The following is a 144,179-nucleotide window of genomic DNA, read 5'->3' as shown; positions in this document are numbered from 1 at the left end:
GACTTTGAACATACTTCATACAACACTCATGAACACATTGAACTGCTGAGATCAGCGAAATCTGTAAGTTTTTGCGGCAAGAGGACCCACGCCCCTCCCTGCCAGGCTCAGTCCTGTGGGAGGAGGGGCTGTCAGCACTGGGAAGGAGAAGGGAGAACTGCAGTGGCAGCTCTTATCAGAAACTCATTCTACTGATCCAAACTCCAACCATAGATAGACTGAGACCAGACACCAGAGAATCTGAGAGCAGCCAGCCCAGCAGAGAAGAGACAGGCATAGCAAAAAACAGCAAGAAAAACTCCAAAATAAAAGCAGAGAATTTTTGGAGTTCTGGTGAACATAGAAAGGGGAAGGGCAGAGCTCAGGCCCTGAGGCTCATATGCAAATCCCGAAGAAAAACTGATCTCTCTGCCCCCTAGATCTTTCCTTAATGGCCCTAATTGCTTTGTCTCTTAGATCTGTGAGGAGGGCTTTTTTTTTTTTTTATCTTTTTTTTTTCTGTTTCTAAAACAATTACTCTAAGAAGCCCAATACAGAAAGCCTCAAAGACTTGCAATTTTGGCAGGTCAAGACAAGAGCAGAACTAAGAGAGCTCTGAGACAAAAGGCAATAATCCAGTGGCTGAGAAAATTCACTAAACACCACAACTTCCCAAGAAAAGGGGGGTGTCCGCTCACAGCCATCATCCTGGTGGACAGGAAACACTCTTGCCCATTGCCAGCCCCATAGCCCAGAGCTGCCCCAGACAACCCAGTGTGACGGAGGTGCTTCAAATAACACGCACACACCACAAAACTGGGCGTGGACATTAGCCTTCCCTGCACCCTCAGCTGGTTGTCCCAGAGTTGGGAAGGTGGAGTAGTGTGAAATAACAAAGCCCCATTCAGCCATCATTTCAGCAGACTGGGAGCCTCCCTACACAACCCAGCAGCCCAGAACCACCCTGGGGGGATGGCACTCACCCGTGACATAGCACAGTCATCCCTCAACAGAGGACCAGGGGGTGCACGGCCTGGAAGAGGGACCCACTCGCAAGTCTCAGGAGCCATATGCCAATACCAAGGACTTGTGGGTCACTGGCAGAGACAAACTGTGGCAGGACTGAAGGGAAGGATTAGACTATTGCAGCAGCTTTAAAACTCCAGGAACACCAGGGAGATTTGATTGTTAGAGCCACACCCCCTGCCTGACCGCCCAGACACACGCCCCATATACAGGGCGGGCAATACCAATTACACACGCAAGCTTGGTACAGCAATTGGACCCCACAAGATTCACTCCCCCACTCACCACAAAGGCTAAGCAGGGGAGAACTGGCTTGTGGAGAACAGGTGGCTAGTGGACGCCACCTGCTGGTTAGTTAGAGAAAGTGTACTCCACGAAGCTGTAGATCTGATAAATTAGAGATAAGGACTTCAATTGGTCTACAAATCCTAAAAGAACACTATCAAGTTAAGCAAATGCCAAGAAGCCAAAAACAACAGAAAATTCTAAAGCGTATGAAAAAAACAGATGTTATGGATAACCCAAGCCCAAACACCCAAATCAAAAGCTCAGAAGAGACACAGTACCTAGAGCAAATAATCAAAGAACTAAAGATGAACAATGAGACCATAGTACGGGATACAAAGGATATCAAGAAGACCCTATAAGAGCATAAAGAAGACATTGTAAGACTAAATAAAAAAATAGATGTTCTTACGGAAATTAAAGAAACTGTTGACCAAATTAAAAAGATTCTGGATACTCATAGTACAAGACTAGAGGAAGTTGAACAATGAATCAGTGACCCGGAAGACGACAGAATGGAAAATGAAAGCACAAAAGAAAGAATGGGGAAAAAAATAAAAAAAATCGAAACAGACCTCAGGGATATGATAGATGATATGAAACGTCCGAATATAAGACTCATTGGTGTTCCAGAAGGGGAAGAAAAGGGTAAAGGTCTAGGAAGAGTATTCAAAGAAATTGTTGGGGAAAACTTCCCAAATCTTCTAAACAACATAAATACACAAATCATAAATGCCCAGTGAACTCCAAATAGAATAAATCCAAATAAACCCACTCCGAGACATATTCTGATCACACTGTCAAACATGGAAGAGAAGGAGCAAGTTCTAAAAGCAGGAAGAGAAAAGCAATTCACCACATACAAAGGAAACAGCATAAGACTAAGTAGTGACTACTCAGCAGCACTGAGAAGGCAGTGGCATGACATATTTAAAATTCTGAATGAGAAAAATTTCCAACCAAGAATACTTTATCCAGCAAAGCTCTCCTTCAAATTTGAGGGAGAGCTTAAAATTTTCACAGACAAACAAATGCTGAGAGAATTTGCTAACAAGAGACCCGCCCTACCAGAGATACTAAAGGGAGACCTACAGATAGAGAAACAAAGAAAGGAGAGACTTGGAGAAAGGTTCAGTACTAAAGAGATTCGATATGGGTACAATAAAGGACATTAATAGAGACAGGGGAAAGACATATATGACAAACATAAATCAAAGGATAAGATGGCTGATTCAAGACATGCATTCACAGTTATAACGTTGAATGTAAATGGAATAAATTCCCCAATTAAAAGATATAGATTCACAGAATGGATTAAAAAAAAAATGAACCATCAATATGTTGCATACAAGAGACTCATCTTAGACACAGGGACACAAAGAAATTGAAAGTGAAAGGATGGAAAAAAATATTTCATGCAAGCTACAGCCAAAAGAAAGCAGGTGTAGCAATATTAATCTCAGATAAAATAGACTTCAAATGCAGGGATGTTTTGAGAGACAAAGAAGGCCACTACATACTAATAAAAGGGGCAATTCAACAAGAAGAAATAACAATCATAAATGTTTATGCACCCAATCAAGGTGTCACAAAATACATGAAAGAAACACTGGCAAAACTAAAGAAAACAATTGATGTTTCCACAATAATTGTGGGAGACTTCAACACATCACTCTCTCCTATAGATAGATCAACTAGACAGAAGACCAATAAGGAAATTGAAAACCTAAACAATCTGATAAATGAATTAGATTTAACAGACATATATAGAACATTACATCCCAAATCACCAGGATACACATACTTCTCTAGTGCTCATGGAACTTTCTCCAGAATAGATCATATGCTGGGACATAAAACAAGGCTCAATAAATTTAAAAAGATTGAAATTATTCAAAGCACATTCTCTGACCACAATGGAATATAATTAGAAGTCAATACCATCAGAGACTTAGAAAATTCACAAATACCTGGAGGTTAAACAACACACTCCTAAACAATCAGTGCGTTAAAGAAGAAATAGCAAGAGAAATTGCTAAATATATAGAGAAGAATGAAAATGAGAACACAACATACCAAAACCTATGGGATGCAGCAAAAGCAGTACTGAGGGGGATATTTATAGCACTAAATGCATATATTAAAAAGGAAGAAAGAGCCAAAATCAAAGAACTAATGGATCAACTGAAGAAGCTAGAAAATGAGCAGCAAACCAATCCTAAACCAAGTAGAAGAAAAGAAAAAATACGGATTACAGCAGAAATAAATGACATAGAGAACAAAAAAACAATAGAGAGGATAAATATCACCAAAAGTTGGTTCTTTGAGAAGATCAACAAGATTGACAAGCCCCTAGCTAGACTGACAAAATCAAAAAGAGAGAGGACCCATATAAACAAAATAATGAATGAAAACAGTGACAAAACTGCAGATCCCAAAGAAATTTAAAAAATTATAAGAGGATACTATGAACAACTGTATGGCAACAAACTGGATAATGTAGAGGAAATGGACAATTTCCTGGAAACATATGAACAACCTAGACTGACCAGAGAAGAAATAGAAGACCTCAACCAACCCATCACAAGCAAAGAGATCCAATCAGTCATCAAAAATCTTCCCACAAATAAATGCCCAGGGCCAGATGGCTTCACAGGGGAATTCTACCAAACTTTCCAGAAAGAACTGACACCAATCTTATTTAAACTCTTTCAAAACATTGAAGAAAATGGAACACTACCTAACTCATTTTAGGAAGCTAACATCAATCTAATACCAAAACCAGGCAAAGATGCTACAAGAAAGGAAAACTACTGGCCAATCTCCCTAATGAATATAGATGCAAAAATCCTCAACAAAATACTTGCAAATCGAATCCAAAGACACATTAAAAAAATCATACACCATGACCAAGTGGGGTTCATTCCAGGCATGCAAGGATGATTCAACATAAGAAAATGAATTAATGTATTACAACACATTAACAAATCAAAAGGGAAAAATCAAATGATCCTCTCAATAGATGCTGAAAAAGCATTTGACAAAATCCAACATCTGTTTTTGATAAAAAACACTTCAAAAGGTAAGAATTGAAGGAAACTTCCTCAACATGATAAAGAGCATATATGAAAAACCCACAGCCAGCATAGTACTCAACGGTGAGAGACTGAAAGCCTTCCCTCTAAGATCAGGAACAAGACAAGGATGCCCGCTGTCACCACTGTTATTCAACATTGTGCTGGAAGTGCTAGCCAGGGCAATCCGGCAAGACAAAGAAATAAAAGGCATCCAAATTGGAAAAGAAGAAGTAAAACTGTCATTGTTTGCAGATGATATGATCTTATATCTGGAAAACCCAGACAAATTGACGATACAGCTACTAGAGCTAATAAACAAATTTAGCAAAGTAGCGGGATACAAGATTAATGCACATAAGTCAGTAATGTTTCTATATGCTAGAAATGAACAAACTGAAGAGACACTCAAGAAAAAGATACCATTTTCAATAGCAACTAAAAAAATCAAGTACCTAGGAATAAACTTAACCAAAGATGTACAAGACCTATACAAAGAAAACTACATAACTCTACTAAAAGAAATAGAAGAGGACCTTAAAAGATGGAAAAATATTCCATGTTCATGGATAGGAAGGCTAAATGTCATTAAGATGTCAATTCTACCCAAACTCATCTGCAGATTCAATGTAATCCCAACCAAAATTCCAACAACCTACTTTGCAGACTTGGAAAAGCTAGTTATCAAATTTATTTGGAAAGGGAAGATGCCTTGAATTGCTAAAGACACTCTAAAAAAGAAAAATGAAGTGAGAGGACTTACACTCCCTGACTTTGAAGCTTATTATAAAGCCACAGTTGTCAAAACAGCATGGTACTGGCACAAAGATAGAGATATAGATCAATGGAATTGGATTGAGAATTCGGAGATAGACCCCCAGATCTATGGCCGACTGATCTTTGATAAGGCCCCCAAAGTCACTGAACTGGGTCATAATGGTCTTTTCAACAAATGGGGCTGGGAGAGTTGGATATCCATATCCAAAAGAATGAAAGAGGACCCCTACCTCACACCCTACACAAAAATTAACTCAAAATGGACCAAAGATCTCAATATAAAAGACAGCACCATAAAACTCCTAGAAGATAATGTAGGAAAACATCTTCAAGTCCTTGTATTAGGTGGCCACTTCCTAGACTTGACAACCAAAGCACAAGCAACAATAGAAAAAATAGATAAATGGGAACTCCTCAAGCTTAGAAGTTTCTGTACCTCAAAGGAATTTCTCAAAAAGGTAAAGAGGCAGCCAACTCAATGGGAAAAAATATTTGGAAACCATGTATCTGTCAAAAGACTGATATCTTGCATATATAAAGAAATCCTACAACTCAATGACAATAGTACAGACAGCCCAATTATAAAATGGGCAAAAGATATGAAAAGACAGTTCTCTGAAAAGGAAATACAAATGGCCAAGAAACACATGAAAAAATGTTCAGCTTCACTAGCTATTAGAGAGATGCAAATTAAGACCACAATGAGATACCATCTAACACCGATTAGAATGGCTGCCATTAAACAAACAGGAAACTACAAATATTGGAGGGGATGTGGAGAAATTGGAACTCTTATTCATTGTTGGTGGGACTGTATAATGGTTCAGCCACTCTGGAAGTCAGTCTGGCAGTTCCTTAGAAAACTAGATATAGAGTTACCATTCGATCCAGCGATTGCACTTCTCGGCATATACCCGGAAGATCGGAAAGCAGTGACACGAACAGATATCTGCACGCCAATGTTCATAGCAGCATTATTCACAATTGCCAAGAGACAGAAACAACCCAAATGTCTTTCAACAGATGAGTGGATAAAGAAAATGTGGTATATACACACGATGGCAGTAAGAAGGAACAATGTCGTGAAACATATGACAACATGGATGACCCTTGAAGACATAATGCTGAGCGAAATAAGCCAGGCACAAAAGAGAAATATTATATGCTATCACTAATGTGAACTTTGAAAAATGAAAAACAAATGGTTTATAATGTAGAATGTAGGGGAACTAGCAATAGAGAGCAATTAAGGAAGGGGGAACAATAACCCAAGAACAGATACGCTATGATGGGTAAATTTAATGTTCTGAGAATGCCCAGGAATGACTATGGTCTGTTAATTTCTGATGGGTATAGTAGGAACAAGTTCACAGAAATGTTGCTATATTAGGTAACTTTCTGGGGGTAGAGTAGGAACATGTTGGAAGTAAAGTAGTTACCTTAGGTTAATTGTCTTTTTCTTACTCCCTTGTTATGGTCACTTTGAAATGTTCTTTTATTGTATGTTTTTTTTAAATTTTTTTAAATTTTTAAATTTTTAGTTTTTTTTATTTTTCATACAGTTGATTAAAAAGAAAAAAGTTAAAAAAAAAAAACAAGGAAAAAAAATACGTAGAGCCCCCTTGAGGAGCCTGTGGAGAATGCAGGGTTATTCGCCTACCCCACCTCAATGGTTGCTAACATGACCACAGACATAGGGGACTGGTGGTTTGATGGGTTGACCCCTCTACCACAGGATTTACCCTTGGGAAGACGGTTGCTACAAAGGAGAGGCTAGGCCTTGTTATAATTGTGCCTAAGAGCCTCCTCCTGAATGCCTCTTTGTTGCTCAGATGTGGCCCTCTCTCTCTGGCTAAGCCAACTTGAAAGGTGAAATCACTCCCCTCCCCTCTACGTGGGATCAGACACCCAGGGGAGTGAATCTCCCTGGCAACGTGGAATATGACTCCCGGGGAGGAATGTAGACCCGGCATCGTGGGATGGAGAACATCTTCTTGACCAAAAGGGGGATGTGAAAGGAAATGAAATAAGCTTCAGTGGCAGAGAGATTCCAAAAGGAGCCGAGAGGTCACTCTGGTGGGCACTCTTACGCACACTTTAGACAACCCTTTTTAGGTTCCAAAGAATTGGGGTAGCTGGTGGTGGATACCTGAAACTATCAAACTACAACCCAGAACCCATGAATCTCGAAGACAATTGTATAAAAATGTAGCTTATGAGGGGTGACAATGGGATTGGGAAAGCCATAAGGACCACACTCCCCTTTGTCTAGTTTATGGATGGATGAGTAGAAAAGTAGGGGAAGGAAACAAACAAACAAACAGACAGACAAAGGTACCCAGTGTTCTTTTTTACTTCAATTGCTCTTTTTCACTCTAATTATTATTCTTGTTATTTTTGTGTGTGTGCTAATGAAGGTGTCAGGGATTGATTTAGGTGATGAATGTGCAACTATGTAATGGTACTGTAAACAATCGAAAGTACAATTTGTTTTGTATGACTGCGTGGTATGTGAATATATCTCAATAAAATGAAGATTTAACAAAAAATTGATGAAGAAACCTGGAGGGCACTACATTGAGTGAAATAAGTCAGACACATGAGGACAAATATTGCATGGTCTCACTGGTATGAACTAATTATTATATGTAAACTTAGAGACCTGCAATATATGTTACCAGGATATGGAATGAGGTTAAAGAATGGTGAGTGGTTGCTTATTAGGAGCAGAATGTTCAGCTAGGGTGAAATTAAGTGTTTGGAAATGGACAGAGGTGATGGTAGCATGTTATTGTGAGAAAAACTAACAGTGCTGAATGGTGTGTGAATGTGGTGGAAAGGGAAAGCTTACAGTCACATATGTCACCAGAAGGAAAGTTGGAGGGCAAAAGATGGGAATGTTTAAAACAGTGAATCTTGTGTTGGACAATCTCCATGACTAAGTGTACAAATATTAGAAATCTCTTTTATGAACTAGGCCAAATGTATGACACTATAACTAGAAGTGAATAATAGAGGGATATATAGGGAAAATATATACCTATCACAAACTATGTACTACAGTTAGAAGTATTTTAACATTCTTTCATCAATAGTAACAAATGTACTATATCAATACTATGAGTCAATAATGTAGGGAGGTGGTTAGGGGTATGGGAGGATTTGAATTTTCTTTTTTTGGGTTTATGTCTTTTCTGCAGTAATGAAAATGTTCTAAAAATTGAAAAAAAATGGGGTGATGGATGCACAGCTGTATGATGGTACTGTGGGCAATTGATTGTACACTTTGGATCTTCGGATAATTGTATGGTATGTGAAAAATCTCAATAAAATTAAATTAAAAAGAAAAAAAAAGAGGATAAAAGACAGAGAAGGATAAGAGATGAAATTAGGAGAACTCACAGAGAAACACCAAGAGAAGTTCAGAGAAAAGGCCACAGATGGAGAAGCCAGAAACTGAAGTGACAAAACCTGGGAGAGAAGGACCAGCAGATGTTGCCATGTGCCTTGCTATCTGACAGAGGAGCTCAAGCTTGCCAGTACCCAGTCGTCAGAAAGGTGTCATCCTGTTGATACCTTAACTGGGACATTTTAACGGTCTTAGAACTGTGAATTTGTAAGCTAATAAATCCCCATTGTTAAAAGCCAATCCACTTCTGCTATATTGCATTTTGTCAGCTTTAGCAAACCAAAACACTGCCTCATCACCAACACTTTGCATTGGTTGGAACATTTGTTAAATTGATAGCAGTCTTTAATAATCGAACAATTTTTTAATGGTAGTCACCTTTGTTACAATTGATGAAACATTATTAAACTAGTGCTGTTAACTACGAAAAAAAAAAGGAAGTGAGCAAGGAGCATCTCTCTCATTAAAGGCTGTGTATCTTTCATGAAAAGAAGACTCACCCCTTTCCTGGCTCACAACTTTCCTGGGTTCAGGTTGGGGTGTGTATGTGTCTGTGCATGTATGAGTGCTTGTGTGGACGTGTGTGTTAATCCATTCCAGAAGCACTGAGAACAAACTGGGTGATGTCCTATAAATAACTGTCTGTGAGATTAGGTCAGGTTAGCTAATTAAGACCCATTCACTGCCGTTCTCCTGAGATGAAAGCTATTGTGGGCCTGGCATAGAAAACAATTAACCCTACTTGAGTTCAAACAGCTTATGTGAGCTGAGAGAGCTCATTTCTCCTTCTGGAGCCATTAATTAATGATTCAGCTCCTTTCCCCATCCCTCACTTCCATCATATCTTCTTTCACTGCTTTCAATTGACATCCTGTGCAATCTCCCAGCTGACAGTGCAAATGAAAATTTGAAGAGAAATTCACAGGGAGAGGGCACGCTGTGCCTGGGGATGTTAACATCTGTTTCTGTAGAGAGGCTACTTTTGCTTGGAAGCATATCACAGCCTAGCTAATGCGAGGAGCAGTCTTGAGAGAAGTCAGCAAGAAACCCAGAGGCACCTAAGATCCTCACTAATATAAATGAGTGTGGCTTATATTTGGCAGGGTGGTGTGTTTTTTATTGAGAAAACCTGAAGCATTGTAGGTAAAATGAGGAGCCTTGGAGGAGCTCCTGGGTAAGCATGTGTACTGCTCAGATTCTAGTGATGGATGCTAGAGGCTTCTAATTACCCACATCAACATCCCTTTTGAGTTGACCTGGTTATTTGCAAACAAGGTTACTGACTGTCATTCTTATTTATGCTCTTTCCAAAGGAGATACACTGCCTTTTCATAGTCTTTTTTCTCTATGCCTGTGATTGCAATCTTGGATTTCCCCGCTGTTATCCCCCCATTGGAGAATTCTGGATAAGCACTGACAAATCCTTTGCTTCTGAACTCCCCTTTTTCTAGGCTCTATGCAAACTACCACCCTATAATTGGCATTTACCAGTAAATATGGTGCAATTACTGAGGTTACTTTTTATCTTATAATAATTCATAGACTGACTTAGAAGGATGATATTTCTGAACTTTTCCTCCAATTGTAGGGATTTACCTGCTCAGGGTTTCTCCATGCATCTACTGTAGTCAGATATTTTTCTAAACTGTAACACTGGAACTCAAATTGTGGTGTTTAGAATCAGAAAGTACTATTAGGATTCAAGTAAGGAGCTAAGACACAGAAACAGAAAGCATAGTCAACAAGAAAGCATGAATAAAAGAAGGATGAATAGACAGACCATCATTGGGAAAATAGGCCAGGATCCATAATCACATGTGAAAGAAATTTTGAAGACAGAGTGTTCCAAAAGTGAATAGATCCTTGGTTTAGGGAAAAGGTAATCAACCTGTTAGTTGTGATTAATATGGCCAGGGTCCCAAACCCCAGAATTCTACCTACTACCTCCAAAGATTCCCGAGGGTTTCTTTAGAGGACAGTTCAGATCTATGTTTAGCCCCAAATCCTTTTCTTGTTTCCTATCCTAAAGAACTGGGTTATGAAAATACCTTTAACTCCTCTAGGTTAGGAACTAAATGGCTCCTTCCATGTCTCCTTTCTCCAGGGAAGGGCCCTTGTTTTCATGTGGTCTTCTAAAGACAAAGAGAAGTAAAGGAAAAACTTCTGGAATAGTGGAGTAAGTTCTTCCAAAACCCTGCTTCTCCATAAAATCAACTACAACACTGATGAAAAGTATCCAAATCAATGTTTCAGAATACTGGAAATTAACTAAAGTCTCACAACAATCTGAGGAATGTTTATGAAGAAAAATGGCTGAATCTTAGTAAGAACAGTGAGCTTTAGCTTCCCCAAATCCCATTCCCCTCTCCCAAGCTCTGAAATAGTTTGAAAATCAATAGCTTTGCAACTATAGTAGCTGTGAAAGTCAGCCACCTAGAAGCCACTGGGGGAGGGCAGAATGAGTTGGGAGCTGCCCCAAAGCCACATCTCCAAAGAATTGTCACTATCTGACCTGTCTGAAGGCTCCATTCTAAGGACTTGTCTTTATTTGACCTAACTCTGAGTTTACTCTGTGTTAGAAGTTCTATCCCCAGGGCACTTATCAAAAACAATCAGTGGCATTTGTTCAACATCATAGCTGCCTGATGCGGCATTACCAGTTGGAACTAACAAGAGGCTAACAAACTTAAAAAGAAAGACTGAGGAATGAGATGTCCATAAAGGATATTGAAAAGCTTTGACATATTCCTGGTAATCTAAAAAGCTACACACATGTGCAGAGCTATGTGTATGCCCAGGAAAGACCTTAGAATGCACAAATTTCTTCTCTCTGGCTGAATTTTGAAACTTCTCTCTGGCTGATTTTGAAACTTCTCACAAACAGGAAGTGAAAACTAATGGCAGAATTATAAACTGCCTGCCAGGGCACTGAAGGCATTCCTTAACACACACACACACAGTCCCTTGGCAAAGACTGGGAGACTTGTTGGTTTAAAGCATTTTTAAAAATCTCTCTGATCATTAGCTGACCATTAAGTTAATCAAGTAGAAACTTCGATGACTGCACATAACAAAGAATATAGACTTCACAGAATTAGTTCAGAAAAATCACTAAACAAATAGCAACCACAACAAACCCTGGAGAAAGGGGCAGATCTGATTTCCAGAGTTGCCCCATTATATGATTTAGAGTCCAGTTTTCTACAAAAAATTACAAAACAGGAAATTATGACCCATAAATGAGAAAAATAAGCAGACAATAGAAACTGTCTCTGAGGAAGACCAAAAATTGGACTTATACAAAGATTTTAATGAATTGGAGTGGCTATGCTAATATCAGACAAAATAGACTAAGACAAAACTGTTAATAAAGGCAAAGGACATTTTATAATGATAAGAGTGCCAATCCAGCAGAAGATATTTTTAGTCAGGGTTATCCGGTGAATCATAACCAACAGGAAATACCTGTAAATATTATGAGATTTTATAAAATTGTCTCATGCAACTATGGAGATGCATGAGTCCAAATTCCATAGGGCAGGCTGCATGGGGGGAACTCCGATGAAGGCTCTCAATAAATTTCCTATGAGAGGCTGGCCAGTTGAGATAGAGATGGAAATTCTCTCGTCTGACCGCTGAAGTCATCACTTCTTTTAAAGCCTTCAGTGGATTGGATGAAATGTCTCTCATTGCTGGAGGCAATCTCAGTTGATGGTAGATGTAATCAGCCACAGAAGCAATCAATTGACTGATGATTTAATAAACTAGCCTTCTGGTTTATTAACCAACCACAAAATGTCCTTGCAGTAACGGTTGAGCCAGTGCTTGCTTGACCAGACACCTGGGCACCATCACCTGGCCAAGTTGACACATGATTCTTGCCGTCACTAAGTATAACAATTATAAACATATATGTACCTAACAACAAAGTCCCAAAATACATGAAGCAAAAACTGAGAGAATTGAAAGGGGAAGTAAACAATTCAGCAAAAATAGTTGGAGAATTTAATACCCTACCTTCAATAGTCTACAAAACCAGCAGAAGATCAACAGGGAAATAAAGAGGATGAGAAGAGATACTTCTTCCCTGGCAGGAAGACATTCTGGGTCCACCTTATCCCCCAGGATCTATGAGAGGGAAAAGAGAAAAAATGGTACAAAGCAGAAAAGGGATCCAAGAACACTAAAAGAATAGTGCTTCCAAAAGAGTGCCCCCCTTTGAAGGAGCAAAATCTCCTTCAAAAAAACTCTGTTTTATCCAGGAGAAGCCTTACATTCCCCAGCACTTTACCCAGTTGCTGGTCCTTGATCCATATCAGCACTTCTCATTAGGAGAAAGGGAGGGGTGAGAAGGGAGTGGAGTCCTTGAGCTTTCCTTAGAAATTAGAGTACATTCCTCTCATGACCTTTCTAGAAAAGATTGGTCATGCTTACCTGGAGAGAGGGGGGCACAAGAGAATGACATTAGCCTCCCAGCACTCCTGAAAATGTCATGGCAGGATTATTCCCCTGCTGAGGTGGGAAATACCAGAAAGTGATCATCTAGCTACACATCACCTTTAGTATCCTTGGACCCTAAATTTGGAAATCCTGGTATGAGATGTATGTTGAAAAATATATATGAAAAAGGAAGAGTATACAAAACTTAGAAAGACATCAATAAGAGAAAAAGATCCAAGAATTTTGTCTCACCTGAAGGGGCCAATAGTTTTTCCATCCATAATTACCCAAAAAAAGTCTGATGCTTTTTCCTCCTCAAAGATTGCAAACTTTTTTGCTAAGTTACTAGGCAAGTAATGATGGATTGCTTTAAGTTCAGCACTTCAATGGGGAATGCATTGCTGCAAACATTAAAGCTGAGTTCCTGCTACCTTGTAATTTATTGACTAATTCCTTCAATCAAGTCCATTCAAGAGCTTTAATAGGTTTCTAGTGTAGTTTAATGACTTTTTACTAGCGTCTCCCCCTTCAATAGTACTTGTTAGCATTCTTCAAACTTTATAAACTTTAATTAATCTTCACAATATTCCAATGGAGTTAAATGAGAATTATTCCATCTGTATTGAAGGCTTAGTGCAGTAACTTTCATACATTAGCAGGCATCAAAATCATCAAGGTAACTTGTTAAAAGTGAAGATTCTTGGTTTCCGTCTCCCAGAAAACTATGATTCTATAGGTCTGACTGAAGCTTAGAATCCTGTACTTTAAAGAAGCAGCCCTAGCAATTCTGATGCAAATAGTGGAGATAAACATTTTGGAAAACCCTCTTAATCCACGTATCTGTTAACAGAAAATTCCTTTCTTTTTGAACTCATATCTGGCTATCTACCTTGACTTCAACCCTACAAGATTATTCTGAAAAACTGTTACATTCTGAAATAACTTTAGCACTGGGTAAAATATTTTTAAAACATCATTTTAAATGCACAAACATCTGGGAAGAAATTAAGGAGACCAACAGAGACTAGCAACTAAAGAAAGTGAGACCTACAGATAGGTGAGATGTTGAAGCCAGTTTTCATTCTGAAAGCATTTGCTAAACCAGTGAATTCGAGACTGTTTTCACACCCTCAAGGGACACAGGATAGAAAAGACAACAAAGAGGGCCTGCCCAAGGTGAGAAATGTAGTAGGAGACACCCCCAAAATTCTGAAATCCCAAACTCTTACTGCAAGGGTAAATCAGAAGTAAACCCATCCTCACTTTCAGTGGAATGTTAATAAAGTTGCAGGCTCATAGAGTGGCACTGAATGGAGGGGGAAAATCACCCCAGGAATTCGTAAGCACATTGTGGTTCTCACATGGGTTTGCAGCATAAATTCAAATTCACACTACCTGCACAGTTTGAAAAAAAACTCAAATTAAGACTTTTTAAAATCCAAGTCCTGAGTTAGTGGTGCCCTGAAGCAACTATCAGATGCAAACCCTCTCTGGAGAAACCCCTTTCAACAGAGGCCTCAAAAAACTCCCACAGGTAAAATTCCAACAAATATGAGTTCACAAATAAAAATATCATTTCATACTAAGAAATACAAATCTTCATGAGATAGAGGCAGAAAAAAGAACAAACAGCAGAATCAGATACACAAAGAGTTATGAAATTGAAATTGTTAGACACAGAATATAAAGGAACATATGTAATACATTTTAAAAATATTTTTAAATGATAAGAGTTTGAAAAATGAAAAATTTAACAATTGAAATTAAAACTCAATGTTGGATTTAACAGCAGATAAGACAGAGATGAAAACAGAGTTAATGGAATGGAAAATAGATCTGAAGAAATTATATAGTTACATAGAATGAGGCAGAAAGAACATCTTTCTTTGAGAGAAAGAGTAAGAAAAAAGGAAGAAAGAAAGAGTAAGAGTAAGAAGACCTTGTAAATGTCTAATTGGAATTCCAGAAGCAGAAACAAAGAAATAGAGTCAGAGGCAATATTTAAAGGTATAGAACTGGCAATTTTCCAGAACTTATAAAGATTAAAAACCCTCAAATTCAAGAAATCCAAAAGAATCCCGAGCAGGATAAACAAAAGACACAAGATGGTAAAATCGCAAATACCATACATAGGTCAGGAATCAGCAAACTTTTTCTGGAAAAGGTCAGTTAGTAAAAATTTTAGGCTTTTCAGACTATGCTCTCACTGTTACCACTACTCAAATTTGCTGCTATAGCACAAAAGCAATCATAGACAATATGTGCAAATGAATGAGGCTTGAGGCATCTATTTAAAAAAACCTGTGGTGGGCTGGATTTGGCATGTGGGCTGTAGTTTGCTGCCCACCCACCCCCACCCCACCCCTATTAAATAAAGAGAAGCTCTGAAAAGCAACTAAAAACTAAAGACAGCCTACCTTCAAAGAAATGACGATTAGACCTGTATCTGACTTTCCCATAGCAAAACACAGTAGAATAATGTCCTCAGTGAGCTAAGAGAAAAACCATCAACATATCAACATAGCACTATACCAGTCAAAACAGCTTGCAGGGATGAAAAGGAAAAAGTCACTTTCATACAAACAAAAATTAAAGTTAGCCACAAATAGACCCTCACTAAAGTAGATGCTAAAGGATATATTTCAAGCAGCAGACAAGTGATCCCAGATGGAAGGTCTGAATAAAAGAACGGATTAGAAACAAAGTGGAAGAAAAATAAATGATGAGCAACATGATGAAATTTGTTTTATGGCCCCAAATATGATCTATCGAAATGGTGTTACCTTGGGCACTTGAAAAGAGTGCATATCCTGCTCAGGATAGGTGGAATATTCTGTGGAAGCAGATTAGGTCAATTCTTTGATAATTGTATTACTCATCTATTGCTGCTTCAAACAACATTTATTATCTCACAGTTTCTGAGGGTCAGGAATCCAGGAGCAGCTGAGCTGGGCATTTCTCTCATGAAGTTGCAGCCAAGCTGTCGGCCAGGACTGCTGTCTCTAAAGACGTGAATGGGACTCAGGAATCTATTTCCAAGCTCTCTCGTGCAATCATCAGCAAGAAGCCTCAGTTCCCTGCCATGCGGGCCTCTCTATAGGGCTGCTCACACAATGGCTTGCCCCAAGGGGAGTAATTCAGGAGAGAGAAAGGGAACATGCAGGGCAGAAGCCACAGGCTTTAGTAACCTAATCTCAGAAGTAGCATATATCACCTCAGTCGTGATGTAGGTCTCTAAGACTCACACTGGTACGATGTGGAGAGGACCACACACAGGTATGAATTGTAGAACATGGGGTCCTCAGGGCCAGCTTGGAGGCTGGGTGCCCACAACAGTGTAGCTCAAGTTTTCTTCTTACTGATCTATTTTTCTGCCTATTTGTTATATTAGTTACTGAGAGAGGAAGTTTCAAATTTCCAATTAGAATTGTGAATATATATATATATATCCCTTCAGTTTTATCATTTTTTTGCTTTATGTATTTTGAAGCTGTGTTTTTAGATGCATACACATCTAGAATTTTTACATCTTCCTGAGGACTTGACCCCTTTATCACATAGAAAGACCCTCCTTATCACTGTTAAAATTTTTTGTTCATAAGTGGACTTTGGCATTAATACAGCCATTCCTGCTTTCTTTAATTTACTGTTCTCAGCCATTTACTTTTTTTAATGCAACTTTATCGAGATATATTCACACACCATACAATCCATCCAAAGTATACAATCAATGGCTCACAGTATCATTACATAGTTGTGCATTCATTATCACGATCAATTTTAGAACATTTTCATTACTCCAAAAATATAAACAAAAAGAAAAAAAGAAAACCCAAAACATCCCGTACCCCTTATCCTCCCTCCACCCCCGTGATTGACCCCTAGTTTGGGTGTGGTACGTTTGTTACTGTTGATGAAAGAGTATTAAGATATTACTGTTAACTATAGTCCATAGTGTTCAATAGGTGCATTTTTCCCATTGACCCCTCCATTATTAACTCCTTGTTCAGCCATTTACTTTCATCCTAGATACGTCTTTATATTCAAAGTGGGGTCACCTACACTCCTTGGGTTGTGACCTCCTTCCTCCCTTCATCTTCGAAGTCAGTAACAGTGGACAGAGTCTTTCTCACGCTGCCTTCCCTCTGATTCTCTGCTGAGTTCTGTGATTAGATTAGGTTCACCTAGATGAGCCAAGAAAATCTCTCCATCTCAAGGTCCTTAACTTGAGAATATTTATAGAGCCTTTTGTGTGACTGAATTCTCCGACCTTTGGATCTTTCTCAGGTATTAGCAAAAAATTGGACAGTGACACATTCATTTTCTCCCCTTGTGGAGTCCAGTTCCCCTGGCTGCCTTACAACCTCAGCTCTACAAAGGGCTTGAAAAAGCTATAATTTTGTACATTATCCGGGTTTTCCTTGTTGTTAGAGTAGGAGGGACATGCTCTTGCAGCTTTCTGCATCTTAAGCAATTAAGAAGTGGAAACCCTGCTTAATAAAAAACATTTTTTAAAGAAGCGAAAATGAAAGAAAAGAAATGGCGTTATTGACGGTAAGGTGAGCTGGATTAGTGCAAATAACATAACTGAGAAGTCAGTAACTGAGACATCCAAATAAATAAGGGGGGAGGGTACAAAACTTGTGGCAGATATTTTTTTTTCTTTTTTACTTTGATTAAAAAAAAAAAAAAGCTAATATCCAAAGATATGATTCATGGTTAAACCATCTCACAAAGATGGTCACTTCCAAGGATTGGCATATTTGGTACCATTTCATAAGCAAGTTAAATGGACCCCAAGGCTGGGGACAAGGTAACTCAAACCTTTACAATAAAGGACAATATGTATTGGCAGCTAGCAAAATCTATCCTAAATGTCTGAGGAAATAAAAGAAATCTTCCCTGAATCTCGATTCTTGCCCCTAAAAGGAAATAAAATTTATACTTTCTAGCCGGGAACTCTAAAGGGCAGGGATTTGTCTCTGTCAGAGCATTGGAGAACTGGAAGGAACCCCAAATGTAGCCAAAATAAATTGGTTTGTGGAGGATCTATATAGACCAGGAACTGTGCTCCATGTGTGTGTGTGTGTGTGTGTGTGTGTGTGTGTGTGTGTGTGTGTAGCAAATTTGCTCCTTGTTTGAATCTAGGTAGAATTTATGTGTGAGACCATCTATTTATTCATTTTTATGACATCTTTTCCTGTTAATTTATACATATATTTAATGGAAATGATGAAAACCTATGTAAATAATTACAGCTATTCCATGATCTTAAGAACTTCTTTTAGAACTTCTGAGACAGTGTTGAAACAAGCCAAGGGAAAAAGAAACAACATCAAAAATTAAGGAGGAAGTTTAATCTCTGCCAAGCACACTTCTCTCCTACAAGTCACAGTAAGGGTGTCCTGACACCAGTAAGTGCTTCTCTCTCCTCAGTGTGGAAATTACCAGTTTCCTCAGCATTTATGCTTCTCGGGAAAATATCTAGCGCCTTTCTCACAGAAGTCTCCAGGGATACATGGCCTTGTGCAGGATGAGTTTACAAAAATGAAGCCAGCCAAGGATGAGGGTGTTGAAGTTGCTTGGGCCTGCGCCAGAAATTATTTGGAGGATGTGGCTTTGGTTCCATGGTCGTGTCTGTTTATGACTGGCCTTGCACAGGAATCGCAAAGGAGCAAGAAAAGCAGGAAGAAGGAACAAGAAAAGAACATCACAGCTCTGTGCCATTATGAAGGATCTGCTGCCCCGAAGACTCGGGTTTCTCTGCTTAACTCCTTATGACAGACATGAGTGATCCAGTGCCTACAGAAAGAAGGTCTCCCATGTCAGTGGATAAGAGAGGGGTGCCAGAGCTGCCTGCTCTGTGGGACACTGTGTCAAGTTCTGCATGTATATCAACTCTAATTCTAACAACAATCAAGCAAGATTCATATTTTGTCTCCATTTGACCAATGCATAAGCCAGCTCAGAGAGGTTAAGTAACTTGCCCAAGGTCACACAGCTAACAAGTAGCAATGCAAGGATTCAAACCTATTCAAAGTCCTGGCTCCTTTCAGGGTACCACACGACCCCTCTACCATATAAGTACATTCTCCTCTCATCCCAAGGAAGCAGATCTATCTGATAGGGAGAAAAGTAGAATATTATCCTGTAACTGACTCACTAGATAGGTCAGACTTTGACTTGGATATCTTTTGTGCCTCTGGTTGTGCTGTCTTCATCTGTCTGTTAAAGATAGTCTGACAGAGTTGATTTGTTTCTTCAGAAGGTGCAAAACGCTAACTTTGTCCAAACCCTCCAGAAATGAAGAAGGAAGTTTAAACAGCTTGCCTGAGGTCACCCGGCTTTTAGTGAAAGAATCCATAGTGGAACCCAAGGCTAGAGGCTCTTCTAATATGTATGGGGTTGCATCTGAGAACACATGCATCTGAGAACACATATGGTGGGCTGGCTGCTCTGTAATTTCAGATGTCTATGCCAGATTAAGTTAGGAAAATTTTCCCTTTGTACTGAAAATATTGTTTTGTCCCAGCTTTGAAGTTCTTTGCTGTAGCTTTGAATACAGCTATATAAGAGAGCTTGAGAAGTGTGGTACCTGTTAAAACAGAATTCTGTATTCCTCCCCTGGTGGGAGGGAATGGATCTGTTAGGCAAGCACCATCACGGTCCATCACGGAGCGCAAATTACGTACACAGGATTCCCCAGCTTCTTTATCTATTGAATTCCAACCGTTCTTCAAGGTCAAGTTCTGTCTCCTGACACCTTCCTTGACTATGTCACCCTTTAATTGATTCTTTCCTCCTCTAAAATGAGCACATCCCTATTACAGCTATCATCCATTTGCCAATAAATCAGGCCCTACCACTGTGGCAGCTCTCTCCTTATTGCCTGAAGCTATTGTTTGGTTATTGAGTTTTCATATACCTCACTCTCTAGGTGAGAGACATGTTTTGTATAATTCTGCACCCACCCCCATCCCCTACCCCCATTTCCTAACACACACTGGCCCCTTGTAGGAGCCCTGCACATGCTTGTTTGTTAGATCCTCACCATTTTCCTCAGATGCCTAATCTACTTTGGTAGCCCCCAAAAAGTGAGGCGTAAGGAGAGGGGCAAACAGTGGAGTGAGGCTTTGATGTGACTCCCACTGTCCTTGCCATCTGAAATAGCCCTAGAGCTCATGGCTTGACAAGGGCTTGGCTGTTCAGCAGCGTGTTCAAAAGGACAGGCAAAGATGTAATGGGGCTGCTCAGGTTTGAATTCCAGCTCTGCCTCCCTCTGGCTGTGTATCGTTTCCTTATCCATAGGCTGTAGATATTAAAGGATGTATCTCCTAGGCCTTTAATAAGGATTAAAGGAGATAATCATGTAAAGTGATTGACGTGAAGCAATGCTTGATAAATGTTGGCGACTCTGGTTTTCCCTCATTGTACTTAGAGTGTTCTACTGTATATTTATTTGTGTGGTTATTTGACTAATATTGTTTTTCCACTAAAGGACATGCTTGGTGAAGCCAGGGGTGATGTCAGTTTTGCTCATTTTTCACTCCCTTAGCCTCAATGACTCCTCATGGGTTACTGTGAGGATTAAATGAGTTACTATACTTTGAACATACCTGGCACACATAAAGTATTACATAAATGTTTATATTTGTATGTATTATTGTACTGCCTAGTAATTAGGTAGAAATGACAATTGGTTCAACAAATGATTACATCCATTATTAATTTTACACAAACAGAACAAGTTCTTGATTTTTTTTTATTCTACCTCAAGCATTCATCATCAGACATATCTGAGCCCACACTAGTCAGTGGAGACAGATGTCTAAGCCAATCCTTTTAGTAGAATAATAACAAACTTTTATTGAATATTTACCAAATGTGAGATGGTATGTTAAATACTTAATATAAATTAGCTAACTTAATCCTTGCCACATCATTACACGCTAGATATTATTAGTACCATTTTACACACAAGAAAAATGAGGCTTGGGGAGGTTAACATGCCCGTCTCACCAGCTAATGCATGGCAGAAAGGGGATTTGAACCCAGATCTGTCTGACAGCTAACCCTGTAAACACACTGCACACATGGCCTTTTATGATAGAAGCAAACACAGTAAACTTTATCCAAATGGGAGTGGAGAACACCAAGATTTCCAGGAAAATGCAACTCCTGAACTGAGTTTAAAAGGATATAGAGGAGTTAGGATGGCAAAGGGAGCCGTTAGGATAAATGCAGTCTACACATAGAAAAAGCTTATGGAAAAAAGCACCATGGTTGGAAAATTGCCAGTTTGGCTGTGTTGTGTATAGCATGGGAAGAAGGCAAGCAAGAGGAATAAGAGATGAGGCTGAAGAGATGGAAAGAAGCCAGGCCATTCTCTAGAAAATTCTAGAATTCAGAATTTATTCTCAGGTATATAACAAAAATTCTAGCCCAAACTCATTATGTAACTTCCCATTGCTTGCCTTTTCAGATGCCAGTGGTGAAATCCTGAAACCGTCTAGCCCTCCTTTGGCCTTAATGGAAAAACCCAAAGCACTCTGTTTCCAAAGGACTAGATGTTAATCAAATTTGATCGTTTCTCCCAGCTGCCCCATGGGGGCTGGGTTCTGTTGGTGACATAGCCAAGACAAAGGAAGACCACTGCCTTGGGCTCCCTGCCCTACTGCAAATTAACCCGGGGAATCACCCGCTTCCAACTCACAGCCTGACCATGGCCACAGCCACAGCAGCTGCAGCCTGTTAGCCCTAATGACAGTTTCTTTTTTTCTCCCTGTTCCCATTAGTGTGAGCCAACTGGCAGAGGGGAGAATTAACATATGTCCACGCTTGGCCACTGTGATCTGCTCTCGTGCCACCTGTGCATTCAGCTCTGACCTCACCGGGGGTGGGAGGGGATGGGGGGGTGGGGGGGTGGGCATTCATCGGCCTGGTTTGGGTCTCATTGGCCTGAAGCAAACACAGGCCTGCGTCCTACAGAGTTCTGCACCCACTGGGTTGCCAGGGCCTCAGAACAGATTCTCAGCTCTGGCTACCCTCAGAATTGCCTGAGGAGTTTCTGATTTAGCCAGACTGGGGTGAGCCAGGCATCCCTGGGTTCATAATGTACCACCAGTGATTCAGAAGCACAGCCAGAGCTGAGATGGGCCACTTTCTCAATATCTGTATTCTTCCCCCATCTATCCTGCAGGATAGGTCTTTTATAGGATGTACCAGAAAGAAGCTAGCCAAATATAGTTCTTCAAATATCTCAGGATAAGGCACCCATTAGGTTTTTTCAAAGTGCCTTCATATGCCTTGTCTCCTTTGATCTTGTGAGGGAGGTAAGGCAGACATTGAAACTCCAGGTTACACTTAAACCTACTGATGCCTCGAGTCATACAGCCCATGAGAAGCAGAGCTGGAACTGTACATCCTACCCCTGGCTCATGGTCTGGTACATTTCCTGGCACATCGTGTGTCCACGCACGGATGCTATCATGCTGTCACTCAAAGCAGCCATGTGCTGCAGTTCAGTAAGTGAATCCACAGCCTCTGTGGAACTGCCAACAAGTGGCCTTGATCGAATCCACAACACAGGGTCACCCACCCCTTAAGCAGAGGGAATAGGGGAGAAACAACTGGGTATTGCCTCCCAGCCCTGGTTAATATAAGATATCTTTGAAATAAGCCGAGAGAAGGAAATTGCTGATGCTGACAGAACCTCCTTCACACTCATCGACTAGATAACAAAAGGGAAAAGAACCTGGGAGAAAACATGTTAGCAAAAGGGCCTGGGAGAAAAAGATCTGGCAGTGCTGTAGTCAGGGGCAGTTTTTGTTGAAGGGATCAGAAACCCATACAAACTGACTCAAGCAAAATGTTTATATTGTTTAAGATGCAGAGGTATCTAACAGAGCCCACAGTAGGAAGTACAGCTGGGCCTCCAGGGGACAGGAAAACCAGTGGCATCCATTCTCTCTCTCTGCCATCACATCATCTCCTATCTCTGCTTCTTTCTGTCTGCCTGCTCCCTTGTGCTACATATACTATATACTGCCTCACCAAGCTTCACCTCAAATTTTGACTCTATCTAACTGAACTTGGTCCCTACAGGTAACCAAATCAGTCCCTTGGTGTCCCAGTCCAGATGCTGGGAGAGAGGAGCTGACTGTCAGCTAGGCTGGCAGGACCCAACCCCAGTTCACTCATCTGATTCCAGGAGCATCTCATCACATGGTATGCTGGCTCCACCTATCCCTTCAGCATGGACTACAGGTAAAGAAACCAATTCTTTAGAAGAGAATCTAGACAAGCTCTCAGATGAGCCTCTCCACAGGAAAAAAAGGCAAAGCCTCACTCTGGAAGGCACTAAACAGTAAGTTTGTCAAGGTGTGTTGGAACACGGGTTAGAAAGATGGATCATAATGTGTGCAAGAACAGAACACAGAATCTACTGAACTATATCCTCTCTGAGGGACTGGTTGTCTAGAGCAGCAATTGTATAGTCACCTTTAATAGAAGAACCATTCAAGTAGAGCAAAATAATTTATTTCCCAACAATCCTTAGTAGGAAAAATCTCACCAGATTCCGTGAGATGTATCTGCTTTAGATGAGACTCTCAAAATCTGGATTTGCAGGAAAAGTCCTGTACTGTAACTCAGGAGACTTCAGTTTTAATTCAGGCTCTGCTACAATTTTCTGTCTGGTCTTTACTCCTTCTTCATTTACCTAGCTCCTAATCAATTTTCAAGACACCTGCTCTGTGCCCTCACGGGACCCTCTACAAATTGCTATTGTGGCAACTGTCCATTGTCCTGAAATTGTTTGCCTACCATGTGCCGCCTTCACCAGAAGATAGGTTCCACTAGCTTGGAACCCATATGTTTTTTCCAGTTACATCCCATGTCTTCCACAGTGCTGAACTGATTGTCTACAACATGTTTATCTATGCTGCAAATAAGGGCACAGACATTATTGTCTGGCTGAAAGCACTGGGAGTTTCTGTGATGGGAGACCAGGCACCTTTTGATGGACATAGCAGTCCAGTATTCTAGAGCAAAGCCAACTCTTCCTGGGACACTGACGCCTCCACCTGTAGTATTAGGAAACTGGAAGTCAGTATAGCCATACCACCACAGGTGCCTTTCAAGGCAAGTTTTATTACAAAAAGAAAGTTTGGATATAAAACAAATAACAACCATTTTGAACAAGTTTTTATAGAAGACTTTTCCTAAAGATTTACAGAAGACACACATGAAGTACACTAAGAGTGTTTACCGTTCTGTTTACTGAATGTCATATTCACTACTTGGAATATAATCAGTCAGATTTCCAAGGAACCAGTTCATAGATCCAAAAATATTAGTTTGAAGTACCTTTTAAAATTTTAGGAGAAACTTCCCACCCAATGCAGATATCTCCTTGATAACATCTCCCAATGCTTCCAACAGTGGAAAATCTACAACTACAGTACAGCAATCAACATTATTTTTAAACAGTTCTTTTTCTTAAGTAGAGTTCAATTTTCAGTTTTTTCTCCATTTGACTTTTATTCATTAGCCTTATGGAGACTTACAGAAGATATCTAAATCCTCTTTCAGTAGATACTTTTGGTATCCTACCTAGTTCCCCTTCTCTAGGTTGGTGCACCCATCCCTCCAGCTTCTGTGAATGTTGGCTGCTGATGGCATGGCTTTTTCCTGAAGAACTGCCCTTGTTTGTCAGGAGCCACGGTACCAGAAACACCTGGGTGTTGCCTCCAGGTGATGCCTGCAGCCAGCCTTTGACTGATAAAGGGTGACAAAAGCCCTCAACCCTTCCCTCAAGGCAGGACAACTCTGTTGTGCCATTCACACTGAGACAATACATTGAAGTGGTTAACTGCATAGATTTTGTAACCAGACTTACCCTGCTCCAATTCCAGGCTATAACACTTATTACCTTTGTGTTCCTGAACAAGTACCTCACCTCTCTAAGCCCTAGTTTCCTCACTTATAAAATTGGAATGGTAATAGTAGTAAATATTGCACAATCTCATTGTAGGGATTAAATGAGAAAATGCATGTAAAGATAAAGTATTCAATAAATATAGAGTTGTATTATTAGTTCTCTCCAGGCCTTTACACATGCTTTTCTTTCCATCTGGAGGTCCTTTGCATATTCTCTGCCTGTTGAACTCCTGCTCATCCTTAGTCCAGCTCCTTCACATCCTCGTCAGCTCCTTTTAGGCTCCCTGTAGAATTGGGTAAATTGTCTTGCCATTGTTTGAATATGTTTTGTAGCTTCCGCTCCAGATTTTGAGTTCCTCAATAGAGGGACCTTTATTACAAAAATACAGAAGTCTCTCACAACTGTAACTTACTCATTTTTATGTATTCCCCATTTCCCAGCATAGTGTCTGGGCACATAGTAAGGTTCAATACATGTCTGCTGAATTAATAAATGAATAGGTGAATGAAGAAAACTATTACTGCCTGAAACAATGGAATTAATATGGATATATCCAAAGCCCAGGACAACAGAAATCAACATGAATAACACTTGCTGGTATGTGAGAGGAAACAGAGTCCCAATTGTGGTAAAATTTCCATTTATTGAATACTTAAGATGTGCTAGCACTTGTGCTACATAGAAACATACTACAGATACACTTTACATGCATTTTCTCATTTAGTACCACAGTAATCTTCTGAGGTAGGTTTTACTTTTCCAATTTGCAGATACACTAAAGTTTGAAGTGTTGCCCAAGATGGCACAGCTGAAGACTAATAGGGTTAGGGTTTGAACTTGGATCTATTTAACTGCAAGGGAGGTCTGTGGTGTGTTGTGGCAGGGAGAACTGACCCAGTCATCAAAGCAGGGGAAGGGGCATGATATGGAACCTGCTACCTGGGAACCAAGAAGTGAGCCCTGATGGTCATGCTGGGCCAAGAACCAGAGGAAGCCAGTTGGAAGCAAGGGAGCAAAGACTAAACAAGGATCCCTCATTAATTCTCTTATTCCACAAGCATTTGTTGGGAACTCACAATGTGCCACAAATTTTGCTAGGCACAAAGTACTAAGAAAATAAGATACATCCTGTGCCCTTGGGGACCTTCAAGTCAAGTGGGGTATGTGTTGGGATTCTTCAGGTTGTAACAGACCCACCAAGACTAACTTAATAAATAAAGGGGGCTTTATTACAAGAACAGAGAAATCTCTCCTGGAATGTAAGACTAGCAGCCAGGCCTCTGAAAAAAAAGTGGAACCAGGAACTAGAATGCTTTAAGTTATTCAGGAGGCTCTTCATCACCACTTCTATCTCTGAGTCTTCCTGAACATCTGCTCCATTCTTTTCTTCCTTGGCAGACTGGCTTCTTCTGCTCTTCCCATCTGTATGGTAGAAACCGTGCCACTGCTAATATGCACCACATTTGCATATTACTGGCTAGACATCCCACTCTGCCTCTGTGTGTCCCAATTCTAAATTCCTAGAAAGGGAGTTTCGAGGACAGGAATCCACCCCTAAATTCATCAACTATGGCCCACATAAGGGACAGCATTTGGCCTGTCTTGGCTGCTTTCTCCTGTTTCAGTTAATGGTGACCAGAGAGAAAGGGTCACATAGCACATTTGGCTACAAGGAGCCCACCACAGCTACCACATGGATTTGAGGGGAGAAACGGCAGACAAATCAGGGGGAGCCCACCATGTTGGGTAGGAACGCTTAGAATATAAGAAGCAATACAGTGTACTGAATTAGCTGTAAGTACAGAGTTCTATAGGAAGACATAGGAAAGGCCCAAAAATATAGACAGTAGAGGCCCTCTGGATAGAGGGCCATATTGAGTGATGCAGATACCCAAGTCTCTGCTATATGTTTGTTTTTTGTTTTTAAAGCCAAAACCAAGAGAGACAGTTCTAGCAAGGTGGAGATGAGAAGCACAGGACCTGACAACTGTCAGAGAGAGCCAAAAAGATACAGAGTTCAAGTTCACACAGCTAGTAACTTGCAGATTGAGCACTCAGACCAAGTCTACCCGATTCCAAAGCCTATGTTCTTTCCTCTACTTAACACTGCAAATCTTTTGGTAGAAAACTATTTTGCAGGTCTGAGCAAAGGTGAAAAATAAAAGTTCATAAAGTTGTTCATTTGTTTGTTTGCTGCTATAATGCCTTGTTTTATATAGTTTTTGAGGAATCATATAAAAATACAAAATTTTTAAAAATTACTTGTTGTGCATTTACCATGTGACAGACATGTCAAATTTTTAAGCTACAGTATCATATTTAATAGTCAACAACCCTTTAAAGAAGACAATATTATTATCTCCATTTTATGGATGAAAAAACTGGAATTTAAGGAGGTTTTAAGTATTACTTGCACAAAGTGATATTGTTAGTAAATGGCAGAGCTAGAATTCAAATCAGGTCTGAGTTCCTGTTCTAGTTTGCTAATGCTGCTGGAGTGCAAAACACTAGAAATGGATTGGCGTTTATAAAGGGGGGTTTATTTGGTTACACAGTTACAGTCTTAAGGCCATAAAGTGTTCAAGGTAACACATCAGCAATCAGGTACCTTCACTGGAGGATGGCCAATGGTGTCCAGAAAACCTGTTAGCTGGAAAGGCACGTGGCCAGTGTCTGCTCCAGAGTTCTGGTTTCAAAATGGCTTTCTCCTAGGACGTTCCTCTCTAAGCTTCAGCTTCTCTCCAAAATGTCACTTTCAGTTGCTCTTGGGGCATTTGTCCTCTCTTAGCTTCTCCAGAGCAAAAGTCTGCTTTCAAAGGCTGTCTACAAAATGTCTCTGTAACTCCAGTTCCTCTCTCAGCTCCTGTGCACTCTTCAAAGTGTCCCTCTTGGCTGTAGCAAGCTTGCTCCTTCTGTCTGAGCTTTTATAGGGTTCCAGTGAACTAATCAAGGCCCACGCTGAATGGGCAGGGCCATGCCTCCATGGAAATTGTCCAATCAGAATTATCACCTACAGTTGGGTGGGTCTCATCTCCATGGAAACACTCAATCAGAGAATTACAATCTAATCAACACCAATACATCTGCCCACACAAGATTGTATCAAAGATAATAATAGCATTTTGGGGGACATAATACATTCAAAATGGCACAGTTCGTACCTCGGTGCCTAAGATCCTAACTATTAGACTAAAGAGTTGAGAAGTCAACTAAGAACATGGTTATGAAATTACAGCCTGCATGCTGGATATAAAAATTAGCTCAGAATGGATCAACAACCTAAATAAAAGAGCTAAAACCATAAAACTCTTAGAAAAAAACATAGGAGTTAATCATTATGACTTTGGATTTGGCAATGGATTTTAGGTATGACATCAAAGCACAAGCAACGAAAGAAAACATAGATAAATTGGACTTCATCAGAATTTAAAACTTTTGTATATCAGAGGACATTATCAAGAAAGGAAAAAGACAGCCTACAAAATGAGAGAAAATATTTGCAAATCATATTCCTGATAATAGTTTAATATACTGAATATATGAAGAACTATTACAACTCAAAACAATTTTTTAATGGGCAAAGGGCTTGAATAGACATTTCTCCAAGGAATATACTCAAGTGGCCAATAAGCATATGAAAACATGCTCAACATCATTAGTAATTAGGGAAATGTGAATCAAAACCACAATGCAACAACACTCCACATTCACTAAATGGCTATTGTAAAAAAAAATGGAGAATAGCAAGTGTTGATGAGGATGTCAACATGCATTACTGGTGGGAATGTAAAATGGTGCAGCCACTGTAGATAACAGTTTGGCAGTTCCTTTAAAAGTTAGAGAATTACCATGTAACCTGGCAATCCCACTCCTGGGTATGGATTCCAAAGAACGGAAAACAGGGACTCAAACAGATACTTGTACACCAATGTTCATAGCAGCATTATTCACACTAGCTAAAATGTGGAAGCAAGCCATATGTCCATAGACATGAATGGATAAACAAAATGTGCTATAGCCATAGAATGGAATATTATTTAACCATTAAAAGGAATGAAATTCTGATATGTGTTACAATATGACAAATTCTGAAAACATTAAGCTAGGTCAAAGAAGCCAGATACAGAAAGACAAATGCTGTTATGATGCCACTTATATGAAATAACTAGAATTGACAAATTCATGGAGACAGAATGGAGTCCAGAGGTTTCCAGGGACTGGGGGGAGGGAGAATGGGGGGTTAATGCTTAATGGGTACAGAGTTTCTGTTTGGGTGATGAAATAGTTTTGGAAATAAATAGTGATGATGGTTGTACAACACTGTGAATGTAATTAATGCCACTGAACTGTACATTTAAAATGGTTAAAATGACAAATTTTATGTTAGGTATATGTTATCATGATAATTTTTTAATTATAAACATAAAAAAATTACAGCCTGATTAACACTTAGAATTGGAAGCTAGGAATGATTAAAAAACAAATAAATAAAGTTTCCTAGTGGCCAAAACAAAAAAAGAAATAATGCTAATTACAGGAGTCACAGTATCCTTAAGATAAACACAAACCAGTTATTTAGGAAAACGCCAATTTTTCTGGTACTGAGAATAGTTTTCCCCTTGAGTCTTCATAAAGAAAATACTATATGATGTTATGGATAATATCCTTGATAATAAATACAATAAAGAGTTTTATAAACACATACACTTGCAATTCACACACTTCATTGCAGGCAGCAAAAAAACAAGGCATTGAGGCCAAAACAAGGCAGTCCAACTCACAGCTCTCTGAAGAGCTGGTTTGAACCAAAGGGTGTGTGTGTATGTGTTGTGTGTGTGTGTGTGTGCGCATGCATGCATGTGTGTGTGTGCATAAGAATGAATGGATTGCATTTTTTTCAGGGAATCCTCCACACATATTTTAATAATGATTACACAGAAAGTCCTAGTTGTGATTTCTTAAATGAACCTGGAATGTAGATAGTCTGTGTTGCTGATTAAAAACAGAGCCCCAGAGAGAGATGGGGGTAAAATTAAGGAACTAACAAATATTTACCTGGATGGGTAATCATCCTACCTAAATGGAACAATACAGCTTTGGTCAATATTATCTCATAAAGACTATTTTTAAGTGTTAAAAATCAAAATTTCAACATATGAAAAAATTATTTTAAGAATATGCAAAATGCAAATATATATGCCAATGCTATTTTGTGTTCCTTCAATTGTTTTGAAAATAGAAACAGTGATTCTTACTATTTAATTGTAAATAGAAAATCATTTTAATAGTCTAATAAATAATGACCAGTGCTTGCAGTCAGAATACAGATAGAAGAAAATGAGGCTACTCTCTTTGAAGCATAGCTTTGATCATGCAATTCAACATTGTGGTTCAAAAGATTTTCTTCTATTCTTTATAATGGAAATAAAGCATGTTATAAATGAAGATTTTTATTAGATATTAAAAGAAAGCAATGAGAATGAAACAGACTTGGAATGAGGTGGGATTGTTAAGGAAGAAGTATTAGTAGAACATATACCAAAATATATGAAGACATCAAATAAAATATTATTTGGAATGTCAGCCAGGTAATATCCAGCATGAGGCTTAAAAAAAGAACAAAATATTCAGATGTTTCTATTTAAGTCAGAAGTAAAATGAAAACCAAATATGCCTACTGCCATAAAGTCAATAATTCACAATTTGGCTCATCAATAATTATTCCTGGGTTTCAACATAAGAGCAAAACTATTAAATTCATTTGAGAATCATCTTTGATAATTTTTGCTCATGAAATGATTGTCGTAATACACACTGAAATTAATAGTGGCTAAGATCCAAGAGCTTTGCAAAAGTAGAATGTATTGAGCACAAATCTTCATGAGGAAAAAAATTGGATGATGATTAGTGAAAATGGGCTGTATGTCTTCATAAGACAAATTATAGAAATTAGGAAAAGTTAACTGGAGAAAAATGTGGATCAACTTTTTAAACAACATTTTTACTGCTATGACATACTGTGAGGAAATTATATATTGATGTCTGTTATGGTGCTGATTTGGGGCAAATTCCTCAATTTCAGTTTTTAACTAGAATTAAAATAATTTTGTCAAAATATTCTTTCATTTACTTATAGTTCTATTCACATAATGCCCTTGTAATTAGAGCTGAATGTAAATTAATTCCCATCACATCATTAGAATGTAAGCTCCATGAGGGCAGGCTTGTCCATTCACTAGTGTACCCCCAGCACCTATTACAGTATGGTACATAACAGCTGCTCAACAAGTATTTGTTTAAAGAACAAAAGAATTTTCCATAGAGGATGTCATTTAGGCACCGAAGCAAAGTGCCCCCAAATCTGGGAAATAAGGTTATCCTCTGGGAGCGAAACTAATGGTAAATAAGATGTACTAAAAAATCACTGTTATCTATAGAAATAACCCAAAGCATTGGCTATATATGTGAGAATGAGATTGTTCAATTTGGGACTCCTATGTATAATCAACATACTGGGGTGAAGCATCAAGGGGTCATGATATAAACATGATGGCAACCAAGAAAAGAGAAGCCTAATTTATTATAGTAGATTCTGCTGGGAAAAAAAAAAACCATTAAACAGAATGGGGACTTGGGAAACAGGAAATTAGAGAGCAAGAATTTTTTTTTTTTTTATCTCCACAAGGGCAGAGATGTTTTTGTTTGGATGGATGAATGATTCATTCATTCATTCATTCATTCATGTGTTGAAGAATTTGTCCATGTTGATCCAGCATGATTCAGGAGTGACTGACTGAACCTGGCAGACAGAGGCTTATGGCCACCAGAATGATATACTCTATTGTGGGACAGAGATGGATCAGGCAGCTTCACCACGACTCAGTTTACTTAACAAACACTTACTGAGCACCTAATATTAAATAGCTCTCAAATGGGATATCAGGACTAACAGGTGTTATGTTTATTAGAATATAGGATCAGCTGACTGTGATAAAAAAACAAAAATAGCAGTGACCTCAACAGCATAGAATTTCATTTCTCTCTTGTACATGAGTCTAGACTGCCCTACGAAGTGCCCAGCCAGTGTACTAGTCAGGATAAGTTAAGCTATGCTGCAAGAAAAACAACCCTGAAATCTCAGGGGCTTAATATTTAAACATTTTTTTTGTCCCCCAAGCACACTGGCCCCCGGTCATCCCCTCCCCACCCCCACTCGGAGTTGCTGTAGGTGTAACTGTCACCCAGGGAAGTTCCCTTCAAGTACTCATGGCAGGATCCAAACTGTTCTCATATTTTGTCTAACACACGGGCAGGGCAAGGGCCAGATCCTGACAGAGTCAGCCAGTAAACCACCAACGGGCCTCTTAGATTTAGACAGTTTGCTACTCACAAAGACACTGGAAGGAAGAGCAGCCAAACCTCTCACTCCCGTATGCCTTGTCTCGCACCCTAAAAAGGATGGCACGGAAACAAAAGGGGCCAGGTGACTGCAACGTGAGTGCAGGACACCCTCTTACTTGGGGACTGATACGAAACTGCAGCAGAGAGGTTTAAGAGTCTGTGACTTTATTCCATATCCCATCAGAACCCAGGAAATGATGGGAAACTGTCTCATGTGAGCCAACAGAAAGGAGAGCAAGGCCATGGGAGACTGCCCTGTAGCAGCTCCACTCAGGTCTCTTGTCTTCCAGGAGGATCTCAAAATGTCCAGCAAAACTTAGATTAGCTGCAGTTCCAGCCTTTGCCTCCAAGGCCCACATGGATATGTGCAAGGTCTCCTGGGTGCCATGGCACAGCTGCTCCCTACACAGGTGTCTCCACCAACTCCACCTGCACCACAGGAGAGGAATAAAGCCTGGAAGATAATATATGCTTCAGCCCCAAAGTGATAACATGCCACCACTAAACACGGCCCTGCCTAACCACAAGAGAGAATGTGGGGGGAACAAGGATGTTTGGTGAACTGTGATAAATGCCTCTGCCACAGCAGGTATGGCACTCAAGCTGCAGGGACCCAGGACCTTCCTAGGGTGTATGTCTTGTCTGCATGGTCCAAGGTGGCTGCATGCTAGCCAGCAGGAAGAACAACCCTGAGGCACACTCATTAAATCAGCTCATATCCCATTAGCCACATGGCCATGCTGCTGCAAGGTAAGCTGAGAAATGCAGTCTTCATTTTTAGTGTCCATATGCCTGGCTAGCAATTCTATTACTGCAGAAGGAAGGGAGGACAAATACTGGGGACAGCTAACAGAATCAATCACAGGTGTTACGGTGTGTTGGGATCCTTTGTAAAATGTTTTACAGGTAATCTAGTACCAATAAAAGTTAAGATATTGAAGTTTGTAAAAGATCATTTTACAATTTGCAGTTCACATCTTTCTCACTGTCTTTAATTTAGACGTGATTTTTGAGTGAAGACAAAAGAGTTACAGCTAGCACATCTGGGTAAATGAGCTTAACTTTGGTGGATCCACATAAACCTCATCAGGCAAGCATGTCACAGCCAGGGGAGCAGGAGAAGAAATGCAAATAACCACTCTAATTAGGGAGATGGAGCATCACATCAGCTCAGGCACAGGTTCAGAGACATGAATTAGAAAGCTATGTGCAAAGAACTACAGATTGGTGTCATCAGCCTTTAAAGCACAGAGGTGATGGGGTGGGAAGGCTGGGTGAAATAGCCTTTAGGACCATGCAGCCCCTTTGACACACACATCATCCTCACCAAGCAAACTCCAGATGCCTAGTTCAGCTTCCCAAGGACTATGAAAATGGGAAGTGCTATGGTACCTTAGTTAATAGATAAAATATGGTAGTCACTGCCAACAAATGTTTCAAGTTTGCTGATCATGATATTGTGAGTTAGTGCCAAGAATCTAGTAAATGCCGGGTCCACTGATACACTGAAGTTTCTGAAACTGCCATGCTGTATGCAAGCCCCCAGAGTGAGCTCTGCCCGTGCATGCTGCCAGCTGGCTCCCCTCTAAGCAGTTTTTATCATGGGTATGCCTCATGGCAACAGAAGGTTAGCTTGGTACCATATGACCTCTTGCCCTGAATATGCGTGTTCACACCAGAATGACTGCCAACAAGAAGGTGCAATGTGATAGCAGTACACACTCATACTGAATTCACCAAGTATTACAGAAACTCTTAGGGTATATAAGCTTAGACATTCCCAACTATCTTTTCCCTAGTGCTAAACAATAAGAACGTTTCAGTATTTCTGATTAAACATCTCTGATCTGAGATTCCTTTATCGGAGAGATAAAAAGGACAGATTTTGTGCCAACACAGAACAATGGAAATAAAACAACAAAATTTTATGGAAAAGCCAGATCAGAAATACATTGCAAATATAATAAAAGGTACAGAGCATCCTGACTATCGATTTTTAAAAGTGATTCTCTTATGTTCTGTGGAAATTATAGACATAGCTATTCTCAATAAACGTATAATTTGGATGGAAAAAAGCCCAGAGCTGGCATAGTACTTGTCTCTATCAGTTGGTCTTTAGATGTTTTCTAAAATGAAATAGAGCTGAAACAATTTCAAAGCTCTGAGAAAGTGGGTTGCTTTGAAGAGGTAGCAAATAAAAATGAAACACCTGCAAAACCTGCAGAGAAACATCTGTAGCATCATAAGCTTCCAGCCACCGCAGCTGATATTTTGATTCCAGCATTCCAGTTCAATTGTTTCCACTTTAGGAACCCAAAAAGTATCTTTTTTTTTTTCTTGTGTCAAAATATCCTTCACTGCCTAGAGCAAAGGATACAACTCCAGTTTAACGGCCCAAGTGCAAAGATCACAAAAAGAGAAATATTGGCAAAGGTAAAGGTTTTTCTTTAGATCATTTCTTTTATTATCACTGGTTCTGTTATAAAGTCCAACTTCTGACACTTTTGAGAGCAACTTCACTGTCCGTACAGACAACCCAACTAATCCCATCTCCAAGTCCTGTGATCTCTTAATATAAGAGATCCTTCATGCCCTTGTGTTATTCTATCCCAAGGGGATGGGATGGATCTTATCTGATCACCTAGAATGTCTCCAATCTTGACTTCATAAAATGTTGGCATATTATTACCCAATAGAAACTTCCATAGGAACTCTATCAAATAACCCCTCTTAAGATAGCTGATGGTCCTCATCAAAGCACTGCATACCAGCCACCATTTAGTTCCTACTTATCTTTAATAATAACAGCTACCAAGAATGTCTCTTAGGGCTTTTTATTTGGTAATGAGGGGTCAGGGGAGTGGGGTTTAGGTGTCTTAGGATCCAATCCAGGTTCAAGAATTGCTTATCTTTATAGTCTCTTAATCTAGAACAATCCCTCTGCCTTTTTCTTTCTTGATGACATTGACATTTTGAAGAGTTTTAGAGAATGTCTTAAATTCTAGTTGTATCTCGTTGTTTCCTCTTGATGGCATTTATCTTATTACTCCAGCAATAGACTCTCTGAAAGTTAGATCTAGAGTGGTGTCATATATCATTTTAAATTTTCTAAATTTTAATAATTTTAAATAGGTGAAATTAATTTTAATAATGTATCTTCTTTAACTCACTATGTCTATGTTATCATTTTGACGTTTAATCAATGTTTTAAAAATTATTAATGAGATATTTTACATTATTTTTTCATGCAAAGTCTTCAAAACTTGGTATATATTTTATGCTTATAGCACATCCCAGTTTGGACTAGCTACATTTTACGTGCTCAATAGCCACATATGGCTGGCTATTGGACAGTACAGATTTAGAGGCCTGATTAGATTACAGGTAAAAATTTTTATCAAAAATGCTTCCTAGGCAATGGTATGTAATTCATACTGCATCACAGCAGACCACTACCAGTGGTACTAAGTTTGTTCATTATCAACATAGTGATGGCCAGATCTCTCAATAAAAAAGAAACCTTTCTCCTTTTGTACTCAGTAAATAACCCATGGGGCACTTTGGCAACATGTGAATATTCTTTTGCAACAACTGGAAAATTTTGAATTTAGACTGGACATGAGTTGGTTTTATGGAATTATTCGGATTTGTCTGTGGTATGATAAGGGCATTTTGGCTGTGTAGGAGAATGTCATTATTAGGAAAAGCAGGCAGAAATTTTTAGAAGTACAACGCCATGACATTGGCACTTCTTTTCATGCTGCATGAGCAAAAATCTTATATTGCACATATATAGAGAGAGATGAAGCAAATAGGTCAAATGTTAACAATTTTTGAAACTAGGTGGAGAGTAAACGGGCATTTCTTGTACTATTTTTTCAACGTTTTTATCATTTTGAAATTTTTCACAATAAAAAGTCAGGGACAAGAGGGAATGTGGAAAGATTACAGAGTAGGAAGTTACAGGAATCAGTTCCTCCACCATGACAACTATTAAACAGGTAGGAACTGTTTGAATAAACTATTTTGACTCCAGTAGAACACAGTACAGCATCCAGGGAAGAGAAGGAGGGAGAGGCTGGTCAACTGTGATAAACACCAGTGACTTGCACTCTCTGCCCACCCCTCAACCTCACACCAGGCAACAGTGGTGTCTGGCCCCTGGCCCAGTTTGCTGGTACCAGAGTGGGACTTCCCCAGGATCCAAGGGTGTACAGTCTGATTGCAAAGCACTGCTTTTGATTAGATACCTCAGATCACTGGGGGCAGCCATTGTTCCTACCTGCCCCAGACAAAGGCGGTGGAGGAGACTTGAAGACACTAGGCTTCCTCAGAGCTGAGGACAGTTACAGAGCTGCATTTGCTGGGCAGATGCCAGGTCAAGAAAGTGCAGCTTTGGGAGCCATGGGAGAAGCTGCTGGTGCCCTTCCAGGCCCTTCGCTCATCCCTTCCCAGGGGAATTTGTTACATCCTTTGTGGATCCCTGGCCTTGTTATGGCTGGGGAAGATGGAATTGTGAAACCCCTGTCCAGTGTGTCCCCTCTGCCAGAATTTGCTCTCCAGGGAAAAGCAGCTTGAAACAGTAAAAGGAGAGTGAGAAACAATTGAGTCAGGTGGCCCAGGGTTAAGGTTTACCTGCTTTGAGTCCTGCAGTGGAACAACCAGGAGAGAGAGAAGGTCTGTTTCCTGGAGAGTAGAGGGGGCATTCAAATTTCTATAAACAGGGGAACTACTAAGGCCACCAACAAGCACAAGCCCAGGACAAGACAGGCCCAAAAAACAGACAGGGAAGACTCTGCACTTTGCATTTGCCATGGGCAGACCATCTTGATGGGAGGGTTGAACTCTGAAGGAGGACACTGGTCAATGCAAAGTCAATTTGCAAGGACTGTGAAAGGTGTTTTATGCTTAGGTTCGCTTGGTTTTATTACCTCCTGACACTCAAGAAAATCTCAATATATCACTAATTGGAAACAAACTGAAGAAACAGACATTACAGGGAATAAATCACAGAGTTAAAATTTTTAACTATTAAAGAGATTCAATAATTTAAAAAAACCTCCCAACAAAAAAACCCCCAATGACCAGATGACTTCACAGGGGAATTTTAGCAAACATTCCAAGAGGAAGTAACACCAAACCCACTCAAACACTTCCAAAAAATTGAAGAGAAAGGAACACTTCCTAACTTATTCTATAAGGCCCCTCATACCAAAACCAGATAAAGATACTACAAGAAAAGAAAATTACAGACAATATATCTTATGAATATAGATACAAAATTCCTCAACAAAATAGTAGCAAACTGAATCCAACGGTATATTAAAAGAATTGTATACCATGATCAAGTGGGATTTATCCCAGGTATGCAACAGTGGTTTAACATAAGAAAATCAATAAATGTAATACACCACATTAATGGAACGAAGGATAAAAACCACATGATCATCTCAATTGATGCAGAAAGGCATTTAACAAACTCTAACACCCCTTCCTGATAAAATCACTTAGAAAACTAAGAATAGAAAGAAATCACCTAAACATGATAAAGGGCATTGTTCCGGTTTCCTAATGCTGCTGTTAAGCAAAACACCAGAAACGGATTGGCTTTTATAAAAGGGGGTTCATTTGGTTACACAGTTACACTCTTAAGGCTGTCAAGTGTCCAAGGTAACACATCAACAATTGGGTACCTTCACTGCAGGATGGCCAGTGGGGTCCGGAAAACTCTGTTAGCTGGGAAGGCACGTGGCTGGCATCTGCTCCAGAGTCCTGGTTTCAAAATGGCTTTCTCCCAGGACATTCCTCTCTAGGCCACAGCTCCTCTTTCACTCTCAGCCGCTCTTGGGGCATTTGTTCTCTCTTAGCTTGTCAGGAGCAAGAGTCTGCTTTCAACAGCCATCTTCAAACTGTCTCTCATGTGCAGCTTCTGTGCATTCTTTAAAGTGTTCCTCTTGGATGTAGCAAGCTCGCTCCTTCTGTCTGTGCTTATATAGTGCTCCAGTAAACTAATCAAGGCCCATGCTGAATGGGTGGGGACACGCCTCCATGGAAATTATCCAATGAAAGATCTCACCCACAATTGGGTGATCACATCTCCACGGAAACATCCAATCAAAAGTCTCCAACCCAATCAACACCAATACATTGCCTGCCCACACAAGACTGCATCAAAGATAACAGGCATTTTGGGGGATATAATACATCCAGACCAGCACAGGCATATATGAAAAACCCATAGCTAATATCAGCCTTAATAAGGAAAGACTGAGACTTTCCCTCTAAGATCTGGAAAAAGACAAGGATGCCCACTGTCACCACTGTTTTTCCACATTGTACTGGAAGTTCTAGCCAGAGTAACTAGGCAAGAGTAAGAATTTAAAGGCATGCAAATTGGAAAGGAAGAAGTAACACTTTCACTCTTTGCAGATGACATGATCCTATATACAGAATATCCTGAAAAATCCACAACAAAGCTACTAGAACTAATAAATAAATTCAGCAAAGTGGTAGAATACAAAATCAACAACCAAAAATCCATAGTTTCTATATGCATTAGTAAAGAAAAATCAGAAAAAGAAATTTTTTTTAAAAATCCACTTATAATAGCAACTAAAAGAATCAAATATCTAGGAATAAATTTAACCAAAGATGTAAAGGACTTGTACACATAAAACTGCAAAACATTGCTAAAAGAAATCAAAGAAGACTTAAATAAATGGATTGGAAGACTAAATATTGCTAAGATGCCAGTTTTACCCAAAGTGACTTACAGACTCAACACAATCCCAATCAAAATTTCAGTAGCCTTATTTGCAGAAACGGAAAAGCCAATTACCAAATTTATATGGAATAGTAAGGGGTCCCAAAGAGCCAGAGCCATCTTGAAAAAGAAGACAAAGTCAGAGGACCCACATTTCTGATCTTAAACTTAATACAAAACCACAGTAATCAAACAGCATGGTAATGGCACAAGGACAGACATATAGACCAATGGAATCAAATTGAGAGTTCAGAAATCAACCTTCACATTTATGGCCAACTGATTTTTGATGAGGAGGCAAAGATGACTCAATTGGGAATAAATAATCTCTTCAACAAATGGGGCTGGGAAACTGGTTATCCATATGCAAAAAAAAAAAAAAAATGAAGGTGGATCCTTACCTCACACCATATACAAAAATCAACTTAAAATGGATCAAAGACCTAAATGTAAGAGCCAGAACCATGAAACTCCTAGATGAAAATGGAGGGAAGTTATCTTCAGGGCCTTGTGTTAGGCAATGGTTTCTTAGACTTTATAAGCAACAAGAGAAAAAATAGATAAATGGGACAACATCAAAATTTAAAACTTTTGTATATCAAAGGACTTTATCATGAAAGAAAAATGACAATCTACATAATGGGAGAAAATATTTGGAAATCATATATCCAATAAGGGTTTGCTATCCAGAATATATAAAGAAATCCTACAACTCAATAACAAAATGACAAACAATCCAACTTTAAAGTGGACAAAAGACTTGAATAGACACTTTTCCAAAGAAGATCTGCAAATGGTCAAAGAGCACATGAAAAGATGCTCAACATCACTAGCTTTTAGGGAAATGCAAATCAAAACTATAATGTGATACTATTTCCTACCCACTAGAAAAGCTATTCTTAAAAAAAAATAGATAATTACAAGTGCTGGAGAGGATATAGAGAAATACAAACACTCATTCATCGCTAGTGGCAATGTAAAATGGTGCAGCCCCTGTGGAAGACAGTTTGGCAGTTCCTCAAAAAGCTAAGTATAGAATTACCATATGACCCAGCAATCCCACTTCTAGGTATATACCGAAAAGAATTGAAACCAAGGACTCAAACAGATATTTGCACACTGATGTTCATACTGGCATTATTCACAGTTGCCAAAAGATAGAAGCAACCCAAATGTTCATCAATCAAGGAGTGGATAAATGTGGTATACACATACAGTGGAATATTATTCAGCCATACAAATGAAGTTCTGATATATGTGACAACATGGATGAACCTTAAAGACATCATGTTGACTGAAATAAGCTAGACACAAAAAGGACAAATATTGCATGATCTCACTGATATGAAAATAATTAGAAAAAGCAAACTTAATTAACAGCAATGAATTATATATTTGAATGTGGTATAAAGGGGAAATTTTAGGCTGTGCATTAGTTACTAGAATAAAAAAAAACTTTTTTAAATCCATGGGACTATCTAACACAAACAGTGAATCTTAAGGAAAATCTTGGAGTATAGTTAGTATTACACTAAAAGAAAAATATGCTTTCATCAATTGTAATAAATGTACCACTAATACAAGGTGCTGATAATAGGATGGTATGTGGGAACCATATATTTTATGCGTAATTGTTTTGTAAATCCACAACTTCTTTAATTAAAGAAAAGTCAGCGATGAAATTTTTAAAATAATCATGAGTACTTACTCTGTTATAGGAACTATACTAAAAAAGTTTTTCATACATTATCACATTTAATCTTCAAAAAATAATCCTCGAACGAACCCTACACAGTAAGTACCATTTTTTTAATAAAAATATTTATTATAAAATTTTCAGGCATATACAGGAGTAGAGAGAATAGTTTAATAAATCCCCCACCCCCACCCTGGTTATTCATCACCCCACTTCAACCCATATCAATTTAGGGCCAACTTAGGACTCTACCCATGCTCTCCTCACTAACCTCTGGATTTTTTAAAAAAACAAAGCTGAGGCATCATGTCATTCTATTCTTAAAAATGTATGCCTATCCCACTTGCTTACTTGTCTTTAAAGACTATTTTTATACATAGTTATTTTGAGCATGTCAAATGTTCTGGAAGTATTTCAAAATAAATACTAAAATTTCATCATGAAAAAAATGTATGCCTAAAAGATAATGATTAAAAAAAAAACAACATAACCATGATACCACTATCACACCTTAAAAAGTTAATCATAATTCCTTTTTTTTTTAATAGAAGTATATCATGCAAGCACCTATCTATATTTGTGGTGCCGATCTGTGGGAAACATGCCTTTAAACAACCCCTTTCAGTCCTATTCACCTTCAATACAGCTCTGATACTTACAATCCCATTAACAATCATCACCCCTATCCATTCTCATACCTTTGAATTCACCATCATTAACACATCTGAACATATTGCATTATCATTCCTCCTCACTAGCTTCTGTCCATCACTAGATCCCCAATATTCTACATTATGAGATATTGATTTTACATTGTTCAGAGAGTTCATATTAGTGGTAACATACAATATCTCTCCTTTTGTGTCTGACTTATTTCACTCAGCATTATATCTTCAAGGTTCATCCATGTTGCCATATGTTTCAGGACCTCATTCCTTTTTCTTGCTGCATAGTATTCCATCATGTGTGTATACCACATTTTGCTTATCAACTCATCTGTTGAAGGACATTTGGATTGTTCCCATCTCTTGGCAATTGTGAACAATGCTGCTAGGAACATCGGTGTTCAAAAGTCTGTTAGTGTCACTGCTTTCAAATCTTCTGGGTATATATCAAGAAGCAGCATTGCTGGATTGTAGGGGAATTCAATATCTAGTTTTCTAAGAAACCGCCAAACTGTGTTCCACAGTGGCTATACCATTTTACATTCCCACCAGCAATGAATAGAGTTCCAATTTCTCCACATCCTCTCCAGCATTTATTGTTTCCTGTTTGTTTAATGGCAGCCATTCTTACTGGTGTGAGATGGTATCTCATCATGGTTCTGATTTGCATCTCTCTAATAGCTAATGAAAATGAAGTACCATTATCCCATTTTTCTTGACAAAGAAACCAAGGCTCTGAGAGTTTAGGTGATTGCACAAAATCACAGAGATAGTTCTAGACATGATGGGTAAGATTCAAATTTAGTACCTCTGACTCAAAATCCATGTTCTAAATCACAAAAGTATATTGCCTCCTCAAGCATTCAAAAAGAGGAGTTATAGCTCAAAATAGATTTGTTTGCCAGTCTTTATAAGTTCAATGTTTATTCTAAAAGCCCAGCAGCAGTGGAATGTGAATTCAGAAAGACTAGAACCTTAAGTCAGGACCACAGACTACTATGCCACCTCACTGTGTCTTCAACTAAGAACACCTGCCACTTACAGGAGCGGAATTTGCCCTGTCTTCTTACATCAACGTGCTTTGGCACTTGCTCAGTCTAATGTCTCCAATAAATATGATGATTTTCTCCAACTACACACAGGCAAATGGCCAACATAACTAATTTCAAATACTACTGACCTGTTATGCAAGGTTGGATTTCAACTCACTGCTGTCTCATTGGTTATAGAATAATGATAATGATGATGCTACAATTTACTGAACACCTACAAGTAAGTAGAGCTGGGATGGCATAATTCCAGAACCCTTACTTTTAACAACTGCACTTCAGGATGTGAAGCGCTATTCCCAGAGGTCTTTGTGTGTCTCGGAATTGATTGGTGGAGATGGGGCGAGGGCAGGATTGGCTATGAGCTCCTCGGTAGCAGCAACTTTATCTGATTCCCCCCTGGGAAAGCAAGAGGACAACTGGCAGGAGAGAAAAATTAGCATTTATTGAACACCTTCTTCATGTTAGTATTGGAATAAGCTCTTTAAAATCCATTATATTAAGTTGCATGACAGCCCTGGAGTAAATAATTATCTCCATTTTACAAGAAAATGAAACTCAATATTAAGTAACTTATCCAGACTCTCACAATTCCTGCTACATAGTAAAAGCCATAAATGTTTGTTAAATGACTGCATGAATGAATGTATATACACACACATACATATAAATTTCATAAGTTAAAAAATAAAAATACAGAGGCTGTCACACATGCCATAAGTTAAATGTATTTGCTTGCCAAAAGGAAAAATATGGCCAAATGACCAAGGATCCTATGTCATAACTGAAACAGCTGTGACTTTGGGGCATGTTGGGAGCTCCTGGTGGAGAGGAGGGAGTGAACTAAGGAAGTGAAAAGGAATGAAAGGGAAAGAGCCTAAGGCTAAATCTGCACATCTGAGCAGGTGCAAGAAATGCAAGGCAAGTTTCTGGTACAAAACTCAGACAAGTGTGGAGGGGAGCAAATCCCATGGGCAGCGACTCTGCTCATGAGGGAGGCTTCTGACTATAGCTTTAGGAAGTGCCCCACTGCCTAGGCCTGGTCACAGGGCATGGTGGCATGTTGGAGCTAGAATGTGAGGGGTCTGTGGAGACTGGGGAGGGGGCAGGCAGCTGCCTTTATTCTGCAATTTGTGAGGCTCTGCAGGACACTCACATGACCTGCCCCTCAATGGTCACTTTGGAAAAGCTCGTGAACAGAGCTCCCTCTGTTCTCTATAGCCCTCTGGGCTAATGAGAAAAATGCTTGCTTGCTCTGGGTGGCACAGGTCCATGGGTGCAAAGCTTGACAAACAGAGCTCAGGTCAGATTTCAGCCCCAATTTGTTCCTTTAGCCAGACATCTCTGGGTCGGGGCCAAACCGTACAACTGTACCCAGCAGCCCTGGGAATAGGCAGGGGAGTTGGAGAGTCTGTATCAGATGCCCCCTTGCACCACTGCAGATCTTCCAGACCTCAGCTGCCACTTTTTCCAGCTCCATGTGGATTGTGACCTCGTACAGACACACCCTGCCAGCACCTGGCCTCTGATGGGGCTCCCCTCGATGCAGCTCTCTGCCCCAGATCCCATACCTGAAGCCCAAGACATTCCGCGTACAACCCAGGAGGCACCAGTGGAACACTCTCATCCCTTAGCTCACTCCCCTTCTCTGCTTCAGGCCCCTCATCCCTCACTCCTGCTCTCAGGGGTTGCATTCCATAATAAAATAATATCACGTATATCCTGTGCCTCGGGCTTTGCTTTCTGGGAAGCCCAGGCTTACAGAGAATAAATGGAAACTATGGACTCACACCCCAGAAAACTGTACAAACAGAAACTTTTCCATAAGGATTTCAGTGGGTTTATGGTTCCCCTGAAGGCCAGTTTAAGAACCTCTGCTTTAAGGAGAAATAAGTTACCATTTCTAGGTAAAAGCACATTTTCTTTTTCTTGGCCCTGGATATATCCCACGACCTTCTGACTCTGAGTGTGTTCAAGAGTTGGGCAGGGAGAGGGGAACTCAACACAGCCACAGAGCAGCCTCAGAACGTTCACCAGAAGCGAAAAACTGAACCGCAGTGAGTCAGTGGTCAGAAATTGCTGAAGAATTGGATGAGGGTTTAAAATGGGTTTTCAGATGGAGAAGGTATTTCTTCCCCATCACTTTGACTCTTAACCAGCTGTATCCAATCTCAGCTTGCATAGTTTATTTCCCCAAAAGTCCTTTGCATTTTGGCAAGAAGTATCAAAACTGCTCAATAAGATTAACAAAAAGGTTAATTATAAAACCTCCCATACTTGAGAAACCCACAGGCAGGAAGAGCTGTTTGCACAGATCACATCTCCATCCTGCCCTGCGGAAAGTATCTCTGCTCTGCAGTCGAACCATCTAAAATCACTGCACCTGCTCCCACCACACAGGGAAAGAAAATGCCACCCAGGATTTTGGCAGTTTCTTATAAAATCAGGCACTCCAAAGGGAGAAACGTTCACCCTTTTGGAGACCTTAAAAGGAACCATTCAACTTCCCACCTTAACAGCTCTCCCGCCACTGCTCCAGAGAGGGAAGAAAGAAGAGTTCCCAGGCCACAGGCCCCTTCTGTGATGAATATGCATATAAGGAGCTGGAGGAAATCATTAGCAATTGCTGAGTGCACAGCTAAGGCCTTGGCCATTCATGCTATCATTTTGACAACCTGTCAACTGAGAAACAACAGTGACATCCAAATACCACCCAGAGAACCCACAGAGACACAGTCGACAGGATGGGCGGGCTGCATTTAACCCACCAAGGGCCTCCCAAGGTATCCTCCCCTCCTCTAGAGCCCAGTTGCAAAGGGAGTCATCAATCCCTGCACTTGCAGCACTGCAAGCCAGTGCCAGCAGCAGGATGTGTTGACAAAGGTCTCACCAGAATGTCAACTCTGGCTGAGCTGGCCTTAAATCTGAATGACAACCAAAAATAGATGTTGGTGTAGCCTGGCAAACCAGTTCTGAAAACCTCAGCCTCCAGGGGGTTTAAAGCAGACCTTCTGGCATTTGCTGGTTTAGGGAGGATGGATCTGGGAATTGTGACACTCAGGAAACTAAAAAAAAATAACAGTACAATGCTGGAGAGTCACATTTCCAGATTATATTGAAATGTAAGCTGTGGGTGTTAAATGGAACAATGATGCATTCCAATACCACGCATCAGTAACATTTTCCTGCTGTAAATATCAACCTCAACAGATTCGGCTATGCTACTGCATAAAGTTTATGGAAAAACCTCATTCACACATTCCCTTGTTCTTTCAAATATTTATTCAACAAAGATTCATTCATTAACATTTATGGAGGCAGGATGGTGGGGCACAGGTCTTCAAACTGCTCTGCTGGAAGCCTGGAGTTCTGAGGGGTCTTTGGTCAATGCATATTAACTGAGCACCTACTATGTGCCTAGCGTGGAGTTCCAAGGGGGTCTTTGGTCAATGCATATTAACTGAGAACATATTGTGTGCTGAGTTTGGAGTTCCGAGGGGGTCTTCGGTCAACATGTATTAACTGAGCACCTACCATGTGCGTGGCATGGCGTCCCAAGGGGGTCACCAATGTATATTAACTGAGGACCTACTATGTGCCTGGCCTGGAGTTACGAGGGCATATTTGGTCAACATGTATTAACTGAACACCCACCATGTGCCCAGCATGAAGTTCTGAGGGGGTCTTTTGTCAATGTGTATTAACTGAGCACCTATCATGTGCCCAGCACTGTTCTAGGTGGGATACAGCAGTTAACAATGCAGACAAAAATCCCTGCTTGCGTGGAGTTTAACTTTGACTGGGAGAAAGAACACTAGACAAAATTAATATGTAAAATACAGTTAATTGGAGAGTAATAAACAGCGAGGAGAAAAAAATAAAGCAGGGAAAGGGGAAATGATTGCCAAAGTGGGGAGGTTGGGATTTTAGATTGGGTGGCTAGAGAAGGCCCCACGGAGCACGTGACATTCAAATAAAGCACTGAAGGAGAAGGGCTGCGAAGGGTCCAGCAGAGGGCACAGTGGGGACGGGGTCGGGTGGAGCCAGCTGGACCGGTTGAACTGGCTCCCTTCTCCTCCCACACCTCTGCTTCAATGAGAGTAGCCCTGTTTTTATCCTTTCAAATAGGGGTGTTCTAGATAAGATTTTGCTCTGCTCATTGCTGAAAGAGAAAAACATGTTTGAAATCAACTGGTGTGCTGAAAAGAGCAAAGGCTTGTGGTCAGACAATCATGGGTTCAAATCCCAATTCCCTGCCTGAGTTACCTTGGGCTTGTCACTTATCCTCTCTGAGCTGAAGCTCACTCATGTGCATGAAAGTATTGACACTCATGCTGTGCATGAGGAGGATTAGAAAATGAGATCACCTAGAGAGAAAAAGCAGTGAACACAGTGTTTGGAACTTAACCGGAGCTTAGTTTCCAGGCTGCTATGACAAACACCACAATGACTTGGCTTAAACAATGGGAATTTACTGGCTCACAGTTTCGGAGGCTAGATGGCTTGCTTCCTCCTGGCACTGGTAGTGTTCTGGCTGGCTGGCAATCTTCGGATTCCTTGGCTCTCCCATCACATGGTAATGTCCTCTACTTTCTCTTCTGGGTTCTTGCTGACTTCCAGCTTCCAGGGTTTTCTCTCTATAAGTCCTCCAGTAATAGGACTAAGACCCATCCTGATTCAGTTGGGCACAGTTTAACTATAAATAAGATCTTCAGAATGTCCTATTTACAGTGGGTTCACACCCATAGGAATGCAGATTGAAATGAAAAACATATTCTTTTCTGGGTTACATCATGTAAACTATCATAGATGATTTCCATCTTCCTTTTCCTTTTTCCCTACCATGTTTAGGCTGTTCTTGAGGAAGTGTGAAAATGGTACCTGACTTCAAGGAAAACACAAGATAGGAAATTGAGAGTTTACCAGTCTTTAAATCTGGTGATTAAAATTGATTAGATTCTCTCTCAGAGGACAGTTTCAACCAGGGATGGGAGTGAGGGGCAGAGGAGGATTACAAAGGTACAAGGGTGGTAAAGGATAAACAGCAAATGTAGAATAATCCTTGTATTTGGTTCGCAGTCAAGATAAGGAGCCGATGGTGATTTCAAAGGATAACAGTGTCAATATTCAGATTTTTTTAGGCTAAGAGTATTCTGTGTATGTCTGTAAGCAGAAGGGAAAATGACAGGAGAGATTTGAGACAGAAGTGATTATGGTTAGAAGATTGGAAAAGAGATCATTTTATTTCCTTGATCTACGAAAAGAGCTCAGGGAGGGCTTAGAGAAAATATCAGTGCACACCACATACCAATTATTGGCATTAGATGTTGTTGGCACCCACAGTCAGTGGCCACTGTTGGTACAACTAAGTGTGGCCACATTCTCCAGGATGACATTAAGGTAAAGGAAGGAGCATGCTTGGATACTGATTTGTGCAGTCTCCCACAAAGTGCTTTCTCTGGGCGCTTCTTTAACACCATCTGGGCATTTGGCTGATATTCATTGCCAGGATCCTCCGTGGTCTCATTTTTTTTTTAATGTTTTTCTCATCCCAGACATGCAGCCCACTTTCCCTTCAGTCGAGCCTGCCTCTAACATGGTCTTTGACCCAATTCCACTGAGTCATGTCTTCAGTCCTGTTTTGGTTTGCTAAAGCTGCCAGAATACAAAATACCAGAAATGGATTGGTTTTTACAGTAGGGCTTTATTAGTTCACAAATTTACAGTTCTAAGGCCATGAAAACATCCAAATTAGATATCTTCTATGAGGAAAACCCGATGGTGTCTGGGGTTCCTCTGCCACATGGGAAGACACGTGGCTGGCTCTGCTGAACCTTCTCTCCCGGATTTAGCTTCTGGCTTCAGTGGCTTTCTCCAAAACATCCCCGGGCTTCTGCCTCATCTCCTGTGGTCCTTGCTTCTCCTAGGGGCAAAGTCTGGATTACATCTCTTCTCTGAGCTCTCTCCAAAATCTCTCCCTTTTATCCTGTCATAGAGGGCTCCAGCAAGGGGATTAAGACCCACCTTGAATGGGCGGGGTCACATCTCCATGAAAACAACCTAATCAAAAGGTCCCACCCACAGTGGGTCTGCCCCCAGAAGATTGGATTAAAAGAACATGGTTTTCTCCAGCACTGTGGGATTGAGAGGATCTTCTTGATCAAAAGGGGGAAGAGAGATGAAACAAAATAAGGTTCCAGTGGCTGACAGATTTCAAACGGAGTCAAGAGGTCACTGGAGGGTATTCTTAGGTGCTATAAAGATATCACCTTTTAGTCTTCAGTGTGTTGGAATGGCTAGAGGAAAATACCTAAAGCTGTCAAACTTCAACCCAGTGACCTTGATTCTTGAAGACAATTGTATAACCATATAGATTGCATAGTGTGTCTGTGTGATTGTGAAAACCTTGTGGCTTGCACTCCCTTTATCCAGTGTATGGACAGATGAGTGGAAAAACAGGGACAAAAATTAGATGAAGAACCGGGTGGGATGGAGAGGATGGAAAGACTTAGGTGTTCTTTTTTGCTTTTATTTTTATTTTGGAGTAGGGAAAAGTTTCAAAAATTGATTCTGGTGATGAACGCACAACTATATGATGGTGCTGTGATTAATTGATTGTACACCATGATGACTGTAGTGTGTGTAAACAGATCTCAATTAAACTGTATTTAAAAAAATAAATGAACAACGGGGGTAGGCGGGGAATGGGATGTTTTGCATGTTCTTTCTTATCTTAATTTTTACTTTATTTTTTTTGAAGTAATGAAAATGTTCAAAGTTTGATTGTGGTGATGAAAGCACAACTATATGGCAATAGTGTGAACAACTGTACACTTTAAATGATTGTATGTTATGTGATTACATCTCAATAAAATTGTATTACAAAAAAAAAAAAGAACATGGTTTTCTGAGGTACATAATGGATTCAAGCCAGCACAAGTCCCATAGTCTTAACTTCTAGACTCCTTTGTAATGAAAACCCTTTCCCACTCATACCCATGGTGCTCATTATGGAGCATTTTACAAACCTCTTCCTTTCATCCATAACATCATAACATTTATGTTCTGCAATCAACCATAGCTTAATACTAAAACCAGCATAATATTCCAATCACCACTAACTCAATAACATCTCAAACCTATGCTGCCTCACTTCCACCACTTCCTCTGATGAAAAGAGATTTTCCTCCCAATAGATGGACCTGGCTGACAGGATTTTGTGGAGGACTCAATCACCGTGACTTCGTTACTTTTTTGAGCCACAGAGTTTGCCACCCTGGAGTGGCAGTGAGAGTAGGACTACCAAGAGAATCTCCAGATCTTGATATAATAATAAAAAGCCAAAGTAAGGAGACACTAGACACTGGGATGCTAGTGAGGGCATCAGAGGGGCACAGTGGCAACAGGGAACACGCTGGGTGGAGACAGTACAAGGGGCCGAGAGACTGGGAGGGCAGGAAAGGTGGGGCATGGGAAGATGGGCGCCCTTGTAGTGAGGGGAGCAAAGAACAGTAAAATAAGGAGGCTCAACTGTGAGATCTCATGTTAGAGACTGTAGGCTGAACAAGAACAAAGATGAAGAGCCCTGGAGTAAAGGTAGAAAGAAGGCAGAGAAAGAATTATCAAGGACTGATCTTTGAAGAACCCCAGCATTTTAGGGGTTGGGAGAAAGAAGCCAGTGATGTTAGAAAGGCACACATGAGATACCCAGGTCTCTAGAGACTGAAGAGGCAGGATGTCAGCAGACTCACCAGTGTAGATACTGAGGTTACAGATGATAGCAGGAAACAAAAAGGGAAAACTGAGGTCACCAAGAAAGCTGAGAGAGTAGCCAGGAGATGAGACAACAGTCAAGAATGGTGAGGGAGTGGGCGAAGTTGTCGAATGATACAGGGGAAAGAAAGGCTCCTCTGGTCTCATGGCCCAGGGACACATTACACACAGGCTGAGGGGAAAGGAAGAGCTGTAAAAGGAAAAGAAAATGACAGAGAATCTTGAGACCCTTCAAAGGGAAAGAAAAATGAAAAAAAGAAGGGAAAAGCAGTAACGAGGCACACAGTGAATGAGGGACCAAAAAAATGATAAATCTGCTGCCTTTAAACTGATTTTGTAAGACTTAAGGCATAATTGGGTGAGTTTATCAGACAAAACAGGTAGGACTGTAGTGTGGCATGCTGGTAATAAATCAAAGTGATCTCCATGAATTGTGTTAAGAGATCAAAATGAGAATGTATGAAAAAACGTTCAACCCGAATCCCTTTCATTTGCACACATATCCTCCTTGACACGTCTTTATTTCTTAGGCCTTCAAATCAATCCTTAGTGTCTGGCAAAGTTTCCATAAATAAAGAGGCAGGGAGGGTGTGACCAGAAAAGAAGGTGAAAAAAACTGGAGCATCCAAGTTTGGGAAGCTGCAAAGGAGGACGGACTGTGAATGAAACCCTTCTACTTATAATCCAAGAGCCATCTGCACGTTCAGATCAGGGCGTCACCTGGGGCCAGCTATAGGCAAGGCTGTGAATGGGAGTTTGTGGTCTGTGTCCTCTTTGGGGTCACTTGATATACTGCTGCCCAGGACCTTCCAAGGCAGCTCCCTGAAAAGTAGCACCCCAGGGGTGCCCTTCTCTCCTCCCCATCACACCTACCTAGCTCCTTATCATTCAACCAGGTCTCAGCTCAAATATTCAAATATCACCTCTTTAGGAAGGCTTTCTCCAACTAACTAGCCCCCTACCAGTTGCTGCACTTGTATTATTTGCACCAGACCACCTACGCCCACCTTCTGAAATGATGATGCTAATTTGTTCATTGTTTATGGTCAGTGTCCTTTGCTAGAAAGCAAGCTACAAGAGGACAAGGACTTGTGTCTCCAGAGCCTTGCACAGTGCCTAGACAGTTGATTCGTATGCATCTGTTTAATTAATGAATAACGAACTACTGTTGGTAAGGCCTGCCAATGTAGAGGGGGGTTTGGTGTGCGGCGGGTCTGGTGGGAGATGGTTTCCCCTCAAGCCAAATCTTTCAGTATCACTCAAAAGGCATTCCACTCTGCATGTACAGAAAGCTGGGTTGGGCCAACTCTTGGACAGTGAGGTCTACTTTAATAAAATTAAAATGAACACAGCATAGATTCCAACGTTACCACCAAGAAAACTGTGTCCTCCATATGAATCAGCAAAGTAAGAGTTGAAATAATTCTTTCTCAAGAAAGGTTTAGAGTTCAAATACAAGTGATTGTGAGAAAATTATAATAGAGAGCCTTTCCCAAGGATGGGAATACTGCAGAGTAGCACATTTTAACTGTGCAATTGTTAACGGCTTTCTATTCCCTCATTCCCGCTTTCTCCCAAGGCTGAGAGCTCATCACAAGCAGACCTTTCTGATATTCCTGTCTAAAGACAGTTTCAGACCCTTAGCTGCAACCTACAGTGCCACCATCAGGACACTTGAAGAACTGCTCCATGTTTGTCTGCACCCCAGCAACATTCCGAGACTTCCAAGGGGGGAGAGACAATTACTGTTAACCCCTGGCCTTCACGAACTTCTAACAAAGAAAAAAAATATTCACAACTCCATGAGGGCCTCCAAGAGAGACCAGGGACCATTCAGTCTAGGCACCTGACCCAAATGGCAAACCCAAGAACTCTGTTTTAACTGCAGCTTTGTTTACTGCCTGTGTCCTTGAAAGGTCACCTGCTCTCGCCAACACACTATCTCCAGGTGTGAAAGAGAAATAATGTTGCCAGCCTCTTGGAGGGATTCTGCAGGGAATTGGGCACAGAAACAAAATTCTGTCAAGACAGAGCATTAAGCAAAAGGATGACAGACTACCTGAATCCATTTTTGGTTACAGTGCTTAGAAAGTTCTACATACATACTGTCTAGACAGAAGGAAGAGATAGGATAAAATAATGCAGCACACAAAGCACAAACATCTCCCAAGCTCGGTCAGGCAATGCAAGAACTAAAATCAAATTTGGAGCATTAAAAGTGGACTGTTTTTCTTAGGTATCCAAAAAATCCATTTTATATTGTCTGCTCCAATCATGTGCTGGAAAAAGTAGTATAAAAAACTCTTTGCTTAAGGATAATCCTTCAAATGTTTAAGTCTACAGACTGACAAGAAAAGGAGCATGAGAATTCTAACATGAATTCCACAAATAAAAATGAGTAAGAAAAAACTACCCCAGTGAAAAGCAGTTACATAAATGTAATTACACAAGAAATGAAAATGGTAAATATGAAAGAAGTTTAACCTCTTAGTAATTAAAAAAATCAAAATAAAGTAACATTTCTCTCCTATCAAGGAAGCATAAAACAAACAAACAAAAAAATCAGTATTATATAGTTGACTCACTAGTGGGGAAAATAAATTAATACTCTTTCTGGGGGCACAATTTGATAGTATCTATGCAAATCCTTAAAATGTTTTGTTTTTTTGACACAGCAATTCAACTTATGAGAATTCATCTTATGGAAATAATTAAAAATATATTCAGTTATGAGCACCATTTTTAAAAGGTAATTTGGAAAGATCATAGGGAATTTCTTAACCATAGGAAACTTCTTAAAAAAAAAAAAACTCTGTCTATTCAATGGGCTACTATGTAGCCATTAAAAATAATGTTGAATGCCTTTATTGACCCAAATTTGTTATTAAAATATTACATAGGAAAAAAGTTAAGTAACAAAAAACCAAAATGTATCTATGATCCAATTGGGCAACTTTATATGTATATCTATCTGTCTGTCTATCTATCTATCTATCTATCTATCTATCTATCTATCTATCTGCAGAGTAAAAAACAAAACAAAACTAAAATATCTATCTATCTATCTATCTATCTGCAGAGTAAAAAACAAAACAAAACTAAAATAAGCTACTCCAATTGTGATTACAGGGTTTGTCAGGGCAGTTGAGACTGAGTGAGCTTTTAAAATGTTTTCTCTTTTACTTTTATTTTCTGAGGTTACTACAATGAAAATATATTGCTTAGGTAATAAGAAAAGGCAGTTAAGATCCTATTTCTTTTATATATATATATATATAAAATTTTATTTTATTTTATTTTTGTTACAACATTTAAGTTATTTCCTTCTAGCTATTCTAATACCCTAGCATCTGTATTAGTTAGGGTTCTCTAGGGAAACAGAACCAACACAAGATATCTGTAAATATAAGATTTTATAAAAGTGTCTCATGCAACTGTGGGGATGCATGAGTCCAAATTCTGTAGGGCAGGCAGTGAGCGAACTGGCAACTCTGATGAAGGTGTCTGATGACCTCCTCAGGAGACGCTTCACTGGCTAGCTGAAGAAGAAGTGAAGGTCCTCTCTCTTTCTCCCTTAAAAAGTCTTCGACTGATTGGATTAAATCCAACTGATTGAATTGTCATTGCGGCAGATGTGCCCTTCATTGATGTAATCAGTCACAGGTGCAGTCAACTGACTGATGATTTAAGAAACCAGCCTTCTGGTTTATTAAATAGCCACAAATGTCATTGCAGTAATGGTTAGGCCAGTGCTTGCTTGACCACACACCTGGACACCATTACCTGGTCAAGATGACACATGAACCTAACCATCATGGCATCTAATACATATATTAGATGGGGTGAGCCCCATCTTACCCCAGAACAAGGCAAACAGGCAGGCTTGAAAGCTCTCAAAACAGATCACCAATAGGCCTATATAAGTAAGTAGAGCACATCCTATGACCCAACTTTAGAAATGATTAACAAAATATAACTTATTAGGTATATTTATATAAAGATTCAATATCCTTTGCTAAATCCTATCTTGTCTGTTGCTACCCCTTCCTCTCATTTAATCATTTTCTTGATCTTCAGGAGTGTCCAAGCAATGACCACTCTAACTTGTTCATATTAAAAAGGAGTGTCAACATTATGGGGAAGGGGGCTGCCTCTGGTTGACGCTCTTAAAAGAGGCTATTGCCTCTGTATTTTAGAAGTTGTGTGGCATAGGAATATTCTGGTGGATTTAAGTTTCTGAAAAATAAACTTAGTGAATGAAATTTTTATAGAGTTTATTTTTTAAAGATACGTATAATGAAGTGTTCAAGGATGGAATACCATGCTGCCTGAATTTTAGGATACTTTAGCCAAAAAGAAAGAGAGGAAACCAATTGTTAATGTTAAATATGGGTGCTGGGTATATGTATGTTCATAATACTATACCCTACTAATCTGAAAGTTTGAAATTTTTAATAATTAAACATTTAAAATGTTTAAAAAAAAATTACTTCTTAGACTGAATAAGAAAAAATTTCAAAAAGAACCTCTCAGAGCTAAGCAGAAAGAGCATGGAGGAGACACAGACTCAAGTACCATCACTAGGATATCTCACCTGCATGACAGGTGCGCACTGTCCCAGCCCAGGCCAGGCACCTTAGCTGATGAGAGGTTATGAAGCTCTAATTTTTCCCAGCTATATCAAAAGGTAAACTCAGAAGGAAGGCCAAGAAAGTGGCATTTCAAGAACACCTTCCATGTTCCCGTGTTACTTAGAGAATTTAAAAAGCAAAGAGATTTAAATAGGACTTAATTATACACCCATGTACATGAAGTAAAAGAACAAGTTTTATGTAGTTCCTAGCAAGCACAAGGGACCCAAACCACTAAACCAAGACAAGAACTATATTTGGAATGGTCAGAAATGGATACAGCAGTTTTTTTCATTGAATTAATCTTAACCTAGGGTCTGTTTTCAGGATTCTAATGTAACACTGTATAAAAAGATATATTAAAAAACACCTAGTGAGAGAAACATCACTGCAAATACAATAAAAATACTAAAAATACAAAAAAAAAAAAAATCCTTGGGAAAAACCCAAGGATTTTCCATTTATTTCAGCATTGCAAATTGTAACATCTGAAATCTTTGCTTCTCTCTTTCAGATGCAGAATATACACAAGACAACCAGGCCAAAGTCTTTTTTCCAGAGCACCTCTGTAATGCAGCACTAGACAGTGTATCTCTTCTCTCCTTCATGTTTTGCTTTGTGATACTTCACGTAATCATTGTACAGCTCCTTAAAGATGTCTCTCACTCCTGGCTGCAATGAGACCCTCAAGAAATGGATGTCTCGTTCAATGCAGAGGTCTAGTATTAGGTAAATACCCTCCTGCAGAAGTTCTTTCACAGCTGGATACAAGGTTACCTAAAGAAAAGCATACCTTCATAAGAACAAATCAGGGAAAGAGATCAAGCAATACCTGCCACCAATAATTCCTCAGAAGAACTGATGAGTAATTTTAACTTCGACCTCAGTTGAGAAAAGATAGACATTTCACTTTTAAGATATAATTTTGCACATAACTTAAACAATCAAATATTCCTATTTAAAACCTTTATATTTTGGGGAAATACAAGCTAACTCAAGCCATCAAAACCCTGGAATAAAATCTCAGAAAATTGCAGGGGAAGCTTTGCTCTTTGGTAGATGATATCTACATGGCATTAAAAACCTGGAATTTTAAATTTAAAAATAGTTAATACCTACAGATTGTGTCAACATTCTTCCATATCCTGAAAGCTTTATTAACTTTGGGACAACAGCAACAGCATTTACTAAGTGATTGGCAGCCCCACCTCACCCCAGAACAAGGCAGGCAGGCAGGCTTGAAAGCTCTCAAAACAGATCACCAGTAGGCCTATAAAAGTAATTAGAGCACATCCTATGACCCAACTTTAGAAGTGATTAACAAAATATCATTTCTTAGGTATGTTTTTTATATCTGTCAACAGCAACACAATGGACCCCAAATTCCTAACTGCCCCAGAATTCTGTTTGGTCTCCATGCCTAAGGATGTATTTCTTCCCTGCAATTTCAGGTTAACTAAAATTGGGGGCAAATCAGGAGGAGTAGGCAGTCCAGCTCCAACCTGGCTCTATCTGATATTGCACCCAAACTTTCGGATCAGAGATTCAGGTGAATCCCTTGCCAAAAAGGCCAAGAGCATGCTCTACTCACATTTACCACATCTATTCAGGTATTAGCTGATGCTGAGCTGAACCAAAAGTCCTGATACTCCAGTAGCTGAAACCAAAAAGTAGTGATGAGGTACCAGACGACAGGCCTGGAATTTGGCTGATTCTAATGACCTGAAAGAGTTAATGCCTCTCTGCAAAGACCTAACTTCTAATGAGGATTTATTTTATAAACTAGAAGAGGTTTGATTAATGAAGGCAAAAATTGGTAAATACATTCCTAAAGAGGTAATTTGTTTCTGTCACTAAGATGATGCTATACTGCAAAGTTATGGTCCTTTTCAAGTGATAGTTCAAAAATTTTTTGACAGGTGATCATCTTAAATTTTATCAAAGGCTGAATGACTCGTCTATGATTTCATAGTATGGTAATGGGGAGGGAAAGAAAAAATGACAAACGAAAAACAGAAGAAGTTCTTAAACTTACTAGGTGAGTGAGGACTTTGTAAGTTGACTGCCCATTCATTCATTTAATAATCACTTACTGAAAGGAAATGAAATTAAGCTACAGTGGCAGAGAGATTCCAAAAGGAGCCGAGAGGTCACTCTGGTGGGCACTCTTACGCACAATATAGACAACCCTTTTTAGGTTCTAGTGAATTGGACTAGCTAGCAGTAAATACCAAAAACTATCAAACTGCAACCCAGAACCCATGAATCTTGAAGACGATTGTGTAAAAATGTAGCTTATGAGGGGTGACAATGGGATTGGGAAAGCCTATGGACTACACTCCCCTTTGTCTAGTTTATGGATGGATGAGTAGAAAAATGAGGGAAGGAAACAAACAAACAAACAAAGGCACCCAGTGTTCTTTTTTACTTTAATGGCTCATTTTCACTTTAATTATTATTCTTGTTATTTTTGTGTGTGTGGTAATGAAGGTGTCAGGGATTGATTTTGGTGATGAATGCACAACTATGTAATGGTACTGTGAACAATCGAATGTACACTTTGTTTTGTATGACTGCATGGTATGTGAGTATATCTCAATAAAATGAATTTTAAAAAAATAAATAATCACTTACTGAACAAATAATTCTACTTCCAAAGGCAAAAATAAATAAATAAGGATAATTAACTTCCCCAAAGTCAGCTAGTAAGTGGTAGAATTGAGGTCTGAACTGGGGTGGTTTGAGTCCAGATCTCACGTTCTTAACAATTACTTTCCATGGTATCTCATCAGCAAAAACAGTCAAGCAGCCTGTAGCACAGAGCCCTAGATGGTAATAAGGAAGACCAGTAACACAAGACCATGCAACCACTTCACATGTTTGTGTTTTGGATAACTTATTTATAAAACTAGAAAAATGTCATTTTCTACAACAACTTAGATCATTGGCCAATGAATGAAAACATCTCCAAGTAGCTTAAAAAGACTTTAGTTAAGATGAGCAGGACAAGTTATTTACTCTAAGCTATCAATAGACAGGGACAATTGTAAATTTGATCTAGGGGTAAAAAAGATCAAAGTAACAATAATTTTACTGATATGCTTCCACTGCTGACAAATTATTGTGCGGAAGGAACAACACAAACTTGCTACCTCCCCTGACTCATACTGTTGTACAATGTTATTTGCCATACCTATAGGCAATTTACCTACCACTGACACCCAACTACACAAAACTATGAGGGAATGCACAGGAGATTTATCTAGCTGTATTTGCTATCTAGCATTTAATTAAATGTATGAATGTCTCCCAGCTTACATCCATAGCCGGGCCGGTCTAGAAAGATTTATGGCTCTCCGTAGATACCTCTAATGCATATGGAATATTTTCTTCATTACTGAATTTAAAAACAAATGAAAGATAAAACATGGACAGTGCTGCCAAGGCATGCTGTGATGCTACAGCCTGAGCTCATTCCCAATGCCTTTGGCTTTCAAGATTAAAAAACTAATAATAATAACTGATAAGCATAAGTCAGACATAAATCATGAGGCCAGGAGACCAGACTTTTTGTAAAGTAAATCTCAGGATAATAATTAGTAAAACTCAAGGGCTTAAATTATTGCTTCCCTCCTTGGCCTTTAGTTAAATGATATTACTATGTCTCATTATATTTTCAGTAAAACAGAAAATAACACCAGTTTTCCCTTCTGTGAAAACTTACATAGTTTTCTGGAGACCAAGGAAAATAATCAAGGTTCTATAAAATGATAAATAATTCATAGTAAGCCAAACTACAAGCCCAAATCTCAAAGAATAAATTAAAGGGGTCTTTCCATGAGCTTGCTGCAGCTTTTATACACCACCGGTCTGAGTGAAGACACAGCCACACCCGGAAGTGGCCTGGCTGTACGCGGCAGCCATTCTCCTCCTGCCCCCACCCAGGCATGGGCAACTCCACCCAGCAAGGGGAGCACCGTCAGTGGTAGTTACAGATTTATCCTGAGACAGGGACAGGGATGAAAGGTGATTCAACAACAGCTGTTTTCTGAGGAAGCACATTCTGCCCAACCTCCCTTGAGAAGTGCTGACATTTCTAACGTAATGAGTTTACAGTGATTCTACTGTTATTCTTGGAAGACGTAGTGAGCGGGAATATTTTACCTACAGTGATGTAAAACAGATATAAATATATATCTATACATGCACAAGTAGTTACATATACATATATACACATGAACATACTGGACTCTGTTTAAGCCTACGCCATTCAATTTAAACAAAGTAAGATTTATACAGCTCCAAGTTGATGAAGCCTTGTTGTGAACTCACTATGGGTTCCTCACAGTCTTGCGTCATTTTGAAAATTGCACCCTGACGTTCCAAAGTGAGATGCTAAACAATGAATTAATTATCTAGATACTGAGTCCAAAAGACAGATTAATTTGGACAAAGGTATTTTTGCTTAATCTAGTTGAATCAATCTACCGGTATCCCCACCTCATCATCTATTTTGAGTGCCTGAGAGCAGCACACAGTTTGCCAGGCCCATGGACCCTCAGGTAGCCAGGCTCCATGCCCATGACCCTCCCACCCCTGGCCACAGCTGACAGGACTAGTAACAGGTGTCCAGCAAAAGGGCCACCAAACCATGGTCTCTCTCACCCCACCAAAACGTAATCGTAGTCTCTCTTATGATCCTGAGGGCTTAAAACAGTGTCAAGCGCTAAGGCCTTAAGTGAATATTCAATAACTGATGGGCACAGAAAGATGAGCTGGGAAGAGCAGATTCTCTTAGGAATAGAAATGATGTGGCAGAGCAGAAACTATGAAGTCAAGATGGTCGGTGTGCAGGGTGAGGTTATGAGCTAGCAGACAGCAGGAACCAGCAAATAATGATACAGAGGGAGAGGGAAATACAAGAGAGTTGAAGGGAAGACAGCCAGCTGGAGTGAGACAGAAAGACACAAATCAGACCTCATTGCTCACCTGCTCAAAACTCTGACACTCAGAATTAAATCCTATGAGGCTGTCTGGGATCTGGGCCCTGGCTACCTCCCTGTCCTGTTTCCTCCCAGGGGATCCCTTGCTAAGACACCAGCCGTACAGACCTCCTGGCTATTCCTCCAATATCACAAGCATGCTCCTCTCTCAGCTTTTGCACTTGCTGTGCCCTCAGTCTGGAAAGCTCTTCCCCAGACAGAATCTGGTTCTGCTCAAATGTCATCTCTTCAGAGGCTTCCCTAAACACTACCCAAACCGCCACTCCCACCATTCTCTTTCCTCACACTTAATACTGATATTATGTTATACATTTGCTTAATGTCTGTGTCCCCTACTAAAAGGAAAGCTCTATAAAGACAAGCATTCTGCCTACATTTTATTCACCACTGTAACTTTAGCATACAGAACAGTGCCTGCCACCAAAAAGATGCTCAATACATATTTGCTGAAGGAGGAGAGACAATTAAATCACATGAATGGCAGATCCCGAGAGTAGAGATCCATGAACTCCTGCTGCTGAAAGGAACCCCAGAACCCTGAGATCTAGAACCTCTCTTTCTAGTCTCCATGAAGTCTGGTAAACAGATCTAGTAAACAGATCCAAGCTGCTTTATCACTCAAGAGAGAAACTAAAATAAGCCCCAAGATTTGCGCTGGGAGCAAGAAAGAAAGAATAACTACGGAGCACCTTCTATGTCCCAGGTGCTGCTGAGTCCTTTGCATGTCGTCTCACTCAGTCCTTACGGTAACCCTTCTGGGACGCTACTAAATAAGAAGCAAGCGTCCGCAGCAACAAAGAATTATCCAGCTCCAAATGTCGACAGTGCCACTGCGCCGAGGTTGAGCAGCCCTGCTACAAAGGACTATACGTGGAAATATTTAGGAGGAGACATTTAACCCAGAGTTTACCTTCTGCGCCTCCGTCACATACTGAGCCACCATAAAAGGGGAAAACACAGTAAACTCTTCAGCTTTTGTTGCGATGTGGCTGTACATCCTTTCAACCAGGCGGGCACATTCTAGGACCACTGTCAGATCATCCGTACTTCCTACAAAAACCAAAATAGATGCAAACTGATTAGTTCAAACACAGTGCAGTTTAACTCTTCGAACTTTATCCTATTAATGTAGATTATCTCAAGTCTTCCATGTATTTCCAAACTCTTTTAATGGCCTATTTTGCAGACAGAATAAGGGAGAAATGGTATGTCCAAATATTTATCTGTATAACTAAGGGAAGAACACAAAGTACTCAAGAATCCATGTTTTATTTTAAGGTTCTAACTAGAATAAAGATTTTTTAGAATGAAATTCAGAATTGCTATTGCGTTTTAAAAAGGGGATGCGCTCTACAAGGACGGCTTAAGACGAAAAAATGACTTACTGACATCATGCGATGAAAAAAAGAAAATAAGATGCCCTAATTATGTCTTTGCCTCCTTCAGGATCAGAAATTGTTTATATAGGGTTTTCCTTTATTGGGCAGAGGGATGTAAGACTTAACTTTCATTACTAGACAGCCTCCTGTCTTCCCAGCTTTATTTCTGACTCCCAGTTCTTCCCACCTTACAGTACCAGGACGATCTGGACCCTTTCTGGAAAACTTCCCAAGAATTCTAACAGCCTAAGGTTCTACCCCACATCCCCAGCCCTTCAGAGCAGAACCTGTGAGGATCTGAACGTGAGTGGGGAACCGAGTAAATTTCAGAGCACCTTCCTGGCTTTCACTCAATACAATATATCCATTTTTATAAAATTCTTAATGCAAACTAATCTGTAGTGACACAAAGCAGATCAGTGGTTGCCAGAAACTGGGGCCAGAAGGGGAGAATAGATTGCAAGGAAGCATGAGGATTCTTTTGGGGATGATGGTGGTGGTCATTGCATGCATATATTTAACTGTCAAAACTCATCCAGCTTGCAAAATGAGACGAAATAGTTTCAGTGGCTGAGAGATTCCAAATGGAGTCGAGAGGTCACTCTGGTGGACATTCTTATGCACTATATAGATAACACCTCTTAGGTTTTAATGTATTGGAATAGCTAGAAGTAAATACCTGAAACTACCAAACTCCAACCCAGCAGTCTGGACTCCTGAAGACAATTATATAATAATGTAGATTACAAGGGGTGACAGTGTGATTGTGAAGACCTTGTGGATCACACCCCCTTTATCTAGTGTATGGATGAGTAGAAAAATGGGGATAAAAACTAAAGGACAAATGGGGTGGGATGGGGGGATGATTTGGGCGTTCTTTTTTCACTTTTATTTTTATTCTTGTTCTGGTTCTTTCTGATATACGGAAAATGTTCAGAGATAGACTGTGGTGATGAATGCATAACTATGTTATCATACTGTGGACAGCTGATTGTATACCATGGATGATTGTATGGTGTGTGAATGTATCTCAATAAAACTGAATTTAATAAAAAAACAAACAAACAAACAAACAACTCATCCAGCTATTTATTTTAACTGGATGCAGTTTATTATACATAAATCATACCTCAACAAAGTTGATTGATTTTAAAAATAGACAATGCCTTTTTGAAGACCCAGCTAAGCATAGCTTGGAATGGGGGCTGTCCTCACACTGCCATCTCCCCATCTCCTGTCCAGGCAAACAGCACATTCAGAATGACAATTCCTTCATGCTAAGCTCAGATGTGATCTTAGAGGCTGTGACACAGTCCTGCAGGCAGCGACTACCACCTGACTGAGGTTGATGTGTGAAATGAAACTTATTTGTCAAATATATTCACAATATTAAGTTGATGCATTCTCTGGACCAGGCATGGAAGAAAGTGACTTACCTAAGTGTGTGACTGACTGGTCCCCAAAACAAACAGAAGTCATCTGAATTGAATCAGACTCCAGTATTAGTGATGCCTTTCCTCTTTTCTCAGTTAAGTAGCTATCACTTAATGCTACAAGTCTGAACCTATTAAGCTCAGGTTGGATGGGGAGAAGTTGAGTCCTACTAATATGCTTGTAGTCAATCAGAAAGTACTGCCACAAAGTTTTCCATGACTCCCTCAAAATTGAACTGCAAACCCCTCCTTTGTGGTTCCAGACATCCCATTGGATAGTCTATTCTCGAGCTTAGCACATTACATGGGACTGTCACATACTAGGCAAATTCAAAATAGAGCAATACAAAAATATAAAGTCTTACTTTATGCATAAATTTTTTTGATAAACAAGAATCTCTCAAAATTTTAAAATTCAGCAAGAATCAAAACACCTCAAAGCTGAAGAATGAATTTTGTAAATGTAATTTATGCTATTGCCATATGGCAGTTTTTATTTTGCTGGTTAACAAAAGTGACCTTGCCAAGATTAATTTTTAATTGTGAGCTTCAGGAACCCATCCCTTTGATAAAATTTTTATAAAATAACTAATAAGCTCTATAACTGCCTCTTCCTTTTTTTAAATCTCCTTAGAAACCTGAGTTTGTAGTCATTTTTACATCCCCCCCCAAGAGAGGAAGTGCTCAATATTAAATCCTGAATCTACATCTCCCAACTCCCCAACGCCGAAAAAGAACTAATTCAATTAGGAGATGCCAGATGCAATCACTGTTTTTGGATATAATGAAAAATGACAGTTTGAAATTAAAAAAAAAAATTTATTTTGAGTATTCATTTTATGAGCTGAGCATTTTCCTTATTTAGACTCAAGTGGATAGTTTTATTTTCAGCCACATATATGGCCAGAGACATCCCATGACAGATACATTTGAAACACTGTATCTGATACTGTTACTCTGAATTACCTTTGTCTTTCTGTCGCCCTTCATGCATAACTGAAAACACCAGTCTATTAAAAGAGTTCAAGAAAGAAGGGATGGCTCTCAGCATTATCTGTAATGATAGAGAAAAGAATATAAAAATATGTAAATACTTGTTTATTTTAAATTCTTCTATTTTAAAGGAGCTCATACTTGTTTCTTCCTTGCCCTTGTCTATCAGAAAGCTCAAAACAGTTGTGAGTACCCCATTGTAGCAACTTCTTTTCACCTAGACTTTCTGGTGTAATTGCTCATTCACCCTTGTTTTGTGACTTTTTACCCGTTTTCATGGTTTGGGGCAGGGCTTCCACACTGCATTAACCTAATGGGACAATCTGGTTGAGAATCTGCTGACTCTTGTTCCTTTTACAATAAACTGTTGCTAACCCATTCTGGAAATAGGTAGAAATAAACAATAAAAGGAAAAACAAAAATAGCCAATTTATTCAACTATAATTGTGACCTGGATAAAAGGTTACATAAAGCAAGCTACTTAAAATGGGAACCAACACATCAGTTAATAGTAATAAAAAGATCTGATGGAGACTTTCTCTTAAAAAAAATAAGATTAAAAATATAAAACAGGTCTCTTTTTGTACTTGACCACTCTTAGGTCGTGAATACAACTACACACTTATTCTATAGTGGCATATTTGGTAGCTATTAAGCTGCATGTGGCTACTTAAATTTAAATTAATTAACATTAAATAAAATTAAAAAGTCAGTTCTTTAGTCACACTAGCCACATTTCCAGAGCTCAAGACACATGTATAGGACAATGCAGGTGTAGAACATGTGGATCAGAAATTTGCAGAAGTTCTATCGACTGGCACTGTTCTAATTCTGACAATGAACAGAGTAAATCAAATGTTGGGATTATTTTCTTTGGTATAATTTATCCAAATATCTTGAGAGTGCAATACCATATTCCTTCACATCACATTAGACTTCTGTAGCATGTCCAGAAAGAGGTCATTTTTGCAGAAATCTTACAGAGCTTCATCAAATTTCCCAAAGGCTTCTCTTAATCCTTGACTATCATGTTGATTAAAAGCACAAAAATCTGGGCCAGACTATCTGGGTTCAAATCCCGGCCATTTATGCAATCTCGGACAAATCACCTGTTCTCTCTGTACGTGCTGTCGTGAGGATTAAATAAGTTAAAGCATGCAAAGTTACTACTGCTGATCTTTCATCTGAGGTATTCTGGCTGTGCTGACTTCCTGCTCTACCCACTCTGGGTTTAGCTAAGCAGTCTCTAACCTGGTGTTTATATCAATCCAGAGGTACTATGAGCATCATCGACACTGTGATCACACATCAGCATGGATCCCACTTTCCCCATGTAACCCCACATACAATATTTAAGTGTGAACTACTATTATTAGTCACATCGTTCAATTTTGCAATACCATACCACTATTCTTGTCAATTTTCTCCTTTCATCAAATGATCTGATTCCACAAGATGGTGACTTACTAATGGTTTTGAAGAAGAGTCAAGCACTTTCTAATATTACTTGCATCAGCTTCATGAAATCCTGCATCTTTTGCAAGATCTGCAACTTCTGTTTGCAGATTGATTTGCATCATATTTATATTGTACAGTCACATTGAATCAATTGGCAGAGAGATTCAATAACAAATGCTGACAAGAGGGGCAGGGCCAAAGGTAACTGTTAACTAGGGGAGATCTTGGAGTGAGGCCCAGTTTTCTAAGTGCTTAGTTTGTTAGAGTATATTTTTTAAAAAACTGCACTGCTCGCAGGTTTCTACCCTTAGATGATTAAAGCACTTAAAAATATTTGAATGCACATGTGTATACATGTGTATATCCTATTTATGAGTTCATGTGACTCATCAGTCACATATTTAGCTATGGCATGATGAAAAGATCACTGATCACAGGAATCAACAGTCTTGAGTCTAAGATTAGACTCAGCTAGTTGACACTGTCTGAATCATCCAGCCTTTCTGAGCCTCCCCTTTCTTTATCGATAAAATGGGATTCCCATACTTCACATACTTCACAAATTTGCTGTAGTGGTGAAACGAGACACCTAGCATATGTTCAATAGATTAGATGAAGTAGAACTTTTCTATGTGCTACTTATCACATGTCTCAGTTTAATCTTAAAGGCAGCATACTTTAAAACTGGAACCCAGGATGCCTCACTCCCTGTACCCATTTGAACTATTAACCCAACAGCTAATGTAAGCAAGGCAGTGACCCATTAAATATGTGACCTCTAAAACCAGAATAACTTCTAATGAGCTTCTTTAAACAACTGGTACACAAACACTGTTCAGTGTGTCAGATCCAACAAAGATGAATTCACCCAAACAAATAACATGAATACCAAGTAATATCGTGCTTAAAAAATCACTCTAACACTGGAAGTTACTGAAACCAAATATTTGCTTAGCAAATCATTATTTTTATTATCTTGTGACAGTAATGCTTTATTGCCACTTTTTTTGAAGGCTGAAAACTGCCCTATAAGAAAAGAAACAGCTGCATGATGCACTTGTACTTTCTCACCTTAGGGTGACACTGCAGGATTGAAAAGAGTACACTGTGTATCCTCGGGAAGATGCTTCCATACTCTGAGGGCTTCAGATGATCCAAAGGGACTGTCAAAAGAATGCTGAAGGCCAGACTGACATGGTGGGGGTTGTGAATGATCTCCTCCCCCCGCCGCAGCAGAGAAGCCAGGACATCTAAAATAGGCCCCACAATGGTGAGGAGCAAAGACTGCTCTTGACAAGCCTCTCGGTTTTGCAGCTACAAAGACAAGAAGGGAAAAAAGGGGGAAAGGAAAGATGATTCTACAAAGAAGCAAAGCAAAAACAGAAACTGAGTACTGAGATAAAACTGTCCAGGCTCCAAAATGAATTGATGTAGGTCAACAGGCAGTTTGAACAGACAAGGAAGCCAGAGTTCAATCTTCAAGGGCTACAATTTTTGTTGGAGTCATCTACCATGAAGAGAGGTAATTTCTTATAAAGGAGTTGATTCATCCAACTTCTCAGAGCATTAAGACTATACACGATTTTGTCTTATTGCATATCGAATACACATAACAATATTTTCTGCCCCTAAAAATTACTAGTTCTAAATGTTTATACTTAAACTCCATTTGTTAAATTTCTTAAAAATCAGCCCTAGTTAAAGACTTTCTTTCAATTATTGTTCTAGAAAATAATGACAACAGACTCAAGATGCAGGACAGCTCAAGTCTTACCTACGAAACCTTAGAGAGCTCAACAGTGACTCTCTCCTACTCAGATACTAATGAACACCTCTGGTGAGGTCTTTTGGGGTCCAGAAGCTTCACCTTGTCTCTTACAATGCTGACCTTTTTTCCTGGATATCCTGGTTGTGCTGACTTCCTGTTCTACCCTCTAGGTTTACTTAAGCAGTTTCTAGCCTGGCATTTATAGCAATCCAGACCTACCATGAACATCACCATACTGTGATCACACATCAGCACAGCTTCCACTTTCCCCCATGCAGCCCCATATGCTTTTCTTTCTGATGCTCATTACACACACTAGGTAAAGACAATACACTTTATCTACCAATTCATCTACCAATTCATTGACCCACGAAAATGACAAAGCAACAAAACAGAAAAACAGTAGAGAATATTAAGTTTATTGTTCAGGATTTTTTGCCCTAAGAATATGTTAGCCTGGGGCAATTCTCTCAAACAGCAAACGCCAGAATTAGAACTGATACTGACGGTAAAATAGACATTGCTCTTTAGAACCCAAGTGTAAGAAGACTTATTTCATAATCTTTGGAGGGAAAAACAAAACAAAACAAAACAAAAAACTGACACATTCCTAATCTGAAGAAGGTTTTTGTTCTAGTGAAACAAAATGTTGTTCATGGCTACCGTGTATATTTACAAGGTGCCAAAATTTGACATGAGTAAGATAACAATAACCTTCTATCTGCAACATTACTATCCCCCATTCTACAAAGCATTTTTTCCTCACTGTATCATAGTCCTTGCACAAATGAATGGATGCACTAAACTGACCACATTTTGGGAAGAGAAAGAAAGCCCCAGAATTCCTTCTCATCTTTTCTAATAACAAGCTGCCACAGTAGCCTCATCTTTACACAGTCTTCCCTTTATTATTCGTTCTCTAACACATCCAAATGCTCCTAAATTCTCCTTTATATCAACTCCACACCACAGTTTCCACTGACAACACCAAGTGTGTTCAAAGAGACAAAAGCAATAGAGCACACAAAATCAGCCATTTTTGAAATGAAACAAGCTTCAGTGGCAGAGAGATTCCAAAAGGAGCCGAGAGGTCACTCTGGTGGGCACTCTTACGCACAATACAGATAACCCATTTTAGGTTCTAATGAATTGGAATAGCTAGCAGTAAATGGCTTAAACTATCAAATTACAACCCAGAACCCTTGAATCTTAAAGACGATTGTATAAAAATGTAGCTTCTGAGGGGTGACAATGTGATTGGTAAAGCCATGTGGATCACACTCCCCTTTGTTCACTGTATGGATGGATGAGTAGAAAAACGGGAGCAAAAAAAGCACTCAGTGTTCTTTTTTACTTTAATTGTTCTTTTTCACTTTAATTTTTATTCTTATTATTTTTGCGTGTGTGGTAATGAAAATGTTCAAAAATTAGTTTTGGTGATGAATGCACAACTATATGGTGGTACTGTGAACAACTGATTGTACACTTTGTATGACTGCATAGTATATGAAGATATCTCAATAAAATTGAATTATTTTTTAAAAATCAGCCATTTTTCTTTCTTCCTTTAGTCATCTTCAAGAAGCAACCTCTAGGAATGCAGTGTGTATGCAATCAGAGAACTGTAAAACCAACATTTTGATTTTTGTCCCGATAGGAAAAGACTGCTAGAAAGAGAGGGGGGTGATGCAGATGGAGTGCGCAACTCCAGAGGATACTTACAGTTAGAGCTGTGATGATCTGGGGGCACGCAAGCCAGAACAAAGTTGCTTTCTCACCATTTAATGGGCAGTTCAGTAGCAACTTGATCAATGTAATAGCTGACAAAACAGCCTAAGGCAAAATGGAAAAAACTTACCAGAAGTAACCAATTCTCTCTTAAGAAGAACTGTATCTTTACAAGAAGCCTGCTTATTGTTATTAAATTGATATATAAAACCTGTTAGGCTCTTGATGTCAGGGGACATGAATAAGGTCTGGTTTCTCTTAAATACTGTTTATATCACCAAGCAGACAAAATAAGTGAAGATAAACAGAACCATGGCAAAAGAAGGGTCTCTTTAATAATGTCTCACTAAACCAAACACTTACATGTACAAGAATACTGAAATAAATGAAAAGGCACAAATCATACAGTGATCTAATTAATAAAGAACCCATCTTATTAAGATACTGGCAAAAAAGAGACTGGCAACTAGCTATAACTTAACTGTGTAAAAATATATACATATGCTATCCACATGTCCAAAGATACATATGGACAGAAGGAGAGGCTAGAAGGAACCATGGAAAAAGTAAAGCAATTGGATTAGGTGCTGTGATTATAGATGACTTTTTTTTAAACTGTGAGAACATGTGGGAAGGTGACTAACTTGATTGAGCACCTCTTATACCTGACCCTATGCTGGGTGTTTTATGCTATCAACTCCAGCTTCCCGCCAGACTTTGTGCATACACTGCAACCTGGCCACAATTCTAGCCTCTGCCCTCTGCTCTTCCTTTCCTTCGCCAACTCCCTCTGAATATGCACACTTACTGACTCCTAAATCCCCATCTCCAGACCCAACTTCTCACCCAAGCGCCAGGCTCACTTTTTTTATCCACCTGCAGGACATATCTACCCACCGGGACTCTGCACCATCTGGTGCTTCCTTTCCCCGTCAATCTTCTCACACTCACACATCCTCACTTGTCACACTGACATGCTCACTGTGTGAGCACAGACCACTTCCTCCACTTACCTCCTTGCCTTCATAAGTGCTACTCGCTATAGCAATGTCCTCTCCTCTCTATAGCAACTAGCAATACTTCCACCCAAATCCTCTCCATTCTGCAACACTTAGCTCAAGTCTTTCCTCTTCGATGACGTCTTCTCTGACTATCTGTCTGGTCTGAATACACATAAGTGTTTAGATTTAGTTTTCTTTGGCTTGTTAAAGAGAAGCCCCAGAGTCTTAAGACCTCAAAGTTGTAGCCCTCTTGTGCTGCAGACACATACAACAAATAATTCCAGAGATGTGCAAGTAGCTTGGGAGGAAGTGTGGGCAGAAGGACTGACACAGCAGACCCCCAGGGCCCTCATGCTTTTATAAAGCAGAAGGTAGGAAAACCCTGGAACCAGAAGACCTTGGCTCTAATGATGGCCCTGCCACTCATTAGCCCTGTGGCCTTCAACGTGTTCCTCAATCTCTCTGGACATCCACTTTCTTGTCTGAAAAGTGGGGTAATATCTGATCAGCCCACTTCATGGGACTGTTTAGAGGATCAAATTACAGTATGTGAAAAACATGTAGAGGCACTATTGTAAAGCCAAATGCAAATACAGGGCTTTATTAGTAACTCCCTTATAATCTAAGGTGCAAAGGATTGAAGGGCAACTTGTTAACCTAAATGATTCTCGGGGCCAAGATTCAAGCAGTTTGACAAAGTAAAGCGAAATTTTTCAAAAAGTGTGATGGAAGAAGTTTTAAGTAAAAGATGAATAGAATTTAACATTTTTATGTATTAATTATGAGCAGGTAATACCTAGTATTTCATGAAACAGAGCATACATTTGTAATTTGAAAAAGGTTCTCCTTCAAAAGATAAGGAAGGTCTCTACAGAGTTCCACAGATCCTTCCCTTCCACAAACTCCTTCTTTACCTAGTCTATATGTTTGATTTTTTTGTTTGTTTAGTTTTAAGGGTGACATCATCTCAAATAAGTTTCTCCATTTGAGCCAACATCATTTAAATGCCTGCCTTTCAGGAGAGAAACAAACTACCCACCTGCAGATCTGCTGTCCATATGTTCCTGACTTCTAATCCTTGAAGAATATACTGCATCACCATCCTAAAGTCCTCTGTTGACCCAACCTCTAACATTTGGGTTAATAGGGTTCCCAAATGAGGTTCAATATCCTGAATTACCTGAACAGGAATGTCAGGATCTAGATGGATAAGAAAGCAAAACCATTAAGATGTGACAGACAAAGGGAACAGGTTAGATAACCTGTAATGCAGCCATATGATGAAAAAGTGTGCAGTCATTAAAAATCACGATGTTTGAGGTATGGAAAATACTCATAAGTACTGAGTGAAAAAAGCAGGATACACAATATCTACACCATGATCCTAATTTTACAAACACAAACAGTTGCATTTATATGTATATATGCACAAAAGAAAAAAAGACTGAAAGATCAAACATTTACCAGTCATTAACTTTAGACCATGGACTATAGGTGAATGCTTTCTCTTCATACATTTCTTTTTCTATTCTTCTTGTATTTTTAAAATAAAATCAGGAGACATGCAGTATATATCTAAAAGACTTGAAAACAGGGACTCAAACAGGTATTTGTACACCAATATTCATAGCAGCATTATTCACAATAGCTAAAAGGTGGAAGCAACCCAAATGTCCACAACAGATGAGTGGATAAACAAAATATGGTCTATACACACAATGGAATATTATTTAGCCATAAAAAGGAATGGAGCTCTGCATGGTGAGGGCACTAGGATCCTGATCATCCTTGTCCCGGCTCGTGAGGCAGAGGTAGCATACTAGAAGAGGCAAGCCAAGAAGCTGCTCCCCTCCACCCAGTGTTCAAGCAGGAGGAGGGGTATACGGCTCAGAGAGAAGTCTGCTATTGTCTCCACTCCCACCCTCCAGAGGCCTGGCCCAGGGATTTGACTGGAGGGAGAAGCAGGCCATAAAAACAGACAAGTCCTATCTCTTCCCAAAGGGACTGACTTGATTTGCAATGGAGCTTGAAGAGGTTAAAGCCTAAATAAGAGGTTGTGGTAAAAGGCAACTGGGAAGAGACTCAAGACACAGGATAAACTGTAGGCCCACTAATTTGCAGGAGGGGACCCAGAATAACATGGCTGGGACAAACATCAAACACCAATCCCTGAAACTATTCCTCCAAAGGAGTCATAATGTGATTGGATTAGCTGGTGGAGCACTTAATACCCCAATGTACTGTCGAGCAATCGGCTGCAATTAGTGAAACTTAACAGCTGGGTGTGGTCAGGGGAAAAAGTGGAGGAGAACCCAACAGTACCACTGTCATCCCAGGGTGACTGTGGGCATCCCTACATCTGCTCATCCCTGAGGAGCCACATCAGAGACTTCACCCTTGTGGGGAGGGGAGCCCCTGGGGGACAGACCTCACCAAAATAACCCAGGCAGTCACTAAACATACAAACAAGCAAATAACAACAAATCCCCAGAGGAGGGAGGACAAGTTCCCTGAGTTGTTACAAGACACTCTCCAAAATGTCCAGTTTCCAACAAAAAATTACAAGAAAACAGGAAAGAATGACCCATATATTGGGGGAAAAAGCAGGCAACAGAAACTGCCTATGAGTGACCAGACATTGGATTTACCAGAAAAAAAGATGTCAAAATAGCGATTATAAACATGTTCACAGAACTAAAGGAAAGCTTGGTTAAACAAGTAAAGGAGGGAATGATGACAATATTGCATCAACCAGAGAATATCAATAAAGGATAGCAATTATAAGAAAGAACCAAGTGGAAATTCTGGAGTTGAAAAGTGCAATTAACTGAAAAAAAAAATTCACTAGGGTGCCCACAAGTAGATTTGAACTGGTAAAGAAAGAATAAACAAAATTAAAGATGAATAGATGGCAATTATAAGTTCAAGAAGAGAGAGGAAAAAAGACTGAAGAAAACTGAAGAGGGCCAGAGGGCCTCAGAGAAAAGTGGGACACCATTAAATGCACCATCATATGCATACTGGAAGTACCAAAAGGAGAGGAGAGAAAGACAAAGGAAAAAAAAAAAAATGTTTAAAGAAATAATGGCTGAAAACATCCCAAACTGTTTGAAAAACAATAGCCTACACAACCAGGAAGCTCAACAAACAAAGCAAAGAAAGCTGCAAACAGACCGACACATCATAGTAAAAATGCTGAAAGTAAAAGACAAGGAGAAAATCTCCAAAGCAAGAGAAAAACAACTCATTACTTACAGAGAAATACCAGTAAGATTAAGGGCTGACTTCTAAGGAGAAACAATGGAGAGTAAGAAACAGTGGGATAACATATTTCAAGCACTCAAAAATAAAAACTGTCAACCAAAAAGGCTATATCCAACAAAGCTATATTTCAAAAATGAAGGTGAAATAGACATTCCCAGATACACAAACACTGAGTTAATTTGTTGTTAGCATACCTGCCTTATGAGAAATACCGAAAGAAGTTCTTAAGACTGAAAGCCTGATGGCAATTTGAATCCACAGAAAAAAAAAAAAAAAAAAGGTAAAGGTAATTATGCAATTATAAAAGTCAGTTTAAAAGCATATTTTTTTCTCCTTTCTTCTCTGAACTGATTTAAAAAGCAATTGTATAAAATAAATAATATGGCTGGAAGCAAAGTAGTTATTTTAGGTTATCTGTTTTTCTTATTCCTTTGTTTTGTTTTGTTTGAAATGTTTGTTTTTTAATTTTTCAATGAAGTTAAAAAAATTTTAAATAAATAAATAATATGTATATAATACATTATTGAGCCTATAACATATAGAAATGTAACACATATAACATATTTTTGCTAATAACTGCACAAAGGAGATAGGTGGAAGCAAAAGCTAAGGAAATGACTACAGATGATAAAGAAATAATTATAACACTGCATTGCTGGGTTTGTAACATTAATAAATGCATTATGCATAACAACTCCACAAAAGGGATAAAAGGGTATAATGAAACCTTTTTATAATGAAATATACATAGGAGTAATATTTCTGTATCTCAGTAGAATTAAGATAGCATAACTTTGTAGCTAACTCTGATAAGTTAAGATGTATACAGTAAACACTAAAAAGTAACTCAAAAAAGGATACAGAGCTCCCTGCAGTGTTTATTACAAGGAAGGGTCTCAGCATTCGTTCTCCCCCCACCATTCCCATGTGCCCTCTCTGTCCTTCAAAGGTATGGCTCCCTAAGGCTTTACCTATATGCGGTCTCTCAACCCAGACCCATGTCACTCCTTCACTTTATAGTATCTCATCACCCTCCACCTCCTCCAGATGACAATCTCATCATTGTGTGAATGTCAGTTTGCTCAATGAGAGTGGTCAAAAACCAAACTTCACTCATCTCCAGAGTAGGGTATAGTTCTACATACATAAGAAGCATTTCAAAATTAGTCTGTTCTACTGTCCAAAAGCATTGTTTATAAAACCTTATTTTTATAAGCTGAAATCTACCTCTGTTACCTCCTAGGACTCAGAGATAATAACTGCTGGTTCATTTGTGGGGCCGCCCATCACTTATCAGAAGCAGCCGTAACACTCCCTCTCCCTGCCCAAAGCCCTCGGCCATTCCTCACTTGGCCCTTTTTTCCACACCATCTCATCATTCTAGTCACTCTTCTCTAGAGGGAGTCTAACTGGATCCAAAAACAAAGCTCTGACCCCACGCTCACCATGAGACCTTTAACAAGAGTCAGAATCAGCACAAAGCCTAGGAACCACACAGATAAGGTTTAAAAGCAACCCCAACTTGCAAGGGCTAGTGAGGGAGAGAGTGTGTAGGGCAGGGGTACGCAGGGAGGGGGTTACTGTCCTCTACTTATAAAAAGATCAGAGGAGCCAGAGCTTCAGACTGCCAGTTGCCACTTCTTAGAACATTCATTTAGAGCTCTGTAATTACTCTCATGATTAAATTTTAGGCTCCATTTAGAAGGCGAACACCATTTCCTAAAAGAGTCGCTGATAGAATAAGATCAAGAATAACATGACACCAAAGCCTTTTAAACTAGCCCAAATCAAGCCAGGGAGACAGGTTATAGAGAGGCAGACAATGGCAGTGCTATTCAGGCCACAACACTTAAATTCTGGCTTTGGCTCAGGCAGACCAGGTGGCTTTACTTTTTAGAAGGCCACACTTAACTCTTGCGTATCCAAAGCAGCGTGTGGTCCCTCAGTAAAGAAATTAGAACACGTGGGCCAATTCATCATAGCTTATCCACTGGGAAACAGAAATGTCATATATTCTGGGGGTCTTGGCTAATAAACTTCCCAAACATCCCTCAAAAGACTACCCTAACTCTAACCCCAAACCCTCAGTCTTTTAAATAGTTAAGGAAGAAACCTGACCTGCTAACCTTTAACCTAGGGGACTGGAGAGATCAAATCTTTATACCTGAAGACAGTAACTTTCTAAAAACTAGGCTGTGATAAAGATCTTGGTTAGGTGGACCTGGAAGGGGAACACCTGACTAAAACACTGCAGATGAAATCACAGGCTGAGCTTCTGCAAAACAGTGTCCCTTCTGCCCAATCAACACCTACCAAGCACCTCCAGCTTGCCAGTTTCCATACCAAGAGCCAGGGCCACTGAAACGAACAAGGCACAGCTCCTTCCCTCAAGGAAATTTATGAGGTTCCTTATAAATTAATCATTTGCACTTCTAAATAACTGGCAGATTTTACATCTTTTTTAAGTCAACTTATGGCACTAAAAATCTGATACAGAGGAGCCTACTAATATTGTTCCCTCACTACCCATGATATTTTAAAAATAAGGCTATTTTATCTAAGATTAATAATGTGGGGCCAGAAAAAGTTAGAGGCTAAAAAAGGATACAGTAGATTTCAAAACTATAAACTTATACAGAACAATTTTCAAAATACTAATAAATGAAAAAAACAAGGTGCTAAACAAAACACATAGAATGCTCCATGAACAACTGATCGTGCACTGTGGATGAAAGTATGGTATGTGAATATAACTCTATAAAATTGTAGGAAAAAATATATATAGGAGTAAAAGTGTTGGAGAAAACATGGTGAGAGGGATGTACCTATCTACTGTTGATGAGCAGGTAGAATGCTGTAGCCTTTCTGAAGGTCAGTGTGGTGGTTCCACAAAAAATTAAGTATGTGGGGACCATAAGGTCCTGCAACCTCATTATGGGGTATGTCATTTGAAGAACTGAGAGCAGAGACATGAATGGACATTTGCAACCTGGTGTTCATGGAGGCAGCAATCATGATTTGCAATGGGTGGAGGTGACCTAAGGGTCCACAGACTGAGGAACAGAATGGTGAACTGTGGCGTATGCATACAATGGAATATTGAGCAACTACGAGGAGTGAACCTGTGAGACACACAATGAGATGAATGGATCCTGTACACAGTATTTGACTGAAGTACACCAGAAATAAAGACAGGCACTATAATGCCTCACCAATATGGACTAACTACAATGTGTAAACTCGAATTGAATGTTAGAACATAGCCTAACGTGGACTTGATTATTGTAATGGTCCCTAGACTGTAAGCTCTTACAGCAGTCAACTCTATTCCTGAATTGTAATGCCTATCTCTAAACTCTGGGATGCTGATCCCTTAGTGTATGACCTGATTGGTCTCTGGAACAATGTGTATCTCTGAGACACCTGAAACTCAGAGTTAGAGCTCGGCGGATATGAATGTCTGATCTGGTTAAGACTAGGGCAAACCGGCCAAAGGGTAAATGTCGAAACTGACTGTGTCTTAAAACTTCAACTTCCATGTGAGACCAAGGGAAGAGATGTGAATTTGGTGCAGGATCTATACTTTCTAAACAGTATAACTCCACAGTTGGTTTGTTCAAACACCACAATTGCATAGCACTTTGAATAGGAAGTGAGATACGGTGGGTTGGTATAGGTTAGAGTGAAATAGTGACACATTACCAAAGTAATTTGGACAGAGAATAAAAAATATATTTATAGTTCCCCCACCCCGAGGAGGTGGGGGAAGGTGTAAAGTGTTGGACTTCCTCACCTGGACTGGTGTTGATGTTGTCACAAACGCTGGGACTGGCGGTTTCATGTGCTGAGCCTTCTATCATGGCACTTGCCCCTGTGGGGCTCATTACTGCAAAGGAGAGGCTAAACTTGCATATAATTGTGCCTAAGAGTCTCCCCCTGAGTACCTCTTTGTTGCTCAGATGTGGCCCTCTCTCTCTCTAACTGAGCCACCTCGACAGATGAACTCACTGCCCTCCCCCCTACGTGGGACCCAACTCCCAGGAGTGTAAATCTCCCTGGCAACACAGGATATGACTCCCGGGGATGAATCTGGACCTGGCATCGTGGGACTGAGAATATCTTCTTGACCAAAAGGGAGATGCAAAATGGGATGAAATAGTTTCAGTGGTTGAGAGATTTCAAGTGGAGTCGAGAGGTCACTCTGGTGGACATTCTTATGCACTATATAGATAACACTTCTTAGGCTTTAATGTATTGGAATAGCTAGAAGTAAATACCTGAAACTACCAAACTCCAACCCAACAGTCTGGACTCCTGAAGATGACTGTATAATAATGTAGATTACAAGGGGTGACAGTGTGATTGTGAAGGCCTTGTGGATCACACTCCCTTTGTCTAGTGTGTGGATGGATGGGTAGAAAAGTGGGGACAAAAACCAAACGACAAATAGGGTGGGATGTGGGGGGATGGTTTGGGTGTTCTGTTTTTTACTTTTATTTTTTATTCTTATTCTGATTCTTTCTGATGTAAGGAAAATGTACAGAAATAGATTATGGTGATGAATGCATAACTATATGATCATACTGTGAACAGCTGATTGTATACCATGGATGACTGTACGGTATGTGAATATATTTCAATAAAACTAAATTAAAAAAAAGACAACACATAGAATGCTGCCATTTGTGTAAAAAGAGGAGGAAACAATTTAAAGCATAATTGCTTATATATACATAGAATGTCTGAACATTTCGGAAATGAATTCCTGCAAGCCAGTACTGGAAGGGAGATTTTTTCACTGTTTATCAATTTATACTTTTTGAAATCTATACCATGTGTTAACTTATTACCTGTTCCCAAGAAAGCGGGAGGAGTGGCAACTCACCAGGCAAGCCCCCAGGCTACCTTTTATCAAAAATTATAGTACAGAATTAACTCAAGAGAACATATCATACCTGCAAGAACTTTTCTCATAGAATGAAACAAGGAGCTAAAAACAGAATCCTTCTTTGGATGTAGTTCTGGGGCCAAAAAGAACAGAGCTAAAAACTGCAAGGCTGCCTGGAAAGATTGAATGTTTCCTGCTAGAGTTGGCAACTCAGACAATATTTGAGAATAAATACTCTGGTATAAGGCAGTATGGGAAAACAGCATTTTAGCTGTCATCTGGGAACTCTCTGCCCCTCTGTCCCTGGAGTGCTGGCTCATGTCTGCTTCCAAGAGGGTGGTGGCCGACGAGATGACGGTTGAGGGAAGGTACAGGCCCAGAGCCCCACGCTCCGAGCAGAGCCGGAGGACAGTCCCAGTCTGGAGAATGGCCTGCTGCAAAAGCTCAGGCAGCACATCTGTGGCCTCATGTTGCTGCTTCCGCTCTTTGACAAAAGGCCCCAGGACTTGGCACAACTTAGTCAAAGACACCAGAAGGAGCTGCCTGCCCAGAGAATTCTGACTTTCCAATCGTTTGCCTGAAGCTACCTCGGTGTGTGGCTTGCAGCTTGAGAGGAATGCAATGATTTTCCCAAAATTGAGCACCACGCTCAACTTTATCTGGATGAGCATCTGCAGTAGCTGTTCTAAGAATATACCTATCACTTGAAGGAATTCCAACCAAGACGGGTCATCCATCTCAAGAACTAATCTACTGCTGGTTTTAAACAGTGAGGTCAGTATGATTTCAAAAATATCACTAACATACATGATCTTGAGCACTGAGCGGGCACTCTTTCCCCTTTGCAGGTAACCAAGAAGCCGATAGGATTTCATCAAAAACTTGACTGACAGTGAGAAGGAACAAGAGCTTCCCAATTTGGTGATGGTCATAGACAGTAACAGAAGAAAGCAATGCACATGATAGGGAGCCAAGAGGCTGTCCAGTTGTAGAGTAGAAATAACTTCCAAAAGCTCCATGATGCTCTCTAACTGTTCTGCATCCAGCTCAATGGGGAAGTCACTCTCGACCAATGACAGTAAATTTGGAGCAACTTCTCCTCTTGGTTCTACACCCTCAGGTCCAACCTTTGCAAATCTGGTTTCCCAGTGAGCCACAACTGTGTGGTCCTTTTCAAAAAGCCAGGGTAGCTGCTGTCTGAGAAGATCCTTGTCACTCTGGGTACCAGAACACAGAATGCTGGCACATTTTGCATTTATGCACATTAAGAAAGCAGAATGAAGGGACTGCATTTCTGGAAAGAGAGGGCTGTGAAGGAGTGCCTTGGATATTTTTCCAAGTGTGATATATGGCTCTTCATCTGCAGAATCTTCTTGGGCTTTGCTCATTGGTAAACTCCTTAGCAAGACACTGGCTAGATAACTCACATCATCTGGACAAAAGTAGGATAATAAAATTGTGATATTTGACACAATCAGATGCCAGTGTGCTACGGGGTAAGTAAGAGCACTCATTGTGCCTACATGGCCATCCCAGCAAGCCACTGTCCTTCGAGTCAAGCTTTCTTTGCCAGAACGAAGAACGTAGGCAGCATCATACCTCAGAATTTGAAGGGCTTCTTCAGAATTGAAACCAGGGTGCATCAAAGTCCTTTTCATTTTCTGCAGATAGAGCTGTTCTAAGCAATACCTGCCAAGAGAGTCAAACTGAGCTGTAAGCTTTTCTATTTTCTTCCAATGTTTTGTTTCTACACCTGGGAGCAACGAAGGGAGGTCTGAGATCTCCAGAGCAACACCTGTAGGGGCTCCAGCTACTGAGTGATACTGGCTACAGTTTAAGCTGAGCATGGTGTCAACCTGGATCCATGTGCAAGAGAGCAAGAGTGCAGAGTCACAGACCTTCTGTAACCATAGCTTGAGCTCCGTGCCCTGGGGGTCCAGCACGAGGTCCAGCAGGGGCTGCACGAGCTCTCGGAGCATTCTCTCCATCGTGCTCTGCATCCGTCTGATAACAGGCAACGGGGTGTTGCTGTCCAAGCTCCTCATGTTGAACATGATGCAGTGTAGCAGCAAGCTCAGGGACAGTGACTTCAGGGCCATGTCTGTATCACTCCGCAAATGAGGCAAGACCACAGACTGGAACTTCTCCAGTATGAGGGACCATGTGTCCAAGATCTGATTGGGAGGCAACTCCAGGAGGCACTCACAGATCACCGTGGAAGGGCCTGAAGTCAGGACAGGCTGCCTTAGCTCCTCAGCAGCTGGCTGACAGATCACACCCAAAACTTCCTCAAACAACCGCGGCACTTGTCGGAGTTTGGCATAAGTCTGGAACAGGGTGTTAATAAGTCCCTCCTGGGCTTTTTTGGTTCGAAACTCTGTTACTTCTGCATCGATCCATGCTGAAGCTACAAGGTCATCCAGGTCTGGCTCCAAAATCAAATGGTTCAGAGAGATCAAAATCTTGAGACAGCGGAACCAAGCTGGCAGAGACGCCTGGGAGTGGTTAATCAGCAACTCAGCCAAACGGCGGTAAAAATGGAACTGAACCTCTCCATGCCGGATCCTGTCAGCAGCGATGTTGTAGATATTGTTGTTGACAACTAAGGTTAGAAGCTGTTCCACAACCAAAAGTTCTGTGGTCAAGTCTGACGTGGATGGGGCTTTCATCTGCTCCTCCTGCAGATGTGAAATCCTCAAGCAGCCAAACAGCTTGGGAAGCACATGGAAGCAGAGAAGTTGGTTCCCCTCCTTAAAGTAAGAATCTAGAAAGAGCTTATATAGCAAGGCCACTGAGTTGGCCACAACAGTTGCATGAAGGGATGGTTCACAGTAGCCAGTATCTACCAGCTTGGCAATCACGGTGCCAGCAGGAGTTAGAAGATTTTTCACAGCCCCCATCTTCATGTCGCCTTGCTGCTGTTCCAAGAGCTCTTCTTTGTAGGAAGAAAGCAGCTCAGGCTGAAAAGCTCCACCACGAAGAAGGGCCTCAATCTGAGTTCGAATGTCCCGGCTCAGGGTCTGCCGCAGCTGGCCCTGGTCAGCCTGTGTCCACGTGCCCACGGAGAGCAGGTGCCTCAGGACCAGGCAGGGCTGGAACAGGTGCCCAATCACTTCCCCAAATGCACGTTTTGGGTTGACTTGCTGCTTCTGGATCAAGAGGTAATGGCCGAGGGCCAGATGAATGACCTCAAATAACTGGGCCACCACAGCTCCTTCCGGCTGCCTACAGGCCAACCAGCAGAGCTGGCTGAGCAATGCCACCATCAGCTCCTGTTTGGCCGTGTAGATGACAGAAAGGGCGGGCATTGAGAGGATGCCCTGGCAGCAGCTCAGGATGGCACAGATGTTTCTTTGGGATCCCGCAAGAGAGAACTCAGCTATTCTTTCATTTATGATCTGAAGATTAAGGGAAAAAAGAAAGCTCATTACTGACCCTAAACCACACATACACAAAAAGAATACCACAGAATCAATGAACTTACTCCGTGACCTCATCTTGATGAGAAAGAAATGCCTAGATTATCACACCTAAATGATCTTGAAATTTACTTAGTACACCAAAGGATGGCAAAGTGCCCACTTTAATTCCCTTACAAATCAAATCTCCTGTCAACACATATACAGAAAAGGGGTCAATGCCTGTGCAAATTTGCTGTCTTTTTAAGGAGCTGGGTTTTCTAAGATTTAGACTCTAAAGATCATTTCTTCTTAGATCCTAAACCTACAATTCAGCTTAGATGCTACCAGGAGGATGGATGGTGGCATATAGGTTATGACCCTATGGTCCAAAATATATTTTTAAAGGCAATCATACTTTTTCTATTAAAAAGCCAAAGCAAACGGTACTCTTTAAAAAGGAAAGCAAAAGTTTCCAGTTAATACTTATGCAGTAGACCCACATTCTACTGTTGCTGAAATTCACAAATTCGCAAACTCTGGAAATGATGATGGCTGGGCAGATTCCTAAGTTCACTCACACACTGACTTGTTCCTAGCCTTATGACATCTGAGTCACATTTATCCTAGGTGCTGAGTTACCAGTAGCCCAATGCTATTATCTCCATTCAACTGACTGCTGGTCATGGACCTTTCTAGAAAAGCTGAAACAAAAAAAGGTCAAAGCCTTAAATTGCCAACAGACTACTAGAGTGATCTTCAAATTTTTCTGATTACAGAACTCATTAAGAGAGCCATACAACAAACAAGAAACTACAAATGCTGGAGAGGATGTGGAGAAATTGGAGCTCTTATTCATTGCTGGTGAGACTGTATAATGGTACAGCCACTCTAGAAGACAGTTTGGCGGTTTCTCAGAAAACTAGATATCAAGTTACCCTATGAACTGGCAATTCCATTTCTTGGTATATACTCAGAAGATCTGAAAGCAGTGACACAGACATTCGTACACCAATGTTCATAGCAGCATTGTTCACAATTGCCAGGGATGGAAACAACTCAACTGTCCTTCAACAGATGAGTGGATAAACAATATGTGGTATATACATACGATGGAATACTGTGCAAAAGTAAGAAGCAACAAGGTCCTGAAACATATGGCAACATGGATGAACCTTAAAGATATAATTCTAAGAGAAATAACTCAGACGCAAAAGGAGAGATATTGTATGTTACGACTTCTATGGACTATCTGAACAATGTAAAATCAGCTTCAAACCACCACAATTGGTGACTAAAAAATTCAACTTCATATTGAACTACACTGTATGTATTTTGTATTTGTTCACCCCTAGGATCACTTTCCTTTAAACAGCATTTAATTTGTGTTCTGCTGTATTCTGAACCAGAATAAATATTCCAAAAAAAAAAAAAAAAACCATTAAGAATTTTTTCCACATTCCCACTCAATATGTGCAATTTATTACAAATTGTATGGATGTACAACAGTACTAATTTTGAGACATATTATAAACATACATAAAAATAAAAATTAAATAAATTTGGTACTTTTTTTAAGAGACATTCTAAGATTTTCTTCCCACCCCACCAAAGACCATTTTGAATAACCCACCTTGGTGACCACTGGTCTACTGTATTCAAAAAAGCAACACATGATTTGGAAGATAATTTCAAGAACTTTGAAAGCCTATGAACCATTGGGTAGCTTGACTACCTACTTCTTCACTGTTACTAGCCTCTTCTAACATCCTCTTTCTGCCTCCAAACTCATATGTGTGAGGAATTGTAAGGGTTAAGAGCACAGGCTTTGGAATCAGGTAGACTTCTCTTCAAACCCCAAGTCTCTCATTTATTCACTGTGTGACCTCAGGCAAGATACTTAACATTTCTGAGCATAGTCTCTTCAACTGTAAAATGGATGGAGATAAGATCTTTTGAGGATTAAAGGTGATCATGCATGTAAAGTACTTTAAGCACAGTGCCTAGCCTATACTAAGTGCTCATCAGCTTACTGTCACTAGCTATTCTCAAGACATTTCAAAATACTCAATTTTGACAATGAAGTTCATATTTCTGATCTGAAACTTCAGAATCATTTTTGATTCAAAAACCTTTGAGGAAATTTCTATTCAGATTTTTGGTCTTTGATTTCTCACCAGGCCCAAAAGGAAGATGGAAAAAGTCAGAGTAGCATAATTTGCTGGCTACCTTTTCCAATTAAACAAGGTAACCTCCATCAGTTTATGAAATAGCTGTATGCTTTTTCTGACTATTAAGTAACATAAAACACTTAGTGCACTATAGTACATACAATATGAATTCAGTAAATATCAAGCATTATAACGCTATTACTATCATTCCCTTCTCCTCCCCTACTTTGATATTTCCTGTATCTTCATAAAATTGATCCCAAACAAATAAGTCTCCAGCATCAACTGCCAATCTTTGAATCCAACTATATTATTTTAAAAGAATTACACTCTTTTCAGAACTTAGCCATAATTTCAAAAAATACAACTAACTCAATTTTCCAAGTCAAGTTTCATATAATTTCCAAATTCAAAAATGTCAAATGATTCACTACTAAGAATCACCATTTCTAAGTATCTTTTTATCTACATTTACACTTTGAAATAATAAAATGAATCAATTTTGGACACCAGGATTGATTTGCCTGTGTAAAATTATAAAGTGGCAGAAGAGAAATAAGGAAAATGCTGTTGAGGGTAGGGGTTGGGAAGAAATCTGGTTTGCATGTATAGGCAAAAACGCAAGTAATCCTATTAGATCCTCCATCTCCCAAGAGACTGGAAACAGGAAATCAACAGAGATGCATATAATTTATACAGGAAAATATAAGAGATTATTAATTACCTTGGCAAGGGAAATCTGAAGGTTAATTGTCTTTCCATTCTTGAGGAAATTCTGCAATTTTCTGCTATGTAGAATGTTATCTATATAGATCCAGAGTCTTTCAACAATGTCTTCCCTCAGTTCAAGTTTTTTCTTGTAAAATGTGACCAATGACTGTCTTGCCCAATCAAGTAACACCTGAATTTGGAAGACATATACTCCAAAAATAAATGAATTTCTTTGACAAGAAAAATGTTGAACATTTATAGGGACATTTAAGGATAACCAAATTCAATTGCCAAAAAAAATTCTCTCATTTAAAACTTACCTTTAGTAATACATTACATAAATGTTTTAGAACCTTAAAATATTTATTATCAAAGCATCATTACAAAGGCGGAAGAGCTTTTTTTTTATCTTCATCTGGGGCCGATAAAAAATTTCAGGTGAAACACTTTACATGCCTTATGCCATTCTCTCAAGGTACACTGAGTTTCAAAAGTTAGAAGCCCAACATAAATTGCTCAGAATGACCATAGAATGAATCACACACATAGCGAAAAGCCAAATAAGAGTGAGAAGATCAGGATTTATGTCCTGGCTTCACCACATTACCTCTAGATTAACCTCTAAATCTATTTACCTCATAAAGAAAACAGAGACATTCAATGTGAAATAACGTGAAAGTGCTTTATGAAAAGTAGTGTTGTATGTATACAGTTTCCATTGTTGGGATGTTTCGTTATTCATAAAACATTTGGGAAAGGTGGTGAGACCTCAGTTAACCTCTAAATCTATTTACCTCATAAAGAAAACAGAGACATTCAATGTGAAATAATGTGAAAGTGCTTTATGAAAAGTAGTGTTGTATGTATACAGTTTCCATTGTTGGGATGTTTCGTTATTCATAAAACATTTGGGAAAGGTGGTGAGACCTCAGTTAACCTCTAAATCTATTTACCTCATAAAGAAAACAGAGACATTCAATGTGAAATAATGTGAAAGTGCTTTATGAAAAGTAGTGTTGTATGTATACAGTTTCCATTGTTGGGATGTTTCGTTATTCATAAAACATTTGGGAAAGGTGGTGAGACCTCAGTTCATGCTATCACAACTGTCAATAACAGTATGAAGAGTGACAGAGACTAGAAGGGAAAAAAAAAAACCTCAGAATAAGCACACCTCACCTACCCCTAATTTCCCCTTCCATCTTACCCTTATGTGTAAGGTTAACTGTCAATCTGCCAAGATGATTCTCATGTGCAACCAGGTTTACAAATTGCTAGATATGATAGTCAATCTACATACTGTACTTCACTATCATGTTACATACGTAAACCATCTTTGACACATTTTGGGCTGACTTCTTTAATACAAGCATATGGGTTTATGTTACTCCAATTTCATGAGCTCATGGTCCTGGTCTCTGTTGCATTAACAGTGTTCTTCAGTCAAATAAGTCTAAGAAATGTTAACCAAGAGCAGTGTGATGGTTCATGTGTCAACTTGACCAGGTGATGGTGCCCCCTTGTACGGTCAGGCAAGCACTGGCCTAACCATTGCTGCAAGGACATTTCCTGGCTGGTTTATTAAATCATCATTCAACTGATTACATCTGTGGCTGATTACATCTACAGTCAACTAAGGGAGTGTCTTCATCAAGAAGAGAATACATTCAGTTGGATTTAATCCAATAGGTTGAAGACTTGTAAGGGAGAAGAGAGAACTTTCATTTCTGCTTCAGCCAGCCTCTCCTGGGGAGTTCATCAAAGACCTTCAACAGAGTTGCCAGCTCGTGGCCTCCCTACGGAATTTGGACTTGTGCATCCCCACAGCTGTGTGAGACACTTTTATAAAATCTCATATTTACAGATGTCTCCTGTTGGTCCTGTTTCCCTAGAGAACCCTAACTAATACAGCTAGTGTCTTTCTTGGTAGTCTAATCTACTTCTAGATTGGCTTAATGCAAATATTGAAGCTTCTCTGCCCAACCTTCTATTTATCAAATTCCAAAGACTTTTAACAAAGCACCAAAAAACACTTGCTTTATAAAGCATCACTTGGGATAAACAAATGGAGCTATCAACAGACTTTCAGAATCTAACTTCCGTAACCTAACACAATTCATAACATAAGTAATGTTTTCAAACATAAAAGAAATCTAAAGGAAGTTTTGTAACAGAAAAATTTCGTTAATGAACACCTGACTCAGTACTTTTTTCACTGGCATTACTTATAAAACTTCCAATGAAGTGTCCTCCCTCAAACTTTTCTCCAATCTTTTTCTTTTTTAACCAAATATCAATACGTAGGTTATACAAGTGACAATTACTTTAGGTTATAAAAATGTAAGTTTCACATTAAGCTTACTTGTTCTTTATTTGGAAGAAAGCACTGGTGGGAAATCCAAGCAAAGTGAGCTAATTTTAGTTTATCTTCCCAAGAAGTTGTCTTGCTCTTAAGCTTTAGGGAAATGCCAGAATAAACAGCAGCCATTGCTACACTTTATCTACAATTAAAAATAAAGGGGAAAACATTATAATATAGTCAAACTCAACAGGCACCAGAAAACAATCATTATATACTTTATTGTCTATATAATATATATACACACATACACATACACACATATATATATTCCTTCAAACATTTTTAATGCATTATAACACATCAACAAAATTGTGGTGTTAAATCTATAAAAAAGATGCATGACCCCATGGATTTTCTGGAGGAAATTCAAACACAGGCAAAAGATGGACTACACGCACATACATACAAGTATTCCTGCTGTGATCAAACTCACAAGTTCCCCCAGAGATGAGTATGCAAGAAGTCATCCAAGCAAAAATCAAAGTGTTCAGATAACTTTGTGAAGCAATTCAATCACCCAAGGTTTTAGTTTCAAAGAGAAAAGTTAAGTTTCTGCACAAATCTTCTAAAATAGACTATGTGTTATGTATTAGGACCAGCTCCATTAAATAGTTCAACGATAAACAAGCAATTGGGAGAAAGCCATAGTCCTCCAAGTGAAAAAGAAATATATTAACCCAATCTCAAAGAAGTATTATTTCAGTTGCAACAGTAACTCCCCACCATAATCATTTATGTATAATGATTAAAACATTATCATTATAAAACACTGCTTCCAAAAGTATCTAGAAAATATCTACAAAAGATATTTATACAATGAGACTGTAAAAATAGAATACAATAAAATGAATAAATAAGGAAAGCAAACATGCTAACCACCTACAATTACTATAAAACCGACATAAACCTAGCATAGTTTCCTGAAAGTCATGGTAAAAAGGGGAGACATATTAGAATAAGTCATATTCATTACATAAAAAATAAACAACTCAGTTCCTCACGGGAGAAAATATTTCATAGCTAATACTGAAATAAATTTATAAATAAAATGGGACACATAGTAAAAACGAATGCAGTCTCATGATTCTAATTTAAGTTCTGTCAAAGCAAAAGAATTTGATATACCGAAGGCTGCATCTGGATCTGGCCTGCATTTTTTTAATCTACGGGTACCGAAATGTTAAAGACCTACCTTCAGAATTTATTATCAGTAAGTAACTACACAATGGGAGCGAACACCGGGTGAAAAACACTTATGTTCAGCATAGTATCCTTCATTTAGTGAAGTCCAGTCCTGTCAAAATGTCTAACACCAATTCAACTATTTACTTAAACTTCTAAGTGCGATACATTAGACTGCCATCGTGGCGGCTACAAATTGTATAATTAATGTTTGCTGAACTGGCTACAAAGACGCCCAACATACATTCCAGGACTCTACACACAACGTTCCGCTCTAATAGTCTCCATCGGTCTTTACAAGGCGGTGTGAAGAGCAGTTCAATTCCGAGAGCAAAACCCTAGTGGTACGCCAAGTCCACTAAAACACAGCCTCAATGAGTATCCGGGAGAACAGAATGAAACTGAGTAACAAGAATCACAAGAGTAGCCACAAACCAGGAGGAAGGTAAGAAGCAGCCGACGCAGCGAATGCAGTCAGCGCTCACTCAACACTCGGTGACTGCAAGAGAAGCCGCCCCGGGTGAGGACTTCCCAGGGGAGATCCGAGCTCACCTCAGGGCCAGCCCCAGCGCCCCCGACTAGAACCGAAGCGGCCACAGCCGGGAGCCAGACAGCAACCGGTCCGGGACTCACTCGCTGGCCCCACCACGTGGGAGCCCCGAGCTTCAGCGCTCTTTCCGCCTGGACGCCGGAGGCCGCAGCGCGGCGGGGCGGGGCGTCCGCGCACGCCAGGCATCTCCAGACGATCGCCGAGGCGCCTCGCCCATTGGTGGAAACGGTTGTGCGTTCAAGGGCCTGAGCGGCCCAGCCCCGGCGGCCAGCTCCGTGTCAGTCAGTCATGGAGCGGTCGCCCAGAGCCGCCGCGGTGGCGACGGGCAGCGGGACTAGGGGCCCCGGCTGAGCCGGCAGTCGGAGGAAGAGCCGGTGGCAGAGACGACGGAGGCGGAAGCAACCAGACCCCGGAGGCGGCGGCGGGAGGAGCCCGAGCCGCCTGGGATGTTCAGTGAGTGCGGGGCGCGCGGGCGGGGAGAGGCAGGGAGGGGAGAGGGTCGCGAGCCGAGCGCACGCGCGGGCGGGCGGGCGGAAGGACCCGCGGGCGCAGGGCAGGCGGGCGCGGGAGGGAGGGTGGGAGGGAGGTGTCGCCGCCCGCCCGCGCGTCTCCGAGCCGACGCGGTGAGGCCTACGCGGGGCACGCGCTGCGCCGCCGCTCCCGCCGCGTGGGGGTGGGGGAGGCGGCGGCGCGCGGCCGGGCCCCGGCTCTGCGCTGCGACCCGGGCACCTCCACCCTGCGGCCCTCCTGCCCGCCTTCTGCTCCTCTCCCTGCCGAATCCCCAGCTGGCTGCCGGCCGCGTTACCTGCACTCAGCAGCTACACACTGGAGGTGCTTCGTGTTCTTGCAAAGGGGTGGGTCCTCCGGGTTGTCTTTGGGGACCCAGGGGAGGTGATGAGAGGCAGTTACCGGGAAAGGGTCCTGAGCGCTGGACAGCCAGGCATAGAGCCCCGGACAAGAGAGTACAGATCTAGATTCCTTTTTCTTTTAAGAAAAAAGGAAATGTCTTTTGGTCAAACTCAAGATTAAACTTAGCACATGGTGATTGTGCGCGGATGGATGGGAAATCGATCTCCTTCTGCATGTGACACAGTAGGTCTTGAGTTAGACTAGTTGTTGCTAGAGGATACTGATCTGCAAGGTTGCCTTTTAGGTTATTTAAGTAATGACAGCAATGTAAGATGTGTGCGTTTAGGAGGGGGTTCTTAGTTTATCAGCCCCTACTCGCGTATCTCCAAGGCTTTTGAAAATACAGTAGAAAAGATGTTGGTCTAAATTGAGCTGATGGTTAGAAATAGTGGTGTCATTTTAAGAGTTAGCGGAAGTGGGGTACAGCCAAGCTTTAATGCAATTCTTCTCCCATCAGTTGTGAAAGTGTCGTTATAATGCGGATCTCACAACTTTTACGGTTCTGGGATTAAAAGGTAAATCTACCAATCCTTTTTAGCGTTAGTCTTAAATTACCTAAACTCTGACCTTGCAGATTGAAATCTCGGAATGGTAATTCCCGCTAACAAGCAGTTGTGTGCTGTGTTGGAGAGGAACAGTGAGGGCGGAGTCTTTCTCCTCTTAGGTGATACAAGTATCTAATGTACCTGAAGGGGTGGGGTGTGGTAAGCGAGCCTTAGCCGCAGCCCTGCTCCGAAGTGGGAGTAGGAGTGTTTATAGATTAAATGCATCCGACCACATCTTTAAATGAAGAGGCTTGCTGTAGTGGATAGAATTTGGTTAGGAATAGATCTAGGATTGAAACCATGTAACTATTTGTGTAACCTCTCTGAGCCTGGGTTTCTTCATGGGGTAATAATTGATAGTTTAAAATTGGGCTTTTTCAAATGAAAAAAAAAAAAAAAAGAGGAATGATGTATGTGAAAATGCCTGACATGTACCCACTCTATACTTTCTGGCCTCCTTATATTAAATAATATTTGTGTTCCTGCCTTAAAAAGCAGTGTTAAATTAGAAAACCAAAGAGTGGACTCGCCTTGAGTATTTTTCTTGCTTTCTTTTTCATCAACAATAAAACAGATTGGTGTGTCTTGGAACAGTTCTGTTGTTCCTGCCTCTAAATATGAGATTTATGTGTGTTTCTGCGGCTGTAAAACTAGGCAGTCTTCACTTAACGACTCAGTGACTTGTTTCTACCGGTACATGTGTGCTTTCCCCAAACAGATTGTTAGCACCTATAAAGAACATCTCTGAGAAAAGGAAAGGGTTTTTTGTTTTTGATTATGTGTTTTAGCTGGAAGGGGACTAGGGGGATCATTTGCTTAACCAGCGTTACTCAGTGGACAGTACTGGAATTCAAGTTTCCAGCCTCTCTTGTGTGTCAGAAAGCTTCTCAGGTAGTAGCTGTTCCGATCATTCTCTCAACAAGCATCTGTTAAGCACCGACTGTTGTGTTTCTCCAAGAAGACTCTGGTTGATTATAGAATCCTTTGAGCAGTAGGGTACTGTAGAAGGAAAGAGCTCAGACCCTGCAGCCAGGTTGCCTGAGTCCAGATCCTAGCATTGCATAGCCTTGGGCAAGCTTTCTCTGACTTCTTTGGTCCCCAGCTTTCTCACCTGAAGAATGGTACCTACCTCCTAGGGCTGTGGTGAGGATTAAAGGAGAGAATCTATGTAAAGCACTTAAAATAGGCCCTTACTCATGGTACACACTCAATAAATGTTTGGTATTAGTTGTAGTATAGGAAACAGACAATAGCATAGTGAGTATTGTGACAGAAGTTTGTTCCTGGCTGTGGTAGATGGAGGGGGCTGCAATCAAGAAAGCTTTGGGGAGAATGAGGTGGCTGAGTTGTGAAGCACGAGTAGGATTTAGCCAAACCAGGTTACAGTGGTGATGTGAGGGCATCTCCAGTTGATGGAGAGGCATTGACCAAAGTTCCTGAGGTGAGACTAACCAGTGGAGTGAGGAGAACTAAGAAATTGGTATAGTTAGGTAAGAAAAAGCCACAGCAGAGTAACCTCAAAAGGACACACCATAGAGATTGAATTTTTTTATCCTTAACGCTAGTGGAAGCAATAGAAAGTTGTTAAGCTGAGCACAGATGGTATCAGATACATGTTTGGAAAGACTGTGCCTGCAGGAGTGTGGAGTTTGGAGCAAAAATGGGAGAGGCCCAACTACTTGTCATTGCAGTTTCATGTCTGCCTTGTGACTCCAGATGATTGTTTGGCAGAAACAGACATTTTAATCCAAATTCTCAAGGTCAGTGAGGATTTAGAGAAGCCATGAAGAAACCCTTAGATCATTCCAGGCAACCTTCCCTCTTGAAAATTGTCTTCAAATATATATGTATAAGCCTGATTGTAAGGCAAAATTTTCCCCAAAATATATCCCTCTGAATAGAGTGTCACCCCTATTCACCTCTCTTACTATGTTACTTAGAACAAAATGCTGTTTGAACGAAGCGTATTGGGCTAAAATCAGTCAGTGCTAGTTTGGGATGGTTATAACATCAATCTTACCAAATCAGTTACACAAATAAACAAAACCTGATGTGCCAGTTTGAATGTATTGTGTCCCCCAAACGCCATTATCTTTGATGTAGTCTTGTGGGGCAGACGTTTTGCTGCTGATTAGATTTGCTTGGAATGTGCCCCACCCAGCTGTGGGTGATGACTCTGATGAGATATTCCCATGGAGGCATGGACCCACCCATTCAGGGTGGGCCTTGATCAGTGGAGCCATATAAATGAACTGACCTAACAGAAGGAACTCAGTGCAGCTGTGAGTGACATTTTGAAGAGGAGCAAGCTTGCTAGAGAGGACCGTCCTGGGAGAAAGCCATTTTGAAACCAGAACTTTGGAGCAGACGCCAGCCACGTGCCTTCCCAGCTAACAGAGGTTTTCCAGACGCCATTGGCCATCCTCCAGTGAAGGTACCCGATTGCTGATGTGTTACCTTGGACACTTCATGGCCTTAAGACTGTAACTGTATAGCCAAATAAACCCCCTTTTTATAAAAGCCAATCCATCTCTGGTGTTTTGCATTCCGCAGCATTAGCAAACTAGAACACCTGGTAAAGATTTAGTAATTATTCCTGAGGGTATGTGTCACAAAACATAAGATTTAGAAATCATTATAAACAGAGCTTTTACAGATCACAAAAAAGTCAATATAGTAACTTATGAATGAGAAAAAAACAATGCACACCTAAGTGGGTGCTTATGGCTTGGGTTGAGGTATCCAGTGATGGCATCATGTGTGGATTTAAGAAGTGCTCTATCTTAGCCTATTTGGTAGATGTGAAGGTGATGTGCTCTAGAAAATGGAATTCAATGATTCAGAGTGGATATGTGACCTCAGAGACATTTGTCTTAGTTTGCCAGGCTGCTTTGACAAACACTTTAAGACTTGTTGGCTTAAACAGGATTTGTTGGGTCAGTTTGAAGGCTTGAAGTCCAAAGTCATGGAATTGGCAGGCGATCCGTTCTCCAAAGTCTGTATGTAGTGTTATAGGGATGTCTTGCCAGCAACCCTCCATCTCATGGTGATCTAATTCGGTGTTCACATTTCCTTTGCTTATCAGGACCCCTGTTATGTTGGATTAGGGCTCACCCTGATTCAGTTTGGCCTCCTCTGGTTCCTCTTATTTTCTGAATGAGGCCACACCCACAGAATCCCTGGTTAGGACTTGAACCCTTTGTGGGGAATATGATTCAATCTACCACAACACTTCGTGTTGAAGATGTACATGAAAAGTTAGAGTAAAATTGTTTCATGAAAGAAAATGGAAAATAATATTTCTGAATTAATCTATTGCCTTATGTAACATTATTTAAATGCATGTGTAAATTAATAAAGATTATAAGTACTTATGAGTAGTATGGCTCATTTATTTTTCAGCCATAATTTATATTTTCTCAAAGCTAATTGAATACACTTTATTGTGATGATTAATGCAAAAGCTACATCTCTAGGCCCCACTTAGAGTGATCTTTTCATAGATAATATAACCAGTTAGACCCAAGCACCCCTCTAACCATCCATATATATTTGAACATAAGTGGGTGGGGTTAGGATGCAATCTGTAATCACTGTGGAGATTTAAGTGGCTTTTGCCCAATATTATTAAACTTCTCCTCAATTATCTAAAGAGTATGCCAAATTTCATATATCTTTGCATCCCTATATAGCTGCAGTTAAATATTAAGAATATGGCTGTCGTTTTTCCTGCACAGTTGTCACTTTGAGACAGGAAGATGTTCATGTCCTGATTTTATATAGCAACTTTGTTGAAATATTAGTTGAGCAGGAGGCGTCTATTTTTATATGACAAATAGATAGACATGATTTCAGAATCCTCATTTTAATTTGCAGAAAGCTAATAAGGTGATATGAAGAGAAGGTTCTGGGGTCATCTGTTTTTACCTTTAAGATTTAAGGTAGTCCCTTTTAAGTAAATTGAAAATTATGGGGAGTCCTGAAATTAACAAAGGTTGTATAATTATATCCCAACCCAAGTTAAATTGAAAAGATTTTATAATTACGGAAAAAACTAAGGAGATAATTGTAGTGTGGGTCTCATATCTGAGTCTTTGAGAAGATTTAGGTCTATATTTAAGGAGTTGTTTTGTTATTCTAGTGGGTCCATTTATGGATATGTGTACTATGGAAATCAGTGCTGAGGAGGAGGAAAACTGATTTCTCTGAAGGACTCCGTTCATTAATTATTTATTTCACTTGAAATATGTGTGCACTGGAATAGAATCAAGTTAAGTTGATTGGATCATGCCTCTGGTATTTCAGTTCAGTGTGGTTAGAAGATGGTAGATTCTGGAACTTCTGCCCTTAGGATCCCTGTCCCTACAATTAGCTCACTATCTAAACTCAGGGAAGGTCTGTTAGAAAATGGTAGTTTTGATTTAGAGAAAAATGCTTTTGGAGCAGCCAATTTGAGCAAATTCATTAGAATTGGTCTTTACAAACTAGTTTCTACAATCCCAAATATGGCCAGTTTTCACTGTGGTTCATTCCCGCTCCTTTCTGTTCACACTTTCCTGACTTTCATGTCTTTTCCCTTCCTCCTCAGACATGCATATACATTGTTCCAACTTAAGGACGCTGTGTAATTACAAGCCATGTTCTCTCTCTAACATACCTCCCATCATTCATAGATCTTTCACGTGCAGAGGTTTCTTGCAGTCAGAGAGATAATTTCTTATTCTCTTCTGATTTTGAATGTTAATGGGCACACATTCCCATGTCAACTGAGAGATTGGCAGTAGGAAATCTGGAAAAGTTTTACTCAGCTAAAATATGAGGAATTGGACTAGTTTGGGAAAGTTTGGGGACTAGGAGCTCATGAAGTTAGATTAAAAGCAGCTTTAGCAAGGTTCAGGGAAGGGGGCGTTGGATTGACTAGTCTTGGCTTTGGGCCAAGCTGAGAAAGGGCAGTGCTGCCACAGTCTCTGTATGCATTTTAAGAATTTTTTCTAAGTACAATAATGAATTAGAATCTCTAGAGCTGAAATTATTTACATGCACACGCACACACACTCTCACAGGGGATTCTCATGTTGTAGCAAGGTTAGAGAACCTTAGAGATTCACTGATATTGTCATACTGATACAGTAATCTCATTAGGAACTACAAAGAAACAGTCACCTGTCTTCATTGATAGACAGGTGAATGCTTAGAGCAAGGCTCCCCATTCTCAAAATATCAGAATCCTTGTAATAAAACAATTTTTAAAATCTTAATTAAAAAATGAATATAAGTCATCAATACAGTAAAAGAATAATATCTCATAACCAAGTGAGGCAAATTCCAAAGTGAAAGGATGATTTGGTAGTGGGAAATTTATTAATTTATTTCATTATATCATTGAATCTCAATTGCATCAGACCCAGTGCCCCTCCTTTTTAACAAATATTGTGTACTCTCTGGTAATCCAGAAATGAAACCCATAGATAATATAATCTTTCTATATACCTTGTTTAAAATAATATATATAAACATCAACCAGATGCATCCCCCCATCCCCATAATGTTGACAACCCTTTTGAATATGAACAAGTTAGTGTGGTCACTGCCCGCCCAGATATCCGTGAAGATTGAGACAGTGATCAAACGAGAGGGAGAAGTAGCAACAGACAAGATAGGATTTGACAGAGGATTATGAATACTGAATCTTCATATGCATACATATATATATATATATATTTTTTTTTTTTTTAGTCTCTAGGGTATTAGAACAGCTAGAAGAAAATAACTGAAATGGTGAAACTGTGACCCATAACATTCTTTGAAAGTTGCACTCTAACTATTTGTTAAATCATACTTTGAAAGTTGTCACTTTCTGTATATGTTATATTATTATTATCTCACAATAAAAATATATTTAAAAAATAATATATATAATGCCCTAAGTCTATATTTATATATACACTTATATTGAATTTGTATGTGTGTATATGTATATATGTTTGTGCATATATATATATATATATATATATATATATATATATATATACACACACACACACACACACACAACCATTTGCCCTGATACATGAATTTTAGGGAATTGAGAAGTAGGTCATCAGGGTATAATTTAAAGGGAAAGATTATTTACAAATTATTTGGGGACAATGTGTTAGCTACAGTATCTGGGGCAAAACATTTGTTTGGTTATTTACATATATCATACACTAAAAGAAATTGCAGATGGATGAAAAATATAAGTAAACATTTTTAAATGTTTAAGGAAAAAAGTTAATGTCAAATTTTTAGAAAGAGGGAAACTTTAAATTTTAAAAAGGAATAGAAATCACAAAGGAGAATGCCAGTGTGTGTACTTGAAAACTTGAAACATTCAAATTATCAAAAGTAGATCCTTCAGTCAAAATGATTCCTTGATTTAGAGAATGTTATTTTTATGGGAACACTCACATATATCAGTAACATTGCACAGATTCTAAAATGGATACCTTATTTTGATCTTGAAGAGGAAAATATTTTTTCCTGGCAGATGTGAACCTAGAAAATTAAAGCAACTATCATTGCTTCATCTAAACTACGGTATTCTTTATCTCTGGCAAAGTAGTGTTTTAGGCCTATGTCAATACTGGGGATTCCTGTCATCCTTGATAAGATATCATGGAAAATAGTTCTTTTTGTGAGTCCTCATATTAGCTTGAATTAATCAAAAATTACTACTGTTCATTTCACTTCCTACCACTTTTTTTCCATATAAGAATTTATGAGACATGTTCCAACACATATATATACCCACTTATTCTTACCTTATTTTGATGTAGAATGAAAGAGGTAAATATTATGATTACAGTGAAAACCCATTGCTAAAATCCTTAACTTAGTGGTGGTATCCTTTTCCTGATTGTTAAAAAAAAAAAGTATATTTCCCTTCTTCATTATCGACTTCTTACTTTCTCAACATCTTATTATCCTTTTTCTGAACTTTTTAGATCTTTGATTCTGTTCTGCCTCCTGCCTGCTTTTTTTGGCTGTTTCACTGCTAATTAACACTTCTCTCACAGAGCAGACAGGGAAAATAAAAGACCCTAAAATTCAAACTGGTTATGTTTGGTCCTCGTTAGCATCTATAATGAACAGTTTCATGTGGCTGATTGGTATTAAATGGAGCTTAGGAGTTATCGATGGGGTTTTATTACCCATGCTATTCCTGTTTTCCATAATTGAAGTTAGCTGTATTATCATTGGAAAATTAGATAAACTGGAAGAGAGTACTAGGTTGGTACTTACGGAACTTAGTTTTGTGTCTTAACCAGGCCTCTTAACTAACCATATGAATAGTCTTTCTCTACTAATTTTAATAGTCAGTGATGTTTGGAGTTGGATTAAATGATCTTTAAAATCCCTTATCATTCTACATTTTGTGGTCCTTTCTGTATTACATTTTCCTTTTTCTCTTTGGAGGTCATGAAACGAGTACGCACAGAGCAGATTCAGATGGCAGTGTCCTGCTACCTCAAACGCCGACAGTACGTGGATTCAGAAGGTCCCCTAAAACAAGGATTGCGACTGTCACAGACTGCTGAAGAGATGGCAGCTAATCTCACAGGTAATGCTGTGGGATGAGCTTGGAACAGAAGAATACAAGTTAATGTAATATCTCTGTGGATTGGCTTTTCCTTTTCTTCTAAAAGAGCACTGGAAAAAATACAGACTATCTAAAAACTTAAATAAACAGCATCAAATGGCCTCAGAGAAGTGACCTGTCCTTCAAAGCCATGCTCAACTGCTACTTCTAAAAGCCTACTTTCATTCCCCCAGCAGTGTGTAATATTTCCTTCGTTAGAACTTTTGAGTTATTTTATTTGTACCTACTGTTAAGTGCAACTTTCTCCTCTGATAAACTGTTATCTTATGAGACCCTAAGGGACAGAGTCTTGGTGTCCTTCTTCACATGTCCCTCTCATCTAGCATGGAGTCTTGCACATGGAAATCAGAGTTGTTGGGTGGGTGAGTGAGTACTTTGGGTTCAGTGATCGGAAATATTGATCTTAGGTATGTTCCTGGGGTTTTCCTGTTTGTTTGTTTTTTTTAATTGGATTCTATTTTAGAAAAAAAAATTGTTTTGAATCAATCTGGAATAACAAATAATTATTACTTAATGTGATAGGATTTTCTTTTATTGAATTCATGCACTAGAGATTTTGGAAGGAAATAAAAAGTTATTCCAGTGCTTTAGGATGATTACGAGCAAGTTTAATGGAGTTTCAGTTAGCAATACTTTCTCTAGCTCAGCCCTTATTCCCCTTCCCACCTGCTCATACTAGATCCTTCTCTTTTCTCACTTCCTGGACTTCCTTCTTCTGTTCTAAGTATTTGGCACAATGTACTCCATCCCTTAATGGTTTAAACCTCCATACTGGTAGCAGCAGTTATCTCAGCTTCCCTCTTTTCTTACTACCTGCAAAGTCAAGGATCCAGACCACTTTTGCTTTAAGGATTTAGTCATTAGTGATGGGACAGTAAAAACCTGAGGATGTCCACAAAGGGGTGGTTCATGACTCCCTCTGAGACGGTAAAAGAAGCTTAGTTGAGTATCTGTCTGCCTTCTTATTCTTTATGGTCAGATTCACCCATTTTTCCTTTCTTCAATCCGCTAGGTACCCTTGACAAAAACAGAGCCAGGTGATGGACTTGGAATAGAATAATTATTGTTTCTAGTGGGATAGCCAATTTACGAGGCCTCTGTCCTACCCTAGAATAATTCCTTCTAAAGTTACCATCACAGCCTTTAATTAATAATCTCCTGTGCCCTGCATTCATTAGAACACGGGAAGCAGTAATTCTGTGCTGTTGCTGATAGGAAGTAGGAGCGAACACTGTTAAACTATCTTCCAAACTTACTTAGTTTAGATATAATGGCTTGTTACAAGATTCCGTGCCATTCCTGGAAAACCACCAGGAAAGTGAGGAGCATGAAATGTGATTATCCTAAGATTTTGTCCTGGGTCATTTGGTTTTCTGAGTAATCTGAATAATCATGTATTATTAGCAGACATTTATTGAACATAATGCTGCTGTAGGCCAGGAGAAAAGTTCTAGAAGTAGCTAAGATTTGATCCTAGCTCCTAAGGAACTTAGGGTTCTAATTGAGAAGTGAGGCAAGTAAATCAATTATTCTATCCCACTAGAAACAATAATTATTCTATTCCAAGTCCACCTGGCTCTGTTTTTGTCAAGGGTACCTAGTGGTTATAGAAGAGTATAATGTACTAAGTTCTGTTAGGTAGGTGTGCCTTGGTTTTGATAAGAGCAAAGAAGATGGTCATCTAAATTCGACTGTCAAATCAAATGAGGTTTCCCAGAAGGTCTTGTGGTTCTTGGCACATAGAAGGTGATCATTAAATAGTAGGTAAAATGAGTTGCGTTTCAGTGGAACTATTGGGAGCTTACCAGGGGGCAAGTGAGAGGAGAGTATCTGAGTTATCAAATATGAATTTTAGAAAGATCACTCTAGTGGCTTTGTTGTTTGGAGAGGGCCCAGATTATAATCCGGGGCCTAGTTAGGAGCAATACTGGCAATCCAGACAAGAAGTGAGGACAGTTCTGAGTTAAGCAAGTGCCATATGTTGGGTTAATAATTGTCTTTCCCACATGCCTTTTGTGTATCTTTTCCTCCTTAGTCCAATCAGAATCTGGTTGTGCCAACATAGTGTCTGCAGCTCCTTGCCAAGCTGAGCCCCAGCAATATGAAGTACAGTTTGGACGCCTGCGGAATTTTCTCACTGGTAAGTACTCAGCTGTAGGAACCTTTTCTGATTAAGAAAGAGTAATGCAGACTTCCATTAGAACCTACTATTTGCCAGGCATATGTTGAGTACTAGGGATTCGAAAGCAGTCCTTGGATTCAGAACTTACGGTCTACTGGGATTCCTGAGAGAGTTCAATCACGAGGCTAAAATTTACAAAGGTAATGACTAGCATATGGACATTCATTAAACTCGTTTGAATAAGTGAAAGCTGAATCAGCCATGTAGAAAAACCTCCTTACATGCAGTACATTTGAAATGTACATTGATATCACTACATTACTAATAATATAAGCCATTTTAGAATGGTCTTTTCCTCATATTTCCAAAAATGAAAGGCAACAGTCTTCAAGAATCAGCGAGACAAAAAAAATTAGAGGTTGTAGTTTAGACCTGTGTGTGGGTGGCAGAATGGTCACTTTAACACAAAATCAATAGTTATGAATTCTGCTCAGTACTTCCAACTTCCCTTCGTTTCCTCCTGTTGAAATGAGGAAGGTAACTAGAAGCCTAAATCAAATTATCTTTTCCAATCCTAGTATGACCAATTATAATTTTAATTAAAAATTATTGCAATAAGAGAAACCATGTCAATTCTGGTTATTAATCAAAAATTTTTGTTGAGTACCTTCCGTGTACAAAATACCTTGATGTGTAAGAAATAGAGAACTTTGTCTGCCTTCAAAGGATTGACAATAATTAGCAGGGATTGATTAGTGGTAGATTGGTTAGTGGTTAATTGTAATTAAAATACTTTGAAGTTGTTTTAATTTTTTTTTCCTTATTTGAACAATCTTTGGATTGATAATTTTTTTAATGATAAAGATGTATATAAAATGATCAGTGTATAAACCAATATAATGTACCTGGTTTTGGTCATACACAATTAAAGTTGTCCTAATTTTACTCGTCCCCTATAATGGTTAGTATTTTAAAGGTAAGAATCTATGGTCTAAAGTTTGTGGAAATGTCCAAAAATGTTATAGGAAATAAGGTTACAAAATAAAACTCTAGAGGGGATTATATCTTAGTTTCACAATTGCTGAATGATGAAATTCATAAGTGAAGTCTCTTAAATTGTTACAAAAATGGAAAGTCATGAAGATTAAAGATTTAGTGAAAAGGTATTGTGTTTAAACTAGAAAGAAAATAACTCCATTAAGATCCTCATGTCATATGAATCTTAAGTATCTTTATTAGTGGAATTGGTTTTTTTAGTGCTTTAAGCAATGTTCTGTTTTGTTTTGTTTTTTAATCAGTTTTTAGAAAGTTATTTTACTCAGTTTTAAAAATATGATTACCCCCGTCCCTCCATGGTAAATTTCTCTGGCCGTTCTGGTAGTAGGGAAGCTGGTTTGGAAAGAAGTGCCTAGTCTTTTGCAGCCTTTCTCTTTCATTCACTCAGCCTATATTAACTTACTATGTGCCAGGCTAGGTATTACGATAGGGTGTGTTGATTTGGACCCTCCATCCTGGAGCATACCATCTAATGAGGGAAATAAAAAAGTGAACCACCAGATACACAATTATGATGGTGATGCCCTCCATGCCCACGCCAGGGAGACGGCTCTTGTCATCAACCTTACTTCCATTATGAATGACACTGGGATGACCGGAGTGACATTATACAGAGTTTTGTTTGTATTTTCTTGATCACTGAAGCATAGCTATAATTAAATAGATTCATTGAAATGATTTTATCAGTATAGAACTGCAATGTTTTTTGTAGGGAAGAATTAATATGTTTAGTTGATACCAAATATGATTTATCTTGATAAAAATTTTTCTGCTCATCCCTTTCCCATTTATATATTGGGAGTTTTGATGTTTTTCTTAAACATTTGATAGAGCTCTTAGCATATTGACCCCTTGTATTTGATGGTGCTGCTTTTTTCCTAATATATGCTATATTGTTTTTCGTCATTTCTTGTGTTCCTTTGCCCACATACTTTACATTTCTACGTATTTTAATCTGTCAACTTTTCCTTTGTGATTTTTTGTCTTATTTCGAAACTGAGAAAGTTATTTTGACTATAATTTGATTCTTTAATGCATTGGTCACAGATTACATGGAGGGAGAGAGTTAATATATATTTTTTTCCCTTGAGGACTGCTTTTCCTAGAATACTTTTCTCTCCCTTCAGTTGAGAGCAGTCAACTCAAATTAAGTATTTCCTGAGCACCAAGATAAAGTACAAAATGTAGTCATTAATCTAAATTGGAAGCTAATCCTAACATAAAAAGGCAAAAAGTAAAAGTTTGTAAATAAAATTTGAATATAGACATGTTTTCACAGACCAGTGTAACATCAGTCATTAAATTGTTTATATTTAGGAATAGCATTTGGAACTGAAATAAAAACATGGTTTAGACTGGGATAGTCAGAGAAGTCTTTACTGAATAGGAGGTAGGATTTTAAGTTAGACCTGAAGGATGGTTTGGATTTCAGTAGACTGAGTGGAGGAGTAGGAGTATTCTGGGTAGTGGAACGACATGAGCAAAAGGGCAGAGATGACAGCTCTTTCTGCTGGAACCATGAAAGAACCAGTTTTGTTTAGAGCTTTCAGACTGGAGATAAAGCTGATTAATTGGGACAAACATTGACATGAATATTAGTCTGAAAGCACTTTATAAATTGGTTTATAAAAGGGAGTAGCTAGGGGGCTGACCAATTAGTTAGCATTTACTACAATCCTTGAAAGATGAGGTGAATAAGCCAGAACTCGATGGTGTTGTGGGAATGAAAGCAAGGTCTTGATTACATAGTTGAAATTATCGTTAGAATCCCCAAGGCTCAGGAGTAAAGGAAGAAGACTTCAGTTTTGAAACTGTGGTAATTCAGATATAGTAAACAAAAATACCATGTCAGACAGGGTTGCATTACTGAAATTGTTGTGAGGATAGCATCCTATTATTTAGCTTCCAATAGGAAATTTGGGGCTGGAATTTTAGAGAACGTACAGACTGGTGATAAAGAATGCAGCACCATCTACATGGAGGTGCAAATTAAGGTCTTAGGAAATGATAACATCTCAAAGGAAGATAACTGGGAAAGATAGAGTGTCTTAGCCCTCCCAAATGCATTTTTCCTCCAGAAGCTGAACTGTCTTTAGATGAGAGATTTTGTGAGGTTACCTGTTGCTATAAGCCCTTTTCTTCAGGAGGTGTAGTGGGAAGAGCATGAACTTTGGGTGAAATAGACCTGAATTTGAATCTTGGGCAAGCTGTTCCTTTTCAACAGAACTATTAATGTTAAGTGCCTGGCTCACAGGAGGCATGACCTGATGTTAACTCTTTAAAGTCAAATGGGCATTTTAGGAAGGACAGGAGCCAAAAAGGGAGGGATGTGAAAAGCAGAGTGGGAATGGGGTATTTCAAAACAAAGGACAGATGTGGTCATCAGCAGGGCCAAACACTACGGAAAGGCGGGGGGAGAATGAGAACTGACAAGGTCATTTTTGTTTAATATAGTGTCTTTTTAAATAATTTCCATGAACTCTGTTCTAAAACTCCATTTTTCTCTTATTTACCACCAGCAGATAGTATGGGACCAAGTAACTGTGCATTACATATTCAGAGGATACATGTATAGAAGGAAGGAAAAGTGCAGTTTTCAGAGGATATGTTGCTTTTGTAATTAGAAAAAATATTTTAAGTGAATACATTCTCAGCAAAATATAAAGGTTATGGCCTGTTACAAAGGAATACATAGAATATATGGGAGTTAAGACTTCTTTGAGTCTTAACTACTTCTACATACCGAAAATGTTGATTGAAATTTTTGTTGCATACCTAGCATACTGTCCTCAGAAAACAGATGAAGCAGTTTTGAAACTGAGCTGAAGCAACAGTGAATTTCAGTAAATTTTAAAGTAGTGCCTTCCCTATTCCATGATGGACTGTGTTTTTTTCTAAACTTGTTAAATTAAAATGCCTTTTATTTTGGAAAACAAACCTGAAACTAAAATTTTAAGGAGTTGAAAATGTTCTTTCATCCCAGAAGAATGTAGTGAAAGTCTGTCACCTAAAGATCGAATCTGTTTTGTTTTCCACAATTGATATTTTGGGAAAGAATTTTTCCAGAGATCTTCTGAAGAATTACAGTTGCCTTCTACTTTAAGTTCACCTTATAACTATATAGTTGAGTAGGAATAGATTTATTCTGTAATGTATATATTATGTATATTAATTCAACTTGTAAGTGAAATAGGCTATTAAGCAAAGGTCGTATAACTAGTATCATTTATCATTAAATTAGGGAGGCAAAATTATATCATCCAGTATTCCTCCATCTTGAGCCCTGTATGTAATCATTTTAAGGAAAAAAAAAAAAGCACAACAGCCCTTAAGAACTGACAAAGCATTTTTATATTTGTATATTTAAATATTTACAAACATGAAACAAGATATAAAACCTTTATGCTTATTACATTTCTGTATGAAACGTAAACTCATTTACAAATAAAGTACAAACAAAACTACAAAGTCAATAAAATTCAAATTAACAGCAATTTACTGTGATGGATAGGTTTTGCCAAAATTAAATTGCTGCTCAAAAGTGGAAATATGGATAGCACTCGTTGCTATAACACAGGTTATTTTTAGTTCATCTTGACTATAGTATCTTGCATCTTGTGCGATTTAGATAACAAATCATCATTCAAAAACCTTTGTTCCATCATAGCATGCTATTTGGTCTTTACTTGCCAGTGAACACTTATTTAGGTGTTAAAAACACCTCTGTTCTTTCCTCATTAGCCCATGGCAATTAAAGCAATATACTTTTTTGAACACTCTTTGGCACACAGTTTCTTGGTGACAGAGTCTGAAATTAGTAAATAGGTTAGTCTTAATGTTTCATTTATAATTATCGCTGCAAAAGAGAAGTTTCACTTTTTAACAAACAAAATAAAAATGAGTACAGTGACAGATATGGGGCAATTATGGATGAATGTTGTCATCTTAATGTTAGGACTTGCCAGCCTGGGTAGCCAGACATGTTAATAAACCCACAAAATAAGTACTTTGATTTTACTTTAAGTGATGAATGCCAGAAGTAATAGCAAGACACAAACTAAAAGCACTAAAATCACCTGTCAGTACTTACTTGCTAAGGGGTCATCCAGATACATGAATATCATCCAATACATGAGTATACATATGGTCATTGTTTTTCAGATTATTCCCAAGAATACATCCAAGGACCCAAAGAGATCTGGGGTCCCTAATTTGAGAAACACTAATGTATTGGAAAAAATACCAAATCTTGAGGACCTGGATATAAGATGTAGCCTTGCTACTGAATTGTAAGAACTAAGTCAAGTCATAACCTCTGTGGGCATCAAATTCCTGATTTGTGGCAGAATTCAGGCTCAGGTTTGCTTGACCTCAGAGCCAGTGCTCTTCCTTCAGAAAAAAAGGCTTGGGCTTTGAAGTTCCAGAATTTGATGTGGGACTCAGATGTCAATAATAGCTTCCAAAAATGGGGTCCTGACAAGAAAACATTATATAATGGTGGGTTCCCCATGAAGGATCATATTATTCTATGAGATTCTACTTATTACAAAGCCCTCATTTCTTTGTCATTATAGATTCTGATTCCCAGTACAGCCACGAAGTGATGCCTCTCCTCTATCCTCTCTTTGTCTACCTCCATCTCAACCTGGTCCAGAGCAGTCCGAAGAGCACAGTGGAAAGTTTTTACAGCCGCTTCCATGGAATGTTTTTGCAGAATGCTAGCCAGAAGGATGTCATTGAGCAGCTACAGACCACTCAAACCATCCAGGACATTCTGTCTAACTTCAAGCTTCGAGCATTCCTAGATAACAAGTATGTGGTCCGTCTCCAGGAAGACAGCTACAACTACCTTATCCGCTACCTCCAAAGTGACAACAATACTGCCCTGTGCAAAGTCCTCACTTTACATATTCATCTGGATGTGCAGCCTGCCAAGAGAACAGACTACCAGCTTTACGCCAGTGGCAGCTCCTCACGTAGTGAGAGCAGCGGCTTAGAGCCCAGTGACATGCCCACCCCTATTCTGCAGAATGAGGCTGCTCTGGAGGTCTTGCAGGAGAGCATTAAGCGAGTCAAGGATGGGCCTCCTTCACTTACTACCATCTGTTTCTATGCCTTCTATAACACAGAGCAGCTATTGAACACTGCAGAAATTTCCCCAGATAGTAAGCTGCTTGCTGCTGGGTTTGACAACTCCTGTATAAAACTTTGGAGTTTACGATCCAAAAAGTTAAAATCGGAACCCCATCAAGTAGACGTGTCCCGTATCCACTTGGCTTGTGATATTCTGGAGAAAGAGGTATGAGTATCATTTTTTCTTCCCTATACCTGCCTCACTAATTTGCTTGGAGTATTCTTACCAAATGTGGCACAAACCTTACACAGAATGGGACTTCATTATTTCCCTCTCACATAGCTAAAACCACGCTAATACCATGTAAACTGTAGCCCTTGAATTCTTGCTGATGTCTAACTTTGGAACAGATTTAAAAAAAGACAAAAACTGTCTTTAACAATATTAACATTACTAATGAATAGTCAGTATTTATTACTATCTTAAATGTAGGTAACATCACTAAGCCTAATTAAACATGCTTAACTAATATTGACTTTAGTTGAGATTTACAGTAAATATCCTTGTGCATATATATGTACATTTGTACAAGTCTAAACAATTAGAAGTAGATTACTGGGTCAAATGGTCAGTGCATTTTAATTTGTGGCAAATATTGTTATTTTCTCCAAGTTATGCTGTTTTATGGTCTCATCAACAGTTTATGAGAATAATGGTGTCCCTATACCCTCCCCAACACTGGGTGTTATTAGTCTTTTACTGAGGCTAGTAAAAATCCTCTGGCCTGGTGTACCTCAGGGTGTTCTTATACCTCATTTTTAAAATAATACAGGAAGTATGGTTTAATTTTAACCCATCAATTAGTGTAAATGATTTGTTGCCATTTCTTGTTTTATTTGTTTGGGGGTGGTTATTGGAAAAGGCAGGTCCAATCATTGCCTCAGAAAACAATGTGGGTGAAGGGCGATAGAAATTAAACTTCACAGAGTTAACTTTCCCTGAGAGTGGCCCCACAAAAGCTGTGGGCCAAAATATTTTTGTCATATCACCATTGAAATTCAAGTAGCTATGCTTCAAGTGATTTGAAATGGAAAATTCTTTGTATGGAGTTGAAACATTAAGGAGTAAAGAATCACTAGTTGGATTACAGTTACTAATAAAGATATCAAAAATATTGCATGTGTAAAATCAAGCCTATTTTTTCCTGTTCCTGTTTTCACCCTCCAGTTAGACAGCCTTAGAATTTCTGATTCTTGCAACTGAAACTAATTAAAAGAGTTTGTTAGATGAGTAAAGAGTCAAGATTCTTATGTACAAGCTTTGGTTTCAATTTCATACTACCCTCCAAAATATTTGTCATTGCACTTTTATTTGAATTATCAAATTTCTCTTTTCCTTGGAGACTGTTCTAGCTGTTTGGAAGCTCTTCACCTACAACCGAAAGATCTGCCCTCATTTACTTTCAATTTTCTATAAGTAAATTTTTTTTGAAGAAAAAGATTATTCCTGCTGACCTTATTAGCTTTGGAGATACAGCATTTGGGATTATTCAAGGTACTAAAAATTCATATAAAGGAACATAGCAAATATGCTATCTTAGAAAGAACGTTAGACTAAAACCAAAAATTTTGAAGATTCTAGCCTGGCCACCACTAAAAACTAGCTCTGTAACTTGTTCTGTGAAGGTTTCCAGGCATTGGAAGCATGTCTTTAAAGACCCAGAAATAAGGAATAGCGTGAGGAGTTCCAGGAGCTGAAAGAAGTTAAGTAGGGCTGGACTTGGGAGGAGGGTAAGACTTGGAAGCAAGTAAGTTATCACAGTGTGAGCAATTACAGTTGCCTGAATTAGGATAGAGGCAGTGGAAAAGGAAGAAAGTAGATGGACTAAAGAGTGATTTGGAAGGTAAAATTGGAAGAACTCGGTTGTAGGAGATGAGGGAGAGAGAAGAATCAAGGATGACGTCTGTGTCTTGGGCTTGAAAACTGGGTGGATGGCAGGAGATGGCATTCACTGTGATAGAGAGCAAAGGAAGTCATAGGAGTGGTTTTTTTCTTTTGTTTAAATCTCTTTCTGCCTTATTCACCATTATCCATTTGAAAATACTGTAACTTTCTAGCCTGTTTTTTTATTTGTTTGTTTTTTGTTTTTTTTTAAACAAACTTTTTGTAACTTTAGAACAAAAGTTAAGATCTGTTGTTGGTGAGTCAGGGGGCTTCCTGTTGGGGATTTATTTCTGCACCACCACCCACCTTCACCCCCGCCCATTTCATCACAGCAGTTTGGGGAAGTTTTCTTTACAGTTTCGGACAAAAGAACATTTTGGCGGGGGGGTGATGGGAGGCTAGGTATAAATCAGTTTTAGTAGTTGGCTTTTAAGGTTTCTTCAGTGAGAATTTGGACTTTCTTTTTCCCTTGTAGAATTCACATTTAAAATTGAGACTCTTAATGCAGGGATCACAAAGTCACATGCCTGTAGAAGCCAAGCAGGAAAAAGTAAATGTAAAGCCACTAGGTTAAAGAGACAATAGGAAGTAAGGAAACACTGCAAGCCAAATCAAAAGGCCAATTTGCAACCTCTACTTAATCTTTTTGAAGAAATAACTATTGCATAAATTATTGGTTGAAATATTTTAACAGTAGATATTTAAAAGAGTGATCAGACCTAGCAATTCCATTTTTAAGTATGTATCCAGGAATTCCATTTCTAGGTATATACCCAAGAGACTTTAAAAACATGTCCATACAAAAAGATGTGAACACAGATTTTCATAGCAGCATTATTCATAGTCGCCAAAAAGTGGAAATCTCCCATCAACTGATGAATTGGTAAACCAACCGTGGTATACAAATACATGGAAATATTATTCAGCCATAAAAAGGAATGAAATACTGATACATGCTACACATACACCTTGGATGAACCTTGAAAACATGCTAAGTGAAAGAAACTAGACACAAAAGTCCATGTGTTGTATGATGCCATGTATATGAAATGTCCACAATTGACAAATCCATAGAGACAAAGCCGATTAGTGGTTGCCAGCAATGGAGTGAGGGGGAATGGGAAATGCCTGTTAATGGGTATGGGGTTTCTTTTTGAGGTGATTAGGATGTTCTGGAATTAGTTAGTGGTGATGATGGCACAACTCTGTGTGAATATACTAAAAACCATTGAACTGTATACTTTAAAGGGGTCAATATTATGGTATGTTAACCATTTAAAAACAAAAACAATGTAAAAAAAAACTGTAATCAGAGGCTACTATATGTTTATTTATTTATTCAATTTTTCTATAAATTATGCCAAACAAAGCTGAATTTGCAGCACTGCCCTATTCCTTATGTTATCTCCTAGTTAAGAATAAATGTAGATTGCCTTTTGACAAGTGATTCAGTTTGGCCCAGCAGTCCCCTTCTCACCCTTGTTACTAGTAACCCCTCCTGTGTCAGATACTCAGAGTGAACCTTTGAAATGGTGATAGGAATGATGTCAAACTTTTACCCCTGTTGATTGTTCACTGTGTGTTTTTAATACATGAGCCACATTACCAAACTGCAGATACTGAATTAAGGATTTTGTATTCTTTCCAGTTGTGTATTCACCACCAGCATCACGACCAACCTTCCGTTCCCTCTCCTCGACAGTAAAGTACCTATAGTCAATTCATTTAATGTCTGGTAATCTCCCCCTCCCTCCCCAACCCCCCAAAAATCTGCTAATCTTCATGTTTGAAAAGTAGATATGTCAATGTAGTTGGCAGTATTCAATTCTGTAATTTGTATATAAAACTGTCATTTAGATCAGTGCTAATAGGACTATGATGCAAGCCGTTTATGTAATTTAAAATTTTCCTGCAGCCACGTTTTAAAAAATAAAAAGAAACAGGCAAAATTAATTTTAATAATGTATTTTATTCAACCCAATATGGCCAAAATACTATTTCAACATGTAAGAGATATAAAAAAGTTAATGAAATCTCTTACATTTTTTTTTGTTCTGAGTCTTAGAAATCTGATGTGTATTCTACACTTACAGCACATGTTAATTCACACTCTTCTTGTTCAAGCTACTGTAAGGTCTCACATCTACAGCCTCCAAGTCTTAACCCACTCCTGAGTCTAGCCATATTTAATTTCTTTCAGTTCTAGTTGACACCTAATTGGGAAACAGCCCAAAGCTAAATTCCAAACCCAAAAAGTACCCTTGTATCTAGAGAAGTCTGGAATGTGAGCTGAGATCTTCGAAGATCCTAGTCTAGGAGCAGGTATCTATAGCAAGGCTGAGATTTTTAGGATCTATAACAGGGATCAGCAAATTATAGCTCACAGGTCAAATCCACAGGAGTGTGTAAGCCAGTATTTGAAGATGTATTAGAAGATCTGTTTATATTTATTTTTCTTAATCTTTTAAATTTCCTATTTCTATTCATGTTGTATAATATGCATAATATAGTGTATTGTTACATGCATATATTTTACAAATTAAAAATTCATATTTGGGATGCAAGCCCATTGACTGTGGGGTGTCAAGTCAAAAATGTATGGAGTCTGGGATGTTATCTTGTTAGCACAAGCAAAAAGAGAGCAAGAATCTATGTGAATGGGCACTTGCAAATAAATAAGCTGCTCTTTCCGAGTTTCAGCTCCTACTTCATTGAGACCCTTGAGGGACTGGATTGAGTCACTGAAGAAAATGTGGCTGGGTTATTTTAAGCTGTGGTCCTGGCAAAGAGCTGATAGTGAGACTGGAAGGAAAGTTTTGGTTTCTCCATTTCTTGGTCTACAGAGTCAACCAGGCACTTTTCACAAGGTTGGGATAATCATTGAAATCCCTGGGGAACCTCAGCTTGACTTCCCTAGTGCATTCTCTCCTCTCCAGCCCTTTGTGGCATCTCTGAGAACAATTTGTAGGTCCCCACTGAGGAGGTGAAGACCTACTTCCATAACTTCCTCTTCCAAAGGAAGGGCACTTAAGCCTCCGAGATAGTAACATGACCTTTAATTTCGCAGTTAGCTTTCAAAAGACCTCTGTGTAATTCATCCTGGGTCTTTTTTTTTGCTCCCACAGTTCTTATATAAACTTTCTCATGTAGAGCGATGAGTCATTCTTGAAATTTTAAAGTGTTGTCGTAACAGCTTTGGAAAGGAAAATTACTAATATTCTTGGTAGCATTCAGTAGAACCTTAAGCTCCCAGATGCTTGTGTATTTTGAATGCTGAGTGACTGGAATAGCCATTTTGAGTATTCATGGACATTAATACTTACTTTCTCTTTGCTTATTCTTAAGTATGTGCACATTAGAGGCATTCACTTAATTTTGAATTTAATAGTTTTCAAATAGAAATTAAAAGGGTGCCCGCCCATTTCTTATACAAGAACTTGAGGCTCCCGGTGTTTCTTTCTGAGCCAACAAAGCCAGCTGATTCAAGAATCTTCATCTTGCTTCTCTTCTAGTGTTTAATTAAAATCCGTGTTAATTTATGAATTCTAGGATGGAGGCAGCTGTAGTTTTGAGGAGCTTGTCTGTAAGGAAATAAAGGGAAAATAGATTTTGAAAACAGTATATTTGCAGAGAAGGGAGAGAAGGGGACTTTCTCTCTGAGTACCATTAATGGCTTTCTTCTTTCCTGTCTCCCTCACAAGGGAAATTATTTCCAAGAATCACATGCTTTACTTGGCTTTGTTTAAAGCAATTTTTAATCCATACCTTGTTAGTTTGGGGAAGTGTTTGAGACCCTCCAGAAAGTCACTGTTTTAAAACTTCATCTTTATTTAATTTTGGATACCAGCAGTTTATGGCTGATGGTAGGGGTGTGCGTTTAATTACTGAAAACTGCACCTTTTTAGCTTACTATTACTTCTTATATGTCCAGGTTTTATTTTGGCTAAACTCACATTATCACTCTGTATTAATGTTTAAATAAGACCACTTCTGCCTTCATCATTAACCACAGTCGTAGGAGTAATGAACTTGTCAAGATTTTTTTTAAGTGGAATAGAAACGGGAGCAACATGGCTTATAAAGCAGCTATCAACTGACAGATGAAGACATGCAGATAGAATAAGAGAATCTAAAAACTTAAATTCAAAAGTCAGTCTCTTCAAATAACATATTTCAAAATTAACAATGAAAGTTATTAGGCTCTTCTTTGATCAGCTTCTGAAATATGTAATCCTCAACCTGAGAAAAAGATCTGCAGTCATTACTCTATGATAATAGCCTTGCATTTCTATCTCTTTTGATCTGATGTAGTTTTAGCTGCAAGATGAATTTAAAGAAAGTAATTTATAAATTCTAAGAGACTTTCTATTCGATTCAGTAATGAGATGTTTACCTGGAGGCACCTTAAGGACAAGACCGGTGTCATTTACTGAGTAGATGCTAGTTTCCTAAGCAGCCCCCTTTCTCTTTTTCTTTTTCTCACCCCCTCCTGCCTCCCCTTCTCTCGCAGACTTTTTGTTTTCCTTGTCAGACCACTAAACATTTTTTTCCTTGTGTGTTTCCTTTTGCACTCCCACTCCCACCTTCAACGTTTTTCCAGGATGATGAGGAGGATAATGCAGGCACAGAGATGAAGATACTGCGAGGACATTGTGGGCCTGTGTACAGCACAAGATTCCTATCAGATAGCTCAGGGTTGCTCTCTTGTTCTGAAGACATGTCCATCCGATATTGGGACCTGGGAAGTTTCACCAACACTGTGTTGTACCAAGGACATGCCTATCCTGTGTGGGACCTGGACATCAGCCCGTATAGCCTGTACTTCGCCAGTGGTTCCCATGACCGCACTGCAAGGCTTTGGTCATTTGACCGGACGTACCCACTGAGAATATATGCAGGACACCTGGCAGATGTGGACTGTGTCAAATTCCACCCTAATTCAAACTACTTAGCTACAGGCTCTACCGACAAGACTGTCCGGCTGTGGAGTGCCCAGCAGGGAAATTCTGTGAGGCTGTTCACAGGCCACCGAGGCCCTGTGCTTTCTCTTGCATTTTCTCCCAACGGTAAGTACTTGGCATCTGCTGGCGAGGACCAGAGGTTGAAGCTGTGGGACTTGGCATCTGGCACCCTTTATAAAGAATTAAGAGGCCACACAGACAATATCACCAGCCTTACTTTCAGTCCGGACAGTAGCTTGATTGCCTCTGCCTCCATGGACAACTCCGTTCGCGTTTGGGATATTAGGAATACTTACTGCAGTGCTCCTGCTGATGGCTCCTCCAGCGAACTTGTGGGTGTGTACACCGGGCAGATGAGTAATGTACTGAGTGTTCAGTTTATGGCCTGTAACCTTCTTTTAGTGACTGGAATTACACAAGAAAATCAGGAACATTAATTTTTTTATTTTTGTTTTAAAGGATTGGGGCAGTGGCGGAAGGCCTCAGGATTGCAAGTCTTAGAACAAACTGAGAAAAAATCACTGACTGACTGTGAAAAACACTTCCCCACTTTTTCTTCCTTTCTTCTGTTGGCAGACATCCTTAGTATCCCACACCTTCCTTCAGCCCCCCTCAAATATCCAAGGACTGAGGTGGGGGGAGAAAGGTGATGATGAGTCACATGAGATCAAGAATTAAGATGCTTCGGAGGTCAGATTGCAAGTTCTTACAAAGATCCCACTGTGACCTTGTGCAAGTACCTTAATGTCTCTGTCTCATTTTTCCCATCTGTAAAGCTGAGATAATACTTACCTCACAGGGGTGCTGGGTTTGATTAGAGGCTGATTGCAAAGCACTTTGAAAATAAGCAGTGCTATAAGTGTTAAGTATTATCAATCACTTTGGTTGAAAGGAAATCCTTATTTGTTTAGGAATGCTGGGGTGGGAATTAGGAAAGGGGAGGGGGATAATCCTGGCAAAAAAAAAGTCTTTCCTTTTCCGTAATTACAAAGAACCAGGATTTTTTTTATTATTGTTATTATAATTATAATAATTATTATTATTGAGGAAGAAATCTAGCACTGGCAGAGGGTACTTTCTCTGCTTTTAACTTTCAGGTTTGATTCCTGGCACTGGCTGTGATACTTGGAATTTTGAGGTTCAGGGAATTTAGAGAATTTGGTAGCACAGTGTATTGGGAGAAAGGGAAAATTTCTGGGTGACAGATTGATCACTCTGGCTGACATGGCTGACATGATTCTAGAAGTGGGTGGGTGGATTTGCTTGAGGAAGTTTTGGGCTCTTGCAGTGATGGTGGGAAAGAAAGATTCTTTTTATGGCTACACTTCTGTCAATAATTCTCTCCCCTGAAAAGAAAGATTGTGATAAAGAAATGAAAATAATTTGAAATTATAAGTCACAAGGTAGAATTAGAAAATCTTGTTTCCAAATGAAACTATTCAGAGGTGTAGCTTCTTCAAACTTCTTTTTCTCCTGAGATTATCTGCTCCCACCTCCTGCACTGCAATACCAGTTTAAATGAACACTTTGTGAAAAAAAATCCTAAGTACATAATGCACGCATATAAAACTGTGCTTTGAGGATAAAGCAAGTTCTAATTTGTGGAAAAAAGGATTAAATATTTCTGTTTTCTGAAAAGAGTTATTTTGTATTTTTGTTTTCTATTAAAATGTATTTAGTTTCAAAAAAAAATTAAAAAGTGTTGGCATCTTTTTTAAACCCTGAGGAAAGGATGGTATGTGATTTGTCCTGGGTAACACGCATCTCATCTCTCTTCAGAATAATAGCCAGTGATGTGGGTTAGGCTAGCCCAAACAAAGGCTCGTTTTTATCTGTCTTATATCCTCTTCAGCTTACTCTGAATTGTGATTCCTCTTGGCATTCCCTTGGATTATCAATAGCACTTAATACTGTTAATGCATTCAAGATTGCCAGTGGTTGACCAGAGACGTTATTTTATTTTACCATGTAGAGTTATTTGGTAAGTTAAGGTCCTACTTCCAGCTTTAAAGACTTTGTTATAAAATCTCTAAGGGGCATAAGAACTGGATTATTTAACTAGCACAGACTATTAATTGAACAATTAATGATAAAGGACTAAAAGATTAAATGATATCAAACTTAAAATAATGACTATGGTCTGTTATGGGTACAACAGATTCTCTTTGATCAAAAATTAGAGTTAAAGGTCATGTTTACTAGAATTCATGGATCTTTCAAATTAATGGGCTTTTATTTGGTAGAAAAATAATGCAAACCTTTTCTCTGTGTCATGAGATGTGATTTCTACATTTAAATCCCCACAAATACTTAAATTAGATCTTATTCTCAGTTATTAAAAAAAAAATTAAAAGTCTACTTCCAACCATAATTTTTTGGAAAAGACACCAAGAATTATCAGGAAATTAGGAAGACTCCAGAATACTATGCCAATTTTCTTCTTTACTTGAATCAAAGATGCTAATTAATTGGAAATGTTTCTTATTCATAAAAATATATTTGAAATAATGGAAGAAGGATCCTTTGGTAACTTACCAAGATAGCATTACCTTCCACATGTTCTGCATGTAAAGCCTAGAATTCAAATATGTTCTTGTCTGTAATAATTTAACTCCTAAGTTAGATTTTGTGGTATGTTACTAGAAACAATGAAATTCCTCACTTGAACCAAATCATTCTTGGAAATGAAGGTATCACTGACTTTGGATGATTTGGAAAGGCTTTTGTTTGTAAATGCAGAATTCCATGATTAAACACAAAAATGTATTCAGTTAGTCAGTCTTCACGTTACCATGCCATACTTGGTGATTTCAGCTCAAGTTCTTAACGGCCTGCATATTTGGCCTTTTTTTTTCTTTTGTGAACTGATTTTAATGTGGGGTGATTTAACTTTTATATAGAGTGCCTTTCATAACTTTCCCCAATCCTTAGGAATATTAAAAAGAGTATGTGTGTGTGTTTATGTATACACAAGTGCATAAGAATATGGTTACATTCTTCAGATTGCTCTCTGACATCATTTGTTTTATCCTCACAGCAGTCCCGTGAGGTGGACAGGGTTGTTGGTATTACCATTTTTATGGGTGACATGCCTGAACCCAGAAAAACTATATTATTTATCCATAACCAACATGCAATATTTATGTCTTAAATGTGTTGTATAGATTCAGTGTCCTCAAGTTCTAACTGGAGAGTATAGCCCTGCAAGTAAAAAGTTTTTAAGAAATCCTCGAAAAGGAAAAAATGAATTACTTTACCTAACAAGGATGTGTATAGCACTTACTATAGGCCAGAAACTGCTCCAAGACTTTTATGAAAATTTACTTATTTATTCCCCTTAACAGCTCTATGAGGCATCATTATTATCCCCATTTTACAAATGAGGAAACTAAGGCACTGATGAATTAAGTCACTTGCTATAGGTCACACAGCCAGTCATTGATGATGCCAGAATTTAAACTTTCTGGCTCCAGAGTTCATGCTCTTAACCATGCTGTACCATCTCCTTTAATTAACCCAGTATCAGGTAAAGAGTGAATTGAGTTTAGTAGTAACTAAATGCTCTTGAGAATAGGTGCAAGACTCATGCCAAATAAATCAGCAGCAACAAGCTGGATCAGGACCTGGCAGTAAGAAGAAACCTAAATAATATATGGCCAAAAGAAACATGAGAATGTTCAGTAATTTTGAACCACAATAACAAATCTCTGCAGTGTTAGACTACCAGCATAACAGCCATTTAAAGGATGGTTGTTACAAAGTAGGGAAGTGTCAAATAGATAGCTGAAATTTCTTAGACTGACAGGCTCAGAAAATCTGAGTATAATTTTAATTCAGCAGGAGACTGTCCCAAAGGCAGGAGAAAATTAGAATAAAGGAAAGTGATAAATAGAGAGCATAAAGAAAAAATTTTAAGTTTTTATGTTCAAGACCCACCATCTAAGGATATCATGATAGTATTACTAGATTTTCATTTGTTTTATACAAATGTTAAAAAAAAATCTTGGTTGTTAAAAAAAAATTAATATGAAGTTTTCAAATTTTACTATTGCCCAGATAGGTATTTAAACATATGGATTAAAAGATGAGCCTTTACTTCAAATGGTCTCAGTTGTGTGTTTTTGAAAAGCGTTCATTGTATCTGTACCCAGCCTATACCAAAAATTCATATTACTGATGTCTACGTAGCAGCCAAATAACTGAAACTGCCCTGTGGTAGACAGCAAATCTCCATTATAGAAGTTAAGGAAGACAAGCTTTCCTTGTTAATTTGACTCCTTGAAGGACAACTTAGTTATTTACCTATGACTGATTGACATGTTAAATAAATTTATGAGTGCCTGCTATGAGCAGACATTGCGTTGGTGGGTGGAAATACAGTGGTAAGCAAGACAAATTTGGTCCCTGATTTGAGTTTATATCCTAGAGAGAGACAGATATCAGTCAAACAATACTATAAATAAATACATAATTTCAAACTGTAGTAAATGCTATAATGGGTACTATGGAAGAATATACCAGGGGATCTAACTTAGATTAAGCATTCAAGCAGACCTCTGAAAAGATAATAATTGATCTGAGACCTCTAGGATAAGTAGGAATTAGGCAGAATTTGGGAAAGTATGGTTCATATCCCCCAGTGAGAAAGAAATTGGTGTACTTGAAGACCAGTTTGTCTGAGGCAACGTTGAGTAAGGGACAGAATGTAGGACATGAGGTTGGATAGTTGGCAAGACTTTGGATGCCATCAGGAGTTTGGCTTTTACCCTAGGTGGAGTGGAAGTCATTGAAGAGTTTAGAACATGCAAGTGATGTCATCCAGTTTAATCTTAAAATCAGCAACTGCTGTATGGGACATGGATTGGAGAGTGAGAATGAAAGCAAGGATGCCAGTTAGATCGTTGCAGTAGTCCAGGGGAAAGATGAAGCAATAAGGACTAAGGTGGCCACAGTGGAAATGGAAAAAGGTGGGTAGATTCAAGAGATGTTTTCAAGATTGGTTTGGCTGGGCTTTGTGTTGGTTTGGATGGGGAGAGAGAAAGAAGACGAGTCATGGATGACCCACATGTTTCTGGCAGAGCAACTTGGTCAATAGGGTTGCCATTTACTGTGATGAAAACTAGAGGAAAAGGAAGTTTGGGGGTAAATCAATAGTTCAATTTTGGACCTCTTAAGATGGAGGTGCTTATGAGAGAACCAAGTGAAGCTACCAGGTAGGCATTTGGATAGATGTGCCTGGAGCTCAGAAGAGAGGTCTGGGCTCGAGATGTTAATTTGGGAGTTGCATCCATTAGAGTGCTTTCTGCAAAAGAAATAGAAATTTGACTCAAAGTATTTTTAAAATAAGGAATTTTATTGATTCAGATAACGAGAGTGTAGAGTTTGGGTGGTTTCATATGCAACTCATTTCTGCCCTCCTCTGGTTGACTTTATCTTGAGGCTTTATCCTGTTGAGAGGGCTACCAACAGCAACTAGGGCCAGAGACTCCCTCAAATATGTCTAGTGGGAATATGAGCTCGCTTCCATTCCTCACACTTAAGAGCAAGGAAACATTTTTCTAAAAGTCCCCTGAAACCTCTCTAATTGGAAATAGGCCCACTAACCCTGTCCCTGACACAAAGGATAGCCAGATTGATTTATGCTAATCAGTGCCCCTGGAGTTGAGGTCTTTTCCCCAAACTTGATATTACTGTTACACGATAGGGAAAGAATGACATTGGAGTCAAACACAATGTTTCTACAAGAGGCATTGACATCTAGTTGAAATTTGAAACAGTATCTAAGTTTTCCCCCTCTGTGCCATCAACCGTATGTTTAATGGAGTATCTTGAAAGAGGGCTCCGCTGTTGTCTCCAGCGTTTTCTTACAAGCTATTCAAGTTCTATTGTTGATACCTTCCTGATCTTAGCAGAAGTTATCAATAGAAGGCTTTGAAACAACAAGCAGGCTTTGGGTTCCTTCTTTAAATTCTCTTTAAATATTTTGCTGACCTAACTATTGAGTGGTTGCAGTTATGCAGTCATGCCACATGAACAGACAATCCAGTTCATACATGCACAGGTAATGGCAACATCATCACAACTACAACCTGGACAAAATTATAAGATGCCACCCAGTTGTAAGTCTACCCTATCCTGATCTCAGAAACGTTCAAAGTTTTTTCAAAAAAATTATATCTTAGACTCAACAAAATATGGTATAGAAAACAAATATTTCACTGAACATTACCCCTTCTATGTGTGATATACTCTGATAAATATTCTTTTAAAATGGTCACAACCCACTAAATAATTTCATGACCCCTTAATGGAGTCATTATGTGCAAACTGAAAAGTACTGCACTAGAGCCTGTTTTAATGCTGATGAGAAGAACCCAGAAGAGTTGGGACAAAAGTTGGAGGACTCACCCTTCCTGACTTTAAAACTTATTACAAAAACTAAATGAAAAATAGGGTGGGATGGTAGGGGGGATGATTTGGGTGTTCTTTTTTACTTTTATTTTTTATCCTTATTCTGATTCTTTCTGGTGTAAGGAAAATGTTCAAAAAATAGATTGAGGTGATGAATGCATAACTGTATGATGGTACTGTGGACAGCTGATTGTACACCATAGATGATTGTATGGTATGTGAATATATCTCAATAAAACTGATTTTAATTAAAAAAAAAAACTTATTATCAAAGCTACAGTGGTCAAAACAGCTTGGTACTGGCATAAGGAGAGATACATTGACCAATAAAATAAAACTGAGAGTTCAGAAATAGACCCTCATGTCTATGGCCAATTGATTTTTGACAAAGCTGCCAAGTCCATTCAACTGGGAAAGAATAGTCTCTTCAATAAATGGTGCTGGGAGAACTTGATATCCATATGCAAAAGAATGAAAGAGGTTTTGAGATCAGGAGCCAAAATGTTTCTCTCTCCATTGGAGTGAGAAATGACCAGGCTTTTCTCTCTGGCTCACAGTTGCTTTAACTGCTGTGAGCTATGATAGTTGCTATTGCGGGAGATTTGGGATGTTTTGCACAGAGTGAATGTAGAGCACAGGTGGACCATTTTCCTGCTGCCAGATTTAAGAAGTTTGCCACTGAAGATGATGTTTGGGCCTTTGTCAATAGCTCTGTAAACTCTGATGGTTCAGAAAGACAGAAAAATAAACTTGTACCAAAATCACAAGTGAAAGCAAACAGGTGACTGTATGAGTCATTGGATACAGCCGAAGATGAAAATGAAGAACCATGTGCAAAGCATGTAAAACAAAATACAGAATCAATACATTTGGTTGGCAAAGACAAATTTTCTTATGTGGGAGAATTTGTAGTTGTTTCAACTGGTGGTTGCTGCTCCAGTAATGGATGGAGGAGAGCACGAGCAGGAATTGGTGTTTATTGGAGGCCAGGCCACCCTTTAAATGTAGGAATTAGACTTCCTGGATGACAAATGAACCAAAGAGCAGAAATTCATCCTGCAAAACCATTGAACAAGCAAAGGCTCAAAACATCAATAAGTTGGTTCTACATACAGATAGTATGTTTACTATAAATGGTATAACTAATTGGGTTCAAGGTTGGAAGAACAATGGTTGGAGAACAAGCACAAGGAAAGAGGTAATCAACAAAGAGGACTTTGTTGAGCTTGAGAGACTTACCTATGGCATGGATATTCAGTGGATGCATGTTCCTGGTCTTTCAGGATTTATACGCAATGAAGAAGCTGATAGATTAGCAAGAGAAGGAGCTAAGTAATCTGAAGACCGAAAGAAGTAATTTTACTACTTGGGAACACTTGAGTCAGTGGCTGTTTGGCACTTTTACTTAATGGTATGAAAAATAAAACTATGGGATAGGGTGTAAAGCAACAGATGTGGCTGGCACAATTTTTGGATTAAAACACGAAGACAGTATGGCATTCTGTGAAATAAAGTTTGATAAAAAATGGATATATATATATATATATATATATATATATAAAATAAATTGACAATCCATTGAGATTTGGAAAAAAAAAAAAGATGAAAGAGGACCCCTACCTCACACCACATACAAAAATTAACTCAAAATGGATCAAAGTCCTAAATAAAAAAACCAGCCCTTTCAATCCTATTTGCCTTCAATGCAGCTCTGATACTTACAATCCCATTAACAGGGGATTATATCCCATTAATAGGATTGAAAGGGCTTGTTTAAAGGCATGTTTCCCATAGATCAGCACCACAAATATAGATAGGTGCTTGCAAGATATACTTCTAAGGTATGACACTAGCACAGAGAGTTGAAAACAGAAGGGTATATGGGAAAAAAAATCTACCTATTGCATACTAGGGACTATATTAATAGGAATACCATACTAGTACCACACAAATAGTAGGAACAAATAACTAAAGGCTGACAAAAAAATTAAAAATTAAAAGAACTAGGACTATAAAACTCCTAGAAGAAAATATAGGGAAACATCAATATCTTGTGGTAGGCAATGGTTTCTTAGAATCTACACCAAAAGTACAGGCAATGAAAGGAAAAATAGATAAATGGGGCCTCCTCAAAATGTGTACCTCAAAGGACTTTGCCACAAAAGTGAAGACAACCTACTCAATCGGAGAATATATTTGGAAACCACATAGTCAATAAGGGTTTACTATCCAGAAATGTATAAGGAAATCCTACAATTCAACAATAAAAAGACAACCCAATTTTAAAACGAGTAAAAGATTTGAATAGACATTTCTCCAAAGAGGATATACAAATGGCTGAAAAGCACATGAAAAGATGTTCAACATCACTAGCTATTAGGGAAATGCAAATCAAAACCACAATGAGGTATCATTTCACACCTATTAGAATGGCTACTATTTAAAAAAAAATTACAAGTATTGGAAAGGATGTGGAGAAATAGGAACACTCATTCATTGAGTGGGAATGTAAAAGCTGCTGTGGAAGACAGTTTGGAAGTTCCTCAGGAAGCTAAATATAGAATTACTACATGACTCGGCAATCCCACTTCTAGGTATATATCCAGAAGAATTGAAAGCAGGGACTCGAGCAGATATTTGCATACCAATGTTCATAGCAGCATTATTCACAATTGTCAAAAGATGGAAGCAACCTAAGTGTCCATCAACCAATGAACGGATAGACAAAATGTGGTACATACACTATGGACTATTATTCAGCTGTAAAAAGGAATATAGTCCTGAGGCATGCAACAACATGGCTGAACCTTGAAGATATTATGCTGAGTGAAATAAGCCAGACAAAAAGGACAAATATTGTATGATCCCACTGATATGGACTAATGAGAATAAGCAAACTCATAGAATTAGAACCTAGAATACAGGTTATCATGGGATAGATTGGGGGTAGAGAATAGGGAGCTGATGTTTAATTTGTTTAAACAACAGAATTTCTATTTAGGTTGATTGTAAAGGCTTGGAAATGGATGGTGGTGATAGCACATTATTGTGAGTATAATGAACAGCACTGAATTGTGTATGTGAATGTGGTTGAAAGGGGAAGTTTTGGGTCATGTACATTACTAGAAGGAAAGTTAGAAGGTAAAACATGGGGCTGTATAACACAGTGAACCCCATTGTGGGTGATGGACTGGGATTAATAGTACAAGTATAAGAATGTTTTTTCATGAATTATAACAAATGTATGGCACTATTAAGGTGTTAACAATAGGGTGGTATAGGGGAAACAAATACACCTAAAATAAACTACAGACTATAATTAATAGTAATATTTTAATATTTTTTCATCAATTGTAATAAAGGTACCAAACTAATGCAAAGTGTCAACCATTGCGGGGTATAAGGGAATGCTGTATTTTTTACAGGACTTTTCTGTAAACCTACAATTTCTCTAAAAATAATACTAGTAAAAACAAACAAAAAAAACAATGCTGCATGAAAGAAACAAGATACAAAGGACTACATATTGTATGATTCCATTTATATAAAATGTAAATATAAATAAATCTATGGAAGCAGATTAATGGTTATCTAGGGCTAGAGAACGACAGAGGGATTGAGAGGTGACTGCTAAGGTGTATGGGGTTTTCTTTTTGGAGTAATGAAAATGTTCTAAAATTGATTATGGTGATGAATGCACATCTCCGTGAGTATACTAACAGCCATTGATTGTACACTTTGGACGGATTGTATGGTATGTGAATATAGCTCAATAAAGCTGCTTTTAAGAAAAAAAAAAGAAAGATATCTGGGTTTTTTGACGGGATGGGAGGGTATTTTATTTGTTTTGCTTAATTTTGGCTGGTGCCAAGGGAGAGGCCCAGTGTTTGTTTGCAGAGTGTGGAATCCTGAGACATCAAGGATGAAGTATGCTGTTGAATCCCAGCTCTAACGAAGTGTGCCATGACCTTGGGTAAGTTACTTAACCTCCCTGAATGTGTTTGCTCATCTAGACATGTGTATATATTTATACTAACAGGTTTGTCAGCAAAATTAAATGAGATAAAGCATATGAACTGTCCAGCCCATAGTAGATACTTAATGTCAATTTTTTCCTTCTTCACAGTGACTTAATCACCTGGGGTAACTTTTTCAAAATGTAGATGCCAAACTGCCCTCACTCAGTTGTACCAGAATGGCATGAAGGAAGGAGAGCCTGCCTGTTTTGAATAGGCCCTCTATGGGATTTTGATGTCCTTCCTGACTTCCCACAGCCCTGGAGGAGATCCACTGCTGTATTCATTCATTTATTCATCAAGTGTGTGAGCACCACTATGTGTCAGGCACTATGCCAGACAGTGGGGATTCATTAGTGAAAAAAAATAGACATTGTCCCAGACCTCCTGCAAACTTTAGTCTATTTTGCTCCTTTGCTTGATACTTTGTTTTATTCTTAGCTATGCACAAAGATATTCAGTCAGAATTGACAGTAGATTCATGGGGTGTGGGGGAAGAGTTGCATCTGTGAAAAATCAAATGAAAAAATAGAACACTTTTAAAAGGATAAAGCACCCTCCAAATGTATGTATATAGTTATTTTGTGAAATTGTCTGTTCTTCCTTGCTTTCTTCCTTCCTGAATAATTAAGCCCACAAGCCATTGAGTGGGTTTGAACAAGATAGGTATCTGTGTGCCAATAGGTGGTGGGGAAGAGTGGTGATGACAACAGGAGTTTGATTTTATACAGGCAGCATTAATCAAATAGGTAAATATATTGGGAATAATGGAAGCCCGGTTTCTCACTCTAGGAAAAGAGAGTTTCCCACTCTTTACAAATATACAAAGGGAATATGAATGGATCCTGTGATAGAGGATTGGGATTGGAAGTATCAGTGTGAACTCATTGTTTTATATGCACACACACACACACATATGTATATATGTTTATATCTGTGTGTATTATGTAGAGACGTAGATAGATAGATAGATAGACAGACAGACAGACAGAAATGAAGATGGTGATGATAGGTAGTGTGATGGTGAGGTTCATGTGTCAACTTGGCCATGTGATGGTGCCCAGGTGTCTGGCCAAGCAAGTGCTGGCCTAACCGTTACTGCAAGGACATTTGTGGCTGGTTAATAAACCAGAAGGCCAGTTTATTAAATCATCAGTCAACTGGCTGCAGCTGTGACTGATTACATCAATGAAATAATCTTATTTATTTTGATTCAGTAAGAGAATTCAGTCAGCTGGATTTAATCCAATCAGTTGAAGACTTTTAAGGAGACAGATCGAGGACCTTCACTTCTTCTTTGGCTAGCCAGCGAAGTGTTTCCTGAGGAGTTCACAGAACACCTTTATTGGAGTTGTCAGTCTGCTGCCTACCCTATGGAATTTGGACTCGTACATTCCCGCAGTTGCATGAGACACTTTTATAAAATCTTATATTTAGATATCTCTTGTTGATTCTGTTTCCCTAGAGAACCCTAACTAATACAGGTAGTTAGGTCAGTAGACAGAAAGACAGACAGACGACATATAGATGATAGATGAGTGATGAGTGGATGGGTGGATAGATGGATAGATGATGAACGGATGGATGGATATAGAAATAAATTTAGATGTGTATGTGTATGCCACATTTATATATATTTTGTCTCCTGCAAGAAATGAGATCAGCAGCACCCCAAAAGCAGTGAGTAACCTGGTGCTCAGAACTTGTTTCTAAATACCATTCTCCAACAAAAAGAACAAGGGCTCTTTGGAGAGATGGCTAATTCCAGGACTGGGGCAGGGAAGATACAGGAAGTACTTAAGGAATGACGGGGACATGTCAAAAGGACACAGAAGCCAGCTTGAAGGGCTCCCACCAGCTAAATCTGGGACAATGGGAGAATCAAAGTAAGTAATAAAACAATAGACTATAATATTTTCAATAAAATAGGAATCCTAGAACCTATACTAATGTTTCTTTTCCCCCCTAAATAACTGGGTAGAAGAGAAAGTTCTTCCTTGCAACTAATAAATGTCGAAGGAATGATGGAATTAGAAACCATTTGGCAACCATTATAGTAATAATTCGTCCAAGAAACATCAATGGGTGCTGAAACTATTGGGTGAAAACTTGAGAAACTCAAAATTTTAATTACTGAGGGGAAAAAAAGACTTTACAGTAGAGAAACCTGAGAGACATCATCTTAATCAAGTAATCAAGTAATGGGACATATGGAAATTGTATCCCATCTGATAGGATGCAGCAAGAACACAGCATCACTTCCGTGATGTTCCTCCAAAAATGCATATCCTCAATCAAATCATGAGGGAAACAACAGAGAAACACAAATTGTGGCACGTTCTACAAAATAAGTGGCCCATAATCTTCAAAAACAGTGAGATAATATGAATAATTATAATATGTAAATTCATAGACATAAAAGCTAGAATACAGGATAACAGAGGATAGAATGAGGCTAGAGAATGGGGAGCGGTTGCTTAATATGTGCAGCATGTTTAACTAGGCTGAACTTCAATGTTTGGAAACAGATAGAGGTAATGGTAGAACATTATTGTGAGTATAATTAATAGAGCTGAACTGTGAGTAAATGTGGTTGAAAGGGGTAGTTTAAAGTTCTGTATGTCACCAGAAGGAAAACAGGAAATTAAAACATGGGAATGTATAACAGTGAATCTTGTGGTGGATGATGACTGTGATAAACACTACAAATATAAAAATGTTCTTTCATGAGCTAGAACAAACGTATGACACTATTACAAGGAGTTAATAATAGAGTATTTGAGAGAAAATGTGCCTATTGCAAACTATGGACTATACTTAACAGTAATATCTTAATATTCTTTCAACAGTAAAGGGGGAATAAGGAGTATGGGATACTTTGGTTTCTCCTTTATATTTTTATTTTATATTATTATTATTGTTATCTTTTTTTCTGAGTATTGAAAAAGTTCTAAAATTGACTGGTGGGGATGATTGCACAATTATATGATGATACTGGGAAACACTGATGGTATACTTTGGGTAGATTACATGCTGTGTGACTATATCTCCATAGAATTGCATTTAAAAAAAAAAAAAAGGCGTGAGAACTTGAAAGTCAAGGAAAGGCTGAGGAACTGTTCCAGACCCCAGGAGACTAAATAGATATCACAATGAAATGTAACATGTGATCCTGGGTTGGATCCTTTTGCTATAAAGGACGTTATTGAGACAATGGGTGGAGCTTGAAAGGGAACTGTGAATTAGATGGTAGTAATGTGTTAATGTTAATTTCATGATTTTGATGTTTGCATTGTAGTTTCATGGGAGAAGGTGTTTGCTTGAGAAAATGCACAATAAAATATTTGTGACTGACAGAGCATGGTAATAGCAACTTAGTCTCAAATGGTTCGGGGGAAAAAAAGTTATTTGTGCATTCTTGCAACTTTTCTGTGAAATTGAAATTATTTCAAAATAAAGCCCTCTATTTCCTTAGATCATGTGAAAAATTAAATTCAGATATTGGGGGAAAAAAGAATTGAAATAGCATTTAAGAGGCTTAAATTTTAATAGCCAGTGGTGCTATAATTAGGCACTGTGAAGTGTTAAGTGAAAAATCTAGCATATCCCTTACCAAAAGTATGGAAAAGGCAACAAGTTTGCCTAGAGAAATCAATTTTAAAATCAAAAGGTAATTTGAGGTGATGAAAATGCACAACTCTGTGAATATACTAAGAACTAATGAATTATACACTTTAAATGGGTGAATTGTCTGGTATGGGAATTATATCTCAATAAAGCTATTACAAAAAAAAAATCAAAAGGTAAGCGATTGCTTCCAAATGACATAACTTGCCTATTATTAGCACTTGAATGTTTACTGAACAATTGAATAAATGCATGCATAAAAAATGATAGCTACACCTTCGTAGGACAATACCACAGTTCCCAGTTCCTTTTGAATTTGAGAAGACCTCAACTAAATTACCTGCAGGACTTTTTTTTTTTTAATTTAATTTTATTGAGATTGTTCATATACGATACAATTATACAGAGATCTAAAGTGTACAATCAATTGCACACAGTATCATCATACAGCTGTGCCTCTATTGCCACAATTAATTTTTTTTTCAATTTTTAGAACATTTTCATTACTCCAGAGAAGAAATAAAGACCAAAAAGGACCCCCCCTCCAGTATTGACTCATAGTATTGGTATAGTACATTTGTTACTGCTGATGAAAGAATGTTAAAATACTACTAACTGTAGTACATAGTTTGCGATAGGTATATTTTTTTCCCTATATGCTCCACTATTATTAACCTCTGGTTATAGTGTCATATATTTGTTACACTGCATGAAAGAGATTTCTAATATTTGTATAGTTAATCACAGACATTGCCCACCACAGGATTCACTGTTTTATACATTCCCATCTTTTTTATTATTATTATTCATTTTATTGAGATATATTCACATACCACGCAGTCATACAAAACAAATCGTACATTTGATTGTTCACAGTACCATTATGTAGTTGTACATTCATTACCAAAATCAATCCCCGACACCTTCATTACCACACACCCGAAAATAACCAACCTGCAGGACTTTTAAAAGCGGTATTTACTAGAGGATGGTCACAAATAGTAACTAAATTCACCGTTTTCTATTTCGAATTGTTTAGTTTCTTTTGATATTTTAAAAAATTGAATTTGTGTACTAAAAGTGCCTTAAAAATTTTCTGAAATGCTATTAGGCCAATATTACTGGGTTTATCAATGTTTCTAAGTTTGCTTCTATATATAAAACAAAGTTTAAACCTGAATTAACCCCAATTTGTTCTGATGGCATATAAATTTGTTTGTAAAATACTCTGGCCTCTCAGAATAAAACCATAGGTAAGTATAACAGGGGACAAAATACTGCAATTCTTTGAGCAAGAATAATAAAATAAAGTGATTTGGGGAGCTATCAAGCTATAAGTAAATGCCCAAAAACACAATATCATGTGCTGCACTTAATCTACTCCACTGTCATCATCTTGACTGATGAGGGCACAGTGGAGAGGTCAAAAAGCCCACCTCTGAAAGGACAGAAAACTAATGTCTCCTTAATTATAAATGTCTCTTTTATTGTAAGAATAAAATCCCTAGATTCTAGTGCTATCGAAAATCTGTCACACCCGAAGTGTAGCCTGCTCTTTTAAAGACCCCTTTTATTAGCGTCTTCTGTCCTCAGCCAATTCCCAAATTGGTTTAAAGTTGCATGTATTTTCTCTCCTTGCTAAGAGTTCCCAAAACATGATTATCAGTTAGCGTCTGACTCGAGTCTGGGTTAAGGGCAGGATCCTACCATGTAGTTGGTGAGGGCGGCCTGAAGCACAGAGCCCTGGGTCAGGCTCCAGCGTGGGGCTCCCAGTGTGGGCTCTGAGGACACCTTTTCCACGGCGTTTTGCCACGGAACAGAGTGCTCCATGAATCCTATGAATGGCTGTCCTGTGAACAATGAAAGGACAGAAAGGAGCTGCTGCAGGCCCTCTTCCAGCTGCAGCCTGAAAACTTGCAGAGGCCAAAGCACACAGAGAGCTTGCTGACTGCAGCTGGGGAGTCCTGAAATGGCCTTCTATTTATGTGGAGTGCCCGTCCCTTAGCCACAATTTAAAACAGCGCCATTATAAGGACACCTGAGGTTCTCTAATTAGCTGCAGCATGGCCTCCTGCCAGTGTTTCTCTCATCCTGCTCTGCTGAGCTCTGATCAATATTTAAATGAACTGGAGGCAGGCCAGGAGTTAATTTCCCTTCCCCTTTCTCTATTTTCAGACTCATTCTCCCAGGGCCTTCTGTTCTGATGACATAGTTCTGAACAGCCAATAGTTAGTACATTCCTTTTTGAAGGTCCTTCAAATCTTCCCTCTCTCCTCCTCTCACAATTTATGAGAAGGTGAAATGATAATCAGTTGAGACAGTTTCTCCATCTCTCTGGCAGCTGTTTCTTTTTGGTGGGGGTCCCACGTCTTTGTTTTATCAGGATTGGCAGTTATAAGTGTTCAGCTAAAACAAAGCTGTGGTAAAATATTAAGAGACCATTTTGAGCAGTGTTCCTCTTTTGGGCTCTGGGACATTTTGGGAGAATGAGGGTGGGCAGAAGAGGGAAGCAGTGGAGAATACTAAAAGTTACCACTTATGGAATATATACTGTGCACCAGGCTTTGTGCTAGATGCCAGAGATTCAGTGATACATTAGCTAGAAATGGTGTTCAACTAGGACCTTCATTTGTCAGTTAACAGAAAGGACTTTCTCAAAGAAGTTACTCAGACATTTGTTGAATTGAAATGTTTGTGTGTAGGTTGAATACTAACAATGTTTTTTTAAGGCCCACCTAAAATGTTTAGGGTCTTTTCCTTGATAAATGAGCCTAACCTAACAGTTAAAGAAATTCCTATAAACATTGATGCCGTAGATCTAACCTATTAGGGAAAAATGAATTTCTTTTCTCTTAGACTCAGTTCATTTAAAACAGTACTTGAACTCAAGTTTTATGATAAGTTTCAAAACATTGTCTAAGTGGGATTGGGAATGCCATAAGGACCAAACTCCACTTTGTCTAGTTTATGGATGGATGTGTAGAAAAGTAGGGGAAGGAAACAAACAGACAAAGGTACCTAGTGTTCTTTTTTACTTCAATTGCTCTTTTTCACTCTAATTATTATTCTTGTTATTTTTGTGTGTGTGCTAATGAAGGTGTCAGGGATTGATTTAGGTGATGAATGTACAACTATGTAATGGTACTGTAAACAATCGAAAGTACAATTTGTTTTGTATGACTGCGTGGTATGTGAATATATCTCAATAAAATGATGATTTAAAAAAAAAAAAAAAAAAAAAAACATTGTCTAAAACCTAATTCTTATTTTTGTTATGTTATGCATTATCTAATCCAATGATTTGGTCCCAAACAAAGCCAGAAAATTGGCATGGCAAAATATTTTCCTTAATCATTCTTGTACTGCTTTAAGACCGCATATTTTTATATTGGAGATATTTGCCAAGTTTTTCTGCCGCTGTATGGGCCTGACCGAACCAGTGGGAAGGTAGCAACCCATTTCAGGTATTTGCTCTCAGGCCTCAAGGGATTCATTTAGTAAATTACAAATAAATTCCCTCAACTCAAACTGAAGCTACTGAAAGAGTTGGGGGACACAGGGACTGCAAAGAGCAATGACGTGGTTATAGAATAACTAAGGGCAGCGCTGTGGTTAAAAAGCACATGCAGGCTGTGGAATCAGATCCATTTACATACTGATGCCGCCAGGGGAGCAAACTGCATATTTCTGTGCCTCTGTTTTCCTCATCTATAAAGTGGTGCTAATAAGCTGCCTTGTCAGATAATAAGCTGCCATGACAATAACATTGTATTAGATATCTAATGGGCTAGCATATAAGCATTCAGTAAATAACAGTTGTTGATACTATCACTCCAGGAAAGTTATATAACGTCTCTGGGCTTCAGTTTCCTCCCATGTAAATGGGAGGGTTTTGGCAATCGTTTCTGAAGCTTACTTCAGCTCTAATAAAAGTCCCTGCTTATACTACAAGGAAAAGAAGCTGATATACATAGCTTTTCCTCTACTCCAATACATAGTAACAACACTTCCTTGATTTAGAGATTGAAATTCTCTGCCATGAAAAATCCAGTGAAAGCAGGTGTGTTTTTTGTTTTTTGTGTGTTTTTTTTCTGGTGCCTGATGATTGTAACCATTGCTCTCGAATAAAAGGCCTATGCTTAAAAAAGATTATGGCAGGATTCTTTATATTCCCAGTGGTAGAACTCTGAGCACTGAATCTGGTTATGCACTTGGTATGGAAGAAAATGTGGCCCAAGATAGAAAAATATACGGACTCATGGGCAGTGGTGAGCGACCTGGCCAGTTATGTGAGGGCCGTGGAAAACTGGAGACCAAGAGGTCTGTGATAGAGGGATGTGGATGAATATATGGGACTGGGCACAGAGTGTGGAACTTCTTTGAACTGCATGTTACGCTCACCAGAAAGCATCCACCACATAAGAAGCACTGATCAACTAAATAGACAAAATGACTCAGCCTGTTGAAGTTAGCCAGGCTTTGTCATCAACCACCCAAGAATTTGCAAGATAGAAACAAATATGGAGTGTCCATAGTGGCAGAGATGGACACCACATGTAGGTCCAACATTATGGACTTCTACTTATCAAGGCTGATCCATCTACCACTGCTTCTAAATACCAGCAACAGAAACCATAACTGAGCCCCCAGTGTGGCACTATTCCTTGAGGACACCAGCCAGCTTCCTAGTGGCAAGTTTACAACATTGGTCCTTGTCCATCCTGGAAAGGCCAGCAATTTGTCCTTATATTAATAAACACTTATTCCAGCCAGGATTGCCTTTTCTGCCCACAGAGCCTCAGCTAGCACCACACTTGGGGGCTTAATGAAGTGCCCGATCCAATCCAGTAGACCCACTTCACCATCTGACACCCATCTGAAAGCATGATAGAGCATTGGAAGGCCCTCCAAAGGCACAGCTGAAGTGTCAGAACAGAAGTAATACTTTGCAAGGCTGATGTGCCATGTTCCAGAATATACATACAGGGCTGAATTAGAGACCGCTATATGGCAGTGTCTCCAGTAGGAAGCTTACAAGGGCCCAAGAACCAAAGGGTAGACTTGGTAGTGCCTCACCATCATTCTCCATGACCCACCAGGGGACTTTGTGCTTCCTATCCCTTCTACTCCATACTCTGTAGGCTTAGAAGTCCCAAAGAGACCACTCTTATCAGGGGACTCAACAGAGTCCGCATTGAACTACAAGCTAGAGCTGCTACCTGGACACTTTCTACTCCTTGTGTTTGGAGATGAGCAGGTAAGAAAATAGTCACCATCTTGTCAGGAGTAATTGACTCTGCTCAACTGGAGGAGGCAAAGCTGCTGTTACACAGTGGGGGCAGGAATCACTCAGGGGATCCACTTTTGGACAACTCTTGATACTCCATTCCCAACTGAGACTGTAAATGGTGAAATGCAGCAACCACAACAGGAGGTTACATTTACCAGTCCCCTCAGAAATTAGGGATTGGGTCTCACCTCCAAGGGAGCCACCAAGACCAAAAGAAGTGAGAGCTGAGGGCAAGGAAAATTTAGAAGGGATAGTGGTGGAGGGAGATGATTATCAGTTGTGGCTCTGAAATCAATAGCAGTCACAGAGGCCATAGTTCATCCCACAATTTCCCTATTTAAGTACTCCCTTGGAGTGAAGGTCCCAGAGGAACTCTGGAGAAGCTGCTTCCCAATGACATATGTACAAGTGGAGCCATGTGGTGCAAGAGACAGATTGTGGCAGCTTTGGAGGCACGCTGCTTGGTTCTCCCTTCAAGAAAGAACTTGCCATTGGATTGTAGACTGCAGTTAACTGGCAGCCTCTAGCTGCAGTGTCTTCAGGATCCACCCCAGATTCAGTCAGAGGCATGCTCTTCCTGGGAATCCCTAATCAATAACAGCTTGCCATTTTTTGTCCAATGTAAGACTGAATCTTTTAACATACAATCTTGGCCTTGGGGCTCCCCGCTGGGTTGACAACAACTTTGTCAGGTTTACATCACAGTCTAAGGCTCTCCCTGCCCAATGCTGCTTCCTTCCCCCTTTCCTTTCATATGTGTTAGGCCTGCAGTGCAATCTGGAAAGTTTCCTTGCTCAATTCTGCTTTCTTTCCTTAGATCTTTCACAAACTTCACACTCCAATAACCTGCTTGCACTCAGTGCCTGTTTCCCAGAGGCCCCAAGTGACACATAAGATAAAAAGATAGGTGATGTGTCATTCCATTGTTACACAGGGGATTGTTTAATATCTAGAAGAACTTATCTTTGTTTTACATTGTTATTATTTGATTAGTGTGTAGACACTGGGAAGCCCTTTAGCTTATAGATTTCTGTCAGATAGAAAAGAAATCCCAGTTGTTTTGTTCTGTAAAACATTAACCAGTTTTGTATCAATTAGCGAATTAATTTCAGCAGGTTTTTGACTGACTATATAAATCTCTATTCCTTGAATTCTCCTTTGAATCAGACTTATCTTCTTACTGGTTCTCCCCATTAATTACTGAGTTGAATAAAATCTTTGGCACGTGTTCATTTTATATTTGTTTGAAAGTCATATTTTTAACTTTTGGAAAATTATACTTTTACATCACCTTAGGTCTCCTTATGACCATGAACTTGTCCCCTGCCTCCTTTCATTCCTCCTCCGAGGAGCCTTTGGCACCCCAAACTGAAAGAATAAAATTCTCCAGGCCAGCTTTGCAGGGAAATTATTAGCCCGTAATCTTGACACTAGTAATACTTTATGACAGGATCCAAGATAACAAATATCCATTGTGTTTTACCATCTGCAAAATCTATGAAGTTAACAACTGATAGGAAATTAAAGGTGGTAATTTACATACTCAAATTCATAAAATTTTTTTCTGCCTACATTTAGAGAGCACTCTACTATCTAATTCAAACTTGACTGTGAGAGGTGTTACACCCAGTGTTTACAGAGTAGGAAACAGTCTTAAAGAAATTTAAACAATTTAGTCAGTCTCAGAGATGCCAGTCAGCATCTCTATATTTGCCTTCACATCCCAAGGCTACTCAAAAGTTATATAACATGTTATACCATGCTGGAAATAATAGTTATGCATAGAAAATAAATAAAATGACAGCTACCAGAAGTTTCTGAAGTAAATACTACCATTATTTCTTGTTTTCATTTTATTTCCATTTTCCCAACCCTTTATTTTTAGCCTTTGTCTTGCATACAAAATACAATTGGTCTTGCTTTGGTAGTCAAATTGAAAATCTTTTTATTTCACAGATGAATTAACCATGTTCACATTTTTTTATTCTGCCATATATGTTGAAATTACCATGGATAAAATGATTTATTTGCTGTGTTTCCCCACATTATGTGCTTTCTTTGCTCTTTTGTTTTAAAGTTTTCTTTTGGTATTTAGGAAACTTGGTACTTGTATTCTAGAAGTCACTTCTGTACCTCTACATTTTCTGATGCTCCTAGGTACCATTTTACTTTTTGATTTGTCAATTTGTATTGATATCCTTTGACTTCCATGTATTACCTCCCGGGGAGGAATGTAGACCTGGCATCGTGGGACGGAGAACATCTTGACCAAAAGGGGGATGTGAAAGGAAATGAAATAAGCTTCAGTGGCAGAGAGATTCCAAAAGGAGCCAAGAGGTCACTCTGGTGGGCACTCTTACGCACAATATAGACAACCCTTTTTAGGTTCTAATGAATTGGAATAGCTAGCAGTAAGTACCTGAAACTATCAAACTACAACCCAGAACCCATGAATCTCGAAGACAATTGTATAAAAATGTAGCTTATGAGGGGTGACAATGGGATTGGGAAAGCCATAGGACCACACTCCCCTTTGTCTAGTTTATGGATGGATGAGTAGAAAAATAGAGGAAGGAAACAAACAAACAAACAAAGGCACCCAGTGTTCTTTTTTACTTCAATTGCTCTTTTTCACTTTAATTATTATTCTTGTTATTTTTGTGTGTGTGCTAATGAAGGTGTCAGGGATTGATTTAGGTGATGAATGTACAACTATGTAATGGTACTGTGAACAATCGAATGTACGATTTGTTTTGTGTGACTGCGTGGTATGTGAATATATCTCAATAAAATGAAGATAAAAAATAAATAAGTATAAAAAGAAAAAAAAAAAAGAATCAATGAGCCTATTTTACTTTCCTCTTTTCCTCTCCCTTCTCCTATACTTTAGTTGCTAAAATTTTTACTTAGAACATATCACCTTTATATATTACTATTTCACACATTCCCAACTTTGTTTCACTCTTAAATGTGAATCAGGTATCATCAAATACTCATCATCAGTCCTTTGGTTAAATTTTCCCAGTCATCTCCTACATGAAGTTAGTCCTTAAATAAACTCAAGAAGGGCTCTCAAGTGCAGTATTTCTTGAGTTTTTGGACATATGAATCTTTTTTTAATAGCCTTGATATTTGAAGGGCAGTGTAGTTGGTTGAATAATGTCACTCAAAAAGATACATCTAAGTCCTAACCCGTGTGCTTGTGAAAATGGCCTTATTTGGAAAAAGGGTCTTTGCAGATGTAATTACATTTAGAATCTCAGGAGGAGATTATCCTGGATTTAGAGGGCCCTAAATCTAACAACTAGTGTCTTTATAAAAGAAAAAAGAGAGGGAGATTTGAAGCACAGGGACACACACAGGGGAAAGCCATGTGAAGATGGAGGCAGAGATTGGAGTTACACGGCTACAAGCTGAGGAAACAAGAATGTCAGCAGCCATCAGAAGCTGGGAGAGAGGTGTGGGGCAGATATCCACCAGAGCCTTCAGAAGGAACCAGCCTTGCTAACACTTCTGGCTTCCAGATTTCTGATATAATAAATTTCCATAGTTTTAAGTCCACGGTTTGTGGTAATTTGTTACAGCAGCCCTAGGACACTAATTCAGGCTGCTTGGCTGATTATAAAATCTCTAGCTCACTCTACTTCCTTTAGTTTTTTTAAATGCTGCTCCATTGTGCCTTACTTTGTATGTTGCTTTTGTGAACTGTAAAACCAGTCTAATTCTCTTGCCCTTACTTTATTTGATCTTTTTGTCAGGAGTTTGATGATTTTTTCTTTATCTTTAAAGTCTAATAGTTTTACTAGGATATATCTCAGAATTGATCATTCTGGATCCATTTTCTCAATTAGCTGGTGGGTCCTTTCAAAAGATAGATTCAGATCTTTTTTTTTTAAATTTCTGGAATGTTTTCTTGGTATATAGGCTTATTAAATATTAGTTCTGGTCTAAATGCTTTGTCTTCTTCAGGGACTCCTATTATGTGATTTTTTTTTTACCTTCTTTGCTTATCTTCCATTGCAGCCATTTACTCTATTGCCCTTTTTACTTTTCTTTTTCTCATTTTTATTCTATTGATTGTTTTCCTGCCTGTCTTCAATGTTGCTTATTAAATTTTTATTTGAGATTGTAGTATGAATGCACAACTATATGATGATACTGTGAACAATTAATTGTATACTTTGGATGATTGTATGAGATGTGACTATATCTCAGTAACATTGCATAAAACTTTTTATTTGAAACTATTCTCCCTTGGGTACTGTATCCTTTAGTCTTTAATCCTGATATAATTTTTCATTTTCTTCCATTTTCTCTTGGGGTTCAATCAACTCTTATTTCCTTTCTTCCTATTTTTGTCTATTTTGTTCTTAGTTTATTAACTTTGGGTCAAGATGTTTTTCATATCCCCAAATGTTCATTTGGAGATATTTAGTTCATTTAGGTGTACTGCATTTCAATTTTCTTCTGCTCTCTGGTTGCTTTTAGGGGAGGAATTTTTATCAGCTGAAATGTTTTTATTTTCATCTCCTGTTTTCTTCTATTAGCTTTGTATTGACAAAAACTGCCCATGTATTCTCTGAACAGGGCTGGTGATTTGAGATAGTTTACAAGACTTCTAGTTCAAGAATGCCCCTTTTGTCAACTTGTAAAGTGCAATCTTCTTTAATGAATGGCCATCTTTTTGAAGGTAGGAGAAAAGGATTGCATATATGAAATTTGATTTTTATTCTTGCTTGATCCTAAATTTCCACTTCTGTTTTCTTTTTCCATCTACCATCCAATCTCCAAAGAGTACCTCTCCTTTCTTTTTTTTTATTTTTATCATATTTTTATTGCAGAATATAGCATATATACATAAAAATGGTAACGTTCCAAGTATAATCTGACAAGTAGTTAGAGAGCAAATTTCAAAGAATATTATAGTTTACAATTCCACAGTTTCAGTTATTTCCTTATTATGAAACATAATATATATACAAAAAGGTACTATCTTCCAAAGCATGATTTAACTAGTAGATATATAGGAAATTTCCAAAGTTATTATGAGTTATATTACCATAATTTCAGTCATTTCTTTATTGTGAAATCTAACATATATACAAAAAGTTATAGCTTTCAAATTACAATTTAAGAAGTAGCTATAGAACAAATTTCAAAGGATGTTATAGGTTACAGTTCCACCATTTCAATTTTTGCCTTCTAACTATTCTAATACCTTAGCAACTAAGGAAAAGAAAATTATAAAGATTCAGTATTCATAATCCTTTGTTAAATTCCATCTTGTCTGTTGCTACCCTTTCCTCTAGATCTAGTGTAATCACTTTCCTGATCTTCAAGGGTGTCCAGGCAGTGACCACCCTAACCTGACTCTCCTTTCTTTTTAAACTCTTCTCCCCCTCTTCTCCTTTTCCCTTTTTGAGGCAGTTACCTTAAGTCCTGCTGACTTGTAAGTACTTTCCTTGTAGTCAATGTTTTGCTCTTCTAGAACTCTATTTTCCATATTTTCACCCTTAAATTCTCCTTCTGGTGATTTTAGGTCAATTTTAGACACTCTCCTCCCACCCCCCTTATTTTCACAGTTTTTCTGGGACCTTCCTCCCCCTGTTCTGTTTAAGCCTTGTGACAAGAGCTAGTGAGATAGCTCTGCTAGAAATGTTTGTTTTCCTATTTACTGGTAATTTGAAGTTTGTAGATTTGCTGAAGGTATGGGATTTGTGTGGTTTTATTTGTTCTTTTTGTTAATCTGTATAGTTTGGGGGAGCATGTGTGAGAAGCTTCTTATTTAGTTGGTTACCATTATCAGAAATCTCCCTTGGCTACTTTATTTATTCTCTTAGATCTTAGATTCACTTCAGTAAGTTTAAAAAAAATAAAAAACTTTTGGGTTTCACTAGAATTAGGTTAGACCTATAAATTAATATGTGAGAACTGACTTGACAGCCAAGCATGTTCTCTGGAAGCTGATTGCCAGGATTCAAATCCTGCTCTGCCACTTACTATTTGTGTGCCCTTGGGCAAATTGTTTCATCTCTCTGGGCCTCAGTTTCCTCATTTGTTACAAAACAAACACAAAACTTCAAAAGATTGTGTGATCATGTGTGAAATTAATTAACATACCAAGTGACTAATCATATGTTGTTGTTAATCTTCATAGTCAGGAAAACATTTTATTTGAGCCCTCTTTCTTCCTCAGTAAGGTTTTGTTATCTTCTTCACATTAGTCTTGTACATTCCTTTGTAATTTGATTCCTAAGTATTTTTTATTGCAATTATCAATGCCATTTTTTTGGCAGTGTAGTCTCTACCACCATGTACAGGGATGTTGTTATTTTGCCAATTTTGGATTTAACTACTTCATAGGATTCTCTTATGCTTATATCATCATTTTTTCATTTGACTCTGGATTTTTTAGCTGGACAAGCATATCATTTGCATGTAATGATAATTTTATTTTTTTCTTTCTCATATAACACCTCATTTATTTTTGTTATGTCTTCCATTGACTAAGTCCGCCAGACAATGTTTAACATACTGATGATGACCAGCATGTTTATCTTATTTCTGTTTTAAATGAAAATGTCTCTAGTGTTTCGCTGTTAAGTATGATGCCAGCTGATGGTTTAACATACATGTTCTTTATCAGGACCACTGCACTGTGCAATGTAGCAGCCCTATTGTTATCATGTTAGTTTAGTTATAATGTGTTTTTTTAAGTCTTTGAATATTCTGCTTGATATGATTTGTTCTGTTTTATATAGGATGTTTCCATTTACATGTTGAGATTGGTCTGTGTTTTCCTTTCTGTGGCTATCTTTGTTAAACTCAGATATCAGGGTTAGTGATATTCAGAAAATGAATTGAGAAGTCTTTATCTTTTTCTATGTATTGGAACAATATATATAATTTTTTCTTAAGAAATTGGAAAGAGTCAAGTCCCACCAGAGTCACACACACACACACACACACAAAATTGGAAAGAACCTGCCTATAAAACCATCTAGGCCAAGTACTTTTTTTGTTTTTTTTTTAGGTATTCTTTTGATGTCTTTAAATATTTCTTCTTTTTTCCTTTTTGTTTCTAATTAGGGAGATTAGTTTTTGATTTATTAATTTTTAATTAATCACTTTATTTTTAAATAGATGCTGCAAAATCCTAAAGACATTCACATATTCCACAGTCATTCACTCCTCCCCAGAGGCAACCACTGTTCCTTGCGTGTCCTTCAAAAGATATTCTGTGCATGTGAGTGTATCTATATTTTTATTTTTTACACAAATATAACACATTATGCACATATCTCCTGCATCTTGCTTTTTTCATTGTACTTCTTAAGATATGGTTCCAAAATTGGTGCATATAGAGCTGCTTCATTCTCTCTGAAGATTGCATAGTCTCCCATTGCTTGAGTACACCACAATTTATTTAACTAATGCCCTAATGCAGCATTGTTTCCAGTCTTTTGCTATTACAAACAATATTTCAGTGAATATGTTTGTATAAAGTTACCATTCCACACATGTGGGAGTGTATATATAGCTTAAATTCTTAGAAGTAATACTGCAGAATCAAAGGATAGAGTTAAGATTTCAATAAATATACAAAGTGCTTTCCATAAAAGTTGCACAAATTGACACTGTCTTCAGCATTGCCTCTTTTTACACCTTACTCTTATAAATACAATGTGTCTGAGACCTTTTGATCTTTGCCAAACTGATAAAGGAAAAATGTCTGCTTGTAATTTCAGTTTTCATATCTCCTATTATAAATTAGATAAAACATCTTTTTTCTTTCCTTTTGGGTGAACAGCTTGTTTTTTTTTGTTTGTTTTTATTTTTTTTACATTTTTCTGTTAGGTATGCACAAATTTTTATAGTCAGAAATTCACATATTGGGTTGGGAATGTTGGTGTTGAAATCCTCTGTCAAACCAAGGGGCTTCATATTTTGAATTGAAAAGTATAGTTATATTTCTACCATCAAACCTGCATCTTTCAAGCATGCAGTACATCATGGTTGAATTGTATCCCCCAAAAAGACATGTTCAAGTCCTAAACCCCAGTCCTGTGAATGTGACCTTAGTTAGAAATGGGGTCTTTGAAGATGTGATTAGTTAAGATGAGGTCAAACTGGACTAGGATGGGCCTAATCCAATAGGACTGATGTCCTTATAAAAGGGAAATTTGGAAGCAGAAAGAGGCAGATGCCAGGAAAAAGGCCATGTGAAGATGGAGGTGGCAGAGATTAGAGTGATGCAACTATAACCAAGGAAAGCCAAGGACTGCTAGCAAACAGAAGCTGGGAGAGGCAAGGAAAAATTCTCCCCTACAGGTTTCAGAGGAAGCATGGCCCTGCCGACACCTTGATCTTGACTTCTAGGCTTCAGAACTATAAGAGAACAAATTTCTGTTGTTTTAAGCCATCTAGTTTGTGGAATTTGGATACAGCAGCACTAGGAAGCTAAGGCAAGGTAAAACTAGAACAGAATAAGAAAAGTGACAGTATATGGATAATTTTTCTATATGTCTGGATCCAACCTCAGACTCTTAACATAAGAAAAATACTCTATTTAAATATTGTGAAAAGTGCAGAATCAGGCTCACTGCCTAGTTCCATTTATGTTGTGTCTAGTGGACTACGTTTCATTGGGCTATGCAAAGTTCTTTGTGTACTGTGAAGTCTGGACAGCTCTTAAACATACTTGAGGCAAAATAAAGTTAAGCATTATAGCAGATATGATCTGTAACCCAACTGTTCAGAATAGCCTGAATAATTCAGGTTCTTTTTCGGTAGTTAGCTGGTTAAACCTGAGTAAATGGACATATACGGAGCATCTATTGCAGTATTATACAAGACACTGATGGTAAACCTTTCCTTGGGATCTTTTTGGAGAAGGAGAGACAATGAGTGAGAGAAAGCCAGAGGTGCTGAAGCCTTCATTGAATTCGTTCATATTCCTAAAATAAAGTTCATTCATACAGTACAGATGAGTTCCGAAAAGCTTCAATCCTAACCTCTTCAGAGGAATTTAGAAAGCATTTCTGTCCTCAGTGGATTTCAACAGGTCTTTGCTAGTGCATTCCACTGAGCTGCATACCACCTTCAGCCCTCATCCTGCCACCCTGCCCATGAAAGGATGAGCTACAAGCTTGAGTTAAGAGAAAAAAATGTACCAACAAGGGTCCCATTACTCCCCATCAGATCACAGGCTGCAGGCCAGGAAGACTTTTGTTTTGCCTCGTGTTATTTTCCTCCATGCGCCACAGCTCCCGCTATATAAATGTGCTCCTTTGCCCGCCCTTTTGAGAGGGACAATAACCAGTAGGTGGAATTGCTCTCGAAGTAATCCCTAACTGCTCTCAAGTTTCGGTCAAAAGAAGTCCTTTTTGAATTCAACACCTGTTGGCCACTAAACCTATTAAGAGTCTATTCACCGAGAGCTAGATTTTACCTCTTGATTTAGTCACACCTCTACTGAGAGCACTTTCTGCTTTTCTTGAGGGCAGGTTTTTTTGTTTTTTTTTTGTTTTTCTTTTGTCTTAATTTTTTTTATCTTCATTTTATTGAGATATATTCACATACCATGCAGTCATACAAAACAAATTGTACATTCAATTGTTCACAGTACCATTACATAGTTGTACATTCATCACCTAAATCAATCCCTGACACCTTCATTAGCACACACCCAAAAATAACAAGAATAATAATTAAAGTGAAAAAGAGCAATTGAAGTAAAAAAGAACACTGGGTACCTTTGTCTGTCTGTTTGTTTCCTTCCTTCCTCTATTTTTCTACTCATCCATCCATAAACTAGGCAAAATGGAGTGTGGTCCTTATGGCTTTTCCAATCCCATTGTCACCCCTCATAAGCTACATTTTTATACAATTGTCTTCGAGATTCATGGGTTCTGGGTTGTAGTTTGATAGTTTCAGGTATCCACCACCATCTACCCCAATTCTTTAGACCTAAAAAGGGTTGTCTAAACTATGCGTAAGACTGCCCACCACAGTGACCTCTCGGCTCCTTTTGGAATCTCTCTGCCACTCAAGCTTATTTCATTTCCTTTCACATCCCCCTTTTGGTCAAGAAGATGTTCTCCATCCCACGATGCCAGGTCTACATTCCTCCCCGGGAGTCATATTCCACGTTGCCAGGGAGATTCACTCCCCTGGGTGTCTGATCCCATGTAGGGGGGAGGGCAGTGACTTCACCTTTCAAGTTGGCTTAGCTAGAGAGAGAGGGCCACATCTGAGCTTTTCTTGAGGGCAGGTTTTGATCTTTTACTTGTTCTCTGGACAGCCCTTCCTTGCTATGCTGTGGTATCTTGTACTATTAATCCACCTTACATCAAAGCAGCTTGCTTCTTTCTTTCCCAAAGAGGCCAAGGAATTTTATCCTAATCTCCAAAGATGTGGTGAAAAGTTATCCTTATTTTCAAATATTTGGAAAACAAGGGCATAGTAATGCAAAACAACAACTCTCTCATATATATATATATATATATATATATATATAGATTTTCATTCAAGACTTAACCATTGATTAGCTTAGTGTTTTTCCAGTGTGATAACTATATAAATACCTGTGATTCTTCTGATAACATTTATTTCCCACTCCATTCTCTGTATTATTATTTTTTTTTTAAAGAGCCATGAACATTTTCTTTAGATTCTGTGCTAGTAAATAATTTTTGGTTATTATATGGTTAACTGGATGGGATTTATTTTTCTGTGTGACATTTTTGTTGGTGATAATTATTTTCAGATTTTTTCCTGAGTGAATTTTAGAAATGTAAACAGCATAGAGTTTGGGTTTTTTAAATCAGCTACACTTGGATTATTTTTCTGATGACTCCAGGCTCCAGAGAGCATTGGTTAAAAACAGCCAAGTAGAAGTCACAGAGGTGAAGACAGGAAATGAAGGCCAGTCCGGCCTACTCTGGCTCTTGCAGTAGCAAGATAATCTGGAAAATGGTAATGAGAAAGTAAGAGGAAGGTTGACTTGGGTGGCAATGGTCACTTTTCTCCAACTGGGAAGATGTCTTTTCTTGACACTGCTTCAGCTGGGCTCAAGGAGGAGGTAGGTGGAATGCATAATATATGAGAAACTTGTTCACTTCTTTTCAGAAGTCACCTAATAAAACTTTTTCCAAAAGGGATGTACCTACTTATTAATCAGTGGAATTAACTCCAAAGTATATTGTGAATTCTAGAATTGATCCCTCAGTGTGAGGCCACCCTAAGTCATGGTCAACCTGGGAACTTCTTGTCTTCCTGCGCCTAAGAGGTTGGAATTTAGGGGTCATACTTCCTACTCACTTCTAAGCAGGCATTTAAGGTGCAATTTACCCCACACTTTCTTCCTATTATCTTACATTTCTCCCTCATAAATCCTACACTCCTTATGCCAGCTGCCTGTTTTGTAAATAAAGTTTTCAGGGATGGGATTAGCGTTTCAGGGATGGGATTAGTAGGAGGGCCATGAAAGGGAAGGATCAAATCTCGCATTTCAAATTTTGACATTTGGTTCATCATGGATTTTTTTGGCATTAATTATTATTTTTTTAAAAAATATTGCACTGAAATATTTATCTTGGTTATTGAAGGATTTTGGGGGTCCCATAAATTTTACAATTGAGTAGAGTGCCCCACTCACCTCACCCCAGTCCCTGATCTGTAAAAACACCTGACAGCCAAGAAAAATCTATCCCACTTTCTCAACAACTACTTTTACATAAGAACCAGTCCCGTCCCCTCACTGTCCCTGAAACAGCAAACAGATGCCCCCACGCGAAAAGTCGTCTTGGATCCCGGTGAGTTTTAAGACCCTCTCCTCTGGCTTTCCCTGCACGTGTATTTACAACAAATTTCATTCTGATTTGTCTTCTCCGCTAGTCTGAGAAGCTGGAGTGCCTCAACCACTTTTGCTTTTGCTCGTCTGCCCAGGTTATGAAATGTTCCCTTCTTCTGGCTCAAATGTATCCAAATTTTAATGTTTGCCAACCACCTCCACAAAGCCTTTCAGAACTGCACTGACCCGCAGCGATTTCCTCTGATTCCGCACCTCAGCCGGCGCTGGAACTTGGGGTAATGACATCGCTCCGACCCGCCTTAGGTTGTTTGACAGAGGGTTATGCTCCACGCCCTCTCGCAGCTCGCCTCTTCTCGCCTCATCGTTGCGCCGGGGATCGCCTAATCGTGTCTGTTCATTTCGCGGAGTCTTCTGGCGTGAGAAAGGGCTCGCAACTGTTCCCAGGTTTGAACGGGAGGGAACGGAGAGGCGTGAAAAAGCTCCCTGCGGCGACAGTGCGCAGTCGCAGCGGTTTTGGTCGCTCTCCCCAGTTTTGGGCTCCAGCGCGAGTGCCTGGTTCCACCACTGGA

At 38.9% G+C, this 144,179-nt stretch overlaps 2 protein-coding genes, 1 long non-coding RNA gene and 1 pseudogene across 7 annotated transcripts; 2 read left to right on the top strand and 2 right to left on the bottom strand.

Annotated features, from left to right (window-relative positions):
* Window positions 1–54,008: 54,008 nt before the first annotated feature.
* On the bottom strand, window positions 54,009–88,737 carry URB2 (URB2 ribosome biogenesis homolog). The gene is made up of 10 exons (XM_037820804.1): window positions 88,201–88,737; window positions 86,467–86,605; window positions 84,118–84,294; window positions 77,892–81,222; window positions 70,712–70,872; window positions 68,666–68,776; window positions 66,247–66,489; window positions 63,691–63,778; window positions 60,823–60,962; window positions 54,009–55,686 (listed from the first exon to the last, which is right to left on the bottom strand). The coding sequence occupies exons 2-10, from the start codon at window positions 86,590–86,592 to the stop codon at window positions 55,489–55,491; spliced, it is 4,575 nt and encodes a 1,524-aa protein (XP_037676732.1). The 5' UTR covers window positions 86,593–86,605; window positions 88,201–88,737; the 3' UTR covers window positions 54,009–55,488.
* TAF5L (TATA-box binding protein associated factor 5 like) lies at window positions 88,422–118,874 on the top strand. 5 transcript variants are annotated; one of them, XM_037820818.1, is made up of 5 exons: window positions 88,424–88,651; window positions 97,111–97,255; window positions 99,330–99,434; window positions 105,047–105,771; window positions 112,091–118,873. In XM_037820818.1, exons 2-5 carry the CDS (start codon window positions 97,114–97,116, stop codon window positions 112,886–112,888), a joined length of 1,770 nt encoding a protein of 589 aa, XP_037676746.1. In that variant the 5' UTR covers window positions 88,424–88,651; window positions 97,111–97,113; the 3' UTR covers window positions 112,889–118,873. The 5 variants fall into 5 exon arrangements, with proteins under 5 accessions (XP_037676760.1, XP_037676746.1, XP_037676748.1 ...); XM_037820820.1 differs by lacking the exon at window positions 88,424–88,651 and adding an exon at window positions 88,797–89,029 and having other exon boundaries at window positions 112,091–118,874; XM_037820824.1 differs by lacking the exon at window positions 88,424–88,651 and adding an exon at window positions 89,254–89,622 and having other exon boundaries at window positions 112,091–118,874.
* On the bottom strand, window positions 109,440–128,334 carry LOC119522218. Its single transcript, XR_005214465.1, has 3 exons — window positions 128,213–128,334; window positions 112,748–112,856; window positions 109,440–111,071 (listed from the first exon to the last, which is right to left on the bottom strand). It is a non-coding gene; the product is annotated as an uncharacterized LOC119522218 (long non-coding RNA).
* LOC119522208 lies at window positions 119,359–120,353 on the top strand (annotated as a pseudogene).
* Window positions 128,335–144,179: the final 15,845 nt, after the last annotated feature.

This window comes from Choloepus didactylus, chromosome 2 (genome assembly GCF_015220235.1).
Source record: "Choloepus didactylus isolate mChoDid1 chromosome 2, mChoDid1.pri, whole genome shotgun sequence".
NCBI lineage: Eukaryota > Metazoa > Chordata > Mammalia > Pilosa > Megalonychidae > Choloepus > Choloepus didactylus.
This window is presented reverse-complemented; position numbering and strand designations above follow the sequence as displayed.

Excerpts from the sequence above, each read along its gene's own strand:
- URB2 (XM_037820804.1), bottom strand. The coding sequence starts at position 86,592 with ATGGCTGCTGTTTATTCTGGCATTTCCCTAAAGCTTAAGAGCAAGACA. Across the intron at positions 84,295-86,466 it reads TTCTTCCAAATAAAGAACAA|GTGTTACTTGATTGGGCAAG; the intron begins GTAAGCTTAATG and ends TTCCAAATTCAG. Across the intron at positions 66,490-68,665 it reads AGATCATCACAGCTCTAACT|CTGCAAAACCGAGAGGCTTG; the intron begins GTAAGTATCCTC and ends TTGTCTTTGTAG.
- TAF5L (XM_037820820.1), top strand. The coding sequence starts at position 97,114 with ATGAAACGAGTACGCACAGAGCAGATTCAGATGGCAGTGTCCTGCTAC. Across the intron at positions 97,256-99,329 it reads GATGGCAGCTAATCTCACAG|TCCAATCAGAATCTGGTTGT; the intron begins GTAATGCTGTGG and ends TTTCCTCCTTAG. Across the intron at positions 99,435-105,046 it reads CCTGCGGAATTTTCTCACTG|ATTCTGATTCCCAGTACAGC; the intron begins GTAAGTACTCAG and ends TTGTCATTATAG.